The 129,617-nt window shown below is 37.4% G+C and overlaps 3 protein-coding genes across 3 annotated transcripts; 1 reads left to right on the top strand and 2 right to left on the bottom strand.

Annotated features, from left to right (window-relative positions):
* Nucleotides 1–16,238: 16,238 nt before the first annotated feature.
* On the bottom strand, nt 16,239–52,856 carry VTA1 (vesicle trafficking 1). Its single transcript, XM_069852025.1, has 8 exons — nt 52,658–52,856; nt 38,529–38,623; nt 35,859–35,986; nt 35,162–35,237; nt 33,234–33,345; nt 25,274–25,450; nt 23,333–23,413; nt 16,239–17,369 (listed from the first exon to the last, which is right to left on the bottom strand). The coding sequence occupies exons 1-8, from the start codon at nt 52,764–52,766 to the stop codon at nt 17,224–17,226; spliced, it is 924 nt and encodes a 307-aa protein (XP_069708126.1). The 5' UTR covers nt 52,767–52,856; the 3' UTR covers nt 16,239–17,223.
* A 2,928-nt stretch (nt 52,857–55,784) lies between these two features.
* On the bottom strand, nt 55,785–59,378 carry GJE1 (gap junction protein epsilon 1). The gene is given in 6 exon segments (XM_069850869.1): nt 55,785–55,943; nt 57,875–58,133; nt 58,135–58,176; nt 58,178–58,221; nt 58,608–58,790; nt 59,160–59,378. Coding segments are annotated over 6 exon segments (906 nt in total).
* Nucleotides 59,379–65,515: 6,137 nt separating this feature from the next.
* Nucleotides 65,516–80,728, top strand: NMBR (neuromedin B receptor). Its single transcript, XM_069850981.1, has 3 exons — nt 65,516–65,931; nt 77,732–78,080; nt 80,311–80,728. The coding sequence occupies exons 1-3, from the start codon at nt 65,516–65,518 to the stop codon at nt 80,710–80,712; spliced, it is 1,167 nt and encodes a 388-aa protein (XP_069707082.1). The 3' UTR covers nt 80,713–80,728.
* The last annotated feature ends 48,889 nt before the right edge of the window (nt 80,729–129,617 follow it).

Genomic DNA, 129,617 nt, shown 5'->3' with positions numbered 1-129,617 from the left:
AAGGGGCGGGGAAAGCACACACAGCGCTCCTTTTCATTAATTCGTCTTGACTCATGCTGTCCCTCTTTTTGCTGGAACTCTTTTAAAGAACTGGAATTTCCTTTGGAAGAGCTTGCCAGTGGCTGTAGTGCACACTAGTTGGCTATACTATATTAGAAGTTTTTTGTTTACTAAAACTGCTTGCCAATTTGCAAGGGATTTGCAGTTTCTTCCACTATTGAGAGTGCCTAGTGCAGTCTGTTTCATATGGGCATGTACTGCCTGACTTCAATTAGAAAAATATTTTATAAAGGACAGCATAGTACTTCAATTATTTTGTTCATTTTATTGCACTCCACTGGACACACAGGATTCCTGTGCACATCTTGTTTTTCATTTACTTATATGTTTTGTTGCCAAAGACATCTATTTTGGCTAGATGCAACTATCAACCTATACTTGTTCGTTAACTTGGTTGTTTTAAATTAAAAATGCTACACATTAAGATGTTATTTTAAAAATAGAGAGATTAAATGTAATGATACTTCCAGACGCAAAGAATACTCCCTAATTTTTTTTTTTTAAAGAGTATTGGTTTTCTTTGCACAGAGAGGTTGTTGTGCTTCATCAACTGAGACAGCTAGTGCAACCATACCCTAGTACTGACCTGTTAATACTGAAATAATTTACATCAATCTGGAGGAAAGACTAAACTATGCAATTAAAAAAAGCACATTGATGCTCCCAAAAGGCACTGTATTGATGTAACTCCTTATGTAGTTCTGCCAAAAAAGAAATCATACAGATCAAGCCCTAAAGTGCCACTGAAAACTATTACCAAATATTATCTGTATTACCCAAATCAGCTACAGAATTACCCAATTTGATAAAAAACTAAAAAGAAAGATTTGCTATTGTCTATAATTAACAAAGCTATAATTGTTACTTCCCTCAGACCAAGGTTAATTAAAACAGATACAGACTGTCCTACAACATGAAGAGACTTAAGGAGCAGTATAGAGTCAGTTTTAAGGACTGATTTTTCACACCTAATCGACCATTTTCAATTATTGTTTACAATTCTTTCATGTCAGAGCACTGCCGTTAATGAAACCATTTGTGTTTACTGCTTTTTACAGTTTCCTCAAAACCTGATGAGTTATTTATCTTTTCTAGAGTTAATAATCATAATACTAATACTAGTTATAAAGAGCATGCTGCAGACAAAGCCAGTTAAACTCAACCTTAGTTCAAAGGACAGCAAATAAAGGCTCACAGTGTAGCATTGTAAAATGAAGAAAGTCAGACTCCACTAGGGAGTAAAGCACATCTTTAAAAAAGCCTTAGAAGTTGAGCTAAGTACAGCTGAGAATTAAAACAACTATCAGAGAGGTAGGCAGTTCCTTTGATTTTTCATGGTAAAATCCTCTATTGTCCTCACTTCTTTAGGTAACAGTCTAATTATAATTAGAATTCATCTTTCCTCAAAAAAAATTTTTTTTCCCCACTGGAATGAACTCTATATCTAAAAGGTATGCAGGCATTCAGGTATCTCCTGCAGACAGGATAGAGCTTCAGCAAAGTTTCCAGAAACAGGCGTAACTCCTGCCAGGGGAGGTTCAGGCTCGACATAAGGAAAAAATTCTTCACTGAAAGGGGCATTAGGCAATGGAACGGTCTGCCCAGGGAGGTGGTTGACTCACTTTCCCTGGAGGTGTTTAAGGCACGGGTGGATGAGGTGCTGAGGGGCATGGTTTAGAGATTGGTGGGAATGGTTGGACTCGATGATCCGGTGGGTCTCTTCCAACCTGGTGATTCTATGATTCTATATTACCTGGAACTGGACATCAACTTTGGTGGATAACTTTTTCTACCTGTATATAGATATGCCAACAAGAAGTTAGTGAGGATAACATAGCGCAGCTTGTCATGGGAAAACACTGCATGATTTTGCTACAATAGCTCACTTGGGTTCAGTGAGCATGTGTGTAATTTTGGCTGCATTGTGTTTGAAATTTGCATTCAGCTATAATGTATCTGTATGATAAGGAAATTGCATTTAATATAATTACTGCTTTAGCAGGTGTTTTGCATGGGTATTGAAATATAAAAGCTCATAAAGTCTCTTCTTCCCCCTTTCAAAAGTACCTTATCTGAAGTGCAGGCAGTTCACGTGAAAGCTACTTTAAAAGTACCTAAATATGAAAAGGAAACACTTCTTCCATTTCTGTTGAAGGCATATACTACTGAAGTATAACAGATGCCAAATGCTTCTCTTTATCTGATTTCTTAGTAGAGTTTTTGCACGTACCCTTTGAAAAACAGAAACCATTTGGGCAAATTAAATTGGGTTTGATATGTCTCGGTGCACATCAGTCTGAAAATACTAATAAAAAAAGGGTCATCAAAGGCATTTTGATCTGAGGGAACTATAAAGCTTAATTAGTGGTTAAAAACTCTGCATTAGTAGAAAATGCAGATTTAATGCATTAGAAATAATATTCCTAAAGTAAACTGTCCCCTAGTAAAGCATATCACCAAAATCCTCAACATGACAGAAAAAGGAGTAGTGGAAGACTGTTACTTCACCATTCAGAGGAACATGATTAATAGCCTGATTTAATGATTAAAGCATAATCTGACTACTTAAACAGTAATGTACAGAGACCAATATTTTAATAAACCCAGGTCCAGAAAGCGCCTTAAATCACTTGTTGCAATCATCCACAGTTCTGATGGCAGCGAAGCACCCCAACACAGGCTTCAACTGCCATTATTAGCACTCCTAACAGCAAGTCAGCAGGGACAACCAGTAACCCTGAAATCCAGGCTGCCACAATTTTGCTGTCAGCAGTATTTAAGATAACTCATACGTGGCTGCTCTTGCTGAAGTAACACTCATCACTTGAAGTTTCCCTTGAAGTTAACAGCCTTCAAAAATACGTCCATGCTTTGCTCGCAGAAACAAAGAGCTCCCTTTTGGCTTTATCAGTTGGTCTAAACATTCGGGATTTCAATGACATGGGGAGTGGGAAAAGGATATTTACACTGCCCAACTTGAAGCACTTCATGTATTTCCTTCCCCCTCCTTGCCTCCAGTGTCTGCCAGGTTTACCTTTGCTGCACTTCTGTCCCCTCTGGGAACAAAACACCAGAAACTGCATATTGCCACTAGCTTTCTGATAAGCAGCAAGGAAACAGGATTTAAATTCACATGACAGGTACTCAGACAATAATTTTTCACAAACGGTAGCACCGTTATACTAGATATTAAACAGGGAAAATGTGTTTGTGAATACAAACAAGGTAATTAATCTACTTCAAGTCATCTACAGAGATATACTTTAAGGATCAGTTATTAGAACATAAATATTTCTTCAAGTCTGGCACAACTACAGGAAAAAACAAGTAGAAAAAACACTGGAAGAGGGGATTAAAACAGAGAAGGCAGATGAGCTTATTCGCTGGAGTAATCTATCACAGCACTGGATACTATCTCCGGACAAAGAAAATGGGTGCTCACACTGCTCTGTTAAAGCCAGAAGTCTGATTAGGCACAGAGGGAAAGGTCTGAGCATTATGTCACAGTCTCTGCCTCAGCCACTGCCTCTCTCATGTGTGTACCAGCATCCCAGCAGCAAGCATGTCAGAGGGATCCTAAGGAAAAATAGTGCTGAAAATACTGCTTGCAATAGTAGACTGTCATTGTACATTTCATGACTGTTTAAAAATTCATTAATAGGTTTTACTTTTGTTGCTAGCTGTCTTTGCAGAAAAGCAGCAAGATTGGTTGGGGGAGTCAGACCCTCTCCAACACGTATATTGCTTATAAGTGATTGAGGAACAGACACAGAGGCGATCCCTCTTTTCTGGAGATGGATTAACTTAGTTTTCTGTACACCAATGGCAAGTTCTTTTGTGAATACAGTAAAATATATTAGAACTTCATAACTAACAAATTATATGATTAGTAAATTGTATGTAAGAAGTAAATAAAGCACTTGATTGTTGAACTTTTTGTGATTTGGTTCCCTTCGATAGCAACTTTTCTTAAAATCTAATGATTTTATGGAGCTTGTGCTATAGAAAATAGAAAACATTCTTAATAGAAGAAGGATCTCTAGTTGAATAACACTCCTAAGAATTTACTAATAAAATAAATAAAATAAATATATAAATAAAATAAAAATTAAAACTCTAAATATTATACTGCAATTACAGAAATCCATCACCGAATAGAAATCTGACACTGAATTTCCTTCAGTGCTCGTCCCATGTTAGGTATGATTAATAAAGTAAGGAATCAAAGTAAAATATAAAAATGCACAGCTCTCCCTTTAGAACTTCAGATCTATTAGAAAGGTATGAAAGTCAAAGCTCTGTCTGATCCTGTTCTCTGCATGGCTCCTAGTTTTTCCAAGGAAGCAGTACACAATAACTGCTTGACTCCAAATATGCAAGAGTAGGAAGTCTAATTAGACTGCAAAGAGATGGCTATTCCTTTGTAGTCTAATTGACACTGGATATACTTCAACATATTAATACACTCCCAATTTTAAAATAAGTAAGCTTTGTAAAATTCTGGCATGCTTGCATCCTGTTGCTCTTGTAACGTAAAATACCGTTTTCAAAAGTATTGCTCTTGTATGCCCATCAGAGCAGCTTCTAAGACAAAATTAACACACACTTAAGTCTTAGTTTGTTTTCATAACAATAATTCTATTTGAAAGAAGTTAGTTAGAAAAGAAAAAAGAGCACACTTGTTGAATAGATAAATCCCCCATATAGAGAACTGGCAGCTGTTATGCATGGCAATGTCAGCTAGTGATGCAAAGCTGAGGCAATCTGTTTGACACAGTAGGCTGCTTTCCACTCTCCTGCCTGTGCTCACCTGGGTTTGTACTCTAAGGTTTTATTATCCAGGAATCTTCCAAATACAAAGCAAAATTTAATCAAAACGGAGTCTGCAGTGCAGAATACCGACTCACGCCTTTTTCCTCCTAAACTAGTCTGGTTCACTGGATTGTAATTTTGGAAAATCTAGTATTTCACATCTCAAACTGTAATTAGAGAAAGTAAACAGAGATCTATCCTGTTAAGAAATAATATGCTCAAAATTATAACAGAAAGAACAACTGGAAAAAATGGTGTTTGCCACTGTGGAATAAGGCTATATAAAAAAATCCCCCACATACTATGTAATTTTCTCCTTCTCATTTACAAATTGTTCGCCTTGTAGAAGATGCTGACTTTTAGAAGAGCTGGCAAGATACAGATATAAGTGAACGCTTCCTTCCAGAGCTAGGCTGCTTTGAGCAGAACGCAGATCTAGAATGAAAAGTAACAAGTTGTGGAAACTGATATCCTAGAAGAAAACATAAGGAAATTCTATAGCATGCCAGTGTCAAGGCACAGGTAGCAAACTGCACTCTCTAGGAGTGCCCAGATTGGGGTATGGCAGCTGATAATTACATCTCCCATTCCCAAGCTAATCTTGTAAGCGGCAAATGCTATAAAGGTGGGAAGCAAATTATTTGAACAAATGTGACACACACAGTTCTTTTTTATACCATGTGCTCTACAGACAACTTAGACCCTACTGTTGTAAAGCAAATGGGACAAAATCACAATAGCCATGACATTTAGTCTGTATAAATTTGGAACCTGTGTTAAAAGACTTCAGGACAGCTTGGTAACTGAAAGTCTTCAGAACAAATTAAGCCTTAAACCTCTTAACTGATTCTTGAGAGTATTTTTCCTGTTTTAATCATCTTTGCTTCCGCTTAGGGCAGTCTAGATTCAAGTTCTCCAGCTTCCTGAAATTATTCCCCCCTGCTCCATCACTGAAGTTTTCCTTGTTTGATCTGCAATCACATCACCAAAGAATATCTGCCCTTTCTCCAAGAACCTACTGTTTCTGTAGGAATTATACAGATCCATGGAAATCACACTTGCAGCAATGTATAAAATAGCATACATATGTATAAACCTACTCTGTCTAGGGAGGACAAAGCAAGCCATTCACTGGCAAACCACGTAATTTTTACGACTTAATGTTAATAGAAAAAAGCTACCAACAACTGTAAAGAACCTGCCATTGCTGTTGCCACATTGCAGGGTGGGATGGGTTTCTTTTAAACTGCTTATGCAATTTGTTCATGACTCACAGCAACTCCAGGAATCAACAAGATGGCTGCATACATGAAAGTAATTGAAAGCAGCCAGAGAGGGGTAAAGAAAAAAATTTTTTTTTTTTTCCACAGAAATACATATCTTGCATAATCTTCCCTGTACAGAATTCCACATACTAATTGAAAGTTCTGATTTTGTCCCCAGGAAAGTGCCAATTCTATCATTTTAGTGAAAGATCCCTATGACTCTCGATTCTTCCTTCTGTAAGCAGAAAACGTCATATCTAGACACTAAACTAGATATTATAGAATCAGACATCACTGAACTACAGACCGATGTTCACATGCTGCATTTTACTAGCTTTCTTTTCATGTAGAATCTGACCTGGTCATGTTCTTCTTTCCCTGTCTACTTTGGTAACGTTAATCAAAACACGTGGTGCTGGTGAAGGGAATCATTAGGAAAAAAAAAATCTCTATTTGCATTCAACAGCTGAATGCCTGCAAGAGATTCCAGGATTTAGTGTGATCATGAAGCATGCTAGCTTGTTTGCAAATGCCATAGTGCAAGTTATGCACCTCCACGTGGTGGCAGGTGTAGCATTTAAAGTAATATCAGATAAAAATGGATGTGCCATGCTAACAGTTAAAGTCACCCTTCCCAAGTATGGAATATGTTTATATGTCTATGAGGCAAAATATAAATTTGCATCAACATTTCCCAAACTTTTTCCTTTTCCTCTATCTGATCTATAAGTACATAGTAGCTAGCTGAGGACTTTAACTTAGTAAAAAGTCTGGATACAAAAGTTCTGTGCGAATCTCTCCTGTTCTGGTCAATCAAATCTATGGTGTGATCCACTGAAAAAAACCCACTTGAAAGATAAATGAATTTTTCTGGGGAAGTTTCCTCTCTCAGTTCTAGCTTCTCTTACATTTTACTATTTTGAGATTTCAAATACATAAAACCTCTGGTTTCAATTATATCTAGACAGAGACAAACATTAATTACAGTAAAACTATAATTTCATTTACACTTAGAAGAGTTTAGCACATACTTACCTGATTGTGATGCCTACATAGAATAAAAATAGAAGCCAACACTATTGAAAGTAGAAAACAGAATGTGTTTGCATCTGTATGTGTGTGTGGCCCATGCAATAAAGATGTAGGCAGTTCAAATTGCAACATTACTTTAGAATCCAGGTCCATTTTTTCTTCCATGCACTTCTATGTAGAAATTTGTGTGGCATGTACTTTCCAAATTAATTTTACTTGGCACTGCCCAGAGCATAGCTAGAAAAAAAGGATAAATATGAATGTCCATCCTAAATTTTCGATTTTTTTATATTTTGCACATACAACTTCATGATCTACATGGCATCTTCTTAAACAGTGTCTTCTATAGTCATTTTATTCATGAAAAGGTGTCTTAAAACTTGTATGAGAGTTTAGTTTACCATAACAAACTCCTCCTAAGATACATTACCTACAGATACAGCTGCACTAGTTTGCAAAGTTTGTTTTCAATCATCTCTCTCCAGTCCTTTTCAATGGTGCATTACCAGCAGCATCTGCCTTATTGTCACCCATGGTTTTCTCTCTTCCCACGTCACCTTGTCACAGACTGAGAGAAGTTCCACACAACTGCCAACTGCTTGCGGACACAAACTGAATAAAACTTTTTCTACCAACACAAAAAGATGAAGCAAACTGTATTTACCCAGCCTCAGTTCTGTGAATAGGCTAAGGCCCTATTCTGTGAATAGGAAAAGGCCCACGCTCTACAACTACAAAAAGGACTCTAATCTGGAATAGTTCTGATCATGTCTGATTTAATTGAGAAATATGAATGACTGTAGATGACATTCACGTTTTTGAAGTTTAAGACTCTCCTATGATATATGCATTTTTAACGATAAGAAATAATTGCAAATTTCCTTTCTCCTAGGCACAATCTGAGCCTGATTCTATTAGCAAATCTAATGAGGTAATGGAAGTCTCATGGGAGGAGCTTTGGAAGAGAAACAAGTTCAAATGTAGTGAAGAAAAACTGTTTCATAATTCTTCAGCACGTATGGGGTTACCAGCTGTCAAACACTGGAGATAAATAAATGGCATTTAAAATACTAGGTCAAAGAGACCAGTCATAGTGTACAGAGGATGAACAATTTGGATTGCATTCCACAAAGATTTCCAAACAATTCCTTTGTAGCTAGAATGTTTAACAGCAAAGATCATATTAATACCTCCAGAGAGGTTCCTATATGGAGTCTGCAGGAAGTTGCCTGTATGAGATTTAGAAGACTGAGGGCAAGAGCATAGCACATACAACAGATTTACTGTTTCTCAGTGAAGAGAGCTCTCCTAGAGACAAAAATTTCATATAGTTATCCTTATCAAAATGACAATCTCACTATACAAGTGCTAAACTTTTTTTCCTTCAAAAGATGATTGCTCATTGCAGGATAAATTTTCTTCAGGATAATTTTTCATTAATGCATGTCTAGCATCTACTTAGAATGCTCAGGGAGTCATATGTAGCACAACAACTTTGTGCTACTAACATATCTGAATCCCAGAATAAATTATTTAGCAAGTCTTTGAATTTTATTAAATTGTCAAGTGGTTGAAAGTTTTCTACGATAAAGCCACCAGTTTCTTGTTTGTTCTCTCCTTTTAAAGGCTGCAGTGGACATGGTGGCTACTCTGGTTATGAACAAAACAAGCCTCTTCTGCAGTTTTTTGTATGTTTTGTCAAAGTTCATAGATATTTGAGTATAATGTTAAATATTCTGAACTTAAGAGTCAGTCAGCAAGACTCTTGTTTTGGAATGATGATGGAAAAACCTACCAAGATGTGGGCTGATTCAACACATTAACCTTGCAAAGTACTTCTGCCAGTTGCTTCCCAAAATCTCAAGAAACTAAATCAAAAGTCTTAATAGACAAAGAATTTCAGAAAAATGACCAATACTCTCAGGCCTTCTCGAGAGTGTGCTACAAAGAGAAAGTCTCTTCAGTCTCTAAAGACATTGTCTGGAAAATTTCAGGTTCTCACCTGTTTTGCATTTCTGTTTTCTAAGCATTTGAATGTGAAAGAGCTTTTAAGTTGGGAGGCATAAATAGATGTTTTCCCTTGGAAGCTCTGGAGTTCTTACATTTTGCATAGCTGAGGACTAAAATGTCAAGAAAGTTGACTGAAGATCAAGGAATTTCTAATAGGAGACCAACAGAACACTAGTCATTGACAGCAAACACTTGTAGAAAGTAATCTTGCATGCAATCTAAGACTGGAGCAGTGTGAACCATTGCGCAGGGGGAAGTGGGGTGTTCTAGTCTTGTTCTGAAGATCCACAATGCACAGATTTTTATGACAGCATCTATGTCTACAGTGATGAGTGACTGATCAAGGCAATCAAAAGGGGTAAGAATCTCTGAAAAGATGAACTGTGATAGAGGAAGAAGTGGTGGAATTTCACTAGACAGTAAGCTTTTTAAGTATTTCCATTGTCAAAATTGCAGGTGCTAGAAATGCAGTAACAATGTGATTAGCATAGTGTACTTGGATTCAAAGAGCTTAGTCATTTAACCAAATACACACAGATCTGTAAAGGTAACATATACAGGTAGAAATATTTACAGGTTACTTCACAGAAAGCTGACAGGACAGAACAGTACCATCAATTACACAGTTACTATGAGAAATGGCTGTAGAAACTTTCACATTTTACACTTTGTATCTCATTTGAGCTTCAGCAGGGACAACTGCCAAGTACTCCAAAAAGTCTGTGGGAGAAATACAACATCTAAAACTGTGTGGTAAGTGGAAGAAAGCTTCAAAAATGTTCACAATGCTCTCTTTCAAGAGAGCTGAATGTTCTGTGGTTGAGAGTGAACAAAATCAGAAATGGCCCTCTTTCATGACCACCTGCCGTACACCTACTACTGTACTGTAGGGCTGGTGCACATTCCTGCAGGTGTTGCTGAGAAGAAACATAAGAAAAAAAAGTCAAGAACTCTGTCTCAAGATATCAGTATAAAGATTAAGAGATTAGAACTCCCACACAGTAGAAACATCAGCATACTATGCTTGGATCCATTATACCCATTGCCATTGTTCTAGCAATATTTTACTGAACAAGTGAAGCTTTCTACCCGAATACAGCAAACACTTACGTATGTGAGTACGCTTATTGCCTCAATAGGACAACACACACAGGTGAAGCTGCTCAGGAAAGCAAGTGTAGGATAAAGGCCAGTTGTGTGTACAGCTTTTATTATCAAAGGACTGCTGAGCTGAAGTGCAGCAGTCAGGAGTACCTCCATGCCTGTTTTACAAATATAGATTTAATATCTACACTGAATGAAGTATTTTTCCCAAGAGTGTGCTGATACACTTGATTACTTTCAGCACAAAATAAATATTTGCTGTTTTTCACTACAGCTTATGGAGATTTCAATGTGGGCTACTTCCTGCAAAGCTGCATTCACATTCTGAGCAGTACTATATCTTGATAATATGCTATACATGTAAATCTTTGACAAGCTTTTCATATTCCAAGTTTAAAAGGTGTTTGCATTCAAAAACATGCCGACTGTAGATATTCTTCTACAGTCACAAGCAAACATACACTACAGATTGAATTAATACAATGCCTAAAAATCTCTTCAGTCTGCCCCACACTCACTATTATTCATAAAAGGTTTACAATGCATCATAATATTTGACCTAATAAAGACAAAATGATAAGTCACTGAAAGACACTGGGAGAAATCAGGTCATCACAATGTCTCAGGGCCTGCAATACTTTTCTTACAGTACCATTTCCAGGTTATCTGGGATATAGACTGTTACTCAAGGTCAAGCAGAAGCCAGAAAAACCTTCCCAAAAGCTCAGTGACTGACAACATGAAATTTTAACTCTGCAACCACTTCAATCTTGCAATCCAATTGAATCCATAAGTTTATCACAATGACTTAAAATTAATGCTTTGTCCCTAATACCTTAAGGAAGCCAATCTGTAAGTACACAATCTTTTTTCAATAGGTAAGATTTTGATCATCTCAGTAGCCCTTCTTTGTATTTCTAACTAGTAAATAAATTTCATCAACTATCATAATCAAACACAGTATTGTAAGTGGCAGTGTACTTACTTTCTGTACTTCAACAATCTCATCCAATGCATCCTAAACTTGCATTAGCTTGCTGAACATCTTAATTTTCATTAAAAAATATTCTTGTTTGAACCCAAGTGACTTTGTATTTTGTGCTTCCAGTTTCACTCCATCCTACTCCCCCAGTCAATGTCACAGTCTTTCCCATTTCTCTGCAGTACTTGCAGTACCTCCCAACTTCATCTCATCCACAAACTACACGTGACTTAGATGGTGACCTCAAGCTAAGTCATTGATATACAAACCAGAATGTGTCCCTAGGCTGATCTCTGTCCATATCCATCCTGAAAATAATTTAGAATTTACTGAATTTTTTTTACACCAGCTTTAATCCATCTTTCAACTCTCTTGTTAATTATTTCCACCTAAGTATTTTAGAGTCTTATGTCAAGCCTTACTTCATTTTAAGTAAATTAAATTCCTCACATTCATTTTCTAAAAACGTAAGTGCCCCAGACCACCCTGGGTAAGGGGCAGAATGAAAGGGCTACAAGAAAACATATTATACGCTATCACACCCATGTTTGAACTTCAAGCCTTTTGTCCAGTATTTGAAGTAAGCTTTTGCTTAATCTTGTGGTGAAACTAACACGTCTGAAGTTAATAAAAACTTTCTAAAACATTTCAAATAATTCCTTTATTTGCTGTTCTGTTGTAAAATACTAACTGTGAGCATACAGATCCATTAAAAGGTCTTATTACTGGATTTAAACTTATTTCAGTATTGTAGAGTGAAGGTTGTGTTTGTCCTTTGAAAAATGCAACATTTCAAGATTTCCATTAGTATTTCTTCTCTTATGTAAACTGCTGCCCATGACTTACAACTAAAATCTCCAAATCTCCGATCACCTAATTCCTGCCTATTGTCCCCTAAATTATCCTATCATTTTTTTCTGTTGTCATTATACATAATTTCTTTACATATTAATGTCTTCTCTGCATCTCCCAAAAGCTCTTTATTTTGGGAACTTGTTACTAAAATCAACCCTTGTCTTTTTGCTACTTGTCAGGATCACAAAAATCCTGACTATACTAAGAAATGTTAAATGTAAAAGAAGCCTATTTTACAGATGGGTTAATTGAGGCAAGGAAACACTGACAATTTCACCAACTGCTTGGATAGAGTTCTCCAGACTCCTACAGATCAGTTTGTTGGGTCCTGGTTGGGAATGTAGCTCTGAATAGAGTTAATTTTCGCATATCATTCTATAATATAGTAGTCATACTGCTGCAAAAGAGCTACTGAAGTTCAGCAAGGAAGCACATTCACTACATTTTTCTCCATAGCACATACCAGGTAAAATCCAGAGTGGTTAATCTCCCAAAGTTACCCGGGAATGTCTAAACCTGTGGGCTATCATGTATACTTAGCATTGTATTTCACCACCACGACCTCCCCTCTAACTATGGGAAAACCACAGGATAAACACAGACAGTGAAAAGGGGGAGGCAGAACAGGAAGGAAAGCACAAAATCAGGACATAGCATTTTAAAGATGAGCATGAATCTCTGTAGCTCTCTGCAGAGACCATGCAACTATTTACGCAGTTTCTTAAGTTTTCCAAAAAGGCCACAACAAACAAATTTTTATTATTTAATACATTACATTTAATGAGCGCAAAGGTTCCAAGGATGAGAAGATCTGCTCCCCTCCATTTTTAGAATGCTGTCAACTTGTACTTTTTTTTCTTCCCTTTTAGTGACACACTTAAGTCTCTGCTATCATTTTCTCAACTAGGTTAACTTTCTCCTGTACAAAACCTCACATTTTTAGCAGTTTGTGGTAACAAAAAAGTGGGGATTTTAGTCATTCTAGTGCTCCTCCCCACCTCTCCTATTTTCCTGTAATCTTTTGCCTTAAGATCAAGCTTCTTTCTCATTTGATTCTGAAAAAAATCAGCCAATAACTCTTAACTCCATTCCAGTCACTGCCCTGGTCCTATCCCATGTGGGATTGTACGTATTTCTTCCATTTATTCTGCAATCATTTCTGTGACCCCTCCCATTCTGTGGAGGGTGTGATTTCTTTTTCTCCCCTGGCACTTATCTCCACTCTCAAGTTTTTTTCTCAATGCTCTTTATTTACTAAGTTCCTATTCTGAGAGCATTTAGGACATTACATACAGCACAATCCCTATGATCAGACTGTTCCAGTACTCTTATATGTCAAAAAGAGCTCTGTTGGCAATATAATACTCTTTTCTTGCTGACAGTGACATATATAATGCAAATTCACGTTTTCTCCAGTTCTCGTGTTACCACAGCCGTGCACTGAAAGGTGGTGATGCAACAAGCAAAAAGCATTTCTCCTTTCCCCAACAAATTTGGTTAAAATTCCAACATTTTAAAATAGGTATTGTAAGGTGATTGTGAATAATGGTTGCTGTCAGTGTAAGGATGCACTGGTGGTTTAGAAGCTTAGCATCAAACTTCAAGTTTTTCTAATCCAGATGTTCAGGCTCTAATTCCACAAGCCGCACAACAAAGGACACTTTAAAAGAAAGCAAGAAGCACAGTTTATAAGTAGCAGCACTTTCCAACCTCAACCAGAACATTACCACAAAGACTTCACAATAATAGAAACCATCTTTGATCTTTCCTAGATCTAACTTAGTCTAAATTTGTGTTCTTGTTCTTTTAGTATCCAGCTCCTATTTCGCTATTAACATGAAAAAGGAGAAAAATCAAAGATCATGGATTTGTAATACTGCACAATTAAAACCTAACTTTTGGCACTGTACTAGTACACTTAATGTTTAGCATTAAGAATGTTTGTCAGCAGTATCTATACATTTGTATCTGACATTCTCCCATGCTTCTCATTACCATTAAGTAATACCAAATCCCTTCTAAGTAACAAACATTGAACAGACTTACTAAAGTTCCAGCTTACATAAGCAGCAAAACTGAACATGGAATATCTGACAGAAAACACTTATTTCTTCTTTCTTCAGCAAGACTAGCAAGATTGACAATTCACAATCCAAAAGAGAAACAAAAGAGAATCCAAAAGAAAAACAAGCATGTAGGTGCCAATCATACTAAAGAAAAGAGTTGTTGACTGTGGCACAAAACAAAAATGGCACCTCCTTTATTTAATACTGTATTTGTACATGCTGGGAATTGGTTTAAGAGGAGCTATGGGTTGATACTTTTTAATTCAGAGTGTCTGCAAAACAATCAGTCAGCACTTGAAGCTCACACTATTTAACAATGGGGTCATAAATTCCGGTGCCTACCACAAATTCCAATTTGGAGTAATCGCAGGGTATCCAACTACATTCTCCTGGTATTTTCAAATACGTACACTTTTTGAACTGTTCTGCAACACTGGTTTGTACTTTTAGGCCATCTGACATACTTAAAACTCTCCCAGTGGTTACACTTAGTGGTAAGAAAACATTTTGCTATAATTCACTTTAGGCATCAGTTTGGATGATAAATACTCAAGTCTGTTGCATCAAATATTAGCAGCTTAAAGATGTGGCTTCAAACATGGTTTGATAGGCTGTTACAAAACTTATCAATTAAAAAATAAATTATCAGAGCAAAATAATTTTATGCAAAATAAACCTCAATATGCTAATTTGGGTATTGTTGTCTGAAGGTCAGTATTAGGATATGTTCAATTTTACAGAATTCGTGAGAATTTTATGAAATAAATATTCTAAACAATAATTTATTTAAAAAAAAAATCCTGATAAATTCTCTTAAGAAACTCAAACTTTTGTATTAACATCTTCATCTCCATTCCCCTCAGAGACACTTTAGCTTTCTCCTAGACAGAAGAAGGTTATACATTTATTAATGATCACTCAAAAAAATTCCTTAAAGCTTTTTCATTGCTTATTGCTTTTTTCACTGAAGGATCCCTGGTATCCTAGAGGAACCTAGAGGTTCAACATAATCATAGCAAACAGACAATCTTACGCACCTTAAGAAATACTTTAATTTTTGTTTGCGATCTTCTAAGTTATGAAATGCCATTTCATAACATTCAATCAACAAAATAATAGTAATATAGATTTTCATTTAAATGTCTCAAATTAATACAGTATTATATCATAGCTTGCTTATTTTTCCATATTATACAAAAGCCCCCAAATTATTTTAATTATTTTATGAAAGGAAACAGGAAAACTGACTTTTCTCCTTTAAGTGCTGGGGACTGAAGTTGTTATTAGTAAATAGTGTTATGATTCTCAAATGAAAGAAACTTTTGATCTTTTTTAATGGTAATGCAATATACATATTTCTACATGGATCAATCTTCTGCAACCTTCTTTCAACTGAAAAGCAGCATATGTATATGTGTGACACCACTCTAACATACATGGAATAATTTACAGTAATCCAGTTTGATACCGAAGTGAAGGATCTATCTTGCATGAAGCACTGTACAAAACACAAACTTACTTGTCAGGTCTGGACAACATTACTGTGAAAAAAGTTTGAGACTGATTTATTCTAAATTTCCCAAAACAATTAAAATTTAATTCAAATCACTGTCCAGACTAGCACGCTATCCCGTATCAGAAAGCAACACAAATAATACCAGACATCTATTAAACCTGAGTCAACTAAAACACTTAAACATACAAGTTTCATACTACCTTTTTCAAACCTGCTGTCAAAGACACTCTACACTCTTAAAAGGATATGACCAGCTAAACTTTAATGCATGCTGATGTTTGATTTTCTTTTCTTCATCCATTTTTCTTTGACTATCAGACTTAAAAATATTTTAGTCACTGCAAAACATTACGGCTATAAAGAATACGTGGATTTGATCTGGCAGCTCGGAAAGAAAGTGTTATTATGTGTTATTACATAAATCAAACATGCTTTATGGTATACTCTATTATGTCATGCTGGTGAAAAGACTACTTATTGTTTCTTTTAAACAGTATGGGTGTATTTTTACAAGGGCAGACCTCAAAGACTCAAAATTCAGTTTCCAAGATATTTTAATTAAATCCCAAGTCCAAAAAGTCTCCACAACAAAGCAGACAAGAAGAACATTAGCTGGAAATATCAAGCTCTGACACTAATACCAGAGATGAACATATACTGCTTTAAAAGCTGAAGAACAAGTCTTTTATATCAGTATCCCAAAAAGATGAATGGCTACAATGTAAATCTCCCTAAAACTTCATGTTATTTAGAATCTCTGCCTCCAGTTTCAGGACCATCTCTGATAAGTATTAGTACTTTCTATTAATTACCCGTACTTATATAAAATTTTAAGTGTTCACACAAAAGGAGCAAGAATACATGTAGCACTCTGTGCAGTTGCAAGGGACTGTATTGGAACAATATCAAAATGGTTCCCTCTGAAGTATCAGGAGACCTTTCTTTCCAGCATGTTTTAAAATGAAAGACAAATGTCCCCAAGTGTCCCTCAACTTTGACTTATGTCTCAGGTAATACCCAAATAATCTATGTATAGAAAAAAGTCCTTCCCATTGAGGATCTGTCAGCTTTCTCACATGCTCTCATTTCAAGAGGAAAGCACTAATCTTAGTTACCAAAGCTCTTATACTTATTAAATAAATGTTTGAAATAATAAAATAAAAGTAAGGATTTTAACAGAACATTCTTATGCTCAAGCTTTTCACAGATTCAGCGTTTTCCCATTTCAATAATCTAAATATTGCAAGATCAATTCTAACTCTTGAGCAGTGTTCACAATACTTTCTCCTGTATTTTGCTTACATCAAGCCACTGCATTCGTATGTCTGTAGCTCCACTTTTTGCGAAATGAAAACAGAGATTCCTACTGTACCATTAATTGCTAATCTGACACTGAAATGGTGATTTCATCGTCATGGGTGATAGGATTGCGAACTTCTGTATAACTCCACTCCCCTAGGAGGTACAGTAATAAGCTGTTAGTTCTTTAGGCAAAAGACATGAATCTGTTGGATAAAGGCTTCATTCTCTGCCCGTAATCAGTAACTTCAGGGCCTTCTGTAGATTCTGCACAGCAGTGCTCACATCTTCATATTGCAAAGCACTGCCAGCATATTTGCAATATTTCTGAGCTCTGGCAAAGTCCTCTGGAGTCAAACGGACTTCCCCTGCAAAAACATAAGTATTACAGAGTTACTATAAAAGAAATCTGACTGAGCCTTCCTTTCACATGATTTCTGTGTTCTACTTATATTTGTGGTAATATTATGAAACCCAGATTAATATTTGTGGTAATATTATGAAGACCAAGCTGCTGGTGTTTCTTTTATTCACTTTCATTTCTTATAAAGCGCAACTAGTTTGCTGCTGGTATTTGAAAAATATAAAAGAGGACCTTTCTACACACTGGTATTTGTATGACACAGTGTCTTTCAAAAGTAACTCAAAACCTTTGAGAAAAATCTGCTCTTCACGTGAGGCAGCAAAGGTGAGCTTTTTACCGACAATTAATTAGCTGTAATCATATTACAACCTGCAAGAAAGAAGGACAGTATTTCTTGTGCTGTCTTCTTTCAGAAAAATACATCGTTAGAAACAGTTCCTTCTTAAGTGGAATAACTTTGAAAAACATAGAAAATAAAATGTGCAAAAATATGCCAGTGAGAAATTCTTCTATTTTATCCAAGTAATGTTTACGTTTCAAATTTTATGTAAGGTGACTGAAAACAAGATTGATCCCATTAAATATGTCAATTTTTTGTAATACTGCACAACAATAGCAAAAAAATGTTCTCATAACATTATAAAACAATTAACTGTTACTTATTAATCAGAGTATTTTCTTGACATAAGTTAAAACACAGGGAAATCCGTAATGCTCAAACACATGCATTCAGACTTCTAGAATGCTTATGCCCTAAGTGGCAGATTTAATATACAAATAGCATCACTGATGTGTGCATAAAATAAAGCACAGTTATGTCTCTCTCCATCCTTTCAGCCACAAGTTCACTGGGAATGTTAAGGCTAATGCCTGCCACTCCAATAACCTACAGATAAATTAAAAGCTCTCCTCAAGTTCTTTCGATCTTGTAAGCAATGAACAGACTTCAGAAAGTAAGAAAAAATGATGTTAAAATGCACCATAGACTTCCTATAAGAATTAGCTAAAGCTTTAGCTCTAAGAACAGTTTTCTAATTTTAAGCAAGTTTAGAAATATACTTAAATGCATTTTTTATGATACAATTTCAGTTAGCTGGATCCCTTTCTTCCAAACTAAAACTAGTTTTAGCAATACTGTGAGAATGTTTGCTAAAGAATCTCAGTTCTTATCAGAAAATGTCTATTATATTTGCTTTTCCTCTCCCCAATCTTATTACTTAAGAACAGCTTTTGAACAAATAAAATGGAAAACCTGGGAATATTAAAAACTAGACTGGTCTGCTCGTTTTCAAAACAACCGTACCCCAATAAAAAGCAGAAGTGTAAGTGCTCTTAAGATTAATTTTATCAATTTTTAAGATACACTGCAGAAGTCTACTTACTTTTATTTCAATACATATAACCACAAAATAGCTGTTGAATATTGAGGCATGTTGCACTGCATATTAGTTTACTGCTGAATAAGTGAAGCCACAGAAAATTTCTTGAACTACATATATATGTGAATAAATGCACAGTGAAGGAGCATAGAAATAGAGGCACTTTTGCAACCTAGTCACAGAGTAAAAGCAGCTGGGGTCAATCTGCGACTACATTACCAAACATCTTTAAGAAATTAAAATGACCAATTTCACCTCAAAGTGGCTTTATGCTATGATGCCAAAAGAAACTACAAAATCATTCTTTAAAAACTGGCCAAGGCATCAGTCCAGTATTCAACTGATTTATTGGAAGGAAGCCTAAATTCACCAGTCTAATCTTATTTTTACAGTATGAGCACTATTAATGTTTTGCTGGCATAAAGCCTTATTTATTATGAAATCTACTTCAGATACTATTTTGACATAACTTGAGGGAAAAAAGTTAACAATTTTCAATTTATAAACCGAAGTTTACACAGCAAGGGTGTTGATCTTTTGATGTGCTCAGTTCCTATTGACTCCTATTGAAGTCCGCACCTCACAATGGACACGCAGAAAAGAAATAAAACAGCTCTGTGTTCTTAAGCTTTCAAAATAATGTGAAACTTTGCTATAATGTCTGTACTCACATCAAAGATATAACCACAAAAGTTAGTAACTGACTTCAATTTACACATTCTAAGGGTTAAGCAGCTTTGGAGAACAGGAAAGCATCTGTGCAGAAAAAGACCAGGGGGATTCTGGTGGACACCAATTTGTCCCTGAGCCAACAACTTGTCCTGGCAGCAAAGGGGACTAATGGCATTCTGGGCCGTATCAGGAGCGCTGAAAGCAGGCGGGAGGGAGGTGATCCTTCCCATGTACTCAGTGCTAGTAAGGCCACGCATGGAGTGCTGTGTCCTGTTCTGGGATCCTCAGGAGAAGGGTGACACTGACATACTGGAGAGCAGGCCAGTAAAGAGCCACAAAGATGATTAAAAGGCTGGAACCCTTCTCATATGAGGAGAGGCTGAGAGAGCTGAGACTGTTCAGCCTGCAGAAGGCTCAGGGGTATAAAAATACCTGAAGCAAGGGTGAATAGAGGACAGATCAGGGCTCTTTTCAGTGCTGCCCGGTGACAGGAGGAAAGGTGCACAGTTTGCCCAGAGAGGCTGTGGTGTCTCCATCCTTGGAAAGATTCAATAGCTGTCTTTTGAATTAACAGTGACATTTTTCTCAAACTTCTTCCTTCAGTGCGGCAAATTAAACCAAATTAAACCAAAAATGTTTTCTTTATACCATGTCATCTATGGAAGGGAGCACATGGTAACATAGTAAGATTTTATCAAAACTCTCTGTAGTACAACTATGAATGCAGTAAGTTAGCAAAACCTAGATCTAATAATTTTTTTTAAGCAAACTACACCAGAAATGCGCAGGCACACATAATACAAGGCTGCTTAATATCTCTATGTTCTGTTGTCAGAGACATGAACTGATGCTTAATCATGCAAGCTTTGTCACTTTCAAATGTTAAACTCTGAAACCTGTTCCCACAGGACAATTATGGAAGGATTCATGCTGACTAAAATTAAAGGAATACTGTTACTTTAACTTAATTCTCTTTTGATAAAATATTCCATTCACCAAAATTCTCTCTCTCGCCACAGCATTAATCAAATTGCTTCTCCCATGTTATGGGAAGGAAAGTAAATATATAATTTATTTTAAAAATATACATTTGAACTTACTTCCAGAAAGAGCCTTGCAGGAATATGTGGAATATCCTGTTTGGCTATGACTATACTAGTACATTCAACAGTGCCAAGGAATGCGTCTCAGCCCTCACACTTGACTGTCTACACTGTCAAACTGCTGGAACAGGCTCCAGTATAGTTTTGGCCCAGGCAGACTAGCACTTTCCCAAATAATTTCTGGGCACGACTTGTGGTTAGAGCAGGCTAGAGACCATTCAGTATTGGCAGCCTTCACAAACTACTTTGTTTAGAAGGTTTAAAAGTTTAATAGCATGGATGTGAGTGGTTCTGTACCAGCTGCTCTCTGTGTCAAAATATTTACAGGTATGTTTAATTTATTAGTATAGACACAGACATTGTGTCTAAATTGTGGAACAAGTGTTCTTTGCAATGTGCTAGCTCCATGGATCTACTGGATGGTAACACTGATCCCTCCTTCCCATCCAAAGGAAACTTCAGTTCCACAGGAATGCCGAAGTCTAACCTTAACACTCACCCAGGATCTAGCCTGCATATACACACTGCATCTCAGGAACTCAGGAGGCCTCCTGGGCCCCACGGTTTAATGTGTCTATTGTAAGACACAGGCATTTCTAAATCTACTTACACGTCAGGAAACCAGGCTAACGTGGAACAGCGTACTATCGGTGTAAAAAGGACTACTTGGCAACATGAGGAGAATAATTATATCTGCCATTACTCTTACACATATAGCTGAAGGGAGGATGCTTTGGGCAATGACCCGGCATGCATGACAGGATGGTGACAGGCAAGGACAAATACCTTCCACTGATCTCAAGATCCTTAATTCTATCTGTACAAACAAAACTGTTACTGCTGACTGACATATCCCTATGCCCTCTCAAACTCCAGCATAACTGACAGTGTATTTTCTAACCTTTCAAACTGAGGATCTCTATGAGCTGTATCACCTCTCAGGGTGCATTTCGGGAGAGCTCCCTCATAAGAATATAACACTTAAAGATGTTACAAGACCCAGACTTGTAGTGACAAAACAGATGTGCAGAGGCGGAATGCAGGCATGCAAATACTAAACTAGATCAAGTTAAGAGATTCATCACTGCGCTCAGCAAGGATATTAATTTCTTAATTACAGGATGGCAGTTGTTATGAATTCACACAGAAGATACCTCAAGTCAATCAATTCCTTTATATTTATGTACTTATTACATCAGGTTATCACAGGTAAGTGTCTAGAGGGAAAAATACGATACTATCCATGTACCAGATAACAGAACTACTAACATTTAATGAAGAACTAAAGTCTAAATCAGAACTATTGACACTTTTGACAATTAGAATTAAACAGTCAAACCAAGAAACAATGGTGACTAAAATTTTCAGAGTAGTTATCCAAAACCCTATTACAGTGACTGTCTAGACCATCATGATAAGCTGGTTAAATACAAAAGGTTTGCAGCCAAATTAACACAAAACTTGCTCTCCAACTAGCAGTTACTATGGTAAAGTTTAAATACAGCATTCAGCTGTTTTAGTAAAAGAGGTGCTGAAACCCCTACAACAGCCCCCGAAACTCAAAAACTATCACCAAATTAAAGTAGTTCAGCTACAGGTCTGAGATATTGTTTTCAAGAGGACATATCCTTAAGCATTCTTATGACAGCAGACTAAAATCAAGCTAAACACTGAATTCCCCTAATAGCATTCCATTGAATCAAAAATGCTTTCCAGTAAAGCTGGTACTTTAAACAGATGTCCTTTTCAACAACATAATAAACTAAACCATCCAAAAAAATATGTTTTACAATTTACAGGAATATATCTATCAAAACTTGGTACTCATAAGAGGCAACATTTGACTGGTTCAAGTACTGGAACTTAGAATAAAATTACACATATCATCTGCTTTCCTTGGTGAGGATGAAGTGTATTGTGTAGAATGTGAACAGATTTTACACCAGGACTTCTACACCTTCACCTCACTCAACATACACATTATATGGCCAACAAAAATCTCATTATTACAAACAGATGCAACTTATTTTTTATAGTATCTATTCCATGGACAGAAAAATTCCTATAAAATTGTTAATAATTGTCAAAATGCACATCAGTGTTCAAATCAGAATCTAGAAGGATTCCAGCTTTATTGCCAGTCACTACTCTTTCACAGGCCATGATTTTCCAAAGGTTAGCATTTATGTGTGCACGTCAAAGCATGATATATGCCAGCACACACAAGGAATATGTAATATAGTTTATCAGTGATTTTCACATCAAAGAGAGATGTCATTTTAAAAGATAAGAGCCTTGGAACATCAAAAGGACATCATTAGCAGTACCCTATAAATTATTTGATTTAATACAGGTACCACTTATCATCAGCAAGCACACATAATTATGGTGCAAAAGAAAAATGCCACTGGAATGTCATGATTATGTAATGAAGTAAATAAATAGCTTATGTACTGACCCTGTAGAAGAAATTTTAAGTAAAGGGAATGTGTATTAATTACCAAAATATAATTCTGCGAGGCCATCTGGAATACAGGCTTTGCTAAGTATATCAGAATCTCATTTGAGAAGCAACAACATAAATAAAGAAGCCTAACAGACTGCTAGCCCATTGTTTAAAAAGTCAGATAGACAACACTAATCATACACTATAGCAAAGATTTAAGAAACTATTGAACTCATAGGAACACAATGTTTAGATTTTAAAATTTCTGAATTATCAGCATTCAGAAAATGATGACACTTCACAAACTTCTTCCTCTGCTGCCGGGGAGACACAGAGGACTCAGCATGTACAAATGCTACCATCTTACCTGCAGACTGGGCACTGTAAAGGGAAGGATCGACTAGAGGAATATTCTGAGGAGGCGGCTGAATGGTGTTACTTGTCACACCTGCAAATCAGTGCAAAAAATAGAACTTGGGTTATTTTTATGTATAGACTTTAGAAGTAAGCACACAAAATAAGAAAACAGAACAGGTTAACCTAATGACTCTAACTTTAAAAGTAAGCAGCTAATAGCTTCCCAATTTTGAGTTTGTCAAAAATAATTTTAAAACGCTCATTTTGGACTATGAATGTTTTATAAAATAATACAGAAGAAATTAGAGGCTATCATGCATTTTACCACTACAGTATTTCACAGAAATCTAATTTCAAATATTAAAAAACTAAGAAAATACTAGTTCAAAAGACACTGGTTACCCTAGACCACTGAGGAAAACATGCTAAATAAGGGTAGGAGTAAGCTTTGATATTTGAAGTTTAAATTCTGCCTTCAGAGGGAGTCTCCATTTACTGTATTTTAAAGCCTCATGACTGCCATCTCACACTTGCAAACTATCTCCTTCCCAATTCCTTTGGAAACAATTGGTGAGAATAAAAAACCTAGCTAGATTTAAAAGGGATTGTGATGCTAGAAGAAGCAGCAATTACACTGTGACACACTGTTGTACCTCTGTTTAGATTTTAGACACTCTCAATTGCACTGAACCAAAACTATATTTTTGCAGAACGTCCAGAACATATCAGACTAATGTAAAGTTATTTCTACAACACCTGCTATGTAGGAAAATGGAATAATCACTTTTCTAACTTACTAGTTATTTCACAGAACGACAGATGGGGCTAAAAATATGTAACGCAAAGAACTGGTGTATTCTAATAAAGTACATATTCCATGGCTTTCAGATGTGGTAAAAACTGAGAGCTAAATATTTACCTAGGCTGAATGAAAAAACAGCACTCTTCCCCCCGCTCCCAGATCTGAAATCCCCCACCTATCTGAAGGATTTCCCTTTGATAAAGCTGAATAAAAAAGAGCATCCTGAACTTTTTATGGGGTGAAGCATTTTTAAAATGAGGAAGTAAAAGAAAAGGAGGGGCCGTGTGACAAAAACATCTCATATATTCTACAATATGAAAATGCATTTGAATAAATGTTCAGTGGTATCGAAAACAACAGCTTTCAATGTTTTAGTGTTGTTAATTACAAGAAGCTAAAATGAGGTGAAAAAGTTGTATTCGCAAATCATTTAATACAGCTTTTTTTTTAAAAAAAAATACAGCAATTGGGACTAAATTTGGATTTTTTAAGACCTTGGTTTTGGTCCAAAAATGACACAGAATAAGCAGCAGGATATAGGATCCCATATGTTTAGCTGTAGGGACAACATTTCCATTAGTAATATTGTTCAAGGTCAATCACATTTGCATGGAAAAAGGAGCATAAACCAAATAGAAGGAATGTATGAATGGCTGGAATTAGATGATCTTTACAGTCCTTTCCAATCCAAACCATATTATGATTCTCTGTTACAGTGCTGTAACAGTTTTAACACAATGTTGGGATGAGATATCTTCCCACATAAAAAACCAGCAATCTATCTGCACATAGAAAGCCAAATATGAAATGAGGTAATATAATTTCAGCTATCAAGTGAGAAATTCAAACGGTGCTTTATAGTATAATGTTGCAATGCATGATTCTAGAGAAGAAAAAAAACATTCTGTTTGCAGGAACACTCACTCTTTCAGTCCATATACTTCTGCTGTGCTCCAAAACACAAATTATGTATTTGAAAAACCATAAAAGCATAAAAAAATATTTCTGATGGCTTATTTACGATGTTAATTTATGAAGTTGCTTCTGCCATAGAAAACCTATATTATTTTACTTTGCATGTAACGGAAGGAAGGCTAGACTTTACCCCTCGATAAAGGCATGAATGTTGTGGGTGCCACTGTGACATACCTGTGTTATGAGGTACTTCAGCTGGAGTGTTGGCTGGTGCATGGGCCCCTGGGGGTATATGTATGCCAGTGTAGTTACTAGGTGGTACGTTGTTAGGTTCATATGTAGATGATGATGATGTTGGTGGAGTTGTTCCACTATGGAGAGAAGATGAGCCTGCTTCTTCCCTTTCAACATCTGCTGATACAAAATAGAAATTACTGCAACTCTTCCGTACTTCAAAACTTAGGCTTTCTTTTAAAACCTCTCTTCAAATTTTTGTTACCAGAAAAAATGCCACTACAGCGTGACATAAAACTTTTATCAACCCAAATCACCTACAGTTGATTTGACAAAGTAAAAAAGCAACATACCATAGGATAAAGATCTTGAAACTCAGATACTTTCAAACAGTCCCTCTGCTTAAATTGAAGGAACATCTCATTACTGGTATGAATATGAGCAATTTGTCCGATTACTACAATCCTTTACGCTTCCACATACTGCATCCAAAGTAGTTGAACAAGATACTACAAATATGCAGTAATCCGTGAATCAGAATACAGAAGACTGGATCTGCCTTATAAACGTATTATAAGAAAGACAGTGCCAACCCTTCCACCCCACATCAATTAAACAAATTGCAAATAAATAATAAAAAAGGGGAACTTCGGGAAAGTAATACCAGACAAGAAAACAAAACACAGCTTAGCCATGTCATAACTATCTATGACAAATGGAGCACATAATACATTTGTGCTGGTTTTGGCTGGGATACAGTTCATTGTCTTCACAGTAGCTGGTATGGGCTGCATTTTGGATTTGCGCTAGAAACAGTGTCAATAACACAGGGATGTTTTAGTTATTGCTGAGCAGTGCTTATATAGAGCCAAGGCCTCATCTGCTTCTAACACTGCCCTACCAGTGAGTAGGCTGGGAGTACACACATAGTTGGGAGGGGACATAACCGGGAGAACTGACCTCAAGTGATCACAGGGATACTCCATACCATACGACATCATGCTCAGCAATAAAAGCTGGAGGAAGGGAGGGACCTTTGGAATGATAGAGTTCATCTTCCCAAGTAACTGCTGTGTGATGGAGCCCTGCTTTCCTAGAGGTGGCTAACCACCTGCCTCCCTATGGGAGGTAGTGAATGAATTCCTTGCTTTGCTTGTGCATGCAAGTTTTGCTTTATCTATTAAACTATCTTTATCTCAACCCATGAATTCTCTTTTACTCCTCTGATTATCTCTCCCATTCCTATGGGTAGTGATTAGTTGCCAGCTATACTAATAATGAGGTTGAATGTGTTTCATAACATGTACAAAGAACATATGTATTTTTCAATCTAGTCATTTTCTTAAGATTCTGGCCTAGTTTATTCAATGTTGCTTTGAAAGCTGCAAAAGTAATAGTCTGATTTCATGCTAATCACCTCGTTAATTTAGAACATGGTTGCTTTCTGCTTCTTAATTTGAATTCAGTTCAATTTAAAAGAAGTTAATTATCTTTTACTGTGTATGTTTATCTTTTACTGTGTATGTGTTTATCTGTATCAATAATTTCAGGTGTAATGAGCGCCATTTTTGAAATGGCTTTGTTTAAAGCCAGTTCTTGAAAGAGAGGAAAACAAATAAGGGAGCACAAAACTTGTATGTTTCTACGGCTGGTGAAAGAGATGTTTTTCTTTATGAAATCCTCACTAATCTTCAACTATACAAGATTATGTGCTATGTAAACACCTGCTTAGTAATTAAACAGTTTACTATTACACACACCAGAATTTTTTCCCATGTACAGTCCTCTTCCTCCCATAAGTAGTTCAGGTATTACCTTTACTAAATAACTAAATAACTTAAATGACCAACCGCCTTCTAACTCACAATACTCACATAACATACATAAGATTAATTAAATAGTTACAAACAATGCTCACTATGCTGTCTGAAGGTAAGGTTGCCCAAGTTTTCTCATACACTGTCATCAATAATTTACAGCTTGGTCAGATTGTAGCCATAAAGTTTGATTTTTTTGTCTTGGGTGTTTGCCTGAAAGTTGTACTTTGGGAAAGCTGTTGTAAAAATTACTAAGCCACTTTCGAGAATGATGGAGTGGGAAAAAGCATGCTTTCACTGTGCCTAGTATCTCAATTAAGAGAAGCTACCTGTAAGTTCTAGCCAAGACTTAAAATTGTTAATGCACGTTTTCTTTTATGTTGCCTCCCCTTATTCTTCTTCTCCCCAGTTTAATGTTGCCCTTATGTGGCTCTTCAGTCCCATTCTGATTTCTTTTTCTGTGCACCAGGACTTCATATTCCATGCCTGCAACCACCTGTCACTCACTTGTGTCTGTCTGGTACTAGCTCTCAATATTCTGCCCAAGGCATTGCCAATTTCAGCTTCAAACTGCCTCACTGCATAGTTTATGGTCTCTACTTACTTCTGTGAAAGTGTAAGGCTGTAGGCAACACTGGCCATGGAAGATATGAACCCAAACAGTTAAAGTCTGGCAATGTTATAAACAAACTAAAAGTGTTAGAAGTGCTGACCACCCTCAATAACAGTGCCTGTAAGAAGCAAATTCACAAAAGGGCAATCTACTTTTTAATCAGGCATATGTATCAAGAGATCAAGCTTAATTGTTTGATTTGCTCATTATGCAATTGACAAATGTTAACCTGTATTAAACATGAAAGTAGCTTTGTTTAAATTAACTCTTCTTTGGTGTTTGAAGTGCCCAAATATCATCAAAGCATTGTAACTATTCTTTCTGTAAAGTAAATATTTAAAATATTCTTTATCAAAAATTAAAGACATTTTGAGATATGTGCTTGCAGGATTTGTGAAGAGTCTTAACAGTAGTGCTAAACAGAAGGATTCCAGGCTTTTAGAAAAGAACATTTAACTCAAAACGTTTTTAAGTTCTGTGGTTAGAACATCCATAGCACTATCGAAAACCACATCTTTTCCAGGGAATGGATATGAACACTCAGAAAACTGAAGAAATTTCTCATGGAGCAATAATAACCTAGAATTTAAATTTCCTCATAATTTGCTTAAGGATGCTGAAATACCAGGCTGTGAAACAGTAACACAATTGTTTCACATTCCATTTCAACTCCATCTGAGTTTCTTGTCTTGGAACCTCATCGTCCTTTGTGCCTGGATCCCAGCGTAACTAATCCATATGCTCTTTAGATTTTCCTCAGAATTACAGTAAGCCCAGACTATCTATTTCATTTTTTTTAATTATTATTAATTATTATTTATTCATTGAAGGCAAGACTTTCTAGAATAAGGCAGATACGCCTGGCCCGATAACCAATAGTCCAAAAATACTTTCAAAATATAAAAAGAGGATTCTCAGGATGCCATTCCCTCGTCTAGTGTAAGGAAGTACCGATTATGACTTAAATTCAGCAGCCCCACACACTAAATTTAAAACTAGCAAAATTTTTGGTTTTAATGAGTCCAGATGCTTCCAATACTCTCGACTCCTATTCTTAAGGAGTCAAAAGAATCAAAAAGTTACTATTTCTGGCATCATCTATTAAGTTTTATTTAAAAACATTTTCTTTTCCTCATTCTGCTGCACTGCTTTTTCTCTAGCTGGAGATTTTGCTAAAAGATGGACAATGCAAGGTTTCACTGAAACACTGTTTTGCTTAGTGTCACCCCAACACTGAGAAATGAACTCAAAACTCCATCAACTCTTTCTACTATCTGAGACTATACAGGTTTCATGGAATTCCGCAATATAAATGCAGAATACATATTATATACTGCTGTGGAAGTAGCGACACTTTAGATACTTTACTATGTCTATACTGTGACCATTAAGGAACATTTTTGTATTTGAAATTACATTTTTAATTTTCTTCCGTTCATGTAAAATCTTGTGGGATGACCTCAGACTACTGCTAAGTGACCTTTCATGTGCAGCCTAGGACTAGTATTCCAACTGCATTAATAAATTCAACATGCGATTTTAAGGTTTCCATGGTGGCATCCTGATAAAAGCATCCATAAATCCAACAGCAGAACTGCATAAAGCATGCCTATGTTGCTGTAAAAACATCTCCAAGAGTTACAGTATGGTTTTCAAGAATCACAAAGAAAATAACACTTCGGCAAAAACGGTAATTTGTCAAGCTACGGAGACCTAGTTTCACTCTGTTTAAACAGACTTTTTCCACTTGCAAGGGGAGTAAGAAAATGAGCAAGCAGAAAGGAATGGGGAAGGTCCAGTCATACATTCAAACAATGCTGCTTTTCTTCTTAGGATGCACAAAGCAAGAACTGACACTTTTTTACCGATTCTACTAACAAAAAAAATTTGCATAAAATGTTGCCTTGGTTGTGTAAAGCATGATAGACATCCACACTGTGGAGTTAATTTTCAAAAATAAATGTGAATAAGTATTTTTCATTTCACCACTCAGAAAATAGCTGAGTGTAAGAAATTCTCTTACTACATGAAATACAATACAACAAATAAAAAGATATTGCCAAACGATAGACATTGCAGGCTCTTGTATCCCTTCTAAGTTGCATGTAGACAAAACCTGTTAATAAAGGCAACACCTTTCACCTATTCACACTACCGCTTGTAATGACCTGCAATGGATACCAAGGATTTGATTAAAATCTTAATTCTACTTTCTCTCCTACAGCAATTTCTTTTGCAGCCTTAAGCAAGTCAGTTACCTTTGCCTCTACATTTATAAAAATGAAGTACGAGCCTGTTTGTGCTGCTGAGGAACAACTACTGTTTCTACACAAGCTGCACAATTTTTAGCCAAAGCTCTGCAACCTTTCCTTAGGAGTGCTATTTTTGCAACTGTTTAGAATTCATAATTAATTTCACATAATTACAAAGCACAGGTGAGCTTTGTAAACATTACCACACTATGAACCAGACTACTAAAGAACACTCATTTAAAAGTAGAAATATTTAATTGGGCTAACAGTTACATCCACTTTAACAAGAAGTATTTCCCACTTCTTGTCTTAGCCATTAAATTAACAAACTGGTGTAATCTGACTTAGAAAGATATGTTTGCAGCTGAAGTTGCGTCATACCCCTCATGCTACGCTGCACCAGCGGTTAAGAAAACTACCTTAAAAACATCATATGTTGAAAAAGAAATTACTTCGCTAGCCTTCACTACAAATATACCTGTTTCTAGATCAGAGCATGTTTCTGTGGGTAAGACTGTCATTCCAGTGTTTTAAGTCTGTAGGGCATTTCTAGGTAACAAAAGCATAACAAGAAGAATAAAACAACAGCTCAGAAATCAAATTACATCATACTCATTACTTGTTAAAAAATTTGCATTTAGCAGCCAACAGTATTTTATCAGGAAACTGCAGAGAAATTACAATTGGCATCCAGGCCTCTAGACACTTCTGTTTGCTTTTAACAAAAAAGGGTAACAATAAACTTAAGTTTCTTAAGAAAATGGTGATGATATAAACTATAATTTTTCTTTTTTTTTTAACAGCAATGGTACCTAAGAGATATAATTCATAAGAGATTACACTGTGCACTATGAAGAGCTACTTTTCACACTTATTCGGCTACATTTGAACCTCTTATCTGTCCCTCTCCCCTTTGATTCTCTTTTCCATATAAAATTGATTTTTTTTTTTTAAGAATCATAAAAAGGCTGAAGGATCCCTTGCAGTTTACCTGGTCTAATTCCTTACCTATAACAGAACTAACACCAGATCATGCTGTCCTGGACACAGAATGGCTGAGCTCTGAAGTGAGATATTATCTAGTCCAATCTTCCTTTTAAGCAGGGACAGCTAGAACCAACTGCCCAGGACTGTGTCCAGGCAGGTTTTGAGTTCTTCCATAGATGGAGATCCCATAAACTATGTTGAACTCTCTTCACAATATCTGACCACATTCATGATGAGTATTTTTCTCCTAATCATTAACTCACATTTTCCTTGTTGCAACCTGTCGCCATTGCCTGTTGTCCTATCATTCTGTATATCCAAGAAGATTGTGGCTTAGATCTCTTCTACACTCTCCCACTAAGTATAGTTTAAGGCAGCAATAAGAACTCTCTTTAGACCCACTTATCTTTACCTTAAATGCCATGTTCTCCAATTCACATTTGGAAGATAACAAAATTCTCATACTTCACACGCTATACTACTTTCTATCAAACGTGGGCTTGGAAGGAGCGAGTAAGACTTCCTAACTTATACTTCCTCATACTTTGATAAAGGTGGTAAGCTAAACAGCTTTTATTTGTGCTACTTTGTCTCTTTTTATCTTCTGCCAAACATTTTTCTTCTGCTAAATAATCAGCTAATGGCTGCCAAGTGGAATAGGATGCTACACCTTACTGGAAGCATCACCAGTTTAATCTTTCTATAAACAGTAGAACATGCCCAGCCTCTCCTGTTCCTCTGTGAAGAAAGAAAAGATGCTCTAAAACATGAGATTCCACTATGAAAAGATGGAGAAGTAGAAGAGAAATCAGTTTTCTAGTGTTTTGACATATTTAAAATAAAACCAATGTGCAGAAAATTACAAGACTACTCACAACGTATTTGAAATAACATGTTCAGACTTCAAAATTTCCATTGAAGACACAGGTAGAAACCCTGGACATATATGAATGGAAACAAATGCATACTTGTGTGTGTTTGTGTGTGTGTGCATGTGTAAATACATATGCTCATAAAACTATGTAGCTACCTCCACAACTACCTAAGAAATTAGATTTATCTCTTTTGTACTGCATATGTATTGATTCTTTTCATTAGAGAAGTTTGTTTTATTAAATTAAATCTTAAGAGATAAATGACCATCAATTTAAGTGACATTTAGTCAAGTCACAGCCTCACATACTATCTCCAAGGAAAGTTTAAATACATTTTATGTTCTTAGTTGTTTCATGAAGTATATGAAAAATTACACAGAGATCATTGTCATTGTGTAGAATTAGCCTGATCTAATAAACATAATGAAAACATCCATCCCAAAGACATCCTATTCCCATGAGAGATTCACAGGTAAAATTTGTGTTTCAAGCTTCTGTGCCTTTTCTGAGGAGAAAAATGAAGAGACCCCTTATTAAAGAAACTGATCATTATCAAAAGAAACTGGCGAAATGCAAAAAGAAGTAAACAATTATAAAACATTAAGCACAGAAAACCAGCAAACAATGGTAAAATAAAAGGGTGAAAATATTTTTAAAGTTTTTAAAATAAGTATATACTATTTTTAAAGTGATATATTTCAGAAATATATTTCAGACAGTGAGAGTTACAGTTTTGGAGACTTTAAACAACCTGTTCTGATAAACATTCATTTTGCTAATTGGCTGTCCTTGGGAATGGGCAGTTTATATCTAACAGTTACGGAGGTAACTCTGAGGAGTCCTACACAGGAAAGCCAGGTAGCCAGAAGAACAAAGGGAGTAAGTAAAAACATGATGAAAAGGGGGATTAGTGGCATAAAATCTCATGTAGAAAGAGTAGGCCATAAACCTGTTTTGAAAGGTACATGATTATACAGGGGTTGTTTCACATAAGGCGTTTGCTTTGAAGGTGAACTGACCTATGACCAATCCATTTTCAACTTCTACTTAACTCCTGAGAGAGGATAAACTGGCAAAGGGATCATAACTTTACAGAAGAGATTTAAAAGAAGGACTGTGGGTAGTGTTAAAGAAATGCATGGCTCTGGCCTTCTCACAGAGTGGCTGCATTCAAACTACTACTCTCCACTACGGAGGAAATTAAAAAAAAAAAAAACATTTAATAAGTCAATCAAATAGTAAGGTCCAACATAAAATAACAGTAGAAACAGTAGAAGAAGCAGAACAGAAAAAGCACAAGGTGGCCTATCATGAATGGAACATTAAGTGCTTTCTGTGGGGTGCTCTCTGTACATACCACCATTTTGGTCCTGACCCAGACCTCTGCTCTTTTAAAAAGGAAGGGGAAACACATACCCAAGCTCTCTCCTTCCATTCCAATAGGCCCAGGCTGAGGAGTCTCTCCGTTCTTCAAGCAGTTATGAATGTATGCTGCCTTCCACCTTGCATACTTCCTATGCTGGACGTTCTGGGGAAGGGAAAAAGCCAGCCATTTTAATCACACACTTCTGCAAATTAATGCATTCAAAACAGAAATAGAAGCATGCTTTCCTCCCTAAGAAGAGACAATAAAACTAAACTGCTTTCTCTGCTATCACATGACACGCCTTTAAACATAAACAACACAAGTGAAATTAATCATTGAATTAAAAAACATACATAAAAATAAAAGCCCTAACAGGATCTCAGCATGAAAGGAAAATATGCAGATCTTCAGTTTGTACAGCGTGTCAGGAAAAGTAAACAAATTATACTAGGACCATCCAGTGTGAAAGACAGGGCACTCTGTAGTAATTATTGATGTAAAATAATAAAAGTTCCTATTGCCATAAACCTAAATGATTATTTAATTTCAAATATCTGATACTTAAAAATGCTACCCCTGCTGATTAATAATACAAAATATTTTCTAATTACATTATTTTAAATTTTGAAAATTGTATTTAAGAGCATGGATATAGAATGGCTACAGTACTTTCAAATTAATGTAGTGTGTGTGATATTCTAGGACATTCAATATCCTGATTTAATATTTTCAGAACATATTTAAACAATCAGATGAAGGACTTTAGCAATAATCTACCTACAGAGTAAGTGGTTATAATAGCAATTTTAAATAAACTGTTAATGACAAGTTATTAGAAAAAATATTAAAGCTTCTAAAAATATTAATTAGTATATTGACAGTCAATGCAATTTTTGGCCTACTCATTATCTGAAATGGTGTCATGAAGCAAAAGCAGTTTGAAATTGAAAAAATAAGGTAACAACTTCAGGATTTAAGAAAAAATAAAAGCAATATGATTTTTCACCATTTTCAGTCTCTGGAAAAAAAGGTGTTGCTGTTTCTTTTTATTTTTCCAGGTATTTCAACCTACCTTTAACAATCTTTCTAGAATTTTTTTTTCTCTGCCAGAAGTCATCAACTATACCATTACATTTTCAAAATAAGCTTCTCATTCAGTTAATTTAACAAGGAATCCTCATTAATAAACTATTCCTTGTTCTGAAAATTAAAGAGTACCTACTCCTTTACATCTGAAATAAATTCTTCGGTGGGGCATGAATAACAGAGAGCAGCCGAACAGCTTCTAATAGAAAAGTTGGTTTAAAACAGATCAAGAGAATATTCTGGGTGCCTTAACAAAAGTAATCATGATCTCTTTCAGACAATTATGGAATACTTGTTTGATTAAAAAAATTGCTTGTCATGAAGAGCTCTGCATTAGTTATTTTAGTTTATAACTTTTAAAATTAAACCATTCATGTCCTAATGGCCAGATAGCAAGTAATTTTTTATAAAGCAAATTCATATTCTTCCAACTTAACATATTTTTTAAAATCGGGGTTTGTTGCAAAACCAAAAATCTTTATTTTAACTAAAACTACACAATTTCACCTCAATTACTAGTACTAAAATTCTTGCTTGCAGGGTGAAAAAAGTGAAGGCGGAAAAAGCCAGGAACTTCTTCCCTATAATCACTCCTGCTGGCTCAATGCAATGCTGTGTCCCACAGTAATAATCAGATTTTGAATTTTTAACTGTTACTTAAGCCATGAAGCATTTTCTAATAAATAAGTTATCTAATATTTCATATAACTTCTTAGAAATACTCAGCACAATTCCTTATGACTTAACATGTATCTGACTACACAATTAGAACCCATGTTATTTGAAATTCATATTCAAAAATTATAAAAACAACTTTATAGAACCAAGCCAGTAATTTCCACCTGTTTCAGAAAAAAACACCAGGTAATACACTGGCATTACTAACACTTACCTCTTCAGAGAGCTCCCCAAATACTGTTAGAACATCTATCAGGAGACTGGCAGTATAAAAGGACTTTATCATGTTTCTGTAAAGAAGAAAACATTTTGTTAACTTGGTAATGTCATCTTTCAGGACCAGACCTTAGCAGTTTGCATACTGGTTTAGTTAATTGCTAATATTTTTTCAATAATCTGATTTTACAGAAGTTACTTCAAAATGTTTAAATTTAGCAATATATTGACTAGTATCCTGACAACCATGAAGAAAGTTTTCAGTATTTTTTATAGGTGCTCGTGTGTTCTGCCCTTAGTTTTTCATTTGGAATGTTCAATACAGGACATCCAATACTACCTTAGAAAAAGCCTAGAGAAGTCATCAACATGCTGTAGTAATTTCTCTACATCAAACCACAATGTATCATAACAACTACTTTAATATCGCTGGACAGCAGAAACTGTAACATGCCTGGTGCCAAGCTCAATATTAGGCTCAGGTTTTAGAAGGCTTGCCAGTAGGTGAGCAACCTCTTAAAGAACACAAGAAGTAGGACACCAGTGGATGTGTTAAGCTAGAACAAATCGAGTTTTCTGAAAGAGAAATGCATGTATTAAAGCTCAATTCTTGTTTCCAGTCAAATTAAAGAAAGTTTGGATATTCAAATTTTCTGACCAGTATTCAGGTAACAAACCCAAAGATTTTCACCTACTTATGAAATCGCCCAGCTCTGTCTTCATTATCTGCATACAAAAACATTTTCAAAGCATAGTTCTCCAAATGAGCAGAACCAACAATTTCCTGAGTAATTGCTTCGTTATCTCCAAATTGCTTTTTCATCTGAAAAAGTTGAAAAAACCACATTAATTACCTTCTTAGACTCTAGCAATTCTGCAATCTAATGCAAACATAAGAAGCTGTTGATTTAGGCAAAGCCAAGTACAATTTAAAAAAGAAACAATGTACACTTGAGTTATTTTACACATCTCCAGCTTCTAACATAAATGCTAAAAGTAGCATGCTAAAGAGAAAGCACGTTCTTTTGGAGGGATAAATATTATGAACAAATAGCTCTGAAAACCATCTTCAATCAGAAAATACTTAAAAACCCCAAACTAAACAAAAAAACCCTGTAAAAATAAACACAACTACGATACTGGGAAGGAATAGCTATAGATATTTTTTCCTTTACTATCAGAAAGACTGCAGTTCATTACATGATTCAAAGCATCCAAATCCTACCTTGACTGGTCTAGCAACCCATGGATTTACTGGAATTTTCAGTGTAAGCAGTGTACTGCAATTTAAAAGACCTTTTCAAAGACACTAGAGTACAAGAATCCTCAGGTTTCCTAATAAAAAAATCAGTAAAGCAAATAACCCTCTAACAGTTACAACAGGTGGATTTACAGCTTCTGAACAGGCTTACTGTTTGCACATAAGGAAATCTCTGGTTATTCTTAGTGAACAAAACCAGGAACAATGCATGATCCTAACCTGCAGCCTCAACTTTGCCAAAAGATTTAAAACCAATCTCTGAATATAAGTTATTTTTCATTGTGCACGTGAAGAAAATTTAATCATGCAGGCTGCATTTTCATATTTTTTAGATTGCTGACAACTTTTTTAATACCTAAAACACTGCCAGAAGTGTTACCTGATTTCAGTAGTGAAATACAAACTTTCCAAATAGAACTTTAGATTTGAAGGCTTTTTCCAAACTCGTACTGTACACAGTTTGCAAAATGTATTTCTGTTTTACACAGTGTTATTGTTCCAGTCACCTACTGGAAAGCAAAAACCACATACATGCAAAAATACAAAATCGTTCTAATTCACATAATTGGAACATTATGAAGTTTCTTGCAAAGGATACATCTGAATTCTCAGCTCTATCTACATTGTGATAGTCTTTGCTACTATGATCTTCGGGATCGTTTGTGAGCTCCTGTTTTAACCGCTAAAGTAATAAATAGTGGAAATGCAGAAAGCCGTGAGAATCACTGAGCGCAGTCCCGCAGCCTCCCTGCGCGCCCCCTGCTGGTTACAGGCAGACTCAAACTGGCTGCTAGTGAAATACTACAAGGGTCCAACTTGTGCTTGTCCAATCCAAGCTTCCTGCCCCACAAAGTGCTGTATTAGATAAGCTTAGAAGTGCTCTCTTCCCAAATCTGAAACAAAAGCGGTAACTGAACACTGCAGACAGATTAGATGCTGCAGTACCACAAGGGATCAAATAAATTGTAATGATTCTTAGGGAATGAAGAGGAAAATTTTTCAGAGTTCTAATCTCATCTCTCCTGCTACCTCTCCTCCTTCTTAAGCATGAAAATCAGACACATTAAAGATGTTAAAATTTGATGAAATAACACAACAAGGAGTCGCTGTATACTACATTTTCCATTACTACAAGATTAGAGGTAAAACATAGCAAGAAGCACAAGGTACAAATAAAGGACAAATGGTTCATGCTTCATTTTCCTGAAGAACTGAAGGCTGTAGCACTGGTTTCACACAAGCTCCTCAGGCATTGCTATAGCTAGATTTTGGATGGAATCGTGAACACCAAAAGAAATGCTGCTGCATTTTTCAATGTTACTTTCTGCTGCCAAATGAGCACTTAAATCTCAAAATGCAGCTTCCTTCAATACTATTGAAAACTACACCATGTGAACACAAACAGCTCCTGGAACTTAAACTGACTGACCAGCTGTACAATGACCCTGCCCTTCTTTGTATAATTCTGTTCTACTTAAGGTTGTTTGCTTTTTCATACTGTCAGGCCCACTTCAACAAGCACGGCATAGCTATCTCTTAGCCACACAGATAAGACGGTGCTTACAGAATTTTATAGTGTAAGGTCCTCAATAATGGAGGATATGATCAAAAGTATCTTTATTTTGTAGACAGTGTTTTAAAAAAACTCTCTTGCTACAACTGTTAGGTCAAAAATTTCAAAAGTACCAAGGAACAGGCTAGCAAGTTCTATAGCAGTAAATATAATTCTTATGAACTTCAAGACAAATAAATTCAAAAAGACTTCTAGAACTCCTGCATTTATCTCATCATGAATTATGATTTCTCATGAGAATTTATATAAAGTATTGCAATTCGCATTGTACAGACAAAAACTTACAGCCAAGTGCCTGCTGTATGAAATTTCAGTTATGTTTGTGCATGCAAACATACATACATAAATAGCTTTACCTCCTTTTCAGTCTTCCTGTCAATTTATTACATACAACTTAAAATCATAGTGTATCTGCATAGAGAATAGTTGCATCAATGACTGATGACAGAGGAACAATAGTATTTGCAGAAACTTAAATAAATATTAGAGTAACATGAATAATTTTAGAGAAAAGCAGTAAATTCTACTTACAGCTTCCAACTGATCCATAAGTTTGGATAAAAATTTACGACATTCTGGGGTTTTACTATCAATCTTCATCCCTGTTTGCATTGCATACAAACGACCTTTAAAGGAGACAAAACACAAAAAAATCAGAAGTTATAATCTAAGGCAAAATCCATAAGCAAACAAAGCAATGCCCTCCCTCAAACATCAGAAAGACAAACTCATTTTGTGGCTTAACTATCTACTACTACAGTGCTAGGAAGCAACAGCAGCAAAATCGAGATTATGTTCAGTCTTGCAGAGATACTAGGAGACCATTTTCTAAAATTTATGCTTTATTTTTCTCAATGAGTATTTCTGCTGATTTCAGATTGATGCCTGTATCACTATGATGTGCTGTTAAGTGCTTTTGTAAATAATCACCATCCTCATTTGCAATTCTCTCAAACACGAATTTCAAGTTGATTTTCATCCCTAATTATACACGAATAATTTTCATATTACATATATACATGTATAGTGATCCTATAAACGTAACTCCATGTAGCTTTAAAACTCCACTTTAACACATGGAATTAAGCATCTATTACATCCATGCGTGTGCCTATATATTATCAAAACACACAAGAGATAAACCCAATCTTTAAACTAGACAAGACAGGCTTCACTTGCAGGTAAAGTTTAATAAAGTTGCTAGTTTTTCATAAGATCTTCAAAATGAATGATTGGTATCTTTTGATTAAAAATGACCTTTAAACCATCAAAAATCTATCATTTTAGATACACACACGGCAAAACTTTATATGCTTCAGGAAACAGTAGGTAAAACCAAACAAATATTATTTACAAGAATTAATGCACAGAGAAGTAAAAACAGACAAAAACATTCAGTAACCAAACACATAATATTTTTCACAAAAAAGCCATTCCACTAACTCACTCCTAACCATCAAGACAGCCCTAGGAAACACCTTCAAGCATAGAGCTTAAGAAATAAAAGCTATATAACTCTACCAAATATTATCATGAGCTAGCTATTATAGCATACTCCAATGCTCTTTCTCTGGCAGGACTCGGGGTACTGCAAGTGATCCTTACTAGTTCACAGCTTTACCATCTCTCCTTCCAAGTATCTTCTCACGTACTAGAGAGCCTTCTCCCTTCACATTATCAATACAGTTGTTTTCAAACTGCACTTATTCTGATGCTTGCTGCAGAAGAAAGCATTATATGCTCAAAAGCATGCTGAAAAGCATGTAATGCTTTTCCATCTATTATCAGTCTGTCTACTAAAATTTAATCTCTCTCTACAAAACTTATGAAGGTTCTGCTGGTAAACATCATAATTTAACTAATTCTTCTGGGTTTTAAAAGTAGTATTTCACATTTCATATACAGTTGATTATTCAAACCAGACAAAGTGTACATTCCTTATTTTGGGACTGCAAAGCTAACAAATTTTTTTAATGTTAAATCTGATGGACTGCTCAGCCATTTAAAGACACATCCACCCCACACAAATAAATAAACTATTTGTACCCTCCAGTGCATCTCCGCTACATTTACAATTTTTAGAATAACCCAGCATCTTTGTATTCAAGCTTTCAAGTAAAGAACCAAGAAGATGTCTAATCTGCATGAAACTTGAAGAATGAAGGCTACGAACAACTACAACTGACTATGACAAACAAAAGACAGCAATTTGAACAAAAATTGGTGTGTAGGTTCCATCAAGTGACAAGACTAATATTAAACTAATTACTGATACATACTTTTAAACCCACCTTATTTATCTTCAGGATGCTGACATGTTAAATAAAAATTATGAAACAAGCACATGCAAGCTTGAAACTACATTTCAAATAAATTAAAACACAAAGATATAGAGATTTGTATCTAAGGCACTCTTATATTAATATGATTCTACTATTGATTAAAGGACCGTTGTCACATGATGACAAGTGAAGACTTGCAGTCTTCAGTTAAACTGATTTTAAGTGCCTACTTGATAGTAAGCTTCCCTGAACACATCATGGTATGATTTAATAATGTAAAACTTAGGTATTACCATAATGGACACAAGACATATGGGCCATCTAAATCAGTTATTTATTTTGACAGAGGCAACTATAAGACATTTTCAGAGGAAAGTAAATCAATTTTAGACAGATATGAGTTAGAGTGACATAAATTCAGAATATTCTTGGTCTTTGCTGGATATAGATTTATCTTACTTGCATCTTCATATCTATTCCAAAATTCATTTACATAAAAAGACCTGTTTCCACATAAATCGAATCTGGCAAACATCTTTAGTCTTGAGGATGAGTTTACTCATTAAAGGATCTGCTTGTTATCTGCTTAACTTTTAGCCTTTTTTATCTATATGTGACTTTTTTCACTTTCATTGCAAATACATCCATTTAAATGGAGAAAGCAAGATAATGTGTTCCTCAATAACATCCAAAGAGGTGCATTTAAAGGACTGTAACATCTGTATGCTTTAAAAAGCCAGCCTTCTGCCTTCTTAGGATTTCAGAGACTGAGGAATACTCAGACTCCTTCAGGCATTTAAATAAACAAACACAGAAGAGTTGAACACACAGAACACAGGTCACAGAACAATAGTTACAGATAAGAAACACGTTTTTCTTGTCTGTATATAAATTTACACTTTAGGTGAAATCAAGCAATTTTCCACACCACCACCACTTTCCTGCTAACAAAAGACACTGTGACCAAGGTACCCACGAGTCCTCAGATCACATTATCCAAAGCGTACAGACAGTCAAGAAAACATGCAGGTGCTCTAGCAGCAAGTCTACAGATATTAAGAGCAGTGACATCCTACAGAGAACTAAAGTCACCTGAAGTAAGATTAAATGTGTTGTACCTATCACAGCAATTACATCTCTGTGCCACATAAATGACTACACAAGACAGTTACCACATCTAGCCACCAAACCCAAATTTGTATCAACGTCTCTAAATTGGAAGGGAAATGTCCTACATGATCTTATTAACTGGGAAAAGGTCAAAGCACATGTAAGTTGCCCTAACAAGAGAGCCTCCTGCAATCTTTAAGAACTTTAAAATTTCAGAATTTGTGCATACACACTTCTTAAATTACAGTAGTATGTTCAAAAGGAGAACTGAATAACAAAACCTACCCAGAGATAAACCTCTGACGAGGCAATCGTTGAGGTAAGGGCAAAAGCTATTCGTTCTTTCTCCAATATGCGGTGATCAAGAAAGAGCAGGATGTTTATGGAAACTAATATTGACAGAGAACCAATATCTAGTAACATTCAGAGAGTCTTGACTCAAACACCTTTGATAAAACAACCGGATCGTTATGAAAGACTAGGCAACCTGCAGGACAGAACGTAAGCCATCCTCTAACAGTCAAAATCTCCTGGAACATCAGTTTCAACTGATAAACTGAAGACACAGACAGAAAGAAACTCACCAGCGACAAACAAAATGCTGTTACGTATGTTTACACAGTTACTGCTCTACTCAGTGCTGTTCTAGTCAAAAGTGGGGTTTGGGGGTTGAAAACTTCTACCAACTATCATCAAACTTATCTAGCAGACACCAAGCGATACAGTTGAAAAACTGAAAGAACTAGGAATTTTTCTGATAGAAACAGTATAGGAAGAAGAGGAAAAAACTGGTATTTGCCTCTACAGACACTACTAAAAAAAAACATTTTAATGTTTTGAAATCTTGCTTTTAAAATTACCTGTATGAAGAGCAATACATGATTGAATCTGAAAGCAATAAGTAACTCCTTGCCTTACTACGGACAGCAGAAAAAAAAGCTTCTACTAGTCCTGTTCTCTGTGATTTTTTATATTACTATTATGTCTCTTATTCCTAAGACAAAATTTTATTTTATATCCAATCACAAGTTTTTCCATGCCTGCATCTTTTGTCATCCTTCACTCTGCTGTCTCTAATTCTGCAATGTCCCAAGTATTCTACATGAAGGCTATCTGTAAGACCACATCGGTTTGTGCTGGTTTTGATACTGCTACCTTTACCCATCAAGGTGTCAGTAGTCTCTCAGCTATCTTTTACTTTCGTGTGTAGTTTATCACACAAATATTACATAATAGTAACAGATACATAACAGACAGATATGCTTTAGTCTAATGAAGGAAATCTACTATGTCCTTTACCTGTCTAACTTGCAACAAATGCATAAACTCACTTCATTACTGAATTTTCAGCAGCAATAAGCAGAACAATTTTCCTGTGTTATTATCATTGGCAGAATTTTAAACTGAAAGAAATCCTTTTAGTGTCCTGTATTACAGTTGCATTACTTCACCTTTTAATGATACTACACTAGAGATGCTATTTTACATCAAAATTATTTCAGAGTTCTTACCTTCAAAACTTCTCTCTATAGAGCAAAAAATGTTTAAAGAGCATATCCCTAATAACCACAGTGATATACTGTAAAACTAAACAACTAGACTTACACGAGCCATTGGGTTGGTAACCTTTGATAAATTTCCTCTACAAAAAAGCCAAGCTGCTGAAAATTCTGATACAAAAATACAGCTAAAACCATACAATGTAGATGCAAAATTTGTCAAGTTTTTAAAGTCTACATGATATATTAGAAGAATGTAGACAATTTTGGAAATAAGTGACCTGTAATCGCCATCTCTCTTCTGTATTTGTGATGAAGATATGGAATATCTGGAAACAAATAAGTGAATGCAGTTTTTGGTCCTTTTTATGCTTGTTTTATGCACTTGGCTTCATAACAGATACAACCTACATTTTTTGCCCCCCTCTGTCCAAATCAAGTAGCAAAAAAGATTTTTGTGTGCCCAGGAACAGTAGCACACACGTAAGGTAAATCACTAAGGTAGTAATGAAGGCTACAAAAAGCTAGCATCCAGATATTAATTAATATTATAAGCAGCTCTAAAGTCACTTCTGATCTTTTATACACAAAGACAGAACTCTGTTGCCAATTATTAACTAGAAGAAGGTTTTGCTCTCAGTTTGCAGACAGGACATTTATCTTCAAATTCATAAAGACTTGGCAAGTAATCATTCTCAGAAAAATGTTTTGCCAAAACAACTACAAAATTTATGTCTTGATTTGTTGCCCTTAATCTTTGTTCAGCAAATACTAAGTGTGGGTGTGCTGGAAGGAATTATACAGTAAGCTTTACAGAAACTTCTCTGCTTTTATTTATGTCACATAATACCACGTTATTTTTCCTTTGCTAATACACAGCACAATTTCAGAACAAGTATTTTGTCTTCAGTATGTGCCAGGCATTCATTCCTAATACACAGTAAGTTATTCCAGATTTATGTTTGGATAACAACTGAAACCCTCCTCATTCCCATTTTAAACTAACTCTGAGCCAAGTAAAAATACTGGAGAACAAAAGTTCCAGCAAGTAAGCATGCACAATAGGTCGATTCTATCTTCTAAATTCTGTCCTCTTATTCATCTTTTTTTCCTGCTCTAAAAGGATCAAAAGATTGCAGTTCTTTTTCCATACACGTACTGGATTCTCTGCTATAGAAAAAAATTTATTAGGAACTGGAATATTTTTGACATTTAGTAGTAACAAATTGACATTAAGCAGTAACAAAAACACTGCCATAAACTTTAGCCATATTTTGATTCTGATTAAGAGATGAAAGCTTTTTCAGGCTGTAATTTATTACTCATTCAATTTCTATACCTCCCTCTTCCCTTTGTCAAACCACTGACAGAAGAGTGTTTCTTAACTGCTCCGTAAAGGAAGACAACATTTGGAATATAAATGTGGGAAGTAAGGGACATAAAAACACTAAACTGGATTGTACTGAAACTACTGCAAGTGTATTTTCACAAAGAATGCATCTGCAAAGAAAAATAAAAATAAATTATTCCTGCTTTCATGAACACGTATCATACTTCATTCATGCAACTTCTGCATGCAAAACAAATATGTGCTATTTCTATGTGGCTAAATGGAAGTTGTCAAATTCAAAGACTTCAAAAAATAGATTTAATAGCACAGCCAAACTTTGAATGGCCCCAACACCTCTTCCTCTTAATTATATAATGCTGAAGGAAACCAGCAAAAAACATGATAAGTACTAGGCTGGAAGCATCAATTCAAAATCTGAAACATTCCAGAGAAAAACTACTTGAAAATATTTTAGACTACACATATGGAGGAATTTCTTCACCATGAGAGTGGTGAGGCACTGGCACAGGTCATCCAGAGAAGCTGTGGCTGCCCCATCCCTGGAGGTGTTCAAGACCAGGTTGGATGGGGCCTTGGGCAGCCTGGGCTGGTGGAAGGTGTCCCTGCCCAACACAGGGGTTTTGGAACTAGATGATCTTTAAGGTCCCTTCCAACCCAAATTATTCTGTGATTCTATTATTTCTTTTCAAGTAAAATTAGTTTAAAGAAAAATGCAAGGAAAACCAAATTCTGAGACAAAACTGGGGAGAAGGAAGCCTACACCCAAATTTAATTAAGAAACTCAACACAAAAAAAAGGATAGTATCATGACCCCGTCTTCCCCTCAGATTCCTTCATACTACTCTACAGATGAAAATGGATTAATAAGTGTATTTTAATGTGATGTTACATGCTAGAAAAACCTTATTAAGTCAAAACTATCTCAAGTAAAATGCCTCTACCTAAAATTACTGCAAGTTATACTAAAATACATTAGAATTCATTGCAGAATAGCAACTTGTAAACAAACTGAATACGTGAAATAAAACTTGCAATTACAAACAGGAGCAGTAATTACTAAGGTTAGATGATAAACTAAGTAGTCTAACAGCATCTATTACGTATTCCAGGAAATGACTCTGTATTCTACACTGTCATTCTTTAGTATGATTGAAGGCCCAATTTTGGTATTGCAAAATTCAAGTAAGAGATCTGTATGTGGAATTCAGAGGTTCACAGTATTTAAACTATCAGTATTTTTCAAAGCTTGTCTCTACAGGCTAATAAAGTGAAATATTTCTAATTAACATAGAAAAGCTACCTTAACTGTAGGATTTACAGTAACTGAGACCTCGAGAAGGCAAAAGGAGGAGAAAGCTACTACTCTGGATTAGTTACGGTTAAGTCACGCACATCAAACAGCTTGTAGTGATGACAACACAAATCTGAAGCATTTAAACTGCAGGAAACCTATTTCATGCTCTCAAACTACTCTGTGAGGTGAACTGAAGCACCTTAGCTGGGCATGACCATCAGACAAGTTTCTGAAGCACATTTTTGACCTCAATTACTAACAGCACCTATGGCTAGATTAGAAACATTGCCAGCAGACTGAAGAAGGCGATCTTCCCCTTCAACTCAGCACTGGTGACACACCTGGAACGCTCAGTCCAGTTCTGGACTCCCAGTATGAGACACGTGAAGAGTCACAAAAATGAAATGCTATGAACATGTGTTATTCCTGGAGAGGCAGAGAGATGGAACTGTTCAGTCTTAAAACCAGAATGCTTAGAGGGTCTTACCAATGTACCTGACGTGGGGAGAGGGGCAGTATGGAGTGTAGACAAAGCCAGGTCCTTCTCAATAGTGCCCAGTGATGAGGAAAGAGGCAATGAGTACAAACCGAAACACAGGAAATCCCACCTTAAACATATCTTCAACACACACTGAAACAAGCTGCTCCCAGCAGGGACTGTGGAGTCCCCGTCCTTGGGGATATTCAAAACTGCCTAGACACTGTCTTGAACACCCTTGCACTAGCGATTATGCTTTGAGCAGGGTATGGGACTTCCCTTCAGCCTCAATGATTCTGTGGCTCCGCAAATTAAAATCTGATATTGATGCATCCCTTCTTCAGAAGGTGCAGCAAATATTGGGCAGAAAAAGACAGTTCTTAGTTCCACTTCCAGAGGTCCAAGTTGAATAAAGATCCACCAATAATATGTGAATTATATGTTGGAAAAAATCCATGTTAGTATAATTACAGTATACAATTGAAATTTAGGAATCCTATACAAATGCACATTCCTCAAACAAATTTTCACAAGCACACCTGTTCTATTTTATGTTCCTATTCCTATCGCTGTCAGAGCAGATTATTTTTAAGTATTACCTATGTAATTGAAGCAAGTGCCAGAAATGTTACAGAATAGTTAATGACATTATACTTTTTGCTTCTACTCACAGTTTGCTTTGAGGACTGTGGGGTTTATGTATTTATGTTTCTTATTCCAATCATTTCTCACTGTTTTTCTCTCTCCACAGACAAGCCAGAGTTTTAAGAGTAGTTTCCCCACTTAACAAACCCTTGAAACAGATCAGAGGAAACAAGCAAAAACTGAAGAACAAAAAACCAGAAAGCACAGGGGTAGGAAAAAAAAAAAATTTGTTTATATTCACAGTACAATGAAAGCAAATTTCACAGTACACTATTATAGGGATATCTACTTCTTAAATATTTGACCATTTTCATTATCTTACTCTGAATAAAGGAAAGATTAAATCTATTCTTAAGCATGTACTCTCTAATAGGCTTTAAATCAGGTGTTGTATTAGTGGCACACAAAACAGTTTTCTGCCACCAGCAATATAGAAGGTGTATTTATAAATGGATTACATAAAACTAGTACAAAAATGAATATTTATACAGGAAAGCTCAGGATCTGGTTTTCTTATATAAACAATAAGAACATTATTTTACTCATTTCAGTTCTACAACATCCCAGTTAAATGAGGTCAGTAAGTGTGCAGAACCTCTGCACTGAAATACAGCAAAACCCAGTCACTTTTTTTCCCATTAGTACTTCTGAATTACATGCATCTTCTAAAGCCGTCATTCAAAATGCATCAAGATAAAATAAGAAGTTGAATAAACTAAATGCTCAGCTGAAGTATTTGCCTGTCATTAGTCCTCTGCTTTGAGGAAAGATCAGTAAAAAATTAACAGTATTTCAGCTGTATAATCACACAATAACAGTACTTCCCAAGATCTGCTTCAGGCCATGAACTTCATTTTTGTTGTCCTTTTTGTCTGATTTTTTTTTAATAGAAGTCTTATAATTGGTATACAGTAAGAAGCTTGTTTATGGATGTCTAAATAAACTTTAAAGTAAAAACCCATTCACATATAAGAGATTAGTATTTCCATTAAAAGCTCAATGACTTTTGATTCAAGAGGTTGCTAACTAGTTGCAGAAGAATAACTCTTTCACTTTTCTTCCTGCTTGATCACACAAACCCAGAAATGTCAAAAAAATACTAAGCTACTTCATTAAGATTTCTCTTGAGCTTTCTATCCCAGGAATTTGAGAATTGTAGAGTTTCTTCACGCCTTTTTTAAGCAGATCAAGTCTACTGATCTCACGTGAATGCCTTCTGATGTTTAGCAGATTGTAAAGCAAAAACCACCACACCTCTGCTTTCTGGAAGTTACTAGAATATTTTTTCATGTTGCATTCACTGGATATCCAAACACTGTTGCGTGTTAGGATGCTATATATCCCAAAACATCAATGCTTTTCTGGCAACTGACTGGCATTCTCTAAATACTTTTGAACTAGAACATCAATGACCCGTAAGCAGAGAAGTATAAAATAAACTACTAATCATCTTTGAAAACACCTTAGTAACACTACTGACAGGTTGAAACAACAGCTATTAAGGAAAATCCTGCTTTAAACACAAACCCATAAATTTTTAGAAGACAAAACTACCTCTTAAACCTTGCTATTTTTCAAAATGTAATTTCTGAGTTAAACTGCCTATGGCATAGTCAGAGAGGCAATTTCTTCAGTTATTACATGGGCGAGGGGTTTTTTTAATCAAAGCCTGCCTCCTTGTGTTTGCAGAATAACATCTCAAAGTAGTCAGTCAGACTCATGTAAGTTTTTAACATAAGAAAGTTATTTTACTGACTGCAAATCACTTATTTTCCTTTTCCTAGGGAACCAATGTAGCATCCTGTACTCGTATTCCCTTATACCTTTTCCAGTCAGCTGGCCTTTACTAAACCTGAAATAGCTAAATGTGAAAAAGAGCACCATAGGGGGGAGTAAGCATTTAAAAGAATTATCGCAGTGCTGAACTACTATATTAAACAAAGTGTCTAATCTCTTTTAAAAGGAGAATTACTTTGTGAGATAGAGTCCTCTACAATTTATAAAGTTAAGCTTGGTTTCTTTATTTCTTGACAGTTTTGTCTTCTACGTAGAAGAAATTTTACAACCACATAAATTTACAGTATATACTATCAGGAAGACAATATATTTTTATTGCTTCTGTCAGTTATGCCCACATACTAACAATGGCTGGACTAAAAAAAGTAACAGTTTACAAACAATATACAAAGCTACTTAACATATGTTGCTTTGATTTTGAATACCTAAAAAACGGAGCTAAGCACGGCTTTGTAAGGAGCTCATACGACTATGAGAAATAAAACTTCTGCAGTGTTTCTACCAAGTACCACAATAAAAAGCATCTGTAATGTGTGATGCGCAGATGCGCATCAATATTGTTCAACATTTGATTTTTCTCGTGGAAAATTATGTGGTAGTTTAAAAATACAAATCATGCCTGCAGTAGCTATTCATATTGTGTAAAACAGAGATTAATGTTCATCAAACTACAGTGTCTTTAAATCAACATATGCTAGTATTATCAAAAAAGCAGGAGTCCTGCCTCTGCCCAAGCCACTGCATTCCTCGTCTTTGTCTGTTTGGGAACACGGCTGTTTACATGGTAGTGAATTGGCCTGGCTGAAACACAGCTTATTGTTGTTTTTCATCATACAATTACATCAATGTTTGGTTCTGAAGCACATCAGGGTGGGGAGTGAGAGGCCAGAGAAGGACTACGCTATCTGAGAGAGAAGGCTACGAGGAGATCTTATAAGCAATCTTCCAGTACCTAAAAAGGAGCCTACAAGAAAGCTGGAGAGGGACTATTCATAAAGGCTTGTGGTGACAGGACAAGAGGGAACAGGTATATACTGGAGAGGGGTAGATTTAGATTAGACATTAGGAAGAATTTCTTCACCATGAGAGTAGTGAGGCACTAGAATAGGTTACCACAGGAGGTTGTGGATGCCCCACCCCTGGAGGATTTTAAGGCCAGGTTGGATTGGGCCTTGGGTAACCTGATATAGTGGGATGTCCCTGCCCATGGCAGGGGGGTTGGAACTAGATGATCTTTAAGGTCTCTTACAGCCCTAACTATTCTATGGTCTTCCTTAGGAGCAGCACTGGTTTATGCTACTTTTAACGTTTCAAATTAACTACACTCAAAAGCCATAAAAACAAAATGGTGCAAATGGGAGTAAAATGAGTAACCGCCATTCAAATTCCAAGCTTTGAGAGCAGACTACAGGCACCAGTGGATGCTGATGAAAGACAAAATTAATAAGATGAGCAGTAAACAGTTGCCCCTGACAAGTTTACTGCAAAGCTACAGATTCTAATATTTCAGGTTGCAAATACATCTTGACAGAGTTCACTTGCTTCTGATACTCCAACTAGTTTGTGTAGCAGCTCTTATCACCAGAAATACAAGTGAAATTGAAGTAAAATGGATACAAATCAAAGTCTAACAAACATATCTCCATACTGAAAACTACTGTGCTGTGGAAACATTAATATTACGACCAAAGCTTTTGGCTAGGGATGACTCACTCCTGGCAACATCCCAGCTACGAACACCTTACTCTTTCTTCAGATACATACATACACACATTATATAACCAAAACATAGATGTTCTATCTTCTGCAGAGACAAGACACAGAGTATTATCCCATCACATAACCTTAAAACACCAGGTCCCCCCCCTCAGGAGGCTGCTGTGCCACACCAACCTTCTGGTCACACAGCATGCGTGGTGACAAGGCACATGCCTACAGACAAGGCTGGCAGAGAACTGCCGGCAAAGAGCACACAACATGTTCCAGCATATACCAAGCTTTCCTCACACTATTCTTTCCACACGATAAATAATAGCACACATATGGAGCTCCTCTAAATCACATTTCAAAGGCTCAACAAAGATGTTTGGGTTTTTTCAGTGAAGCATCTAACGAGAAACTTCGCGTTAACTCCACATAAAATCTGTGTTTCCTTTAAAATGTTATCTGAAAAGTACCTTGAAAGTGTTTTGTATACCCAGACTTACAGTTAAAAAACCCCTACCTTTTTAAGAGAGCTTTTATTATTCATAGCATGCCAGAGTATATATAGTAAATTTGACAGCAGCAATATTAGTAATCAATACTTTGGCATTTCACATAATTGTTTCAAAACCACAACGTTCAAAATCAATGTTTCATAAACTTTGGTTTTGCTTCAAAGCCATTATTAAAATAACACCCACCCACCCCCATCCTATGAAACAGGAATTCTGCATTTTAATCAATCCAGACAAGTTGATCCATCATGGGAAGACAGAAGTGTCCATCAGTAGAACACTGCAGAAAAATAACCCTCCTTTGTGTATTTAAAACAACAAAGGATTCAAGCAAGACCTGTCACTACTTTTTATTTTATATAATAATGTAAAGAGAAAGGTACCTCTAGAATATAGTCTTCACTATACTTGGCAAGGAATCAAATGTGCTGAAGTACTCAAATGAAAAAATAAGATATGCAAATTTTCAGGCTTCTTACGGCAGACAACGTGAAGGACTGCAAATGCTCATTATTCAATACAGTCACTCTTTTTCCTGTACACTAACACCTACATTAAGTTTCTGGATGGAAGAGACGTTAAGAAAAGCAGAGACCAGACACCAAAATATTTCTGTTTCAAAAAAGAAAGACTTGTACTTTTTTAACCTACACTAAATGCTAGTATTCTTATTATACAGCCAGACAAGGTGTTATATCTGATAAATAAAATCCAAATAAATAACGAAAAACAAAATAGCAGTGCCACCTGACCTGACTCATATTTCCTGCTCAAGTATGATTTGTCCTGTGTTTTTCCGGTAAAAAAGCACAAGTACAATTGAGAACTTCCATTGTTCTAAAACATGGCTATCTCACTCTGGTGGCACTTTTTAACATTGGCACGGTATTCCTAAAAACACATGAAAAATAAAATCATTCTGCTGACACTGAGCTGACAGGGGTTTTTCTCAGAGCTTTCTGAAGCCTGAATTTCATGAGTTCATCCTTCTAAACTTAAGATTGCCTTAACATTTTATTTCTACCTCTATTCTTTATTTAACTCTTTTGGAAAACAACCTATTGCCAAGTAAATCCCGCAAAAGACCTCTTCATATCTCAATAAAAAGAAAAAAACCCCAGAAACATGCATTTCTGCTTATCTGCAAGTCTTAGAAATTTTCCCAGTGCAGCGATAAACTGTGATGGGAATTGATGACTACTAAGAAGAGGCTTGCACTTAGAATCATAGAACCACTGAACAGTTTAGGTGTATTGGACCTTAAAGATCACCTACTTCCAAACCCCCTGCCATGCCTACCAAGCCACTTCTTAACTATGAGAAGTCTTCTAGAAAGGCTCACAGACCACCCTGAAGACCATTAGCTTAGAAGCCATAAGTTAGCTTTTAAAATTTACGTATTAACTTGAAAGATTCCCAATAAGACAGAACTATTTTTGCTGTATTCAAACAAAAACAAACAAACGAGAGCCACCCACTCTCCCAATTAGAGCAGCCTGAAGAAGGCCTCACAGAAAACAAAATGAAAACTATTAAAAGAATTAAAGATTCTCAAGCCCAAACTGCTTAGTCAGATACAGGACAGACAGGAGGTCTTTTCAAGTAGGTGAAAAACTCCGAAAAGACTCTCAAATGTTAGGGGTTTTGCGATACTTATTAACGCTACCCCAACACAGAAGACTTCCCTTTGTACACGTGTGTACAAACACGTATTCAGGCTGCCGGCATATCCACTGCGACTGCAAAAGAGGCTTAGCTCTGAAAATAGAGAGCACATGAGAGACGGGTTGGGACTCGCAGCTGAATCGTCAGACGCGGAAGACCATGAAACGACCCGCACCGCCCCAAAAGGTGGGGCTCCCCCCCCTCCTCCCGCCCCACTTCTCCGTGCATCCCACGGGGGCTCCGCGCAGCCCCACCAGCCCGGAAGGCGTGGGGGGTGGGAGGCGGCGCGCCGGGCCCGGGGGCGGCGGGGCCTCACTTACAGTAGTACGCGACCACCGGCTCGCGCTTGTCCAGCTCCTGCGCCGTTCGCAGATGGTGCTGGATGTTCTTGAACTGGGCCGGCAGCGGGGGAAGCGCCGTGGCCGCCATCGCGCGGGCTGCGACGCGAAGCGGTAACGAAGTGGGGGGGAGAGAGGAGGCGGCGGCGGCGGCTCCTCTACCTTCAGAGCCGGGCGCCTTCCGCTGCCGGCGGGGGACGGGGCGCGTGCGCAGTGGGAGGACTGCGGGCGGGCGGGGGAGAGCGCCCCCTGCCGGGTGGGAGGAATCGTAAACCACAGAATAGTTTGGGTTGGAGAGGACCTTAAATATCTTCCAGTTCCAACCCCCCTGCCACGGGCAGGGACACCTCTCACCAGCCCAGGCTGCCCAAGGCCCCATCCAGCCTGGCCTTGAACACCTCCAGGGATGGGGCAGCCACAGCTTCCCTGGGCAACCTGTGCCAGGGCCTCACCACTCTCATGGGGAAGAAATTCTTCCTTATGTCAAGCCTAAATGTGCCCCTCTCCAGTTTATAGCCATTCCACCTTGTCCTATCACCACAAGCTTTGTGAACAGTCCCCTCCCGCTTTCCTGCAGCCTCTTCAGGTGCTGGAAGGTCACCATAATATCTCCTTGCAGCCTTCTCTTCTCCAGGCTGAACAAGACCAACTCTCTCAGCCTGTCCTTGTATGGAAGGTGCTTCAGCCCTTGGATCATCCCTGTAGCCCTCCTCTGGATCCATTCCAACTGCTCCATATCCTTCTTATGCTGAGGATTCCAGAACTGGACACAGTAGTCCAGTGCTGTGGAACAGGCAGGGGAGGGAGATGACAGCCCACCTATCCGTCCCTGTGGATGTACAGCCCCATGCATCTCCTGTGTGGCTCATTAATGTTTGAAACACGTGTCCCACTGCACCATGCAGTGAGACATAGAGAACTTGAGGAGGCCAGGGCTTCCCAGGGACTTGCCTCAGCTCTCCCCAGCCCTTCCTTCTACCTGCCTTTGGCACATCAGCCCCAAGAGCCATGCAGACTTTCCCTGTGGAAGTAGAACACCCCCTTTCACGTTAAAAACCTTCCCTCTGTGTTGTGCTGAGGCTTCCCAGAGGTCCTTCCTGCTGCTCACTGGAGAAGGCATGTGTTCCTATGGCCTGCTTAATAGCCGCTCACTGGGCTGCACTGCATCCCACCAGCCCTGGAAAGTACATCTCACAGCATCACCACTTCCCAGATATTTTTTCCTTGGAGGAAACTCCAGAAAGTTCTGGTTTTGCTGAGAGGGGCTAAGACAGCAAAAGAAATGGGGACTGTTGAAGCAAAATTGTTACAAATGGATTTCACCAATTGCAATATAAATTATCTTAGCATCTGTCATCTTCTCATTCTAACAGCATAGTTAAATGAGTTTTAAATTTCTTTTAAATGGCCCTGCTGCCAAACTTCCCCCTGGTGTCGAAATGGCTGCCTGCAAGGCAAGAGAATGTGAGAGCTCCAAAGCATAAAGAAAGATGTCTGTTGCAGGGTAGCATGAATGGCTGTGTTGTCTCATTTCTATCATAGGAGAGTGCTGCAAAGAGAACAGAAATGAAAGGATGGCTGAACAGAAAAAAGAAAGCCAAGAATGGAACAGAACAAGAAGTGGTTAGAAGACTAGGATGTTGGAGGTGGTGTACTCAAAGTTCCTGGTGCAGATCAGCTGTACCTTTGGTGTAAAGGCAATTGAGTCACCTACTAGGTTGTTTCATTGGAGATGATGGAGGGTACAATTACAGCTCTTTGTTAAGTCAGAACTGAAATTTGGATGCTGTCTGACTAGAAATAAAACTGACTGCAAATCCATGAGCTGGGGATTGCTTTAAGTGCTTGTCTGTGAAAATGAAGCAGCTGGAGTATAGTGGAAAGCAATGAAAAAGAGAAGGATTCATAATGTGATCCTGATGTAAGCAATAAAAATCCTTCCTACTGTGTTCTGGGAGACAGGACATCATATTTGCTGCCTAAAGAAATAGAATTGAACCAAAGAATCCCCAAGTGTGTTAAAGAATTCTTTTCATATTGGCAAAAAGAAAGAGACTTCAGGATCATCTCAAATATTTATTAAGCATTAGAGCTAAAATCAGTGCAACACTGAGAAGAACATGCAGGCATGTTGTGAATCTCAGTGGGACTTAGTGGGGAAGGAAGCTGGTAGAAAGCAGTGAAAATGAGCATAAAAGTGGTGGGAGTTTGGAAAACTAGGAGAGAAAGAGAAGTTGAGAGACACTTGAGAATACAATGAGTGCCAAGAAAAGAAATAGCAAATACAGGAAAGAGAAGTGTTGACAGCCACAGGGAAATATTTCTTTATATGGACGTAGTATCTCCATCAATGTGTTTCAGAACCTAATGACGGAATCAGTCACAGAAAACCATTTGCATTAAAAGGCAGTAATGTACAGTTTGTTTTTAAAGGAAAAAATGAAACTGAGGAATTTGACAATTTTGATTTCACAGGAAATGCAGAAAAAAATCTGTTGTATCTCATTTGGAAGAAGAAGAACACGTTTTGATAAGATCCAGATTTTGACCAACAAGGGAAATGGCATGTTGGTGGGTAATCCAGATCCTAGTGCCCCTGCAACAGGTTCGCAGGCTCTTGATGGTGGCAGGGAAGTCTCCTGAAGGACCAGAGGTTTTGGGACTCCTCTGACTTTTCTGAAGTTTTTTAAAATTTACAGAAGAAAAGCAACAAGCAATGTAAATATTAAGCACCAGAGAAAATACTGACAGGGTTGTGATGCAGTTATTTTACCTTTATACAAATGTATGATTAAGTATGATTTGAGCACAGTTGGTCATGCCTCTACCTAGCACATGGAAGTAAATTCTTCTTTTTAGTAGGAATACATATATTGTGTTCTATTTATAAATAAAAAGATTTTTTTCACCTGAGATTACAAGCTTAAATTGCAAAGAATAATTCCAGTTGGATAGTGATGAACAAGGTCTGACACAAAAAAACATAAGAATGTGCCTGTAACTATTTTTACTTAACAAATTAAAAAAATTAAGTATGATCATCTTCAAAATCATTCCCTTCTTAGTTGACACACAGCTGCATACAATGCTGCCAACATTCAAAGCAATTTCACAGATCATTTTCTGAAAGGCTGTTGAATATCTCCACCGTTTTTACTTTCACATATTCTCCCAACAAAAACTGGGTTCCTTTAAGCACCAGCTTGATCTTTGGGCTCTCTTCACCGTAACCCTCAGTTAATAATTGAAAAGTTTTCATTGCCGATTTCTTCAGTTTCACAAAAAACTTGATGTTAAGTCATTGCTCACTCTTGCACACTGACATTTTCAGACCAGTGGTAAGAAAATGTCTGTATTTGAACACTTGTTCACTCAAACTGAGTGAAGCAATCGAGCTGAGCTTTGTCTCACTGTGACAGGTTAGAGCGCATTGTATAACCATCTCTTTGTCTCTCCCCTCCCACTCCTGGTTCCCAAGCTTAGTCTCACTTTTTTTTTTGTTGGACCTCATATACGACAAAAAATTAAGCATGTATTGACCAAAATACATGGCATATTATGCAAACAAGTAGTTAGCACAGTGATTCCTATTTCACTTATAATACTTGCAAATATCAAATAACAAGTTTAATATTGCACAAATCTGATAGTGTTGACTGAACATATACTTAAGACAACATATAACTTATTTCCATGCGGAAAAAAGCATGCAGCATTATAACGCTTTAATATAGTGAATATGTTGAAATTTATCATCTTGTTCTTCATCAGCTAATTAAAAACATCACACATGTAGTTGTGACCCACTTGGATTTGAATGGCTCAGATGTAATCAAATCCAAGACAACTAAATCATGAAATTCCATTTATGTAATGAGGGTGGTGAAGATTGGGTGAAGATTTTGTGGGTGAAGATTATAAGGCTCTTCTAACCCAACCTTTTTTAGGACTGCTTGTCTAACAGCTGTTGCTAAAAGTTTTTGTAGCAATTTTTCCAGAATTTTCCAAAAATTCCTGAAAGGACCCAAATGTTGTCACTGCAATCTCAACTTTTTACGCTTTTATGTTGAATGTTGCCTATACTGTATCTTCTCCTATCAGTTAAAATTAATTCAAGAAGCAAAAATGTTTTTCCTTTAAGTATTACAGGCCTCAAACTCTGTCCAAAGATGCTGACAGATTCCTTTTGACTTTGCTAGTCTTTTGGAATCTGTCATCAAAGATACTGACAGATTCCTTTTGACTTTTGACTAGCAATAAGTTGTTATATGTGACGTACACAGCAAAAAAAATCTGTGGGCCCAGTTCTGCAGTCACATACAAGCAAAACTGTTACTGAAATCAAGGCATGACTGGACCCAGAAAAGGTTTTTCTCTGAGATTTTCTTTTGACACTTTTAAGCCTCCTGTGCAAAACTAATTCATGAAACCCCTTTACTCACTCCTTCAAAATCTGATCATACGAAATGGGTGAAAATCTTCTATGTTGTAAGCCAAAACATCATGAAGGTAAGGCATTCCATAAAGAATGCCATGATAGTCTTTCACTTTTAAAAGGAGATTCACAGCTAGCAGATGACACCAGCTGGACTGCTGCAAAGTAAGCTGATATCAATGAGCATGTTGTCACTACGGCCTTACCAGGAGTCTCTGCCTCTGGGGTTTCAGATGCAGGTTGTAACAGTGGCACTACTAGGGAAAAATGTTTGAATGTTTCTAGTTCCCAGGCATTATCCATCATTACTGCTTATTTCTCAAGCCATAAGACTGTGTAAAAAATTTGGAGTAGTTTTCTCTGAAAGGTCAATAACATTAAATTCAATGGCATGTGCTTAGGAAAGCTGTGAATAGAAATATGTTTATAAATAAACTCCTCCTCACACACAGACACTCCTCTGGAGGCAAAACTATTGTATGTAGCAGATCATGAAAACACATTACTCTTGTAAATATTATTGCCTTTGGTCTTGACATGGAAACAAAGATTATTTGCATCATGGAGTGGTTTTTACATGAGGAGTAAGTGTCAGATGACTACTGTGCAGCACCAAACATAAGTGTAGTTCTCTTATGCAACATTGCATAGAGGATAAGAGATGTTTTTTGTTACGACTTGAAATCATTGTTATAAAACTACAGGTGGGCAGGGTGGTAAAGGACTAGGAGTGACTGATGTCACTGAGTTTTTAGGAAACCTACCCATCCACATGAGATCTCAAAAACTTCATCAATGCATGAGACCACTGTAATCACAGTAAATGCGTACATTGCAATAAGGAAAATGGTCTTTTCAAAGTGCTCAGGCACCACGCACTGTGTAATGTTAAACTTTCTTTCAAGTGCTGCTACATCACACATGTAGATTGTGTTCACTTTGAAACCAAAGAGCTAAATCTGAAGCCAAAAAGCCACAGATTCAAGGATAATCCTTAAGAAAACAGAGAAGATATAAAAACAACTGTAGAATGACTTCCTGTTTAATGCTCTTACATGCAGCATAATGCTCCAGGTACCAGTACAACCATCAGCTGTAATGCCTAGAATACCTAAAAATGTAATGGAAACATAGTTGTCAGGTCATTTACAACTGGATTGGGACACCTAAAACACTCACATATTGGAACATTTCACAGGACTGTTTTTATATATATCAAATGTATAAACAGATGACAGTAAAAGTAAAAAAACACTGCTCTGTTTTAAATTGAAAAGTTCTATTTGTTTCTGAAGCTTGAGGGTTGTTGTTATGAAGGATAAAGCACAACTCTGTGTTTAGTCTCAGGTGAAAGGTTATTAAAAAGAAACTATTAATTAAAAAACCAAGTGGTAATTAGCCCAATCAGTTACTACTTCTTATATGGAACAATTCTGTTTAATGTTTTGCAGCTTGTTTTCTTAGCATTGGATTTCTACAATAAGAAAATAGAATTACCTGAGGGGTTGTAGATCTGAACTGGTTGTAACAGAGGAGGTTAGCTTCTCTCTTGCCAGGGTCACAGCTGAAGTGCAAGGCCTCATTTCCATAAACTGCAAAGCCCAAAACTCCAAGGAAAAACATACAAACTGAGCCAAAGAAAAGACTATGGAACTGGCCAATTGCCATTGGTGGCCTGAGCTGCAAATCACAGCGTTATTAAACATAAAACCAAGAATGAACAGAATTATTGTTGGAGGCCTACTTGCTCTTTTTCATTGCACAAAATATTTATTTTCTTCTACTTTGTTTTAAAAGGAGAGAGTTCGCTCATGAAGGCTGCGGTAGTTTTGTGACAAAATAATGACTTAGAACACTTTCTTGTTGCTACTAATTTTATGTGAACATTCGTCCGTCTGGCATTTATCCATTATTTTGTTTCACTGCCTCTGTCTGTGTTCTGATGTTCCAGAATGCACTAGATGCAGCGGAATGCTGCCGCTTAAAGTCCATTCGTTCTGCTGGTGTATTGATTTACGCAATGTCCGGTGATGGCAAAACAAGGATCACCTTGCTATCATCAAACGTAAGAGAGAAATTATTCTCGCAAACTGAATTTTGGCTTCCCCAGAAGGGCATTTTTAGCACCCGGACATCGGGTGGGCATCGGGTCCCGCTGCTGAGCGCTGGGTGGAGGAAGGCACCCAGCTCTGCTGCTGAGCGCTCGGGGCTGAGCGCATCCTGGCTCCGCCGGCGCGTACTTGTGCATCCCTCTGAGAAGCTCTGCATGCAGCTGGGGGACATGGCTAGGGAAGGCAAGGTGAAGGCAGTCAGCCTCCCCCGGCTCCGGCTCGCTCTGCCTTTCGCCCCCGGGAGCAGCAATCCCTGCCGTTGGGTGATCCCCGGCTCCTGCCCCGCCGCCTCAGGTACCAGCTAACCATCACCCCAGGCGGGTTCCCAGGCTCAGCTTCTCTCCCGGGCTGGTCCCAGGCCAGCTCTTGGAGAACCGGAACCCATCAATCCAGGTCTGCCGGCAGGTTCTGTTCGCACCATCTAGAATTTAATAATTTCTTTTTAACTGAGTGTAATAAACAGTAGGGATAGAATTGAATTTAGAAACTGTAGGTCCAAGATTCTGAATCGAAAGACGTAACAATTGAATCTAAACAAAGAATGTTAACCACTCCGATATTGCTACAGATGGCAATAACTGATATTAATAATCAGGCAGCTTATTCTTCATGTGCAGCTGAAAGAATTCCAGAAGAGCTGTGCATGTGAGCTCATGTGTGCACCAGACACTTGTGCTGGTAAACAGCCACAGGGATGTACCTTGGCATATTAGTTTGAGCCTAATGGAATTTTTATGAGAGAAGAAGGATAGAGATGGGAAATGAGAGGAGAGGAAGAATTAGTTTGTCAATCAGTCCATGAATAGGAAAGTGAATTCCAGCCACTAAATCCAAAGGTGGGAATTCACTTTTTTGCCTCTAAATTCATGAGAGTGTCTCCCTTGTAACTGGTTGCAGTGTGATTTCAATACGGTATAACGAAAAATATTGCTCCCTCTGTGAATTATACTCATATATATGGAAACATACGCAGGAGGAGGGCAGAGATATGAACCAGAGTCTATTTTATGTGTGGATTAATTTAACTGCTGTGGCTCTAAAAGCTACTACAATGATTATGTGAATGGTGCGACTAGAGTAGCTGTTTTAAGACGTTGTTTCAATACCCTTTTTAATGGTAACATGCCCTGCATCTGCTGAAGCGGCTAGAAGGTAAAATGGGCTTCAATAAGTGTGTGTTATTTACTACAGCTTGTTTTTCAAGCAGTTAATTATATGTGTATTTGTCTCCTGGAGAACTGTAAAAGGTGCTGCATTACTGAGGCTAGGTTTCTAAACTTTCTAATGTGATCTACTGTTCCACTGCACAGAGAGAATGCTGAGGTTTGTATCTGCTGAAGGAACTAAGAACACTTATATCTCTCAGTGGTATGTGATCTGCAAAAAAATTCTGTGGCTCTGAGAAAGTGTGACTGACCTTCACAAAAATGCAGTAACTGTGATTACAGTGAATTATTTTTCTTCTGCTCATGATACATGCGGAGCTTGATTATCATCCAAAAGCATTTTGTAATGTTCCTACAATACTATAAAAGTACTAAATAAGCTCAGCATGGTGGACAGATATTTAGTATCAGTAAGATTTTAATCACTTAATTATCTTAAAACGTGACTGTCTATTGAAAGACTACTGTTGAATGTGCTTCAAAGAATGCATGTATTCATATTTCTTACGATGTCTTTAAGAAGAAATTTTTCAAAAAGCAATAATGGGAAAACTGAAAAACTCCTAGTTTCTAAATTGAGACGTATCTTTCAATGCTTTTTGTTATACTTGTTATAATAGTGATTAGTTTCCCATTAATCAATGAATGTGAACCCACAATAGTAATAAAGTTTGGTCAGAAAGCATTTTATTTCACTACAGATAGAAACAATATTTAAAAACACATTTGGGTAAAAATCTGCACTACACAAAAGCTACTTTGTTTCTTTTTATTGTTAGGTGGGGATAACATAATTGCTTACAACAACGACAATAATAATAATAACAATAACGGATTACACTGTTGGTTTCTTTAAAGTGGCTTAATACATGGTATGTGAGCTGGAGCACAAGACGACCATTATCTTCAAACCAGGAAGAACTAATAGCAGTGTTTTTCTTTTGTCATGTGTGTTCAATAATGTGCTTCCTAACACTATGTTAAGAAGACTTGAGATGGCAATAGGGTAGGCTAGCATGGTGCAGTCCATTTGAATGCAGTCTGCTAAGGCAGCTTAAGCTGTTCCTTGGGACTTTTCTTGGTAGAAAATAATTTGGTTTGAATCTGCAGGAGTGGGTGACTGTTGGTTGTCTGTCATGCACAAATGGGATGGAAGATAGCACACTTGTTTTGATCTGAGTCCTATGCTTGGCTTTCAGCTCAAGGCTGCAACACAGTAGTGTGCTCTTTAGCCTTTTAAGGAGTTGAAGTTAGACAAATGGAAACTATATGCATACATAAAGCTGCACTTGTTTTTAGAGGGATGAACTGTAAGTTTAACATCATATCCAGTCCATTGCTTTATTAATGCAGTTAAATGTAATGGCACCTATTATCCTTGTACCATGAAAAAACAGCACTGTGAAAATGGCACAAAATGAAATGGCACAAAAAAATGAACTGGTACCAGGAAGATAAGTTTTTATATGCCAAAAGAGAGCTTGCGTGTCTAGATCTTGGCAATCAGCCTCTTCTGCAAGCTTTCCAGCTTTGCCTCATGCTGGTTTTGCAGAGTTCCATTTTGGTTTGCAGAGTTCTCCACACTGAAGCTTAGGCCCAGTGGAGGCCTCTACTAGCTGCAGATCACTGCAATTTGGACCTATGACAGAAGTTGTCTTACCTTCAGCTAGGACAGGAGGCTTAGGAGGCAGGTGGCTTCCTCAGATTCTCCTGAGTGCCTGCTGGTTTATGTTTAGCACAGAGTTCTAAGCAGGATGCAAAGTTTGTGAGTTAAGAAGGATGGACTAAAGTGAGTCTAAGCTAATTGGCATGGGGTATATGCTCAGCCATGGTGCTCAGTTTGGGGAGATGTGTGTGATACATAAAGCTTCTACCTCACTTCTAATTTCTTTTAATTAATGGAAAGTCTGTTTAATCTCAAAAGCATAGTTTGAAAAATTAAGATATAAGCATGATGAATCATTCTAGCACTCTATTGTATATTCTCTGTGTCCATTCATGCAGACTTAATCAAGAAGAATTACCTTATTTATGTTTGCTGCAGCTTTGCCAGGCCTTGGAGGACACAAACTACTGCTTGCAGCCAAGAGCTTTGAGGTCTTAGTACTGCCAGCGGACACAGCTCACGTCTTACTACAGAGTGTAACTGCTTCTTCTGTTATCTGGAGTCTTGAAGGATAAAGGGCTGCATAGCACACATGTGACATCTTATCTGTTAGTTAGCTGCTTCTCAGAACTTGCCCCTGAGCGGCCACTCAGCATTTCCCTTTTGAATTTATCTAGTTTGCTAGCTTATGCCAATTGTGACATTCTCTACACAAATCCACAACAATTTTTCATTTCCAAGTTGCTGCAGTGCCTGTCCCGTAGTGTTGCACTCCCCGACATGATCTGTCTGTGCTGGCTTATTTCAGCCTATGCACAGTTTGTTTCCAATGAAGGAGAATTACCTTTGGCATCCTCTATCCCTCTCTCCTTTGCTCTTGTGCTAAGTACTGTCTTACAACTGCACAATAAGATTGTTTCTAGGCTATAATCTGAAATAGCATCAAAGAGTTGGATAGATTCTTTTGTTTGAAAAGGGAATGATGAGCAGTTTTTATGTGGGGATCCAAATCCTGGCTGGTTTATGTCAGGGTCTGTGGATCTTTTCCCTGTCCTTTTTGCCTCTACAGGAAATTTTATTTGTGCCATGTGAGTATATTCCCTTGTCTTTATGCAGACATCCGTTGCATGACAGTAGAAGCATAATCTAGCTTTCTGTTTCCTTTGAGCTGGAGACACAGTCTCCAAAGCTTATTTCCTGGATGTTCGGAGTTCTGAAAATACCGATTAGATAAAATTAATGACAAAAAACAGGGACAAAAATTCCCACTAAATATGTTCCCAATTCCTCCATCTTACAAATTCCATCCTTTGGACTAATGGACAGGCAAAAATTATTAGGGTAGAAGAAATTCTCCTGGAAGGCAGCAGTAGGAGTGGTGGTGTGCAACAAAAAGCAAGTGACCTCACCTTTATCCTCACAAACATCAAGAAATTTATGCCAATAGAAGCTTTTAAAGTGTTCTGTTGATATTTATGGAAAAAGACTCAGCTTCTTGATGTCTCAGGTAAGTCAGTATCAAAGACATGTTGACTTTAAACAGTTCTCCCAGTGGGAAACTTAGTGATTGTTCACATATAAGCCCATTTTCAAATAAATTAGTGAAACGACTATAGCCTGGGGTCATAGTTAAATATACATATTGAATACAACCAATAGAAATAAAAAATACAAATTTGGACTGTTTGCAGAAACCTGATTATTGATGGTCTTAAAGTTTGTATACACTCAGCAATGTAGAGGGTGCCATCAATTGTGATACAAGCTGACAGTAAGGCTGCCTCGAGGGGAAATTCAACACCGTGTGGAGGAAATGATCTGTAACAAGAATCGCTTACAGACAAGCTCTGTGACAATTCCTATCAGCCCCCTAGTGGTAAGGGCAAAGTCTCTAACCCGATCGTTTCTGAGGACTAAGCACCAGCTGGGTTTTCTAATAAACTAATCAGCTTTATATGAATCAGCGACTTACACAAGTTTAAAACATTTATATATTCAGGAAAGTGAGAAGGAACACAAAGATCTATCAATAGATACAGAGAGGTTTAACTTTTAAGAAGCAGTAATACATTTTGTTTGACAATCTTAGTAAAAGGTTAGAGGTGGTTGATTCACCTTCCCTGGAAGTGTTTAAGGCACGGGTGGACGAGGTGCTAAGGGGCATGGGTTAGTGTTTGATAGGAATGGTTGGACTCGATGATCCGGTGGGTCTCTTCCAACCTGGTTATTCTATGATTCTATGATTAAGATAAATCCTGCATGTCTTTTAAATTTCATTCCTACACTGAACAGCGTACCAGGTCAGGCTATGTATTACTGCATATGTGACATGCTTCTGGTATTTCAATGGTTAAACTCTCCAACTTCAGCAAGTCCTCTGTGCATTCATTCACTTTCTCCTTACAGCTATCATAAACCCACAGGGCTTTAAGAGATGTGGTTTAATAATATGAATAAGCAGGTTCACTGCAAGCTCATACATCCTTCCTTTGGAGAAAAGGAAGGTGAAAATCACTCTGCTGAGAATGTTATTGGCAAATGCTGTTAATCCTCTGCCTTAGCTCTCTGTCTTGAAAACTTCAGTACAGGAGGTCTGTCTCTCAGCACCACGACTTCTGCTGGAAAGAGCTATTTGGAAAGCCTATGCATGTGCAGACACTGGGAAGTAAAAGTATCACCTCAGTGAAAGGTAAGAAACACCAGGGATAAGTGCTGTGCTTCAGAGAGGCATACATTTATTCTCCTCTGTGTTATTTGCATAGTATTTAATGGATAAAACACATCTCCTATAACCATTTTTATAATCGAGACCAACATGAAATGCAACTTTGCAAATCAAACAGTGAAACTTTAAAGGTGGCTGATATCTTTGAGAAGGGCTATTCAGAGCTGGACGAGAAGAATAAAACCTCTTCATCTCCAAGTCCTTTCGCTCCCCTTCACTCTGTGTTTCAACGCGCTATGGTTTCGCCTGGGTAAGAGGCTGGAAGATGGGTATCCCGGTGGCGGAGAGCTCTCGGGGCTGCTCCAGGAGAGCAGAGGAGGGAGGAGAAGCCTCCCGCGCCCTTCGTCACTGTGGGTGGCTCGGACCCCGCGGGACGGTGGCTTCTCCGCTTGCAGGAGGAGAGGCGGGGCGGCTCCTCCCCGCACCCGGTATAAATGGGGGCAGCGGAGCAGGGAGCGGGCTGGGTTTGCGGCTCGGCAGCACCGGCCCCGCTGGACAGCGCCTCGCGGGCCCTGGGGCGGGCGATGCCCCGGAGAGAAGGGCCTCGCCCTCCCGCCCCTCCCTGGAAGCGGCTGGTGCCCAGAGCCCAGAGGGAGCGGCACGGAATTTTTTATGTCCCCCTCGCATTGCCCCGGCGGACGGTGCCCCGTCTGCGTTTCTGAGGGGAGAAAACTCGGCAGGGGAAGAAAGGCTGGAGGGAAGAGGGGAACGTTGGTTGACTTGCAGAGAGGTGAAGCTTTCCGGCGACTCCCGCTGCAGTTCGCACTGGACACCTGCAGTCCACCTGAAGCTGGAGGATGGAGACAGAGCTGCCACCCGACCTCACGGCAATGCCCCTCTGGGGGAATGGGAGCATCCAGCTGGTGCCAGACACAACCCTGCTGCCCCTGGGACAGGGCTCAGCTATGTTCACCATCCGCTGCGTGATCCCTTCGCTTTACCTGCTCATCATCACTGTGGGCTTGCTGGGCAACATCACTCTCATGAAAATTTTCATCTCTAACAGTGCCATGAGGAGCGTGCCCAACATCTTCATCTCCAGCCTTGCTGCTGGTGATCTGCTGCTGCTAGTGACCTGTGTGCCTGTGGATGCCTCCCGGTATTTCTCTGAGGAGTGGCTCTTTGGGGAGGTGGGCTGCAAGCTCATCCCTGCCATCCAGCTCACCTCTGTAGGTGTCTCTGTCTTCACCCTCACCGCCCTCAGTGCTGACAGGTAGGAAAGCTGGGCTGCCCCTTCACAGCCCTCTGCAGTTTGGGCTAAGGCTGGCTGGATCTGGCATGAAAGGTAAAGAGTATCTCTGATCAGGTATCCCATGCTTGCAATCCCATTATTCCACCTTGTGAGATACCAGTGAGTCTGGTTGGAACTAGCAAGTTAAAGGGTTTTTGGAGATGGATAGACCTGGGCCTCCAGCTTCCAGGGTGCTGCAAGAACTGGGTTTATTCCTGTCTTATGCACCTCTGGGATGCTCCTGTATTGAAGCCGTATTCATTAGAGGAAGGTTTTAGACCGTAAATATAATCCATGACAAATCGCGAGCAGCTTGAACCAAGTCAAATACAGAGTTCTTTTTAATAGATTTATTTATTTCTGCTGAGAAAGAGTGTGCATGTGTGTGTGTGTTTGTACCCTAGTGGAAGAGCAGGTTACCAAAAGTGACTGTCAGAATTAGTTCAGCCTCTGGGAATTCAGATTATCAAACTGTTCTGTTGTAATTGTCATTCTTTAAGCCTTTGGTTTAAAGTATTCATTTTGGCATCTTCTGAACTTATGGAAAGGGAACGGAAAAAAAAAAATCCCCCCAAACTAGAAAGTAACAAATTGATGGACAGCAAGCTTTTCCTTCCCACTGATATAAATGGATACTTAAGGGGTTTATAGCATCTGGATGGCTGTTAGACTGTGCTTCAGGCTCTGAAAGACAAAATCTTGCAGTGTAATTGGCATCTTAAATTAGATGAAATTATTCTTCTTTCCTTATCTAAACACTTTTTTTTCAGCCAGAAATTAGAGTATTTAATTCTTTCTCTATCAGAAATGCCCCGTTTTCTCTTGTAGGATTAAAAGCTGAATAAATGCATTACACTGGTGCTTGATGTAAAGGCTTGATTTTATTAATATTTCTTCATACTTATGCTAATGTTTCATCTAAACTTTTAATCCACTTTTTATAGAGTATAACTGTAATTTATTTCTTTTTTTTCAGCCAGTTCAGTAAAACGTTGATTCCACCTGACAGTAGTCTTCCGTGGCCATCAATTTCAGTGGTGTTTGAATCAGGACCTAAAATGCTTGTGTGTAGAGACTTTGTAACATATGAAAATGGATTGTATTTTTGAAGAAGAGTTTGAAAAACATACTTTAAAGTGAACTCCTGTAACTCCCTGATTGCCTCTGTTAGACTATGTCAAAAACTGTTCTTGGAGAGCTAAGCAAACCTTGCAGTTTTCTTTCTTCTCTATTTCCACTCTTTAAAATTGTGATTGTGATATCTTATTTGAAAAGGGAAGAAATTATTTGCAGAGGAAATCATGTCTGTAGTGAAATATAATGTGTTGGAATGCTGTTGGTTTAGTATGTAAGGATTCATTCATTTACTTTTTATATAGCTTTGGAGCATTCGGTGTTTGATTTTTTTTCCATATAGTTTTGCCTCCTCCTTTTAATATCAGTAACGATTCTAGGAGTAATAATGTTGAATCTGTTTACACAGGATATATTTAGAATCACACATCCTAGAAAATATCTACAGATGATGTACTGTGACCATATAACTTCATACTAAAAACGTTCCTCCAAAATTTCGGAGCCCAAAATTTATGCAAATATCAGAAAATCAGAATTACTATTTAAATTTAAAATTTAGAATTTAAAAACTCTGTTTCTTTACCCTCTGTAGTTATGTTTTCAGCTACTAAGAAAAAAACCCCATTTCTTCTTCCTTCAGAAGAGCAACCACTGATTTCAGGGACCAGTGTGTTATCTCCTAGGGGCCCAAGTAATCTCTGAGTGAAGCTGGCTGGACTCCTAGTGGAGTCTGAGTTGGACTCATGTCTACTTTTTTGTATGACACGTGTTGAGCTAAAGGGGAGGCAGTGGTGTGGAGAGATTTTTATCATGCTAATTTGTGGATCATAAGATCTGACATCTTGATCAGATTGGGTTATGGGGAAACTGTATGTGCAATTCTGCTGGCAAATCAGACGTGGTGGCAGCATCCTGCACCCAAGAGGTGATGAAGAGGTGAGGTCTGGCTGGGGGCAGTGTTTTCTCCAGATGAGTAAATCTAGCATAGGATGTTCCCAGTTTGGAAGCAGTATTGTCACTAAAAATGTTCCATTACAATCCAATGCATATTTGGTCTGGTATACAATGTCTTCTCAGTGACTACTTATTCCACAGATAATGCTCAAAGTATGTTTTAATATATGATGATTAAAGCCTTTCCTGCTTTTTACTCCATATTACCACAGGACTGTATAGAACTGCAGGCACTGATTACACTAAGGAATAGATTTAAAATATTTAGAGTTCTTTACGGTGTGCCTGCATGAATTTGGATAAAGGAGGTTGTCTTAGTTTCCATGTCGCCCATACCCATCCCAGGAATAGTACCTGGTCCCCTCAATCAGCCTTTTCCAGCCCTGAGCTCCTGTGGGTCTGGCTGCCAGTTGTGTGTGGTGGTGCCCTGCTGCAGCCCTACGTGTTCTGAAGCAGAATGGGGTGGAAGGTCAACAGCAACGGTGGGGATGGTTGCAGAAGAGACGATGCAGTAGTGGCATTCGTGGTGCAGTGTGTTAGCATCAGAGGAGGGTGTGATCTCCCTCTCCTCTGGGGTGCAGAAGGCAGCACAGGAATAGTGTTGCTAAGCCAGCTGTCCCCTCTCACTGCCATGCAGGAGATGTGTAGGGACAGCACCTCTGCCCTTCATGGCCACTGCTCCTATCCGTTTGCCTCTATTTCAGAGAAACCAGACCACTTCTAGAAACCTTACTATTTCTATGGTTTTAAAAAAGAGAGGGTGGATTGCACGAAAGGAAAATCTATTAATTGCAGTGGATGGCAAATGAAAAAGGAAGAGGGCCGAGAGACAAAAATGTACAAAACAAAACCAAATCAACAAGGAAATTAAGGGAGCCATTGGGCAGAACACCCTGAACAGCACTCAGTGAAACCTGAAAGTGCCCACAGAGCTGGTGTGTAATGACCAGGGGTGGAATTCTTAGAGATGTGGTGGGACAAGGAAATAAAAATGGATTCCATTGTTGAGCCTGCTTTTCCAGGGGCCGTGGACTGCAGTTTTGGCCAGGGCTAATGGATGTCTATGAGAAAGTCCCAGGACTTCGTGGGGTCTTGAATAAGGAAGGTAAAAATAAAGGGGTGAGAGGAGAATTGTAGCCAGAGGGAATGCAGCATGACACATGAAGAAAATATCTGCCCGTGTCTCCTCACTGCAAAAAAGGCAGAAGTGAGGGATGAAACTGGCTTGAACTATGCCTGGCTTAAACCATCCCATGAACTTGGTCAGTGCTCCAAGGAATGTTTTTCAGATTTATGCTCATGGTAGACCATGCAGTTAGCTCAGAATGCAAAGTGGTCCCATGGGTTCCTCATCTTCTTCTCAAGGTGAGATATCTTCCTGTTTTGTGCCTGAAAAGGGATCTCGGGTAAGGAAGTGAAGTGCAAGTGTGGAAACATGTTTGCAAGGTGTTTTTCAGAGTGAGAGATCTGGATGAAACAAACTTTAGTGTAGAGAGGTGACTTTGGTGTAGAGAGGTGGCTGGAAGAGCTCAGGGACAGTGGATTAAGAATGAATAGTACAGTGTGCACCTCTGGCCACCACTGCATTATTGTGTATGCTGATGAGGAGTAACTATAACCACAAAATGCCAAGTGAGCTGGGGCGAACAGACTTTGAAGGAATAAATGGCAGCTTCTTAAAATATCTGTCATTTATGCCTCCTTTTTTATGTGATCTGTAAAAAAAAAATACTATCAAATTTAGTTCTGCTACTTTTTCTAGATTTAATTTCCTTTTTAATGAAGGGTTTAAGTGTGTTAGCTCAAATGCAGTCCTGTTGGACTCTAATGAAAACAGTGAAGATCAACAGTGGAGTAACTCACCCTACTGCAACAGAAATAGTATATTCTTTGTTTTTTTTTCCTAGAAAATGTAACAGAAAGACACTTTTGATGGGATAAATACTTGATTACCTACATAACAGAGTTGTTTTTCATTACTGCCGTGTCTCCTTTCCTATATCTTAATAACAAAGGACTTTGAAAACTTAAATTCATACTTAAAGAACTAATTACAGCACCTGACTGAAATGCTTAAAATTTATTCTGTAGATTTGCGTAGCTGAACTATTTAATCCTTTTTTGTTTGTTTCTATTATTTCTCTGTTGATTTGCTTTAGATTTGGAAGATTGCAGCCTCTGTTTTTAAAAGTGTAAGAAGACTCAAAAAAGTTTTTTGGAAAGTTTAATATTAATGTGCTGACTTCTGACTGCAACTGATAACAAAAAACATTTTGGCTCACTTTGCATGTATGAGTCTCCCGCCCATTGGGGGACTGTGGAAGCGTTTTGAATACAGTCAGAAGTGTGAAAAGGTGCCCTAGTAACTACTTAAGATTTTTCATTAGTAAAATCACCCTTAATAAATATTTCTTCTTGTCTTCTTCAGAATTTATTTAAAGTTTATTCTTTTGTAATGTCAGATGCAGATTCAAGCTTTGGAGACCTCTAAAATCTTCATTTCTTATTACATGTAGCAGAGGATGTGAAGCAGGAAGGTGGACATGATATCCTTTTAAGCTCTAATAGCTGAGATTCGGGGACTAAAGAGCTTTTACTAGGAAGGTAGTAATAAATGACATCTTAAAATTACTTATAATTAATCAAAGAATAAAGAAATAAAAAAAGGTAAAGTGAAATATTATCTCTAAGAGAAAAACAATGCCTTCATTGTATGTAGTAGATGGGAAAACAAAATTATATGGAACCAGTAAAAGTATGAAATCTATGAGTATGTATCTTAGAAACCCTAAATGGGTAAATGTATTGCATGAATGACTTATTGAAGTACATTAAAAGACATGATGCTCCAGATGTTTCTCTGACTGTCAGCTATAGCAATATGGTTATAATTATGCAATAACTGGCAAAGCAAAAAAAGCATAAGAGAGATTGGGAAGGCTTTGTCTCTCATATTTTGTTCAGCTCACCCTCTAGTTTATGCAAACACAACTCACTGATTAAAGCTTGCCACAGCACCTTTGTCAAGTTAAACATTGCCTGTCCCAAACGCAAAATGTTCTAGTTCTTTTATATCTATTACATACAGCTAAAAGGAATATGATGGAAAATACTCCAGATACTCCAGAAAGAAAAAAGGGATGGCACCCCATCCTCCCCTCCCACCAGCAATGCAGTAGGAATTTTGTGTCTGGAGTAGATTAAGCAATCGCCCATTTTAGGCTAAGTTTGTTGAAGTCAGGCAATTCAAATCAGCTGTTGAAGTTCCTCTTGTGACCATCTTTATACAGCTGAAAATGATTTCTCACCAAATAACATTTTCCTCCCATGTCAGGCAAATTTTTCTCAAGCTTTATTCAGACAAAGGCATATGTTAAACTCCTGCCTTTGTCCATGTGTCCCGTGTGTTCTTTAACTCATACAGAAAAAGCTTACTCCTGAGGATGGCAAAGGGAGATATGGCTGTGGTGCTTATCTCAGCCAGTGATCAATGCAATGTCCATATTATGCTAGCAGCAGCCAACTTTCATAGAATCATAGAATAACCAGGTTGGAAGAGACCCACCGGATCATCGAGTCCAACCATTCCTATCAAACACTAAACCATTCCCCTTAGCACCTCATCCACCCGTGCCTTAAACACCTCCAGGGAAAGTGACTCGACCACCTCCCTGGGCAGCCTGTTCCAGTTCCCAATGACCCTTTCTGTGAAGAATTTTTTCCTAATGTCCTAATGTCTGGTGGAGCTTGAGGCCATTCCCTCTTGTCCTGTCCCCTGTCACTTGGGAGTGTAAATCCCTCCCCTCCCCTCTCCTCTCCTTCCCTTTAATGGAGGTTTGGTTATTTAGTTCTACCTACCTTGTAACATCTTTCAAAACCATCTGACTATATAATGTTGTCCTCAATAGTTACATTGCCTGCTATTGCATGGACTGGTAGTGAATGCATTGAGGAAATGGGAGAAATTGTTTTGTTACAGCAACAATTTTACAAAGGTAAACTGGCACTGAGCATATTTTACACTCAGGACTTCTGCTTCTAGGCACTTTAGTTTCTGTAACTGATATTTTTATTGACCTTCTGCTCCAGCAGTGATGATTTCATGAGATCTTCTCCATTCAAGTATGTGTGGATATCATTGCTGCGAGGCATGAAGTAAGCACGTTGTGGATATGCAGATAGGCATGTCTTTCTCATCAATATAAAGGCGGAGATACAACAGAATTTTGATCAATCCCATTTGGGGAAGTGTTTCTCTTTCCTCAAACTCTTATGACCCTTCAAGATTCAGAATATAAACTCTGAAAGAATAAGACAAAGTTAGTATGTGGCTTTCTAAGATTTTTTTTCTTACAATAGGATTATAAGGAGAAGTAATATGACTAAATGGAAATCTGAGCACTAGGGGGACAAACCCAAACAGTGTCCCCTTCCCTTCCTTCCCCTGGAAATCTGCTGATTTTTGATGTAAGAATATGTTCATCAGTCACTTGGAATTATCAAACTTAGGTATAAATCTACTGAGAATACAGACATATATGAACTTTTCTGAATAATAAGCAATTAAATCTTTTACTGCTTTCAGGAGAAGAACTGAACAAATTACTCATGGTGCTTGTGCAGTTATAAATAAATGGGCTTAGACAAGAAGAACCAAAAAGCCAGATTTCAGGCAGTGAGGTAGCATTGCCAGACTGGTATGAGATTGTAAGAAATATAGTTATCTAATGTGAGATGAATGGTGAGAGAAAGAAGTAACAAGACAAAAACTGATAATGAAAGAAAAAAATATTTTCTCCGAAACACTGTGTGGGCAAGACAGGTAATATATTTCATGCAGAACCCTCCCCCCATCCTGGGACACTTATGTTTTGATTCTTTAGGGTGGAGAAATCACTGTCCAAAAGATTAAATGCCTTCTTTCTTGTTGAAATAGTATTGACAGGTTTTGGCTCAACAGAGGGTATTTCTGTAAAGTGGAAAACTTTTTCTACTTAGGAAAATCTTGATATTTTCCCCCGAGAAACACAGAACACACGTCATTGACATTAATTTTGATTGTGTTTACACATGGTCTGCTAGTTTTCATTGCAAATACTGTTCATTATGTTCAGCTATCAGACCTCTGAGATGCTCAGTCCTGGTGAATGCAATTCTCTGTGCTTAAGAGATAAGCACAGAATGAAAATATTTGGACTAAGTATTAAAAAATTAAGAAATCTACTTTAAATGTCTAGATTTTGTAAGAATAAAATAGAATAAATGTGAATCTCAAACTGTCTGTGTATTGTGAAAGGAATTTCCACAACAGTGGATGTCAAAGGATTCCACATTGTTCTCGGCTAGATAAATTGTTCTCCTCCTAAAGACGCGATTGCAGTTGAGTCAACGGAATTGCCTGTATAAGGAAAAGGGATTTGGACCATCCAAAATTTCATTCTTTAGTGGAGTGTAATACAACTGGACATGGTATTAATGTTTGTAAAAACTATTGACCATAAAGCCATGTTTCGTATTCATATATATTTGTATTCTTTTGTAGTTTTATGCTAAGTGCTGTGTTTTTGTACGTTGAATCTCCATGCAATGACACAATAAAAAGCTAGCATATAAATGGTTTTGATAAACGACTCTAGTTTGCAGGAAATGAAGTACTATGACACAGCAACTTCACTTAAAACAGAATAATAAGGTAACCAATCTCTCCGGCTCCAGGATTAAAATGCAAGTTAAATCAAAGTAGTATGAATCTACCCTACCTGAATTAGATCTCTGCTTGGTTTATGACACTTCATTATTTTATTTATCTATTTGCATTGTGATGACATGCAGGAAACTAAGTAGTATGTTAGGGTCCCGTTTGTGGTAGGTGCTATATGAATGGGCACAAGAAGAAAATCATTTACCTAAAGGGTAGTGGAGACAACAAGACTTACAGAAACAAAAGGACAAGGAAATACTGAAGCAATCCTGCTGAGAATGGTAGGCTGTAATCATAGTCCAGGGGCTGCCTAAAGGGGCATTGTTTTGGTTTTTTCTTTTTAATTTGTTTTTTGAAGGTCATCACAAAAAGGTGTTCTAGGAAAAAGAGGTAGCAATGCAATGGAAGAGCAGTTTAGGACTAATCATAGAGCAGCTCTTTTTGAAGCCAAGTGTGTTGGAGGGGAATAGCATTGTCAGTGCAGCAGAGATGGGAACAGAGATTTCCACTCTAATTGGGACCTCAGAAATACCTTTCTGGAGGACTTTGAAAACAAAGAAGGGGAGAAGTAGGTAGGCTATACTGGAGTTTAGAAGGTAGAGAGATGTAACTCTGGAGGAAAGGGATATTCTTTCTTTTCATCAGTTTTTTGAGGTTGCTTAGAAAGGAGGACGTTATCATAGAATAACCAGGTTGGAAGTGATCCACCGGATCATCGAGTACAACCATTGCTTCATAATGAAAATATGCTATAAAACCAAAACCAATATCTGCAGAATGGGCAAGTTTGTGCTTGTGTCTGTTGGCAGAAACCAACAGACAGAAACCAACACCTCCAAAGAAAGGAAACTTATTATAAAAGTATTTCCTGATTTGTGGTGCTTTCTCAGCAGTGATAACGATAGAGGATGTAGGAAGACAGAATTTACATGAAGGCTTTTAATTAAATGCATATTTATAGTTATTCCCTGAACTTCATGGCTACCTATAATTTTCTTTTTTCATCAATGAAGGAGAAAATGGATTTTGCTTACTAATTTGAGTGAATCTTTTACACCCTTACTGTAATTTACTGATGTTGTTTTATTGATAGAAAATATGCACTTTGTAAAAGTTGGTTGTATGTTTTTAGCCTTACTTTGGTTTTATATAAAGGAAAAGGCTGAGTGTTCTTTTTGGAAAGACATCTAATTAGACTCAATTTACATTTGATTTTATCTGTAACCTGTCCCTTTCTACTCTGTATCTTTTCAGAGACGTAAACAAGATGACAGATTTCATAAAGCACTTAGTGCTTTTTCCTTGCCATTGACATCAAGTACTGTGCATGGCTGAGTCCTAGGAAGAAGTGTTCCATCTTGTAGTCAGCTGGAGTAGCAAGTAGAATTTTGATAGGATTAAGAAGATTTTTGGGGGGCTGTAGTCAGCTTTTTTTTCGTGAAAAAGTGCACTCTGCCCTAATGCTTTCTATCTTGGAGTTAGTTGTAACTCAGGGGAAGGCATGTTTTTTGCTGAAATGATATATTTACCAAGGCAAAAACATTTCCACATCTTCTGCTAATGTAAGAGCTTCTGAAAGGTCTACCATTTAGATATTAACCAGACCAAATACTGCTAAAACAATTGTCATTCTCGTTGTCTTGGGTCATAGGGCTTTGGTCAAAACAATTTGAAGCGCTGCAATGGGAAAAGTGAGGAAAAAAATGTATAAAGCGTAATTTTTATCCAAGGTCTTCCCCCCTGCTCCTGCAAAGTCCCCAGACCAGCTCTTCTCCAGCAATGTAAAGTTGTAAAGAAATGAACAGATGTAAGGACTTGACGTCACCTCAGTTGAATGAAGTAGAAGGTCTGTCTTTATGTAATAAAATCAGGGCAGACAGCAATAGGAAGCAAATGATTGAATAATAAGGTCACAGTTTGTGCTGGAGAGTGTTCATGCTTTGTGCAGAAGCTTCTGTCCTTCGTATGGTAGCGTGAAAGGATTTCTTTACAAGCCAGCACCCCAGGACTTTGTTATTGCGTCTTAGAAGAAATGATAAACATGAATTAAAAGAGACAGTTTACAGGGTTTTATTTTCTACTCCATGATATGACAGAAGACACAATACAAATCCTCTCTCTGAGTCTAGAAAGGATATGAACATTAAAAGCCATTATTTTTAATTATTTAGTGATAAGACAATTTATCACAGTTCTGAGGAAGAACATTCCAACGCACATTTTGACTTAAAGACTATCTGAAGTAGAAGTTTGCTAGGGTACAAAGACAAAGCTTTGCTCGAGTTATTTTCCTGGCATAGCCAGTGGCATTGTTGGTTGCCAGGAAACTTACAAGTTGCTGCATGGGGGTAAGAGCTTTTATCCACAGTGCCTCAAACATCTGCTCAAAGTGTTGAGGGGCTATGAGATGCCTGTCAGGATCTGCAAATCAGCCATAAATAGTGTTTGGAATCACTCAATTTCTCATCATTCCCTTCAGTAACTAAGTTATATTTAGCCATAACCAAACCCTTGGTATGTATTTAGACACCTGACCATTCCCACACATATTTATATTTTTATACACATGTACACGTATCTACATGCAAGGATGAGGAGTTTTATCATCAAGTAGAGACATCTAAGTTATAGTTCTCACTATAAGCTCATTGTTTAGCTAATAAAGGAAAATAAACATCTCACAGGATGAATTAATACATCTAAAATCTGAATCATCCTTTGAAAGCGCATCTCCACTGACTAGAAAGACCTTAAGATGAATAAAGTTATCCACCTGGGGTATGAATCTCTCTTGACTCCTTTCTTTCTGTTAAATATTTCTTTCTATAATAAAGTCATTTTTCCATTTCTCAAAACTTGCAATTTTAGAAAAGAACCAGCTATCATAAATTAAATCAAAACTAGAAACAAAAAGTTGAGGAATTAAAAAACCCCAAACTCAGACACAGAAACCTTCCAAATGACCACAACATACACAAACTGAAATATTTTGTTTAGTATTCTGTTTGTAATAAAAACAGACATAATTTTCTTCTACTTTGAAAAAAAAGTTTTCAAAATAAATTAAATATCTAAGCAAACCATTAATGTATCCTGGAATTATTTTTTCAGAGTATATTTGGCCTTTTAACTGACACTCTCTGCAACAATTTTTTCTTTTAATAGAAGAATTCCTGACCAGAGTCTACTTCTATTAATTTATTTTACTTTGCTGTAGCGTGATACATTTTCATTCTCTGCAATTCTTTCTTTTTTTCATTGTAATGGTTATGAAAGTATCAATTCTGCAAAGTTTTATATGTAATCATATATTATGAGGCAGTTTCCCAAAATGCAGAATAAAGCAGAAACTTCAAACTATCAATCTGAAAATGTTTATTTAAGAGTTTAATACTTCTGCACAGGCTGTTGGGAGTCATTCCTGCCTGACTTTATGGAGATGTATGTATTCCAGGCTTTATGTTCAGGAGAGTGTATCTGTGTACAGAAGGGTGTTGGGGTGGAAAGGCAAAACCCACCACAGTAGCCGTTGTTGCTGATCTGGCAGAGGTGGTTAATGCTGACTATTGCCTTGTGCTTCAAGGGGTCTGGTGGAATCTGAAAGTAGGACAGCCATGGTGGTGGGCAGGAGGGACTCCTGGGCTGCAGAAGTGAAGGAAGGAAAGAAACACTAGTGCGCATGTGCTGGTATGAGAGAGGGGTAGAAGTACGGGGGTAGGATGTGCGTTTGTAGATTTGCTAGGAGGATTTGGGGAAAGAAAGCGTGGAGTCATGGCCGCTTCTGTGCTCTCACCAGGCTGGCACAGAATGGGCACCTACAGCTACAGGTTCTATACAGGATTCCTTTTGCCACCTCTGTTGAGTATTTATGCCGATGAAGCCAGTGATTTAGAAAATGTAAATTTAAGAAAGATTACATATCCCTTGTCATTTCAAACAAGAACAAAATATTACATTCTTTTAATATAAAGTATGAAGTAACCTTATGTGTTGCATGTTGAATTCAAAAAGATAAGTTTTAATTTTCATCTGCATTTTGATCAATTTCAGGTACAAAGCAATTGTAAATCCCATGGACATCCAGACCTCCAGTGCAGTGCTATGGACCTGTGTTAAAGCCATTGCCATCTGGGTAATCTCCATGCTCCTAGCAGTTCCTGAAGCAGTATTCTCCGAACTGGCCCATATCAATGACACAGATAATGCCACTTTCACAGCATGCATACCATACCCCATGACAGATGATATGCACCCAAAGATCCATTCTGTGTTAATTTTCCTTGTGTATTTCCTTATTCCCCTTGCCATTATTAGTATCTACTACTATCACATTGCGAAGAGTTTAATAAAAAGTGCTCACAACATCCCTGGAGAATACAGTGAGCATTCCAAAAGACAGGTAAGCAGTTTGCTTTTTACATCCCACTGAAAGATGTATGTGCTATCTACATTTATAAATGAAAGTACAAGAACCATAACATCTTAATTGTTGGATTTCACAGAGGAATAGATTAGTTTACACACGCATGAGTTAAATCGAGGATTATCACAGTTGTTTTCACAGTTACTCAATATTAAGCCTAGTATATAAATGAATATGAGGAAGGAAAAATAAAAATTCAGTGCCACCAATGCATATTACTAATAACAAATAGGGTTGGTATATGTGTTTATATGCATTTTTAGTATAACCTTTACTTCTGTTCTTCCTGAGAAACTGTCTTTTTGTAGTTAATGCTAGTAGTTTCAGCTGTCTCTATATGCAGCCATTTTGGGAAGAAATCAAATATGAACTTGGGAACAAGTGCTGAACATCTGAACAAAAAACATGGACTTTTTCTTTTTTGGCTTTCTCCGTTAATCTTTCCTGAACAGAATCCTGAACTCACACTTTTCTTAATACTCTTTCTATTACATGTGCTGTAAAACTTCCAGTATATCTTCTGTATAATTTTGAGACAAAGCATTTTAAAATGCTAGACAAAGCGAGCTTTCCTGTAAGGCACAGGAAGCAATAAGATAGCAACAGGCTGTTCTTTAGCAGGGACATTTATATATACCAACAGCAGCTTTTGTAAAGCAAGTCCCCTAAACACTTTGCAAAAGTGTTAGTATTGATAGAGAGAAATGATTATACCCTTTAAAACAACACAGAAGTGTTTTCTCTGCTGATATTTTAGAAAATTCCTTTATACTCACTGAAATCTCTTTGCATATATAACATGAGCACATTCTTTTAAAAAGAAAGGCCACATTCCCTCATGCCCTTTTAGGTCAGCATCTCATTTCTACTCTAGTCTGTTTCTTGTCAAAAATTCTTACATATTAGCAGTTCATGTATTATTTTATTTCCCTGTGAAATGCAAAGAGCCTTTTGGCTGAACCCTCAGGATGGAAACAATATTTAATTTATAACACATTTTTGAACCCACATAGATTTTCAAAGTAAGAACATAGTTTTTTTCATTCTACTTAGGGTTTTTTTTTTGTTGTTGTTAATCTATGAGCCTCAGAAGAACAGAAAAATCTGATGTACTTGCAAATCTCCCAGCAAGAGGAAGTAAATTCAGACTTTTGCTATCAACTCGCATTTCTTCAGGCTGTAGTGCAAAAGGGTAATATTCACACTATAACTCTGCACCTTTTAGCCTGCCTTCGCAATCTATCAGAACGCAAATCCTACCAAAGTGGAATGTTAGAGTTTTCCCATCTTTTGTGAATTCCCCACTGGTTTTGGTTTAGATGCAGCCAAGAAAACTACTTACAAATTTATTTCACATATTTTGAAATCCTGTTAGGATAAATTAACTTGGTTTTTTTTCCAGAAAATTGAGAAAAGCCAGAAAATTTTAATTCCTTTGCAGAACTTTAGTGCTTTATACCCATAATAAATCTTTGGGGGGGAATATGTAGAATGTTTCTGCCTCCCTTTGATGCCTTCTACCCAGCCAGTTTCTCTCCCTCTCTCAGTCTGGAATTACCATGTGGGCTTATTTCCCATCAACTTTTCAGCCACTCTGAATACCTCCATTTCTTTCATGTCACTACTGAAGATTCATGGAACCTTTCACTTTACCGTGGATTTAAGATGCCTTAGACTGTGCAATTCAGTTTTGGTGGTTTGCCTAGGAGAGGTGCAAGCTGAGGCATTTGGGCAAAATAATGGGATGTAAGTACCATTGCATAGCTAACAACCTAGCAATGCCTCTACCTTTCCTCACAGTGTCTTTACATTTTAAAGCCAATAGTTTCTAAATAGCTTTTTAACTAAAGCTAAGTTTGAAGCCAAGCATGGAGATCTCATCAGAAAAGGCTATGTTCCATGGCATCCTTTGATGTATGCTTTCAGGATAAAAGCCAGTGCTTACTTGGATCATGAATCAGTCTTGCTGTGTGTAACATACAGAAATAGAGGCCTTCTCTAACTGCAGACAGCTGAAAGTAAACTGAAAGTGGGAAAGGAAAGTAAATGAGATAGAAAAAGTAATTCAGCCCCTGAAGGAAGCATTTTTACTGGCCTTACTTCTGAGGGTTTTCAAAGTTAATATAAAATGCTACATGTTCTAATTAAGTCTGTTATGTGGACTAATTCCATTTGTTGTTCATTTGGGTTCTCTTAATCTTTTTAGATGGAAACTCGGAAGCGTCTGGCAAAAATAGTTCTAGTTTTTGTTGGCTTCTTTGCTATCTGCTGGTTTCCTAACCATGTACTATACATGTACCGATCTTTTAATTACAATGAGATTGATCGATCGGTAGGACATATGGTTGTTACGTTAGTGGCCCGAGTGCTAAGCTTCTGCAACTCTTGCGTCAACCCATTTGCACTGTATTTTCTCAGTGAGAGTTTTAGAAGACATTTCAACAACCAGCTTCACTGCAGGAGGAAAGCTCAGCAAGAGAGACCTGCCAGCTACTTGCACAACTCCTCTGCCATACAAATGACTTCCCTGAAAAGTCATGCCAGGAACACGGTGACTAGCATGACACAACTGAATGGGCACAGCTTGAAACAAGAAATGTCATTATGATTTAATAGGTGTGGTTTTTGACTGTGGAACAGATTTGAACTTTTTCTTTGCAATTTGCAACTAACTTTTGGCTCTCATATGCTTAGACTGTCTCAGTCATCAGTACAGAGGATCTTTTAAAGTCTGGCCAGTCTGAAGTAATTTTGCACCTCGTCTTATGTTTAGATAGAATTGAAGAGTGTTTTATTGAGAAGAAAAAACTGACTGGTTTCATATTTTACTTCAAGGGAGATGCTAATATGTGTTTAACATACAAGAAAGCAAAATAATAGTGTGAATAATGGTGTAGTTGATCTAACATTGCTTTAAAAAGCATAGATTTTCTGATCCAAAAAGTATGTATTTTTAAGTGAATATTGGTCAAGGCTTATACCTTACTCTAATAGAGTTTGCATGATTTTAGCTGTGCTCTGTGTACAAGCATTGTTCATTAAGCCTGGTAGAATTTTTTTTGCCCAATTAAGGAGTCTTTGTAATGCATGGATTCTAGTTTCAGATAAAAAATATTCAAGTACTGAGTGCCGGATCCTGACCTCATTTAAATCTACCTTCTTTTTTTTTCACTTTGTCAGACATACATGATGAGAATTTGCTTCTTGGTGGTTCTGTTTGCTTTTGGGGTTAGAAGATTATCTGCTAAAACTATATTATTTTCATGATTAACATCTCTTAAGAAAAATGTTATGTGCATTGTGTAGGTTTACTAGAACTCAGTGTTTGAAAACTAATTGATATGTTGAATCTGTGATGTCATTGGTTTAGAGTGTCTACATGCTTTATATTTACTACTACTAACTGATCTTGCTGATATCAGTACACAGCTAGGAGGCATGGTAAGTGTAATGGGATGTCTGGATGTTCAAGAAGTTTCTGAGTGGCTGTTTCAGAGAGTGTGGCAAGGCTTCATGTAGCTCAGAGTAGTCTCTGAATGCAGAACCCAGATTAATACCAGACAAAACCAAGCTGAGGGGTATTCTGCAGGAGCACACTTAGCATACTTTCATGACTAATGATCTTCCAGCCCATGGGATTCTAGCCTGAAATAACCCACAAGTTGTGAAACATGGATAGCTGGTACTGGTTAGTCAGTATCAGCTGTTTTCTGTCTAGATCTACTCCTCTTGCACTTGCTGTTTATCAGTCTAAAAAAAGCCTAAGTATTATTGAAAATCTGAGATACAAAAGACATTTTCTTTTCCTGAAGACCCTTGTGCATAAATAGTCAACACACTTCTGAAAATCATAGCTGGGCTGCCTAAAAAAAAGATTTTCAAATGTTTTTTCTGAGTCATCTCAGTGCCATGGACAGTGCACAGGTCTTGTCAGTATTGCCAGGAGAACATATTTAAGCTATAGGGTCACTGTAGTGCTGGGATTAAAACAACAGGGAATGGCAGGTGAGGCTGTAGTTACCAATTTTCATCCTGTTCAGAATAAATTTCCTAGAAAGGCTTACTGCTCTCTCTTTTCTTTTCATTCACACTCCTCTGCTGAGGTTAACTTGTGCAAGGCTTGCAAAGCTGCTCTTCAGACCACAAGCAAGCAAACAGTTCAGCTTTAAAACACATTTTGTTTTTTACTCTTTTTTATTCCTTTCTTTTTAAAATCATTTCACATGTCAACACACCTGGTCAAATAGATAAAATGATTGAAGCCTGTTGCTGCAAAAGCTCCTGTAAGACTACCTGTATACAACTTTCTAATCTGTCTCAGGGCTGTAACAGCTCTTGCTAAAAAAGCAGATGGAGTAGGAGATGATTCCCACCTTATACAGCTGCATGCTGTCAAACTAATAACCATTCCTCTAGCCAGGTGAGAGGTTAGCTGGAGCAGGATCTATTTTGAGTCTGAGCTCCAGAGAGGAGATGCTTACAACATCTGTCTTAGGAGAAAGGGCAGTAATGGCAGACAATGACACCTTGTGGAAGTAGTTTTCTACAGCCAGGTCATGAACCAAATGTAGTTTTAAAAAGCCTTTTCTTTCAAATTGGGTAGAACTACTCAAGCACAGATCTGCCTCTGTCACAACACTAGCCTATACTTCTGCAGTGACTTCTCTGAGATGAATAATAGAAAGAACACTGACAATTTAGACTGGATTTCAGAATTAGTTGCTTCTCATAATTTCAAAAGTGGAATTATATGCAGTGTAGCAGCTTACAGTTCCTTTTGTCTTACTAATGCACTTGCTGTTATTTAGTTTTATTTGTAAGTCTGTGGAACCAGCTCAAGCTCATGTTTTCTTTCCGAATTCCCCTGCCTTCAAGGCTAGTTATACTCCTACCTAGCTTTTAAAGCAACAAGAAGGTATAGTGGTATAATCTGTAAATTTTTTTTGCTAATAAACTGGAAAAAAATCTCGAATTGTTAGCACTCAACAGGGAAAGTAACAGTCCAAAGGTCTGAAGGTCAACCAGCATAGTCCAGCTGGTGAGATCTAAAGTCTATAATACAGTTAAAGTTGTGTGTGGCATTCAAATGAGAAAATTTATGAAGTTCAGTGTAGACTAGCTCCATATTGCCTGCCTGAGCTGGCTTCAGTGGCCCTGTGGTTTCAGTGGCTCCATGGAAACCTTTACATGAAGAAGCAGATTGATATGAACTTGTAAATCTATCTCTAATAGTTTATGAAATTGTCATTCATAAGCGCCTAATGTTGCCTTATCTTCCCTTTCCTCATTTTGTCTCTTCTGTCTCCCCGTGCCTGAATTCTGTGTGAGCGCCCTCCTCTTTAATGTTATGGCACTAATTCTTTCTAGATGTCAGCCATAGTTTCGAATTCCTTTCTTCTGATCAGTCTTGAATAATTTTTACTTACAGAGATTTTACACCTGCAATCACAAAAGCATAAAGTCTTCCTTTCTTGATGGTGATCATTGACTGTGATCAAGTTTTCCTTTTATTTATTTTTTTTTTATGGTTCCCTGTCTCTCATTTTGGGTAATCTCTCTACACAGCATAGTGTTTCTTAGGACTTCTAAAATCATTGTGGTTTTTATTTCCTAAAGGCATTTGCCTGATATGGATATTACCAGATGATACAGGTATCCTACTGGAAAAATAATAAACTTTTTTATAGTAGATTTGGTGCTAGTGTTTGATTCATCTTCCCTCAGTTTCTTAAATTGCTAAGTGTGGTACAGACAGTATGTGTCTGCCTTCTGGCAGAACTGCAAGCTACAGCCTGTTCTTTTTTGTTGTGTGGGGCAAGTATTCACAGGTAAACTAGAACTCTTTCTTGTCAAGAAATCATCACAATTTTGGTTCATTACTTCCCAAGCCTAATACTCAAAGCCTGTTTTGAGTAGGTAGTCTAAATTGTATATGCCTCCTCTGAAATTCTTGTACCATGGTGTGGGGAAATTAGTTAATCTGTCTGGAGCTTTGCTAGGTATATTGCCACCTGAATATGCATATTTTGGAAGTGTCTGTTACTATGCTTTTGTGCATGTTGTATACAAGAACAGCTGCATGTATGATGCTATTTCCAGACAATACTGCTTGTAACAATTAAAAACATGATTGTAGATTGCATTATATGAAGTATTTTCTCCTAACTGTTGTCAAAGGAGCGAAGAAAATCTGTAAATCAGATCATGTCAGCTTTTAAAGTACTACATTGACAGCTCTGCCAAAAGAGTTGTTAAAATACCATCTGATTCTTTTTTCTGTTATGAAAACTTTCTTATTTCATAAACAGCAGTTCTTTTCTGTCTTCCTCCCCTGATTACTTTAAAAAATACTTTCTGAAAATTGAGAAAACTGCCATCACTTCTTACAGTCTTTGAAAAATGAGAGTAGTGGTAGTTTTTTTTTTTCTAGACTACAACAAGTACAAAATAAGTCTGATAGTTTCTTGTCACTCAACCGCGCCTGTAACTGAGACATTACAATACTGAATCCTGAAATGTTGTTATGCTTGAATTCTTGATAGACCTGAAGTTCCTCACTTGTCATTACTTTGTGAAGTGATAATTGTCTTTAACAGACAATATCTTTACTCTTTGCAAAACATTTGCCCCATAGATATTTGTCTTAACTCAGTCAAAACAGATTCACTGAAATATAAGCACAGGGAGAGTCCATGTGGGAATAGAAGAGAAAAATGTTTTCTCATAATTTAAATGGACTTATATTAAGTTGAAGACTTGCAACGTTAACTTCCAATATTATTTCTTTCTTCACTTATTCCTAAAAAAACATTATACTCTTGTACAATAGTCGGCCTTTCAATGCCATCACAACTCAACCTCACAAAATCACCTGCATGGTTTTAGTACTTGTAATAATCACAGGGCTCTACATGGTTGCTTGTGCTACCTGCTACTGGCTTTTTCTCTCCTTCTGGTACCATGATGAGTCGTCTTATTCTGCTGCCTGTGAAAGGCTAGAGGGCCTCATCTGTTGAGCTAGAAGTGGGTGTGGGAGGAGGAGGAATGAAAACAAGGACAGACCCAAACAATATGTCTTCAAGTGGTCTTTGCTGGCTCAAAGATTGCCAGCATGGCAGCATTTTGGCAAACACAGACTGAAAACATAAACTTCTAGTTGGTTAGAGATCCCTTGGGATCTGGATGAGAGAAAGACATCTGAAAAGGTGCATGCCATAGCTCAAGAGATGTAGCTTCCTGAAGGGACAGAAAGTTTTCTCTTTCAAGCTGTGGAAATATACAACAAAGGTATAACTAAGTACAATTCACAAGTATATTCAGACACTTCTGGGATTTTTCCTGATCCAGTGGAGTCTGACTGAAGAACTTGACTCCATGCTTTACATTACAGCACATTTTGCAACTGCTAAATTGGCAGGTCAGCACAAAAACTATATTACTTATCCGGATCTGCTTTTGATTTCTGGGTTGACTTAGACAATTTTTTGATTCAGAAAAGATACTTCTATTGAGTGAACGTAAGGCGACAGCAATGCTGTCTCTCTCCCAAGAGGCACGGTACAGTAGCTTAGCTGTTTTAACCCTTCATGGTTCTGAGTTTCTTCATGAACCAGTCTACATTACTGCTGCCCAATGCCTGTAGACTGCATTTTCTGTGCATCTCCAACAGCGTAGCCCCAGCAGACGCATTGTGCAAAGGCTGGCTGCAACGTTCGGTCTTAGCTGGAGGGAAGTATCCATAGGTTACAGTGCCAGCAGTGGTAAATATTATATCTTTTGTTGTATATCAGCCTCAGTTAAATACTCATCCCATGTCTAGACACTGTTTGCTTTAATTTCCTCTCTAGGCAAAGACAGATGTATTCACTATGTTTTGTCATTCCCACTTTCCTACTTTCCTACAGATTCAGTGAAGAAAACCCAGGGAATGTAGCAATGCTCCATTAAGTGAAGGAATGACACTGTTTTAAACCACCAAGAAGCTCTATGTACTCCTGTACTTCACTTTAACCTATTATCCAAAGTTGCTTTAAAAGCCTGGCTCAGCTGCTAGACTTGATCACTGACAAAGAAGGAAAAGCTAAAACCACTGTTGTCTCTCACTTGCCTTTTGAGTGAGACATCACTAAGTTTAGTTTTTACTTCTAGGAACACAAACTCTTCCACTCCCACAGGGTGTCTCTTTATTCATCGTGCAAGGCAGGAGGTAAAGATAGCAAGGGTCACTGTAAACCAAACAGTTCTTAATTCTGGAGGGCTTTGCTTTGCTACTTAAATAATGACCTTTTGCTATGATTTTCTTGAATATTCTCTGTGATGTTTTTGAAGCCAGAGTGTTTCTGTGGGTTTAGCCTTTACTGAAACAAAGTGACGGGATTGCCCTGACAGATTATCTCACAAGGAGTTAGGCTGCATTTTCCAACATACTGGCCAATACTAACAACAGGCTCAAGAACACATTTCAATTAAACATCAAAGCTTCAAATCAGCTTACACCTGGACAGGATTTAGCAGTGTCTGACCAGCAAAGCAACTAATAAAGATAGATTTCTGAATAATACTAATAAAACCTGAGCAGATGCAAATTTGCGGTTGGCACTTTTCTCACACATGCAGTCGAGAACAGGGACTACATGTAGAGGAGAGGAAATAGTACTTTTACACAGCATGCATAGAAGGGCCAGTGTGCTGATGATCCCAGCCTGTGAGATTCCAAATGGGCAAGTAGGTGCTTGGAAGTTAACCAACTTCTCAACTCCTTTTCAAAGATGTGAGGATGTTTTATGAGTATTTTATAATTACAGTAACAGCCTGAATTGGATCAAAAACACCCAAACAAAAATCCCAGGTTGCCATAGAGTTTTCTACCTTTCAACAGTATGTAATTAAGCACTGAATGCTACATGATTGTTTGCGTGGGAGGTTGTAGAGTCCAGCCTTCTCTTAGGAACACTTATTAACTTTCTGTAGCAGTGCTGGGATTGTGCATACAAGTGTGATCTGAGAAGATATGCAGTGATGTATAGTATCGGCATTCAGTGACATTTAGCTGCCAAGAAGCAGAACTGTTTGCAATTCCCATGGTGTTGTTAGATCTGCAATCGAATTGTGGAACTGGAGAAAATAGATACAATAGAAGTGGATTTAAACCTCTCATAGATAAAAAAATGAAACAAAGTAAGAGGAACTTTCTGTTACAAAAAAAAGAAAAAGTTTTTTTTAGTCTTAACAAAACACTTATTTAGTACACTTAAACTTAACTTGGTATCTTGCTGCCATGTGGCTAGCTGGCAAAACCTGATCATCACGCTGATCATACAGAATATTGGTTTTTAAAATGGAGTTGGCTACCTTACAGAAACCATTATGAAAATACAAAATGATCTCTGCAGAAAATACCATGAGCTTAACAAGCTAACTAACGTCCACATCAGAATTACCTTCTAGGAAATGCTAATGGTGTACCTAATGAATTACCACTTAATCATTAATATTTCCTGTTAGACATTAAAGGATAAGAAATTGCAGCTATTTCTGACTTGAAATTTGACCCCAAATTATTTAAAGTGTGAATCAATAAATGCCATTTCTGCAGACCAGCTGTTCCTTCACTGATTTTTACCTTGCTGGTTTTCCATTGCTCACATTGGTGTAAGTGGGTATGTAATAAGAAACTTTAGTCTGTACTTTCTAGAAAGGGTTTTCTGTACTAGAGAATTAAGGTGATGCTGATGTTTCAAAAAGATGTACTTCCTTTTCTCTTTGCCTTTCCTACCAAGACTTTAAGGTTCTGAAATTTAACATTAATTTATTCATGTTTATTCTTGGCGGTGTAAAACCATAGTGAAATAGAGATTGTTATATGACTCTATTCAAAATATTTTTCAAATATATGAAAAGCAGTCATAAATTCTTTTTGATATTAATAGGAAATGTATATGGATACAGTGAGAGCAATAAAGTAGTTCTTCAAAGTGCCTGTAGATTATAAACTGGACCATATGGGACTGAGTATTCATTGCACTACCTCAGCAATTACATCAGTTTCAGTATAATTGGGTTCTAATTAAATTTTACGTTTGGAGAGAGGCTGCTAAAAAATTAAGTCTTAAGAGCTTTATTTTTCAAGCTGAGAATATGTTGGCAAGTGTTTGTTGTAATAAACCTGTTATAAGTCCATTTATTCATCTTATTTAGCATCTATAATTCCCATGGAAGCACAAAACCAACAAACAACTGAAAACCAAACTCAGATGTCCTAAATGATGGTTTTCTCTAGGATTGTCTGAAAAATGGAAATTCTTCCCAAGAAAAGAAACTGTACAAAAGTTCTCATCATTTTTTTCTTGAAAATGTTACGTTTTAGACGAAAAAATAATTTAAAATCCATTAAGAAAAATGAAGGTCCTGTTTGAATATAAGCAAAAAGCAGACAAAAATCGGATTTCTTACTTAATGGCAGAGATTTTTCTGGATTTTGAGGAGCAGAAGAACTCAAACTCCCCAGTTCAAACTCTCTGGCATTAGTTTTAAATCTATGGGACTGTTTGATAGTCCCCATGCAACAGCAATATGTGCAAGTTTTAAAGGATCTGTCCTGTGTACAGGGAATTTTTACTAGAGAAGACCCTTTGTATTTAAAAAAAATTACATATGACTTTTATTTCACATGAAAGACACTGATATGAAGAAGGACAACACAGTAATTTGACTGAAAGGCAGAAAGTAAAAAAGTTTTTTTCCATCAATCTGTCAGGTGAAAATAAAAATGTTTTCTGACAGAGTCTAATATTAGACACTGCACAAGGGAAAGCATGGTACAACAGAACCCTGCAGTGTGTTCCCAGACCTTGCACAATGGCAAAACTAAGAGAAAGTTTGAATGCAAAAACATTTTCTCTTACTGAACCAAAAATGTACACAGCTGATATAGCCCCTGGGTACATCCTTGAGCAATGTCAAATAAATTAAAGTCTTTTCTTTTTTGTAGATTGTCTTTCATGAAATCTTGTTGGATGAATGACTGTGCACAATGCTCATAAAGAACAAGAGAAAATATCAAGTCTGTGACTTTTTGATTCTCCTGTGTTTTCAAAAATATGGCAAATAAAGTGTGACAAGGGAGCAGAAAATCCTATGGGTGCTGTAAACAATGGGAGAATGTTGATTTTGCAGTGCATCTGTTTTGTGCTTTCTTTGCTAAGAGACAAATAGGTTTAGAAAGTTACAAAACCCTCACAAACCATAAATACATAGCAGAGAACCAGAATAATTTGCATACCTAAATATGTATATGCATGGTACAGTGTGGCGTGAACAAAGAGGAGGAATACGGCAACGCATCCCTCATCACGGATGTTGGACAGAGATGGAGCTTCTCTTGCTCCCTTTCAGTGGGCACATCTAATTGTGTATTACAATGTCATGTCCACACAATGATTTTCACACCATAAGAAACATCTGGATAATTTCATATGCTGCAGTTTGTGCTACTGCAGTTAACAGAGAATTTTTTCTCCTCCTATATAAATACAGTGAGTTTTTCAGCTCCACAAGAGAAAGGAAAAGGCCCCAAAGCCAGAAATTAATCTTTCAGATAGCAATATCATGATAGAAATGCCTTAAAAGAAAAAAGGAGCAATATGATATTACCAGCCTGTTTTCACATCCCCAGGCTACAGTGATAAATAACATTTTGCTTTTCTTCTCTTTCCCCATTCCTGTAGCAGCTTTAGTGTTGTTCCTTCTGGAAAAACTTCATCATGCAAATAACAAGATAAAACCACTTTCACCGTGGTGGGAGTTGAAGATGGAACATAACTTGAAAAGTCAATGGTCCACATAAGATTATGGTTTTATGGAGTGGGAAAAGCAGGCTTCTGATACCTGCCTTTAAGTCTTATGAGGTGGTGTATGAAACTTCACAGATTATGCCGTACTAACTTTACCTACAGAAGCTTTATTGTGCTTAGGAAGGCAAATTGCTTTATCTACAGAATACTGACTGTTATCTGCTGGGGGATGCAGTTTGTGGAAGGGCCTTGTGGTGATACCAAGCTGGGATGTAGGTAGGGCATTCACCCAGATCTGAGAATTGGGAAGTCTTTGGTCATGCAGACATACCCTTACAGGACTGGTACGCCTTTCAAGAAGAAAGAAGACAGCATCATCAAGTCTTGTCTCTAAAACAACTATCACATACAGGGAGTTTTAGTAAAGAGGAAACTTCTTTTTTTTTTTTTTTGTAATTATCTTAGAAAAAGAGTGGTAGGTCTTTGAGGTAGGACCATTACTGGGATCTGGACAAGCACTTAATAGAAATAGGGCAGAGAGAGAGAAAGTAGCTGAGATGGTAAGTAAAAGGGCCAAAAATACTATTATTTACTTTTAAAAGTAAATCCCAGCATCTTGTATCGACAGAAGGGATCTTATATTTGTTTTAAATGTGTTACTGAAATAGGACACAGCTACCTTACTCTGAGCAAATAAAGGAAATTTCAAGGACAGATCATGACTGGAATAATTCTCAAACTAATGCAGAGACCAAAAGCTTTCTCAATATCTTCTTTACAGTCTTTACATTCAAAAACTGGCTGGTACTGAGGCACAAAAGTCCAAGAAACATCAGGCTCCTGGTTATCACCTTTTGTGATAACTGGTCAGCCTGACTGTGCTCAAAAAAACCAGCCTTGGGAGCATTGGTAACCATGGTACATGCCCCATCATGGCCACCTGCTGAGCACTCCAGTGTGAAGGGCATCTTATGCTCGGGGAATTCAGGCACCTAAGATATGAAGCCAGTGACATACTGGTTCTGTGGGCCCTTCCAGAGCTGCGTGGGCAGGCTGAGTAGACTTTAGACTTCCTACATCCATATCTTATCTTATGCACAGATTGGAAAATGCTGATAGATATGCTACACTTCCCTTAACTCCCTTACATGCATACACCTGAGTTATTGGCTTCCTTCCCTGTCTCTGGGTATAAAACTAGAAAACAGAATCATGGCCCATGGCAAGAGTCCAAACAAGCTCTTAACATGCACACACATATGCACATGAACATGTACACACACACACACACAAATAGTGATAAGCATTAGTACTAAATGTATTACCCTGGTGAAAATTATGGTCAGCAGTAAATCTAATAAGAGGTGTTAATTTAAAATATTTATGCTTTGGCTATATGTGCTTGTATAACTGCACTCTCCTAGTAATTCACGCAGTCTTAGGCAGGTTTAGGTGCATTGTAATTCAGGTCACATCTTAACAAGATGTTCCAGAAGTTCAGCAGGATGGACACAGACATGACACTCACAATGGTGCAGTTTTTTCCTGGCCATGAGGTGTTTTAAGATAAGTAGTCCTCTATTTCATTTCCTCTTCTTTCACTGGTTTATCTATTTATCCTGTAAATGTGTATATATATGTGTGTGTATGTATAAATATATGGAGTACCTTTGAATATTCCCACTCTTACTGGAGTTTTAATTATTAACATAATGAAACTAATGGTCATAAAAATAAAGTCATGTTATCTATTTCTGAAGTCCGAGTGTAATGTTAGACAAAAGTTTTCATTACATTCTCCTCATACACTTATTCTTATCTGTAAATGCTAATGTGTAAAATGCTTGCTTTTTGTATATTCTGTGACCATTACTGGTTTATCATTTGGGACAATAACACTATGAGGTTTAAAAGCCTGAATTTTATCAGTCTTATGTTTTATTTCTAAAAGAACACTTTATAAACTGAGACTTAATGTCCCCTGTACTAAGCAGACAAGAAGATGTATCATTAGATTATATAGGCATTAGTTTTCTTTGTGGTATGAAATATTTTCCTTTTTTTTTTTCTTTTCTTCTTTTCCCTCTATCAGCATAATAAATACACTCTCAATTAGAATGAACCATATTGTCTGAATTATGCGTCTTAGCTCTCATTTGAAAGTTTTTGATAAAACTGAGAAAACGGTTGTTGCTTGTTTCCTCATTCCCTCTCTCAAAACTCTTTCATCCAGCTGTTAAAAATTGTAAAAGCAGTATGTACAAAGATGGTTATATGAAAAAGAAGGGGAAAAATCAGAAGCTTAATTGCTAGTCTTAGTCCAGTGCTATGCCTCTCCCCTAAAGACAATATTAAATACCTAGAACATATAATAAATGATTTGTCTCAGGTGAAACTTGTATTTCCAAACCCTCTCAGCAGCTGCCTGTTATTCAGACTTCATGTTCATTCATCTGTCAATGTATCTGTAATGACTGCCAAGAAGAGAGTTGATTAGTACATACTTTGGTAGCTTTTCTAATTAAGGCTTTTCTCTCTAACGGTGTGAATTTCACATTTTGGTAGTAAGCCGCAAAGGATTACACTCTGTTGACACAGCTGAGTGAAATTTGAGGTTACTTAATCCTCTGATGAGTGGCCCTTCAAAGTTTTGCCAATTCACATCCCCAGAAGATTATTTCATAATACACAACCTCAAACTTAGTTTTTTTAAGAAGTTTTCAGCATAGTACTTTCAAGCAAAGTTGTTACTTTGTACTTGTTCTTGGCAGATATTCTAACTCTGCAGAAAATGTAATCTGTTTTGATGCAGGATTTACAAAAGCTTCAAGCACTCCAAATAGGTATCCAAATACATGTATTTCTTTCAAGTAATTCATCTTCTAGCTGTTTACTTAAAGTCAATTGTTCAGTTATGCTGATGATGTTTCATCAATACAGAGAAGTCTTAATCTTCTTGCGAGGAAAAAATGGAGCTGAAGAGTCAACCTTGCAAAAAGAGAATTCTTATCCTTGGGCAAGGATATTCTCTTTCTGTGTGTCAGTAGCAATGGCTCAGTCGACCATTTATGAAGTGAAGTGGCTGCCACTCTGCAAGCCATGCAAAAATGAACAGTTTTACCTGAGAGGAAGAATTCCCCAACTGCCATATTTTGGGTTTTAAAAATCAGGGAAACATCAGGATATGTGCTAATGAGGTAAGTAGACAAGGAGCTGAAACCTACGAGGTAAGATCCAACATCTAAATATTATTCACTAGTATGCCCTAACAACCCAACACTTTGTCTGGGAGTTCACAGTGAGTTTAAATCTGGTAATTCTCCATTTTTATTTCTGATTAACATGCATAACATATGCTTCTATTGTGTCCAATTTGGTTAACTTTTTCTAAGGCATGTGTTCCACTAAGGCTGCCAGGGAAGCCAGTAATCCTAACAGAGTGTGGAACACAAGTTTCCACATGCTGTACTGAATGCTGGATCCTAAATCTGAACTTATTTATCTGCTAGAATAAAGGTGGTGATCTGCTTGTGACTGCCTTGGCCACTGAGTAAATGATGAGAGTGAACGAGAGGGGAGGGAGAGCAAGAAAGTGAGTAATTTCTTGGAGTAGATGTTGAAATATAGACTTGCTGAGGAGAGCAGGGAGATGTCAAAACCCTGTCATATGGTAATAGAGATGTGAGAGGACACACAAGAAAGGTGGGGGTAGGCAGGTGAGACCAAGCAGTGACACAAGATCAGTCAGCCTGCAGATAAAGCACTGAAAGAAGAGGTACCAGGGAACTGGTAGGCTGGGAGCTGGGATACGGGGAACTGAAGCTACTCAGTATGTGTGTCAGTAGGCTACTGTCACATGCCTTTTGGCCATGTGTCCTGGGTTTCACTGGGATAGAATTAATTTTCTTCAGATTGTCATAGTGGCTTGCCAGTCAGAGGGCAGGTAGTGCACTAGAAATTAGAAGGGGACACAGCTGGGGCAGCTGACCTAGGCTGGACAAGATGGCATTTGACAGCACATGATGTGATGGACAGTGTATACTCAGGGCTCACTGCTTGGGAACAGGATGGGCTCTGGCTTCCAGGTGCTGAGAAATTGCACTGCACATTACTCACTTTGTATATTCTTCTAGTATTATTGTTATTTTTCTCTTCCTTTACTGCTCTATCCAACTGTCCTTATCCCAACCCACGATTCTTACCTTTTTCTTTCTAATTCTTCTCCTCATCCCAATGGAGGAAAGAAGTGAGCGAGTGGCTGCGTGTCGGTTGCCAGCTAAGGCTAAACCATGCTAAAATCCTCATAGCTCCAAGGAAGACAGCTGCACTAAGAGATGATGGCTCAGTGATAAAACTATACAGCACCTGTGTGACTTCTTCTGGCAGCTGCTCTAACAGCTTGATTTATTTTCAATTTACTGTATATTGTTTTCTGTGAAAAAGGTCTAAATGGGAAGCAAGGAGGAAGGTTGTTTATTTCTAGGTGATGCTGCCTGGCATTCTCTGAAGGCTTCCTCTCCTGAAAGCTACTGCCAGGAAACAGAATCTTCTGCATGGCTGGATGGCTCAGGCAAGAAGCCTGCAGTTAGAAAGTGACTCCTGGAAGATGTGAGGGGAGCTCTTATGGCACAAAGCAAATGCATAAGTGTAAAAGAAAAAGAAGTTCACGGGATCAGAAGAAAGCAATGGATGTTGCTGAAGGAAAGATCTTGTCCTTTAAAAAAAAGAGTGGGAAGGGAGGAAACCTGCAGTTTGAGCCTAAATCACATGATTCCTAAATACCCTAGGTAGTTAAGAATGGTGATTCTAGCATCAGCACTTTGGTTTCTCTCACTACATGGCCAATGAAAACCAACCAGTCCAAATCCTCCAGGATTCGTGCTCCTGGGAACATCCAAGTATTTCCTGCAACAGCTTTCATTACACAGACAGAGGAAAGTGCGCTGAGAATACACTCTGGAGAGACAGGTGAAAACGATTTGGACAGAAGCCTTCTGTACCTTTGCTGAAAGCTTCAGATCCTGGCTCTCTGGTAGCTGCTCACTATCACTACAAGTTGCAAAGTTACTAGTTATTTAGACAGAATAAATAATTTGGCTGTGTATATGTGTCTGCCTAAAAAACACCTGACAGGCAGCAGGGTACTAATCTTCGGACAATGTATTGCTGGGTCTTTTTTTCATTTCAGCTAATTTTTTTTGACATACAAATTACCAGAAAGCAACTTCAAATAATGAACTTGTTTAAAGCTGCTCTAGGTATCATCCCGTCACTTCCAGTTGCAGTGAAGGAAGAGTCCAGTGCAGGAAAGCAGTGTAGTTGTGTCTTTCCAGTTCTGTCCTTCCCGTTCATACCTGGTATACACTTAAGGCCGACTGAGATCATCTCACAGTAGCAGGAAACAATAAATGATATATTATAGTTTCTAGCTGTCTTTTCTACACAAGAGGAAAAATTTATGCTAAACATAAATGTCAAGAAATGATTATTAATAAAATACGTAGCATACACTAGCAAGAACCCTGCAACAGTTTTTTCCTCTTATTTAACCTAAGAGAATAACAAAACCAGAATTATGTTAAGCAAAAGTTATTTGACTAATTAAATACAAGGTTATTCAAATGATGATATAAATACTGTGATAATGGAATTTTCTAGCCACCAAGTTCCTAAGTGTTGGTAGGAAATTGTTTTCTGTATATCTACTGTGTTAAAATCATACATCCTGAAGCTGGTGGCTGGTGCCATCTGTGACCATGACAGTCTCATAAAAATAAGTGAATGTAAAATTATCTAACAAGTTACTTTAATTGTCAGTGCATTGATGCTGATAATCTCAGACTCCATTATTTCAATTTTGAAATTTTAACACTTCAGACAAAGGTTCAAATGAAAAAAAAGTGAATCTTGATATCAAACCTTAGAGAACAACCTGAAAAGGACAAAAGTAGCTGACTGGCAACTAAGGCCACGTATGTACTTATGGGATAACATAGGTGTAATGTGAGTTGTTCTTACCAGGATATTAGCTCAGGATAGCTCAGGATTAGCTCAGCTTGGTTTCCTATCAGCCTTTACTACAGTCTGCTAACTCATACGACACCTAGAAGACTTTCGCTAGGATTAGTTGTTTTATTTCAGCTGCCACACTTTGAAAATACCTTTTTCTCCTGATGAAAGCAAGGTTCAAGGAACCAGTAACTCAAAGAAGAGAATTTGGGCATTCATTCCTTATCAAATTTCTTGCAAATGATGATAGAAAAGGGGCAAACTCATTTTCAGTAATGTGATAAGAAAGAGCTAAATGAGTGGATATGAAATTAGAGAAAAGAGAGTATGATTATAAATGAGCTGTCTTTCATTTAGACCTGAATATGTGGATCGGCTTTGATGAGTTAACAAAATCTATTGCCTTTTCAGCACAATATCGGTCCTTAATAATATTAAAGGCATTTGATTTCTTTGACTGGGAAGAAAGCCAATCCTAATCACAGGCAACAGAAATACTGTTTTAATCCCTTTCTCTGTTTTATCTCCCACGTATTAGTACAGCCATATTTCTGCATATCTAGCTGTTTATATGTATTGCTAATACAGCACAGTTTTCTAGAAGGTATGTTATTTTGTTCTACAAATGCTCAAAACTGGATGCTGCAGTCACTTTCTTAATCTCCCTATTCATCACATGGACATCATGTTGGTTTTGATAGACATTGAATTACTATTACTACGATTATTTTCATCAAGAGTGAATAGAAGAAGAAAAAAGAAAGGAGAAGAATAACTGGAAAAGGCTTGAGAATGATCATAGTGAAAAGAAAATAAAATCAACTATAATAATTTGTTTTACTTATTTTATCTATACATCATAGCTCCTTTCAGGTAATGGATATCTATCATTTTATGGGAATTCAGGCATAACGTTAAATCACAAGGAAGAATGGTTTGTGTAAATGAATTTAACAAATTTTGCTGACTCCCAAAATGATTTGTATTGTCAGGAAATCTCAAATACAGACTTTTCCCAAGCTGAAATAATACTGTTTACTTCTTGTGTTGAAAGGAAAGGTGTACAAGAGAAGCCTGAAATAACATGAATTGAAAAGATCTTTAAAGGCCTGCTAAGTCAGTTCTCTTTAAATGCAAAGTTAACCAGTGATATTATGTCTCCGATAAAGAAATAGGAAGTCTAGCTTGAAATAAAGTGATAATTCCACTCATTGTCATTCCATACTCTGTCTTGCCAATGAATACTATTGACCTGATGTTTGATAGACAGGCATTATTGAGCTTTCCTTCTGACATTTAACCTGTTTCTTCTGTATATTAAGAGGACAGTTACTGATTTTCTCCTCTGAAGTAACTACAATAGCTGATTCCTGTCCTAAAGCAATGATTTACGTAACTTTTGTCAGAATTGTCTCCCATCCTTTTATCTCTAAGAAAGCATTAAGTCGCAGAAGTGCTACTAAAAAACCACCCTCTGATCCCTTTGTCACTCCTTAGGAAAGTATTGTTAGCCTGCTGAATTGCATTCATTAAGATGCTGGTTTAGACTCCTCTTCTATCTTCTGTAATTTAACTGAAAAAAGAAGACAGTTTAGAGGAATTAAAAAAAAAAGTTTTATTATAATATAGTTTAGGTCTTACAATGGAAGATCCCAATGTGTTTTTCATTTTGATTTCCTAGTTGTCATTCTTATGAGTAGCTGAAGTGCTGCTAGGAGTACAGTCTAAGTCACTAAATATTTTCACATTCCATGGGAAGTGTCACCCTGTGCCACCACCTCATGTAGATCTCCAGAGGAGGTACATCTTTGAAAAGAAATAAAACTTTAAACTGGAAACACCTCAGTGCACTAACAGAGAAGTGTCCTGCTAGGTATCCTTCCACTCCCCAGGGTTTCTTTACTGTAGTTGCAGATACACTTACATCCTGTACAAATTAGCTGCTGGCTATGACACAAGAATATAAGATCATGAAAATGCGATTCTGAACAGCTACATGTTCAGGAGAAAATTATATTAATGGACAGGAAACTACTTGATTAATCATTATTTTCTTTCAAGTCATCATGGTTTTAACACACATTTCTCATCTCACATTAAGCCTAAATAGCATTTGTGAGGATCCAAATGGCAACTAGACTGGGAAACACTGTGGTCTGTGGTGTTCATGGCCCAGGCCAGACAGTTTCCAGTTGGTTCCATGATGGTCTACATCTGATGCCACATAAATGAGGTGGGAAATGAAGGTCTCTTAGATAATATTGAAATAAAATCTAAACATTCCTATCTGCTTACCATAGGAAAGCAGGAAAACTATTTGCCACATTTTTTTAAGGGATATGGCTTGTCTTCTCTTCTTTGCAAGACTTTTTATTTTTTAAAAAGTGAAGTTTGCTCATATCATGTTAAACTGGAAAACAGAGCAAATCATTTGGGTGCTCTTTCTGCTCTGCTATTAAAACTCGTGGCTTCCTGAAACACTTAGGCTAGAACACGGCAGGAACACCAAAGAAAATAGAATTGCGTATTACTTGCCTTGCTCCAATACAGTCAGCACTGGTGTTTGTCTCTATAACTAAAACAGCTATGTTTTTGATCTCACTAAGAGTTAGTACCTCCAGCAGCAAAATACCTTCTAATCTTTTTTAGCGAATGTGTTTGTGTGGAGCTTCTTGCAAAATAAAACTAAATAATACCTAATGCCAACTCAGACTGCAAGTCTGAATGCTGGATTATACTTAATTATATTAATCAATGCAGTTCTATTACTGTCTTCACTAACAACAAAACCTTGACTTATCAGCTTGAATAATTGCTGGCTGTGATCAGGCATCTGCCTGAGTCTTTGAAGAAGAATGCCCTTTTACAGGAAGCTAAACTGGATGTTTGCTTTTACTGATGTTTGTGTAAAGTTCAGCTTACCAACATTTACTCTCTGATTTGCATTCAGAGAAGAGAATTATTCTTAGTCACACTCTTGCAATTCCTTCTAATACTGTAGGGCTTGCAGGTGTCATAAATCTAAGTCTAGCACTGGGAATTAATTTCAGTATTCATGTAGCTGATTTAGTTATCAGCTTTACTCATTTTGAATGTGAAGCTAACACTATCTTCTGATGACTAGGCCTGGAATGATAAGCAACTTCACAAGCTGCTAGGCAGATACTACAAAAAAATTATTTTAAACATTTTGGAATGCACTGTTGTCTCTCAAATTATGTTTAGATTGCATTCATTTCTCCCTGTTTTTAAAAAGTACTGTTTAGTAATAAATCCCTTCCTTTCCAGAGATTCCCATGGCATCCTCTCTACTTTCTTCCGCTTGGCATCCTGTAGGAAATAACTTTTTTCACCCCTTCTGACAACAGTTGCAGCTCCATGTGCATTAGGACCTGATAACACCAATAACAATGCTAACATTTTACCTTGTTACTACCCCATCCTTGCTTCCCTCACTCCGGGGGAGGAAGGAGAAGGGAAGGGGAGCGCAGTGGAAGTAGACTCATGTCACTCCAAAGTCCGTGTTTCGTTAAGGCAGGGAGGTTAAACTCTTGCTGTCTGCTTTGGAAAGCAAAAGAGAATGATTATCTCATGTTTTCTGTTTAGTGGAGCTGTATATGTATGAAACATACTATCAAAATTTTCCCTACAGTGTTTTTTGACAGATACAATTCCTTTTCTGAAAGTAACTTATTACAAACTAAACCTAGTATTTACTAAGTTCAGCTTTATTAATTTGCATAGTCAAAATATGATTAAATATTAAAAAGTGAATACAGCTTCTTAGTGTGTCTCAGTCAATGCTTTTACTTCTGTGTCTGAATATCTATACATCTACAGCTGCCTCCTGTCTTAGATGTCAGAAAAAGGAGAAGCTATCCTTTCATTCAACATGTACAGAGAGCAACAGATATTTCTTATTTATGATTAAGTTCCCATAAGCTGTAAAACAAATAATAAAAGCTTTTGGAGTGAAATAGAACCACAAAATCAGTACTGCAAACAAATAATGGTACATACATCGATTAATTGGAATAAATGCACAATGATATGAAATTCAGCTTTGGTCCAGCTCAAATACAGACATATAGAATCATAGAATCACTAGGTTGGAAATGACCAATTGGATCATCAAGTCCAACCATTCCTATCAATCACTAAACCATGCCCCTCAGCATCTCATCCACGCGTCCTTTAAACAGCTCCAGGAAAGGTGACTCAACCACTACCCTGGGCAGCTTGCTCCAGTGCTCAATGACCCTTTCCGTGAAAAATAAACTTTTTTCTGATGTCAAGCCTGATGTCTGCCCATGGCAGAACTTGAGGCCATTCCCTCTTGTCCTGTCCCCTGTCACTTGGAAGAAGAGGCCAGCTCCCTTGTCTCCACAACCTCCTTTCAGGTAGTTGTAGAGAGCAGTGAGGTCTCCCCTCAGCCTCCTCTTCTCCAGGCTAAACAACCCCAGCTCTCTCAGCTGCTCCTCATAAGTCTTGTTCTCCAGCCTCTTCACCAGCTTCGTTGCTCTTCTCTGGACTCTCTCCAGAGCCTCAACATCCTACTTGTGGTGAGGGGCCCAGAACTGAACACAGTATTCCAGGAGCGGTCTCACCAGTGCCGAGTACAGAGGGAGAATAACCTCCCTGGACCTGCTGGTCATGCCATTTCTGATACAGGCCAAGATGCCATTGGCCTTCTTGGCCACCTGGGCACACTGCTGGCTCATGTTCAGTCGGCTGTCAACCAACACCCCCAGGTCCCTCTCCTCCAGGCAGCTTTCTAGACAGACTTCTCCTAGTCTGTAGCACTGCATAGGGTTGTTGTGTCCCAAGTGCAGGACCCGGCATTTGGCCTTGTTAAACCTCATCCCATTGGGCTCAGCCCAGCGGTCCAGCCTGTTCAGATCCCTTTGCAGAGCCTCCCTACCCTCCAGCAGATCCACGCTTCCACCCAGCTTAGTGTCATCCGCAAACTTGCTAAGGGTGCACTCAATGCCATCATCCAGGTCATTGATGAAGACATTGAACAGGGCTGGGCCCAGCACTGAGCTCTGGGGACACCACTTGTAACTGGCCTTCAGCTGGAGTTAATTCCATTTACCACCACTCTCTGGGCCCGGCCATATAGTCCCAGTTACATCCCTACCATTACAGGAATCATTAGCATATCAAGCCAACATCTGTCATAGCTTTGTGTCTGTAAATTGCCTTAAGTTATGCTAACAACAGCACTCCAATATGTGTGGCTGTTTAAACCCAGGGTGTCCTACTTTTCTGACTTTTCCAGGTCCCTCTGGATGACATCAAGTCCTTCTGGTGTGGCAACTGCAGCACTCAGCTTGCTGTCTTCTGCAAACTTACAGAGGGTGCTTTTGATCTCAGTGTCTATATAATTGATGAAGATATTGAACAGCACAGATCCAATATGGGTCCCCGAGGGACACCACTTGTCACGGATCTCCATCTGGACGTTGAGCCATGACCACCACTCTCTGAATGCAACCATCCAACCAATTTCTTATCTACAAAACAGTCCACCCATCAAGTCCATATCTCCCCAATTTAGAGAGAAGGATATTGCTGGGGACTGTGTCAAAGGCTTTACAGAAGTACAGATAGATTACATCTGTATTCACTGGTAACCCATCAGTAACCAACAGTTGATCAGGCAGGACTTGTTCCTGGTGAAGCCATGCTGGCTGCCATTAACCACCTCCCTGTCCTCCATGTGCTTAATGTTCAGTTTGCAAGCAAACATGTCATGATACTTCAAGTTTTGCATTTGGATTCAGAGTTCATACAAATTCAGGGATAAAGGTCACAGATAAGAAAACTTGAAATATCTGCATTATATTTCTACTGATACAACAAATCTTAGTAACAGGAAGGATACCTTGTGAAATTAGTTTGTGCAGTGTGTAGCATGTTTGGTAATATCTTCTCCAGTTCCCAGAGGTTCAATGAATTAGAAAGATAATCTGCCATGCTGGCTATTATTGATTATATTGCACTAATTAACAGTCCTGATCTTTTTCTGTAGACAGCTTGTCATGATACTGATATTAAATGATGCTTTACTCCTCCTACAAATCAGGCATTATTTTACTTGGAGGGTCACTGTCTGCTTGGGAACAGTAACAGAAAAAAACAGGTTGGATTCAATCCATAAAGAAGTAGAGAGTGTATTATTAGTGGAAGCCACTGCAGTTTCCTGTGTGAGGTAACATACAACAACAAGCCACCCACCCAGACCATAGCTGTTTTACAATTTATGTCCTCATTTTAAATAGAGATAATGACTTTGACTGATAAATGCTCTGTAAGACAAAACCTTTAGTAAGCAGTTTGATTTGTACTTTATGACCTTCAGACTGACAACTGGAATTTATGAACACGCTAATGAGATTAGAACTGACCTGGAAGTGATGAAAGAATATTAAAGAATAAAAGAGCTCACTTTGTTTAGTATATTGAAAGGAAGAGTGAGAGGCGATGTGATTCAGTTGTAAAATTATCTTTGGGAGGAGTAAAGACTAGGTTTATCAAAATTCTTTTTCAGCTCATTAAAAAAATAAAATATGATGGAAGTCAATGATCTGGAATGAGTGCTAAATAATTTAAATGAGAAATTAAACACATTTTTTCAAAAGCTATAATACTAAATTATAGAAATGACAGAGAGAAGCAGTAAATATTATCAAGAATGGCATTTTTATTATCAAATTTATTATTGATTAAGGTCTTCAAAAGAAGTTTTAACTTGGGAAACGTTGGCTGAATCCAGATTACTGAGGTTAATATAAGAATAACAGAGATAAACTAGAAGTCAAAGAAATTGCTTGTTCTTTCCAGCTTTCAGGCTTTGCATCAGTATTTCCAGATCTGTCTTTTAAATCAACACACTCTTTGTAGTAGCAATGCATGGAACAGACTTAAGGGATGAGTGTGTAAAGGAGTAGTGGTGAAAAGGGAGCATCTACTTCAGCACATCTGCAATACATTTTTCTCTCCTTTCCTTTCTTTTCCCAAACTCTCGGAGCAGTTTTCAAATAGTAAGCTTGCACAGAGAAGGATTTATCTTAGAAGGATAAGAAAGCTCTATGGAGGTAATACTTTGGAAAATGCTTTTGTGTTTGAGCTACCAATAGCACTTGCCAGTACAACTGATAAATTCATAATGCATATTGGACATGGTGGGACAGCTGCAATATCAAATATAATCTGGAGAGAGGTGATAAATCCCACTATTCCAAATTTCTTGTACGAAATGCAGTAAAATGTAATTTTAGAACCAAAAACTGAGCAGACAGACAGTTAGAACAACATGGTAGCTAACATCAGGACCTTGTTTACAGCGCTGGAATTCTGTGTCCATGTCTTGCTACTCAAAATATTTGCAACACAGAGTTAACCTTTATTCCCTCAGATAATGCTTTTAGATTAGCCCTGGAATTTATTTATTCTTTTAAAGTGAAATTACACTGTTCTAAGTTGTTATTTTTCAAGGCCAGAACCTAGGATTAGAGAACAATGCTAGTCAAGCAAATATTACTTCATGCAGAAGGTTACCTAATTCCTTTATTGGAGGTTTTCTGCAAGGAGAAGGTCTCTCATTTTGCCATGGTTAAGTCTCAGTAAACTGGGAGCAGCCAGGGATACCTGGCATGTTTGTGTGGTTGTAATGAAACCTCCTGATTAATTTAACAACTTCAGAAGCAGCAGACACCATGGAATGTTAATGCTCAGGATGCCTGAGAGCATACTTGCAGTACAAATGGAGACCAAGGTGGAAAATCCTTAGTTTAACATTGGACACAAGTTTACAGAAGAAATGCCTTATAGGTGTAGCACATCAGATCCAGACACAGTCTGCAGGTGCTGTCTCTAGGCAGGGCACGATAGCTTAGAGGCAGCCTTAGGTGAACACATCTTCCAGAATGTAGATTTGGTGGATTAAGTAGTCGTAGCAGTAGTCTGAGGCATCTGTTGGCCTGAAAGTCTTATGGAAAATTATATTTCATCAGTGTACTATATATAAGCACTAGCTTCAGAAATACATCACCTACAATCTTGATAATTATGTTGAATTTTCCATCTTAAATGACTACACACATAAAATGTGTTGTTTATGATGCAGCTTTTACATGAAAATGCCTTGTCTTTATCATATGCTATATAATATGGATGTTTTTCCTTTTTAGATCAGTGCTAACATTATTTTTGTGAGCCAATTTTCCCTGCTTGCCTTATTTTTCCTTCCTGTTTATCCATGACAAAGCCTAAACCAAGCTCTTTGAAGTCAGCAGAAAGACTACTACATACTTCAAAGGAACCCTAATGTGTTTTCAAGAACATTTCAAAATGAGCCTACTCCTGCTCTGAGGAATCATTTAACGAAGGGAATGTGAAGTGCAAGCAGAGAAAGCACCAAGCTCTGTCATATGTCATAGAAAAGGATAGTTCTTCCAAGCAGAGATCTCATTTGTGTAGACTTGTTTGGGAAGGTATTGAGTAGTCTAAGAAGACTGGTGACAAGGGCAGAACATTTCACAAAATTAAAAATCTACTAGTGGAAGTGGCTATACATCTTGTTCTTAACACATCGTTGCACTGAAAATGTATCCTGAATTAAATCTGATCTGATATGAATTCAGCTAATCTGTTACTGTTAATATGCCTATTTGAGAATCCCACACTTCCCTCCATACAGCTTGATTTCTAAAGCAGACATGATACATTTCTCTTTACTACTGTCCAACTCGACTTGGTCATGATGTCTTAAAGAAGATGAAATTTTTACTAAGCAGAGGTTCTAATTGCCACATCTGGCATGGAAGGGATCATTGCCTAACCACGTTTACCATTTTTTTTTTTTTTAATCTACCAAGAATGTTGGCTACTCATGCCAGTATCCAGATATATCACCTGTTTTCTCTTGTGCAAAGGTAGATTCTTTATCATCCTGCTCTGCAATTCACATCTAGATTAATCTGCCCTGCAAGGCTAAAATTCATTAATTTAGTAGGTTTTGTTGGTTGTCAACATAGCCAACTAAAGTATCCACATTTTTCTGTGCTTATTGTTCTATCAATTATGACTGATATAATTAGCTTCTCACTTTTTGCGTTACAATTGCCTCATCACTTGCCATTTATCCTGTTTATGCAGTAGAATACATTTGCTGCTCAGATTTACAAATGGTTTATGAAGCAAGATCCCATTAAATCTGTGTGCACAGTGTTTTCCTCTCATTCGTGCTTCCTTCTCATGATAAAAGGACACAGACACTGATGAGGGGATGGCTGTTGCAATTACAAATACCTGAAGATAAATAAAACCTTTAATTTATCCACATGGGAGAAACTTCCCTCCTTTAAGCATGCTTAGGAACTTCTACTGAAAGGATGGCTTAGGTCAAATTAGTGATTATGTTGTGAAAAAAATTAGGATCTAAATAACACATACAGAAGCACAACAATTTGTTTGAGCAATTAGCCTGAGGCTAATGCACTTCCTTGACTCGTGATGTGACCCTGGGAGCTCTGTGTTTTAAATAATGTTATCCATAAAATTAACATAGATTGAGGATATGTCCAGAATTATAATGAATATGGTAACCCCTGAGCCAAACAGATAATTGTATCAGGAGGAAAAAATTAGCCAAGTTGTGTTGGGTTTTGGCAGACTCTAACATTGGATAACTATATCTGGCTTCATTTGTCCCCAGCTGATACAGGCAATCCAGTCTCCAGAGATGAACAGATGCACATAGTTCATTCTGTCACCTGGTTCATCATCTTCTCATGTGTTTTGTTCTCTCTATGACAACAAGCTGGTAGTGGTAGAAATTTGGCAGAGAGGTCCAGGAGTGAAGCATATGTAAATCTATCTGAATACACTGGAAGATTTTGAATTACAGCATTATTTTTAAAAGTTCCCCCAATCCCCCTAACAGAAACCCCGAGACTAACCCTATAGCTTGGGAAACAAGAGTGGGAGAAGAGAGAGAAAGAGGTGATTATGGAACATTATTCTAATCTGTCACAATAAGATAAAGCTCAAATCAATTGCTTCACTCAGTATGAGTGGATGCATGTTCAAATAGAGGCATTTTCTTACTCTTGGTTGGAAACTGTTGGTGTCCAAGAGTGAACAAAGAGTTAACATCAAGACAACACTCCAGCCCACAATGCCTTGTCTGTGAAACGGCTTTTAGCTAATAACATCACTCTACTTCAGCACTCACCCTATTCAACAGACCTGGCTCCCTGTGATTTCTACCTCTTCCCAAAGGTCAAGTTGGTGCTCAAAGGAACCCATTTTTTTGTCAGTAGAAGATGTGAAAGCCAAAATGACGGAGGTCCGCAACAGCCTTTCAGAAAATGATCTTCAAAATCATTTTGAACATTGGCAGTATCGTATGCAGCTGTGTGTCAGCTCAGAAGGGAACTATTTTGAATATGATCACAGTTGTTTCCCTTAATGTGCTAAATAGTTACAGGCAGTCTTACAATTTTTTTTGTGCTGGACCTCATATATACGTGAATGTATCTCTCTCTGTATATCACATATATAACATTATGGCATATTATTGATTTGTGGTTTGTTATGTATCATAATGGCTTTAAACTGAAAGAGGGGAGATTTAGATAATATAAGGAAGAAGTTCTTCACTGAGGATGGTGAGGCACTGGAACAGGTTGCCCAGGAGAAGCAGTGGATGCCCCATGCCTGAATGTGTTCAAGACCGGTTTGGATGGGAGTTTGGGTGGCCTGATCTAGTGAAAGGTGTCCCAGCCTACAGCAGGGGAGTTGGAACTAGATGATCTATAAGGTCCCTTTCAATCCAAACCATTTTATGACTCTGTGATTCAATATGCAAGTATAAATCATGTCCTGTTCTAGCTGAAGATAGTCCTGCTCATTGCAGGGAGATTGAACTAGCTGATCTCTAAAGGTCCTTTCCAACCCAAACTATTCTATGATTCTATGATAAATATACACTTATATAACATTATCAACAGAGCACTAGGCTCTGAATATCTTTAAGGTTTCCTAAGTTTATTGACTATTATCTTCTTACTTCTTTTGTTTCCTAACATTATTCAGAATCACCGATGAAGCTACTTTTTATAACAAATCTAATGAAAATCTAATTAATTCTCATTACTGCCACTGCATGACCTGCTCAGGTAGTTGTGTTTTCCAAAAAAAAGATAGTGAATATTGTCTGTAAAGATAGACAGTTGTGAAAACTATTTATGTTCTATTTAAGCTGGTCTTCCCCTGTTTCTGCTTTCACACTTTGTTTAATGAAGGACAGTACTCATGGTGCTAATTTTCCTGTAAGCACTTTTATGTTTTCCCTTGTAATGACTCACATCTTTGTTCATAGTGTGAGATGAGATGTTCTACAACTTTGAGGAACTGCTTTTTTTTTGTAGATTCATAGCACTCATTCCAGCAAGGCCAAACCAAAAAGTATAGATATACTATGACTTAAAAAAAAGCCACAAATGGAAGGAACTTTGCATCTGTTATGTGCAGAGCCATTCATCTTTGGCAATTGTTAATAGGAACTGTATAATATACACCTTAAACATGAGATCCCCTTGTGCCATCCCCTGTTTCTATTTGGTGTATATTTACTTTCTCTAGGAGAAACAATGTGAACACTGCTTTTTCTTGAAGAGTCTTCATCTTACTGAAATTACATGAAGAGAAAGAAGAGATGATTTTCATTTTTATCATGCTCAGGGAATATTAGGAGTTATCATTTAGAACAATAAGTACGGTTTTATTAAACTTTTTTTCCTAACTAAAATTACTTTGGTAAGTTATCAAACCTTTTTGTATTTAATACTGTTCTGACATCTCTCTTTTATTTTCTGATTAAAACACTGCAGGTAAGGGAGGACTGTGATTTAAATCCCCGTGCAGACCAAAGAGTACTCTTTTTTAGGGAAGTACCACAGAGCTCTTACTGAGTGTTAGTGCTACTGAACAAATTGTGTCTTAGAGATTAAAATTCCTTGCTTTCAGACAATCTATGCAATCCAAGTAACAAGAGATTCAATTTTGCTTTTTAAATATAAAGCACCTGTGTATAAGTTAATGCTCAGAAGTTATAATTCAGTAGGTAGCAATTTTCTGCAAGATTAATATAGGTAATACTGTGAAGAAATAGATTGGTCATTTAGTTTTTATTTTACATTTTATTACATGGTAAGATACTATACAACATTAACCACATAAAACAGATTTATAAGAATAATTTTTCAAATTTGTAGAAGAAAATGCTCTTATCCATTCCCTACTGGTCATAACAGAATCTTTTTACATCACAAACTTTAAAGTGAAGTCTTGTAAATTATACTTATCTTTTCCAGATGAATAGCTTTTCATTAGTTGAAAAACAGTATAACTTTTCCATTTACAGTAACTGTATAACCATTATAGATGATAATAAGATATATCTATAATAATATATATACCATTATAGATAAATAGATGTAAAGTTTAGAAGTTGTATATATCTTTAAATTTGACTTGCTTACTTGGATGATGTAAGATGTCCAGTTCTCTTTATACAGAAAATTTATTTAATAAGCAATAGTTATATTTTTTTAAGAACTGTCATCAGGCATAGCATATTCAAGTGCACATTTCAAGTTTCATATAGATATTCAGTTAAAAATATACAGCACAGACATGATTAAAGAGAAATTCTTGGATTGAACAGAATTCTGTGACAATTCCAGGTATCATGGGCACAGCTTAACTTCACAGCTTAGGTGAGTTTTCGTCATCAATAGATCATAGTGGAGTACGAGTAGATGCAATTTAATCTTTAGTGAGTCTCTGTCTATTAAAAAAGACATGAAAATAGAAATGTAGGAATATTGAGTTCAGACACTCTTGCAAAATATAGGGGTTTTTTGCAGTCTTTACAAACATGCTCATGAAAACAGAGGAAACAGCAGGTTTCTAAAAAAATAATTTATGCAATAGAGATTGCATCTGCACGGGACTGAAAACCAGTTCACTGTTTTCAAAATATTCTTTTACAAATTAAAGAATGGATGATATGAAAGTTATGCATGTAAAACTAAGGAAAGAGGTTGAACTTTGTGATTCAGATTCTCAATCTTAGGAAAATATGTGATTCAACACATCAGAGAGATTAACAGATTTGTAAGGCTCACATTTCTATTAATATGTTTCGTGACCCTAAACTTGAACTCATTTTGATCAAATGGTAGCTCCAGACTCTTTCAGTAGTTCATGACATGGTGGGGTCTACTACACTAACACTGCTTTAACTTCCCTCCTAGATGTCACTGGCCCTCCTGTTGAACAAGAAAGCTGGGGAATTAATCAATTGATTATGTTTCATATTTTGGTATCCAGATCATTTTAACTGTCATACTGTCACTGGTCTTAAACCATGACGCCCATGAAAACTTTCTTTTGATTTTAATGACTCTTGAATCAAATCCCTGGATTTCTACGTGCTAAGAATTTGATTAACTACCACTGCTTTAGAGCATTTTCAGAAAAAAAAAAACCCCAAACGCCCAAACACACAGTAAAATCCCAGAAATGGTCTCCATTAGGAGTGGAAATTTATGTATAGTCTACTAGTTTAACTACTCCATGACTCATGGAATGACGTGCATGATGAGATTATAAAATTAAACTTGTAGCAAAGAGGCCACATGAGAGCTTTAATTAGTCAGCCAAATAACTGTAATCCCTACACATTTTTCTGTTTGTGCAAAGTATTTGAGTCTTCTTTCTGTTACATATTTATGCTAAATAGAGTTATTAGCTTAATGAATCCCCAGAGTATCTCATTGACTTCCAACAGCTTTCAGCACTGTTGATGTTCGAACATCCTCAAAGCTGGCAGTTAAATAAATAATGCAAAAACCTAGAAAATTTTTGCAGTTTCATCAGTAAAAACTTAAGTGGCCAAGGTATTCTGCTGGAAAACACTAACTCTTGAACTCCTTATCTTGATAACTTTAGGAAATAAACTCAGCAGCTGCTAGGACTAAGCAGTTGTCAAGTTTAATATCCACAATATTCTTTGGGACAAATTGTTTGGTCCTATTATGAACTTCTTGTATTATTACATACTCATTACGACTAAAGTACTGCAGACAGGTTGAGTTTAGAGCTTATACATGCTTTGAAGGTAAGGACTCAGTGTGATTACAGTGTGATCAGCACAAGGGATAGATGTTCTTTACTCCTTTTAAACAGAAATGATTTTCAATTTGTTGCTAAAAAGAAAATCTATGATAGACAAAAAATTCAATATTATATCAGTCTATGGTTTGCAATTAAGCAGAAAAATGCCATCCCCTCTCCCTTCATTTCTTGCATACACATTGTAGTCATATCACAGCCTTCCCTCATTTTCATGTAAAAATAGTTGGGGAAGTGATGCAGAAAAAACTCATCATCTCTTTTTTGTCAAGAATAGCTAGTCAGAGGTTCTATAGTCTATATGAATTATCTGCCATTTTTCCTTCACCAGGAAATTAATTTGCAACTGCTTTTAGAATTTCTAGTTGTTCATCAAAATAAGTTAGCATTCAGAAATACTGAAACACAATAGAATAGAAAAAGCCGCACTACTTGTCCTGTTGCCTTATGCATTAGTTGCAGTCTTATCTCTGATATAGTCTTAGCAAGAAGGAGAAATATTGATTTTAACTGATTCTAAGTACTCAATTCTTGAATATTAATCTTGGAGCATCTTGTATCAGTTTTCCAATAATGTTAGAGAATCAAAATCTGAAACCTGACCAAATTGTCTGTCTTGAGTCTCTGTCCCACTGACCTGAGTTTCTGTCTATGACACTGTGTTGGCTGTTTACTGTGACCCTAAAATCAAAGCCAAGATCTATAAGACCTATGTTTTTCATGGGTTCTGCAGAGCATGTCTGGCAGTCCCTTTGGGCATCAAGACAGTCACTGATATCAGACTCGTTAGCCTTTTACTTGACTCAGCTGCTCCAAAATTGGCAATTTGTACTACTTGATAATCTTTTGTCACCAAAATCTCATTGATAGTTGTGTAAATTTTCCTTGGGTCTGGGAGGGGCTTTGGAGCTGCTCACAAGCTTCAGGAGATCGAAGGACCACAGATCAGCTGTCTTGCACCATATCATTCAGTTGCACTAAATCATATCTACCTCTGCTTTACTTGTTGACTGTTAATGGGAAAGTGTTTCATTCTGAATCTGTACTTGATGTAAATTAGTGTCACTGATGTGAGCAGAGCTGTAGCAGGGCATACTGGTTCATGCTGTGTTCGGCTCCTTAGACTGTATTTTTATCTACATTAAAATTTAGGGACTCTCACCCCTAAAAAGTGTTGCTATACTCTGCATTACCAAACCCATGTTTTATTCATGTGTTAATAATATCCTAGATAATTTAATATAATATATCCTTAACTTGCTATTTAATGCAAATGACATAACTATCATGAGGTAGCACACATAATTTTATGCAAAGAGCATTCTAGCTGTCTATTCTTAGTAGCCACATAAAAAGCTGTTACTGTGATATATCTTCCAGGCTAAATGTTGTAAATTTAAAAGCCACTTAATTGTATAAAAAAAAAACCAACAAGGAAATATACTTACTAAGCTCTACGCATAGCCCAGTCACAAAAGGTCTTTTTTAAATGGTTTCTTTCAGAACATACAGAAAATTTGTGCTGTTTGGTATTTCATGAAGAATGGTCTCTAGAAACCTTTTCTTACTTTGTAATTTTCATCTGTAAACATATTGTGTATCTTGAAAATATTGTTCTGGCTGTACAGGAAATTATTAATTTCCTCTGTCTGTTTCCACTTTTCATGTGTTTGGTCTGTGATTTTGAGGCTCTGTTTCTTCCTTTTAATAGCTCTGCCATTTGCAGGGGTGAAGGGAAAAAAGCTATCTCATTGTATATGTACTTCTTTTCCATTATCTCTGCCCTGTTACATTTGTGCAGCTCTCATCTGTTTCATGCTACTTTTCCTCAGAATTTCATTGACAGGAATTTTAAAAGTGTTTTTTCAAAAATTTTTTTTCTTAAACATTTATTGCGTTGTATTAACTTTACTAGTGAAGTAACAGATTTAACAAACAGGATCTGATCTTCTAGTATGTTTTCTAATGAAAGGATTAGTCTGAGGGCAATATCCTCTGGGAAAGCTGTAATGTTGACCTGTACTTCCATCTCACTACCAATACTATTGCAAAAGAATGGAAAGAGGAGAGATAGCTTAATGTATTTCCACTTATACATTCCCAGTTTCTGCTACAGGGGTGCCCTGGAGCTCATTTAAGAAAAGCTGTGGGAATGCAGGATAATTAAAGTCAGGAATCCTAACAGAAGGTACTGATGTGCAGGGAACTAGGTGACGCCGAGCAGACATAGAAAGTCTTGTGCCAGACCTCTGGTTGCATTCTAAGTGCCTACACAGGGTAATGTGTGTCAAACTATCAAGGATGAGGACAGAGTATCTAGTTTCAGTTTAATCATGTCAACAGCATTTGATAATGCTGATGATCGTTCGTAACTGTGAGTACTTTGTGTATTGCTCATTATTGCTGTTATGTGAACTGCAATTCTACTTACTGAGAAACCTCTTCAAGAACCAGAAAGAAATCACCTTTAATGAATTTTACTAATAAAGCTAATAAGGCAAATGTTTCACTTTGTGTCTCTTAGCAGAGAAAAAATTATGAGTTCACAAGGGAAGCTTTGCTTTGCTGGGTCCTAAATGGCAAGATGCATAGTAGGGATACTGTCTCAAAGGAGCTGTCTCTGAAAATCTCACATTCCACAGAAAACTGAGAATCAATTGTAGTTTCAGAGAAATTCAAAAGGACATTTAAAGATAATTAAATTTAAAGATACTTTAAAGATAATTAAAGAAAGTATGTTAACACAGACCTCATATAGAGAAGAAAATAAGAAATAAATAAGTAACATTTGCAAATGTTACACTCTAGAATATTCAGGAAATTAAAAAAACCAAAACCCAAAACCTGTTCCATCTTTACTTTCAAATGTTAGAAATCACAACTGAAAAGTGATTTCTGTAAGTTTTCTTAATGCATTGAGTGATATTTCACTCTGAAGTGTGGTTAATGTCAGAGATGTGGTTCTTAATTTGTGTATATTGAGGTCCACCCCCACAAAGATCTTTATACCCCTTGGTCACATCTTTCAGAATATTTCCCTCCTGGCCTTGTCAGCCCTCAGCCATCCCACTATATATTTTAAGATTGTCAAGTACTGAGATTGTTCCTTATCACGCCTGGACTGTCTGGCAAATGACATTTATGGTCATGAAAAAAGTAATAAAATTTAGTGGGAATGCTGAAAAATTGATAGCTACAGGAGTCAGTAATCTGCCATAAACTATCCGAAGACAGCATAAAGAGTCCAAGCTAGCCAAAATGTAATCCTTCAGGAAAAGCTGGTATTTAGTTCACTTAACGCCTCTTATGAAACTTTCCTTAGATTGAGGGCTCTGTGTATGGGTGTGTGTGTCTTTGTTTGTTTGGTTTTTTTTGGTTTTAATATTTCCTTTGTTTTACCATCTTCTGCTTGTACTGGACTTGACAGACTGCCTGCATGCTACAGATCTGCCTTTTTAATGTTTTTTTTTTGCTGCAGGACACCTTGTTCAAATATGGTGAGATACAAGTGTCCTTACCTCTAGTGATAACAGCTTGTCTTGTAAGGATGTATGTCCAGGAACAAGGCTGGTTTGTAATAAAAGATATTTTTAATTATTGCAATTACCCAAACCATCACAGCTGTATCTATTTCCTGTACAAAAAAATCTCTCGAGAAAAAACTAGGGACTTGGGCAGAAGTTATACTTCAAAGTAAAAAAAAAAATGAATCAGCAAGTTTCAGTTTACAACTAATTAAAAACCAACAGTAATGCTCAATTCTAAGAAGGACAGAGCTACTTCAGAATGTCCTGGTTACTGTATTTGCTGGAGCCAGTAATAAGCAGTGGTACTCCACATCAGTGCCATGCTCTTGCTTCAGCACTTTGCCACAGCAGCAGCCAGTACTCCAATAAGTGCAAATAATGTCATGTTGATATTTCCTAACACATTTCCAGAACTATTATCAGACTGGTCAAACCTATGCGTATGATTGCGTTATTTCAGTGGGTCCCCCATTAGCTCTTCGTAGACCTGTGCTTGCATGGCACCAGAAAACTGAGTATCAGGAGTGAGATACTTCCATCTTCTTGTACCAAGGCTGCAAATTTCTTACCTTGTCCTGTAAAGTTGGAGCCAAAAGATGCAGTAACATTACTGATTTCCCTGTCTTCTCATCAAAATGCACTCTTTTATTGTACAACTTCTACTAAGTGTTGGCTATTAGGAACAGTCAAGATTTGTAATATGTATAAGTAGTCATTAAATTCACTATATTTTGTAAATGTGTTTGTAACTCACCCATTTATCTTGACTTGCTTGTAATTGCTATGAAGTAGAGTTTCAGAATATTATTTACCTGCTGTGTTACAACTAGCATGTTCCTAATAGCTTCAGAATGGAAAACTAAAGCTGGACATCTGAGCCTAATTAACAGTTCATGTCACACAGTCCAGGAACCGATACTTGTTGCTTCTGGCAGAGTTAAGAGCCAATAGAATAGCATGCATAATGATTGTATTAGGTTGCCAAGCTTAAAAATGTAATTAGTAAAAAAGAATGTAATTTAATTTCTGGAGAGACTGCTATCTGAAGAAGAGGAGGATGTTACATTATATTTGGGAGGATGAGGCAAAGGAAAGAAAATGAGTTTGTATTCTTCATAGTGCAAATTCAAGCCCAGCAGAAACAGGATTCATTTTCATCAGCATTATTAAGAATGAAGATCACACAGAAGGCATGTCAAGAGAGCAGCAAAAATCTATCATTTGGATTTCTGTAGCTATACTCTCTTGTAGTCTCTCATCATTCACACAGGGAATGATGGTACAGTTGTCCCCTGCATGAAGTACTTTGGCAATGGCAAGTGACTTCTAGCTAGCATTATCAGTCAAGCATGAAAATCCTGATTCTTACTTCTCTCAGGACTTCCTTCAAGGGCTAATTAAACAATATCACTAAATATCATCTAAATCTCTGCCTGGGAATTGTCAGCCTTTTTCTAATTAAATAGGAGCCTTGAAAGAGTTTTTGTTTTGAAATTTATTATGAAGAGTGAGTTCTTCATTCTTTTTCCGAAACAGGTGTTCTTCCCCCTGGCAGAAATACTTCTTGCCTGGAGTTTCTCTGGTAAAAGACCTACATTTCTTCACATAAATTTTCCTGTTCCTGATGTTGGTATTCACCTTCAGTGAACGTTCTGATGCTTGTTTTATTTTTGTTGTAGTTTCCCACAAATGCACATTGAGTCCACAGTCTGTAAATTAACACTTGAAAATACACCAGATCTTTCAGTTATGCGCCCAGGAAACTCCAGTTTTATAACTTAACACATATTTGATCTTGATCTGAAGTCTGGACTCTCCAGTCATTCACACATTTACACATAAGCTATGGTCTGGCACAAACTTCAGCAGAGATTTTTTTTTCTGCAGGTATAAGTGAGCTTGGCTTGCTGCAGACTAGCTACTTAGCACTTACCTGTTCATAAGCACAGTGTGAACAGTTTAATCCTGATCTACTGACATGTCATCAGCATGAAAGGCATGGCACTTTAGGAAGGAGTTCCCCTCTTGACCTGACAGCTCTAGGCAGCCTCTTTCTCTATAGAGTTATTTTGACCTTCAGCTGCTGTTCTAGACTCTCTGTCTCCATCTCATACACTTGCCCCTCTGTTCCCTTTGTCTATCGTTCCAGCTTGGCAAATCCGTAAATCCACATAGTTTATCATGCAGATTGCTGCACTGAATTGCCCATTCATAGTGCTTATTATTTTAAGGAGCTCTCTCTGCTCCTTTTCCAGAAGAACAATTTTGATGTGTTCATTGGGTTGAGCCTCTAATCCTCATTGATCCGAGTGATTCTTGGATTGTAGTCATTAGCAGCTTTTAGTATAGTACTGTTTGTACAGAAGTTACATTTCTCCCTCTTTTTTTCCTAGAAGCCAGCTAGTTAGGATTTCTAAAAAAAAAACCAGAACAACACCCCACGCCCCACTTCCTGGAAAACAGTTTAAACATCCATTGCCACTTAATTTTTAAGCGTACTCAGACTGGCAAAATGGTTTAAAAGAGCACACTTTAGTTAAAGTAAATCCTAGAGAATATTGGAGCTATTCCAAGCATCTCGGCTTTCCTGGCACACACAACACTTCTGCATGACAGTGCCTACTAACTTGTTTTTATTTCTTCCACAACTACTATGACAAACTGTAAAGACTGAATTACTTCTTCTGGGTTACACTTGCAAAACCTTTTAGTGAAATTGCTTTATCAAAAAGTAGAGATTTAATATCAGTAGCAATTTCTCTCTACAATCAACAGGTTTTATCTTCTGCCAAAACCACTGCTGCCACCTTTTGAGAAATTATTGTTAACCAGTAACAGCAACTAAAGGAAAGATGGTATCTCAGTAGCTTTAATATAGATGCCATAAAACAGGACTGTTTTGATACGGGACATGAAATTCATAGAGGCAATGGAGAGAATGTAGGGAGTGACTTGTAGTTCTCGTACCAATGGCACAGAAATGGGATTTGATGTAGTCATTGCAGAGATGTAACAAGTAGCTAACCACTGGAAGGCTGTACCTCCAGCCATCTCTAGTGGGAAAGTCACACTGAGACTGCAGAGATAGTACCTGGGTTTTCTCTTGCTACATAGATTCAGACTGGCATAGTAAGTTGGCTAGTGTGTACTTTCCTCTTCTGTAAATGAGTGTGCCATTAACTGCCTGTCTGTTTGCAAGGCTTATGTGATTTCTTCCCTTACTTTAATTCACTTCTCAGCAGCGCATTCTAGTTTGGCAATCAGTCTTGTGATTCCTTCAAGTCTGCTCTTTTGTTGCAGTGCTACATTGAACAGGAAGTTTGCAGCAGTGTTCTGAAATATGAGAAAAACAATTTGTTGTTTCTGTACTCTTTTTCAGAATTGAAGGGCTCCTGTTTTCATTGTGGTTTTTCTAGCTGTCCCAGAGTGGTTTTAAAACATCCATGACATGACACATTTCTGTTGTTTCTGGATCACACTGTAATAACACACAGTTGTTTCATAGCAAACATGAGTTATTTTCTGGGTGAAAGAACAGCAGCATTGTATAACTGCCAGCGAAGAGCCTGGGGTAGAGCCAGAGCATCCCAGTTCTGCATCAAGGGGAGGAAGACTTCTCTTCACACCTTTCCAGAGTTAAAGACATACTTGCACTGTTACTGAGAGGGAAGGGTAGGAGAGAAAATCCATTTTTATGAAAAAATAAAAATAGCTGTCTCTATTTTTATTTTTCCCCAGTTTCTTTACCATCACCTTGCTGAATCTCCCCTCTGAGTTCTTCCTGTGGGTGAACTTTTCCAGTTCCAGAGGCCTCCTATAGAACATGTTGTGCCTTCTGTCCAGATACAGGAATATACTGTTTACTCCTTCTTACCTCAGGATTTAAAAGAAGCTGAGACACCACTGCAAAACTCACTATTCTTTGCCTTTTGGTATATAGAATAAGCTTTCACTGTACTGCTTCCCATAGTGGAATCCTCTGAGGAGATCTCTTTTATAGGATGAGTAGTTGTAGCGGCAAAACTGTCTGTATCCTGTCACTTTTCTATTGACAGAAGCCATCACTTTTCTCAGCATCTTTTAAGGTGTTTTTCGCAATTCAGTATGCCTGAGTTAGCTCAATAACTTGCAATAATATACAATAGGACTTCATGTGTTGAACTGCCTTTTAGAAAAATTAGTTTTTGTACAATGAACAGTGTTTGTGAACTTTGCAAAGATCCACATTACATGTATGTGAGCTGACTAAGATTTTTGTGCTTGATCTGGCCTTCCCAGAAAAAAGCCTGTATGTTGTTATTTCTAATTCTGAACGACAGTAATGTATTGTGTAATGAAGGTCCCCATTCTGACTGAATGAATACAGCCACTTGATCAAGGGAAGCCTACTGATGAAACCTTTCTTCAGCTACAGGAAGCTTCACGTTCACATGCTCTCGTCCTGATGGGGGCTTTAACCACCCTGACGTCTGCTGGAAAAGTAGCATGGCAAGCTTTAGGCAATCCAGGAGACTCCTAGAGTGCATCGAAGATAACTTCTTAATCCAAGTAATAGACACCCCTTCTTGAGGAGATGCAGTACTGCACCTGATGGTCACCAATGCAGGTGAGCTCATCAGTGACATCATGATCTGAGGCAGCCTGGGCTTCAGTGATCACACACTGGTGGAGTTCAAGGTTCAGAGGGATACAGGGGACAGGACAAGAGGGAATGACCTCAAGCTCCGCCACGGGAGGTTTAGGCTGGACATTAGGAAAAAATTTTTTACAGAAAGGGTCATTGGGCACTGGAACAGGCTGCCCAGGGAAGTGGTTGAGTCACCTTCCCTGGAGATGTTTAAAGCATGGGTGGATGAGGTGCTGAGGGGCATGGTTTAATATTTGATAGGAATGGTTGGACTCAATGATCCGGTAGGTCTCTTCCAACCTGGTTATTCTATGATTCTATGATTCTGTGATATGGGACAGGCGAGGAGTATTGTCAGGACCTTACATTTCAGGAAATCAAAGTTCCAGCTCTTCAAGGAGTAGGACACGATGGGAAACAGTCCTCTGGAATAAGGGAACAGAACAGAGCTGACAAACATTCAAGAATGCTTTCCATAAAGCATAGGAGTGCTCAGTCACTAAAAGAAAACAATAAAGAACAAGAGGGAACTGCACAGACAGTGCAAGAAGGGAGAGAGAACCTGGGAAGAATGTAGGGATGACTGTTTCTTAGGGAGGGACAGTTGAATGTATATCTGTTTCATTCATAGAATATAATAAACAGATAATGGATTATCATTGCTCTGTAACACAGAAATTGCTCTATGATTTCAAGTATGTGAAACACAGGTACTTTAGCTTAACTGAGACTGATGATAATTTGTTTCTCCTGAAGCAAATTTCATAGTATTATGCAATCATCAATAATGTCTATTGTTTTATCCCATGTACAGATACCATTGACCTAAATTACTCTCAGTTAATGTTAATCCATAAGCAAGGATATTTTTCATCTATGAACTGCTAGTGTTTAGATTGTAGCACTACAAGTGTTACAACCTAAAAATAAAGAGCTGCCTTGTTTCCATGTTGTATGTAGTAGTAGAATATTGATTATTAAACCAAGTCCGGCACATTTGACAAGAATTTGCATACATTTATTAATACCCTGAAAGCGACCACTCCTTAAAATCAGACCAGGAAGAAATGAGAGTCAAATACTAAAAATTATCATCATTTTAGAGCTGTGGAAACAAGGAAAAGAAGTTGAAGAATTTCTCTCACAGATCCTATTGAAATTCAATTGAAATTAAACTCAGACTCAGACAGAAATCTTAAATTTGGGGCCAAATTTTTAAAAGGTTTTACTTATTGAATGCAGACATGCATATAGTCATGTGCTCAGAAACACTCTGGCTGGCTAGCATGGTGACATCACCATATCTGTGAATACTTTGATATGAGAATATTAAATATTTTCACTTAGTCACATCTTCCATATCTGGAAAACAGTAATACAAAAAGCATGTAACAAGTTTGAAGCTATTGCATTTTTCTTGTATGATGTTGAATGTCAATGACTTAGTTTTCTGATCATGTATGAGTACTTTGTAGTTATATTTGTTTTTAGTTAGGAGATGAAATACCTGCTAGTATGTTGTGGTCCTGAGACTGCTATAGTAATAATGAACAAACTTATTAATCCCAATTCCTCTGAAGCACATTTCACAGGAATTAAAGTGAAAATCTTCCTTCACAGCAGAGATTTATATAAATCTTTCTTTCTCTATAGTAATGATAAAAATATATTTTGAGTTCTTTACTTACTGAGTAAAAGTATGTGTTTTAAAGCTTTTAAGCTGCTTATTTTCAAAATCTTCACAAAAATAATTTCAGAGAACTTTTATAAAAGATTTTTTTTCATTTAAAACAGTTCCTATAGAGGCCAAAATTAAAGATTTCATGATTTTTACAATCCAGTCATGTTAGCTATATTTTGGAGTAAACTTTTTCTAAGTAGGGCTTGAAATAAAATGTCAGGCACAGCTGTGGTTTGTATATATACAAATAGTATAAAACAGTATAGCTTGTATGAAGACCTTAACAGAAAAACAAACTACAAACGCAAGAACTTTGTGCAGTAAATAGAAGATTAATTTACCAGATCCTCTGTTCCCAGCTGAGAGGGCAGCAGAAAGATAGCAAATTAAAAATCATATCAGTTACTAGTCCAAAGGCAGATTTACATACTTGAACTCCTCTTGTTAGTTTTTCCTTTGATAGGATTAAGCGTTCTTACTATCTTTTAAAATATTAGGCTAAAAGGGTTACATTAATGACATATGAAGTTCTCCCATAGTCCATAAAAAGAATTATTTCCACTACTTTTGTTATTTCTCTCACAAATTCAGTTGGCTTTCTCATTTCACCTACTTGGCACTTCTATGAGGAGATCTGGCAAAGCCCAGCACTATGCAGAGCAGCCACCTGCTCCCCATGTGAAAGTGATGCAGGGACTCAGTCTGTAGAAAAAGACCTCGAACTAGGGAAGAAAAACAACTGTCTAAGCTTAGAAATGCTTGCCATACTGAGCAGAGACCCTTCCAATGTGCTGGTGAGGCTAGAAAGGTATTCTTTCTGACTGCTGGGCACAGGCTACAACAGCAATCAAGTAGCAGGCATGGAGGGACACAAAGAGGAAAAGTGAGGATGAGGGACTACTTGGAAGAGCAGGCTCAGAGCTAGTCCCTCTCAGGCCCATTCTGCCCACAGTACTAATAAACCTGATGTCAGGATTCTACTGAAAAGGGAGGAAAGAACTTGGTAAAAATGAAGTGCTGTCTGTTACTTGCAACAGAACGGTGAAAAATGGAAAAAACTGTAGAAATTCCAATATCCTAGGTAAAGTGGTACCCATAACCTACTTTCCAGACCTAACAGTTTTCCAGTAATAATTTTATAATCACTCTGATTCATAAATTCCTTGAATTCTTTTCTATATTAGTGAAAAATTTCCTCAGCTGGCTCTCAACAAATTCAGTAGAAGACAGTTATCATGGTAAATAAATGACTTAATAACACTCCTGCCTCTTCCCAGAGACTATCAAACAGCTCCTTACCACATGATCCCACTGTGGTAGTAGCTGCCTAATTAAAATTCTGTGCAGCTCTTTGAAAGTGGAGCATGTTTATCTTAAGATGATATGTACTCTAATGCTTTTTTCTTACTCTGCTGTTTACTAAACATTGTGTCTGTTTGATACCTACAGTGCTATAAATAAATGGTAACAGTCTCAGGATGCCTAATGAGCATATTCAGGTACTCCTAATCTATACATTTTTTCTTGGAAATTACTAGGAATATATTTAATTGTTGAAGATATATCAAGCAATTGTGCTCTGGTATATTAACTTCTCATTTAGAGAAAACAATGTGGAGGCTGCCTTGTCAGATGCAGTTTTGCACAAAGTATCTTGAACAATTGCTCAGACAAGAGGGAAAATGTTATGATTATTCTATCACACGAGCTTCTTACTGCAAAGAAAATGAGACAAGTGTGGCAGAGAAATCTATGGTCCCTTGTGCTAGCATTAATAGTAAACATCTGAAAAACACGCATTATGATTTGCTCATAAGTATAGCAGGCATCTGTGAGGAATTGTGCCTCTATTTAACACAGGCCTTCCAATGACAGAAGTCTTGATTGTTATCTTTACCTTCTGTACTTAATCTGTCCTGTTGTTAATAAAGCATCTGGGATTAGAACTACAACAATTTATTGGTTTGAGTCTTATTGCCAAAGAATAAAGTCAGCAGCATCTTTCATGGAGGAAGTTCAAGACAGGGCTTTTCAGTCATAAACTGTACTATCTCTTAAACTTCTACACTCCATAGAGATTTTCATTACAAAATATATATTTAAACAAAACATGTTTCATTGCTTCTGTACATATCATGTAGCATATATTTAAATTGCCTCTAGGGCATCCATTTCATTGTGCAGATAGAGCATATTTATTTTTCAATTTTTCCTTTTCTTCACCAATTGTGCCATCAATTTTAACCATGAAGTAGTCAGTTACTTGAGATTAAAAGATTTGTTTACAATCCAGATGCCTGGCAGTATAATTTCCCTCAGCTTCAAGTTTATCTTTCTGCATTTTTTTAAAACTAAAGCAGTTGTTGGATTTGAAGTAATATCATCACTGTAACTAAAAGCGTTTCAAAGAAGAGGTAAAAATAGAGGTTCTAAATCTGGTAGTTTGAAGACAGAGCAAATGCTTTAAAGATATTGTGTACTAGATTTAAAAAGAAAAAAAGAAGGTGTTAATTGAAAAAAGAAGAAATAGCATCTGTTTAGCAGATATCTAAATCAACAGCAGTTAATCTCTTCCAGAAGATAACAGCATCCAGTTTCTTTCAGTATTGTGGCTTGCCAGGAATAATCACATAATATTGAACATTTCAGAGGTCCATTTAGACTGTAGTCTGTTTGATACACACCATGTTTGTTCTGTGCTTATGTAGCAATTGGTCTACTCTCCTTCACACTATTACTCTCTATTACAGACTAATACTGTCTCCTCCCTAGACACATCTAGCTTTGTGAACTTGTTGCTTCCTGTAGCAGAAATAAGGAGTAAAGAAAAAGCCCAACAATGTAATCTTTTTTCCAGACGTCTACTTCTAGGATACAAATAAAATATAATCATTAATCTATAAAGAACTTTGTCTAAAGATATAAATGTTATATGAACATATATATTCCAAATCCGTCTTTGCCTTAGAATATATAAACATGATTTAAAAAGTAAATAATTTGATTGTACAGTATGACTCAATGTTATTTTTAATGTGGTTTTTACATAAATAAGTGGCTCAATATGGAAAGTATTGTGTGGGAGTGAATGACTGGCTAAGGGAGATTGAAAGTCTGAGATACTGTTTATGAACATTAATGAGAATTCAGTGCTATTTCTCCTGCTATTATCTATGGCCAGGGCTATTACTTTTAGAAATTAAAAACTAATCAACTAAAGTGCTTTTTTAAAAGTTTTTTTTTGTTTGTTTGTTTTTAGTTTTGGGTTTGTTTTTTTTTCCTCCTGGCAGTAAAGATGCTTTTAGTTTCAATGATTTTAAAATTCAACCTGTGTTACTTTTAATGGGTTAATTATGGGAAGCCTTGATAGTTTTACATTTAGCTCTGTGTTCAAGGAGGAATGAAATACAACCAGGCTTTTCATATGCATGTGATCAACAATTACCAACCAAAAAAATATAGCATTTTTTAGAAGAAAATATTCAGTTGTAATTGAGTAATGCACATTAGGACCATACTACTCCGATGAAGTTTGAATGAAGGAAGGGTAGTCAGCAACTATTTGTTTTCTTTGCAAATACAAATTTTAGACACTACTCAGGTGTTGTTCCTAGACCCCAACGGTCAGAATGATGATTGCAGGACCCACGTATGTGATACTGAATTAAGTATACTATTGCATATTTTATTAAACTGTTTTGATGCCAGCAGAGAGCCTCACTCATGAGAGCACTCGTTCTATCAATTACTTAGTGAAAAGAAAAAGAGAGCATTAAAGGGTGTTAAAAAAATCACAGTATAAGTATCATTTCATCTTTCTGAGGATGAAAACTTATGCGAAATTATAAAGAAGTTTCCAGAGTATACAAAAATACCCACTGGATTTCTGGCAATATCTTAAAATTTGTCAATTAATTGTGAGAATATTATGAATGACAGCACAGCCTCGGCTGATATTTCTCGTCAGTATTTTATCTTTAACTTTCTGTTCTTGGTAACAACCTTTTATTAACTTTCAGACAAGAAATCACTTGAAAATAGCAACATTAGCAATATCTCTTTGTAACAAAGAGATGGCATACATGCAATTTAGTGTCATTTTCCATAATGAATACACATGGATTATGGTCAGAAACTGGTTGTCTTCAGAAGGCAGATTTAACATAGTTTAGACTTTAAAAACTTGCATGAAATGAAAATGACAGCATTCTATACAAGCTAGTTGCTGAGGTCTGCTGTGAGACAATGCCTACCTGTGATGTGAAGAATGAGCTTTACAGAAAATTTTGACACATTGAATGTGGTTATTTCTCAACCTTTTCTTGACATTGCTGGTTATTGTTCAGCCTCAGATTGTCCTTTTATTCAGGAAGAGCTAAACTTAGTCAGCATACGTGCCTAAATCAATATCTAATCAAACTAGGCGATGTGAACCAGAGGCAAAGCGCAAAGTATATCTTAGATCCCAAAGGCAAATGTGTGAGTAGAGGGTTCACAATATCAGTGGTGTGGAAGTCTGGCTTCACAAACTAACTTGGGTTTGCTTAAATTATAGTTTGGACAGAATGCTAAAGGCCTTCAGAACAGCTCCGTATCAGAAACATTACAACACAATTCAGGTGAATACAGACAAGGCTGTGTTTACAAGAAATGCTTTCAGCTTCTAGTCAAGGAACATGCACTTTCACAGAGTCACAGGAAGATGTGAAGGGTTGGAAGGGACAAGCAGACACCATCTAGTCCATCCTCCTGCTCAAGGTGGGTCCAATTAGAGCAGATTGTCTAGTGCCTTTTGTGAAAGATAGCCACAGTTTCTCCTACAAACTTCTGTTTCAATCCATTCACATGGTAAGTGAAATAAAAACAGAATTTTTTTTCAATGCAGAACTTCTCCTAAAGTGAAAGTCAACACTGTGTTCAGGACCAGCCCAGTCTGAACAGCAGGCACAAACTTTGACGTCTTGGTTCTATACAAGTCTTTGAATGTTGAAATATTAGTTTATCTTTTAATGCTTTTTTTCCCTTCCATTTTTATCAGGGTTTTCTCTTAACACTGTGAGACACTTGTTGAAAAGATTGCACTTTGTCCTCCTGTATCCTAGTATAACAAGGCTGCAAAGCATTCACAGAAGCACAGTGAAAAGCTGATTCTAATTAGGCATCAGATTGTTGCATGGAACAAAGCACAGTTCACACCAATTAAAATGACAAGCAAGCATATTTTTTAAATATTGAAATAAATGACAGAAAACCTCACAGTTTCTTTTAAGATTACATACAGATCGTATTTTATATATTTTACTACAATATTGTAGATTAAACCAGCACAAATGTTTTCTGTAAAATTGATCTTGAGATAACTAAGCTGATAGGAACTGGGTGTGAATTTTATTCTTTGTTATGAATGACAGATTTTTTTGTCTTGCATTTGCAAATTTCTTATGAGAAGGGAGAACTGGAGAAGAATTGGAGACAGGAGTGTGAGAAGGGAATAAAATGGGTGATCTTAGACTTTCCTTAGAAAAAGAAATAAGATCAAGGAGACAGGAAGGTAATCTAAATGAAAAGGAGAGAGGGAATATGTATTAAAATGTTTTCTTAATCAAAAGAGTAAATACTGAATTATTCAAGAACTTCTCCTCTGGCTTGAATAAGAAGACCTGCTTAATTCCTTTCTATTTTTATTGCATTGGCAGCAAAAAATCACCTTTGCCTCTTCAGAGCCGAGGTCCAGCAAGGCTGCTGTAAGCCAGTGGTTATTCTGCTTTGGATAAAACAAATCATGTGTAAATCTTTGCATTATTGCACTTCTTAAGCTGTAAAGTAGGAAAACTCTGCAAACAGATGCAGGTAGGGTGTTCACAGAAGTGGCAGTGGAAGGGCTTTGTCCAAAGAAGATTCAGTTTCAGGGATTGCTGACTGTGAACCTTTTCCCATCCAGAACTTTATACTGACAAGAGCATATAAATAGTGTGAACTATATATATCTGAAGAAAATACTATTATTTGTATAACATATCCATTCCCAATCCTCTCTGCTAGGGAAAAATATCCCAATTTGTGGTTGGTTTCTGTTTTGGGTATTCTTTGTGGTCTGAATAAAGTTTTGAAAGATATTCTTAATTAGTTCTTACATTCTTAGTTTCCCCCTAGATATAATCCACATGTGTCAGAGGACTTTAATGTAGTAATCTCTCCCTTCCCAGGAAGTGATACTCAATTATTTAGTACATTCAGAATGATTTCCACTCTCATATTCAGGACTTACAAGCATCTTTCTTCGATGTTTTACTTCGGACACTTCAACCTGCAATCTTTCCCATTAGTTTGTTGTCCTTCTGTACAAAGCTATGATTGAAAGAATGGCATTAATAGAGAGAGAATAAGAAGGTCTAGGATTGGAAGCTCCAGGAGGAACAGTAGAAAAGGAGGTATATGAATGGATTTTGTCACCGACTCCTATGTCAGCCCGTCATCGAGGTAAGAGCACATCTATGTGTAACCTGTCATGACACCCGGATCATGAGGAAAGCAGACAGTCCAAAGCACAGCTTTTACAGCAAGGGACAGACTCAAGTCTGGAGGTGGTAATATGAATACAAAGAAGAGGCTTTAAGTTTTAAGTAATCCAGGCAGAGAGACAGGCAAGGTGGACAGGTAGAAAACTCAGATATATAGACAGGTAAAATATGCTAATGATGCACATGGGTGACGTAAAATGTGTCAAAGTGTCAAATGTCAAAGTGAAAGGCAAAAATTAACTGTAGTGTAAGTGATGATCTCAGGTGGGTGAGGGGACTACTCTGGAGGACAGGCTGAGAATATTGAAAACCTTGCTGTAAAGGTTTTGGACTGCTTCTGATAACAGTGATATTGAATTGAGAATAACAGAGAAGATGGATTTTGTTCTAGAGGAAATGAGCATCAGGATAAAGCAAAATGCGAAGGCTTTCAAAAGCAGAAGGACAGTGAAAAAAATCCATGAAAGATCAGCTCAGCAGTACAGGAAATGTATAGGTAGTGCTGTGGTACATGTATTGTTAACAAACACCATTTTGTTGTGTTTTACATCTTCACACCCAAAACAGGACTCACACCCAGCAAGTTCCGTAGGATGGGACATTTATGGCAGAGATGCCTTTTCTCATGTGAAAAAAGTAAATCACCTTGATGTGATTCACAAACATTGTTATCTCATTGAATGAAGAGGATACACTTTTGTAAGAGACCGTTATTGAACTGTTTTGGCTCAACATAGCTGTCAACCACAACAATCTCGTAAGAGACCGTTATTGCAACGAAGAGCTGATCTCGTAAGAGCTGCCAACCACATAATGCCAACCGCATAATTCGACTACAAGCAGTTTTAAAAATTATTACCAATAAAACTACTAATGCTATAAATCTTTTAACTCAACAAACTCAACAGATGTGCACTACAATCCTTCAACACCACATGGTTTTAGATTATTTACTAGCTGAAAAAGGAGGAGTATGTAGAAAACGAAATGTTTCTAATTGTTGTTTAAAAATAGACGATGTAGGTGAAGTAGTCCTTCAACTGACCACAGATATCAGAAAACTAGCCCATGTTCCCATTCAAACACGGAATGGCATGAATGGTGATTTATAGTTTTGGTTACCCGGAGCATCATGGGTAAAACAACTTTTATTTTATCTGCTATGTGCATTTGCTACCTTGATGTTTTAACCATGTATTATTCCTTGTTTAATTCAGTTAATCCAACATGTTGTATGTAACATGCAACTCATATCTATTGTTTCGCCTGACGGCGTGAAGCAGGTTCGTGTTTTTCGCTGATCAAAGCCTGCAGATACATTTTAATTGTTTTTACTTGTTTTTATCTAATTTTAGGATAGAACCACCTAGAAGTTTCTAGACCCAAACAGCACATGCGCTTTACGCCTTAAAATCACTTTATAAGGAGGCATGAAAAGAGGTTTTCCTGCTGCGCATGCAACCCCCAACTCCGGCAGAGCAGAGCAGCGACCGCGTGGACTGCCAGGGCCTCAGACGCTTCATGGTATTCTGTAAGATGTGGGTATTAATCCCAATATTTTATATCCTCAGCATTATAGCGTTGATTCTCTTGGTTTATCTTTGTGTAAGTGTATTTTATCCTCATGAATGTCCGCAATGTCCGCAATGCAAACTATCATGTTGCCGTGCCGACTCATCAGAGGCATCAGGAGCAGGCCCGGAGGTGTTGACGGTCGATGAGTCAGAGGTTTAAAACTGTTCTATAAGATGTTGAAGTTTCGTAGAGTTGATTAGTTTTAGGATAAGATGTTATAGTTTTGTAGAGTTAAGTAGTTTTAAAGTAAGACTTGTGGTTTTGTAAGATGTTTATACTTGTTAAGATTGTAATATTTGTTAAGGATATTGTTAAGAAGATGCTTGTAATTGCAAAATTTGCTGGTGATTTTGTTTGTTGTTGTATTGCACGCTATACTGGCCTTTCTCTCTCTGTCCTTCTATCTTTCACGAAGCCAGCAATGTTGAGCCACGGGGTGGTGTAAGAGACCATTATTGAACTGTGTGGCTCAACATAGCTGTCAACCACAACTATCTCATAAGAGACCGTTATTGCAATGAAGAGCTGACCTCCTAAGAGCTGCCAACCACAGAGACGAACTGTCCCCAGCGGATAAACCATGACATCCACCTGAAGAGGTGCCTACCAAGCTGATGCTGGAGCCGGGTAGAGAGGACCACCATGAACACCTGGACAATGTCTTCCTGGAAATGGGCAGACTGTTTGGGGAAATCGTGGGGACTGGGGCGATAAATAGGGGGGCCTCCTGCTTCTTTGTTGCTCTATGGGCTCAGGGTGCTTGGTTGTTTCGTTGTTCAGTGTACTCAACCTTGTATGTGTTGCTGCGTGTGCCCTCCCCCGGTCTTCCTGGAGCCTGGAGCATCATCATCGCTTGGTGGCCGTGTCTTCATAATCACCTGCACTGAGACCGATCCAATGGGACATCGCTGGATTCATGGTGGTGGTACTTAGCTGCATCTCTACCGTTTTCTTGCCTAGGGTTCTAACTTTTCCTTTCTTTTCCTCTCTGTCCTATTGCTGTTATCAGTTGTTCCAGAAAACAAAGCTCACAAGATTGTACGGCATCTGACCTCGTTTGAGTCTCAATCTCAGCCTCTTGGGATCATTTAAGAACCCTCCCTGATATTGGATTGGGACAACTTTCTTAAATTTTGTGTAGGTGATAAGCTAGGTATTTGGAAAAATTCTGTGGGTTTTTTTTTAAAAGCAGAAAATACTAGCTCTTGATAAAGCAGACTACAAAATGTTATAAGTTGTAAAACTTACAAACTATATGTAATTGCCTTCTTACTTAAAAATCAACAAATTCTTTCTGTTTAAGATTTTTTTTCACATTTGTAGAGAGTTTCATTAATTCCTTTCCTATTCATTCTTTTGGGCTGTGTTATTTATGAGGTAGATTTCTATACAGAACAGGTACCATACTTTTAGTGAGAACAGCACCTTTCTAAAAATGAGTTAAATTCTGGCAGTTGGTATGACAAACTTTACACATTTGTGCTACAGTTTCATAAAGACATGTTTCTTACTTCTTTCTGAAAATTATATTAGGTTCATGTCGTTTATATGTTTGACAGTGTTAACGCCACAT

This window comes from Phaenicophaeus curvirostris, chromosome 2 (assembly GCF_032191515.1).
Source record: "Phaenicophaeus curvirostris isolate KB17595 chromosome 2, BPBGC_Pcur_1.0, whole genome shotgun sequence".
Taxonomy (NCBI): domain Eukaryota; kingdom Metazoa; phylum Chordata; class Aves; order Cuculiformes; family Cuculidae; genus Phaenicophaeus; species Phaenicophaeus curvirostris.
This window is presented reverse-complemented; position numbering and strand designations above follow the sequence as displayed.

What these genes read in the sequence shown, in the direction of transcription:
- VTA1 (XM_069852025.1), bottom strand. Translation starts at nt 52,766, where the DNA reads ATGGCGGCCACGGCGCTTCCCCCGCTGCCGGCCCAGTTCAAGAACATC. An exon ending in AATGGAAGGAGAGAGCTTGG is followed by an intron (nt 25,451 to 33,233) that starts GTATGTGTTTCC and finishes TTGTATCAGCAG; the next exon opens with ATGTTGAAAGGGAAGAAGCA. An exon ending in TGAAGTACCTCATAACACAG is followed by an intron (nt 23,414 to 25,273) that starts GTATGTCACAGT and finishes ACTGATTTGCAG; the next exon opens with GTGTGACAAGTAACACCATT.
- NMBR (XM_069850981.1), top strand. Translation starts at nt 65,516, where the DNA reads ATGGAGACAGAGCTGCCACCCGACCTCACGGCAATGCCCCTCTGGGGG. An exon ending in ACCGCCCTCAGTGCTGACAG is followed by an intron (nt 65,932 to 77,731) that starts GTAGGAAAGCTG and finishes GATCAATTTCAG; the next exon opens with GTACAAAGCAATTGTAAATC. An exon ending in GTGAGCATTCCAAAAGACAG is followed by an intron (nt 78,081 to 80,310) that starts GTAAGCAGTTTG and finishes TAATCTTTTTAG; the next exon opens with ATGGAAACTCGGAAGCGTCT.